The following is a 116,843-nucleotide window of genomic DNA, read 5'->3' on the forward strand; positions in this document are numbered from 1 at the left end:
AGACATTTACCATGTTCAGATACTTTCACATAATTCCATCGCCGTTTACAAGAGACTGGTTCATTTGCGAGAAGTAAAACTATTGCTGGTAGACCACATTCAGTTAGGACTCCTGAATTGGAGAAAAATGTTCTTCACGCTGTAGCAAACGGACCAAGTACGAGTACCAGAAGTGTTGCTAACGACTTTCATATGAGTCAAAAAACAGTTTGGACCATCCTAAAGGAAAATCTGCTATATCCAAACCATGTCCAACATGTTCAGACTCTTTTAGTTCATGATTACCCTCTTCGCTCGGATTGGTGTCAGTAGCTTCTTGGGAGAAATGTAAACATTCCAAATTTTTCAACCAAAATTTTATTCACGGCTGAAGCCAATTTTTCACGACAGAGTATTACAAACTTCCATAACAATCATATTTGGGTACAGGGAAATCCTCATGCCATATCAGAAGCAAAGCACCACGTAACATTTTCAGTCAATGTATGGGCTGGCATCACTGGGAAGCAGTTGATTGGGCCATATTTTCTTTCAAATCGACTGAATGGTGACTCGTATTACCAATTTCTTAGAGATGTGTTACCTGAACTTCTTGAAGATGTGTCACTAGAAACAAGGCTTTGCTTCTAGTTTATGCATGATGGAGCGCTTCCTCATTTTGCCCTCCAGGTTCGAGAGCATTTGAACAATACATTTCCAAATCGCTGGATTGGTCGAGGAGGTCCTCAGCCTTGGCCACCGCGATTACCGGACTTAAATCCTTTGAATTTTTATTTTTGGGGACACCTAAAGCAGATAGTATACACTATTCCAATTGCCACCGAAAATGAGCTGCGGAATCGAATATTACAAGCTTGTAATAATATTCGTGATAATCCCGCTATCCTTGAACGAGTGCAGGAATCTCTTAGGCGACGAGTTGAAGCATGTGTAATGGTCAATGGAGATCATTTCAACAATTTCTTTAGTATAATACACTTATTTTATTATATAATTTTTTTTCTCATAATGTTGTTGTTACATGCTTTCAATTTATTTACAATCCAGTGATCTCTGTTTCGGCAAAGTTTATTAGTAGGGGTTGATATTCCCACGATATCGTAAGATGTTCAAGACCATGAAATCACGTCCAGTTTCGTACCGTCATATAGTTTTTTTAAAGACACCGATTGCTGTCCTATTCACGCGATTGTTGCGAAGGTGAATTGAGGACAGATGTACGTCTAATTACAAGAGGTCCGCTTTCTTTGATTTACTACCAAAATTTCCAATGTCGAGTCCAATAAACCTCCCTTTCGATCTTTTCATCGACGGGGTTGAAGAGATGAGACAAGTCGCTCTCTTCTCCACGAACTTTCGGACGGTACACATCGCGATCAGTCACTCACATCTTATTTTACACTCACTAATGCTATAAGTACATTATATTATAGTGATTCAAACATATCATATTTTAAATCTACTGTTATAATAAGTACTAATTAATAAATAGTGTTAACCAACATTGTGAATTAATTGAACTACTAATATCATCTCGTTAGCAAAACATACGGGAAAAACAGTTGCATTTATTTTTCAAAACAAATATTAATCTTCAACGCCCTGTGTCTTGAAAACTAAGCGTTTGCGGACTTATGTTTATATGAACTTTTTTTCATGTTTTGAGCTAGGCAATCACCTCCTGAAATATTTTAGAATACTTAGGAATCACCCTGTATAAATCTACACCAACAGGAAGCAAGCTCTTTGAACATATTTATGTATATAGATGTGAGCTTTCATAAAGAAAGTGATACGGGGTTGGTTATTAATTCATTTAAGGCAAGAGCAATAAACCTGTTTTCTTACAAGGATGGAGCTACGTCTTATCTTTGGGCATATGTGGTATGTCACAGACACCTATGAGTGCCCATTGGAGATTGACTAAGCTTGTACTAGTTAAAGTAGATCGTTGCCTTAAAAGATAAAGAGGGTCTATTTATCATATGGGGGTGTGAAAAGAATGACTAAGGGATGTAAGCGTGGGAAGAATGTGGAAGGTTTAGCGATTATTTTTGAAGATAAACAGATGCGCAGGGATGACTCTGACACCTTGTATGGGGGGGGCATTCTACTCCCAATCTTGGTCGAATAAAGAAGTCTTGCTTAAATTTGTGTTTTTTTAATTTTTTTTTCCTAAGAAGGAAATATTTTTCTTACATAGATGTAGGTTTTTCTAAAGTTGTCTAGGGTTTATTGATATTAACGGATACACTTATGATTTTGCTTGCGGATAATAGTGTTGGTGAGCCACTCGAAAGAAAGAGGATCTTCTGGATTCGGGGCGCTCTTAAGTACTAAACTAAGGGTAATTAAAACAATATCGTACCCTGGCTAGAAGGCAATTACCGACTTATGACACCACCTGAGTCGTTACCGTGGTACTGATAACACTTTGTCGGTACATTTGCATAGATGCCGACAAAGCGCGGCCGCGCTTCTCATCCGCGCCGACAAAGGGCGGCTATCCTTTCCGACAAGTACCGACAAAGGGTAGTTAGACGTTAATTATAAAATAGCAGAATCGCATGAAGATAACGATTGCGAAACCCTCTTAATTGACGAAAATACTTCTAACCAGGTTGCGACATACATAGGGGTCCTGTAGGGGCAACATCAGCCCCCTCATAACTCTTTCATCTTAAATTAACAGACCTAACTTGTTTACAACTCAAAGACTTCCAATTGTGCCTCGACTTTATCGTAAAAATGGAGAAGTCTTTACATATGTACAAAAGGATTAGATCTATTCGACCTAAGAATTCCACATAGATATATACTCTATCTCACACCAGAAATATTTAACGATAATAGATAATTTCTCAAAGTTTGCAGCAGCCTATCCTACAAATGAAACTTCTATCGAAATTTGTCAAAATTTAATTAAATTCTTTGCCCTTCACGGCACACCCCCTAAAATAACATTGGACAATGCCAAAACATTCAAAAGTTTTCTGCTCCAGGATCTCCGCAAAACATATAAAATTGAATTGCATTATATCACACCTTATAACCCAAATTCAAACTCCTCTATAGAAAGGTTTAATTCGACCCTTAAGGAAAGTCTCATTGTCCTCAGAGACAATCATCAATGGAAAACTATCCCGGAATAAGTAGACCTTGCCGTTCTAAACTGTAATAATAGTATCCATTCATCTCACGACTATACCACTTTTTAAATAATGAAAGGAAATCTAAATTACAAACTCAATTTCGAAACAGTTCTCAACCAACTCCAAACAGATTACATTTACGATCTGTCTAACATCTTTAAAGAACTAAATAACACAATCAATCTGAAATTAAATGCAAAAAAAGCCAATGCTTTAGCTAAACTCGACAAGAATAGAGAAGATGACCCCGAAATACCAGAAGGTTCCAAACAATTAATAGGTACTCCTTAAAAATTACCACAAAAATTAAAATCCAAATACAAAATAGCTAAATTCCAAAATCAAAAACATCCAAAGGATATTAAATAACAACATTTTCAGACGAGGAAAGATGAAAATTATCCTAGTACTTCTGCCGGTGTTCATTAAGGCCCAATATCATATTGAGGAAATTGTTTTTTGTTGATTGGTAATAGAGGGAGGAATCCTCTATTACCAATTATCAAAGTACCAAGCTATATCATAAACGACCTACATCATGCCTATTATCATATAAATCTAACAAATATCCGTAAGTGCCTAAAATCAACCGAACAAACCTTTATTCAGCTAAATCAGACCCTGAACTTATCAAAAACAAATCATAACACACTCTTACTAACAAGATTTAATAACCTGTTGACTCGAATCAAATCCATTAAAACATTCGTCAAACACTATTCAATGCCAACGAATAGAACTAAAAGAAGACTTATAAATTTAGCAGGAAAAATACAAAATATCTATATGGAACCCTTGATTCAGATGACGGGGAACGCTATGATAATTATATAAAAACACTTCAAACAAATCAAAAGACCTTGCAAGAAGACATATCAGCCACACAAACCATAGTTAAGTATCTAAACAAGGACGTTGATACTCAATTAACTGACATCACAGAAAACCAACAAAAATTGCAGACACGCCTAAATAACCTTACTCAAATAATGCAATCCTCGTCAATCGCTATCTACTTTATTATAGCCCTTGACAATCTAGACAACAATGTCCATATTATTAATGACATTTGTGAAAACGTGCAAACAGCTATAGACTTTGCAACCATTAATGTCCTACATCACAGTATTTTAAAATATAAAGAATTAAGATCACTTTTAAATCATCTCAAGCCCAAAAACAAAATTCCTTTTGATAATCCTATTAGTTATTATGAAATAGCCCATGCTGACGTAATCATAAAAAAGTGACCTAATCATATTTCACATATCGATTCCTTTAATATCAGGCGAACCCTATATTCTCTATCAACTCTACGCTATACCTCTCGATAACCATATTACGACAATAGCAAACCCCTATCTCTTAAGATCCTCAAATAACTTCCTTAATCTAAAGAATAGTGTAATGGAACTCGCGAAACAAAACTCGAAAACACTTTGGTAGATTTTTTATTCCGCTCGTTATGATACACACAACCTTTAATCGTTTACAAAACTAAATATCTCGAAATTAAACTGACATTTCAATAGAGAGAGCCAAGAGTTATTGAGGGAAGTGACAAAATTCCGGGAGCGTCGAGTTAAATATATTATTATAATGGTCCTTTTATAAGCTTCGGGGTATCTTAAACCTGCACTAGTGGCGCAGGGTCTATGAGACCCGAGAGATTCTGTTTTTGTGTGTATTTTTTTGCGATTTGAGTATTTAATTCGAGTTTATCGGTAGCTTCCTAGATTTCCGCAAAGCGACGAATGGTGCAGTGTTGAGCGCGTTGCCCGTATCGTAAAATAATACAAATTCTTGTTAAAGTCTGACAGACCCGACGCCACCATTTGTGTAACTTTTTAAAACAAAGAAGTTTTTTTGTGTAATTAATTTCAACACGTGCAAAGGTATTTTTAATGAAATTCAAACGAAAATTTAAGACAATTTATGGCCGGATATTTAATTTCAGAATTAGAGTATTAATATGTCATATCGATCCTACGATAAGGAGCAGGAGAGGCTTCTGCGTATACTAGAAGGAATAGGATATCCCGAAGATGACACGGACCAAGAAGAAGGTAATAATAGTGAGTTGGACCACGAAGAAGATGTAATTGAGACAAGGGAGGAAAATACTAATACCGAACAAAGTCAAGATGAAGCAAAAGGTGAACCTATATCCAGACATACGAGAGAACCGTCCATTCCAAAAAAAAACAAAATCGTCCTCCTTTCCTCTAGCCTCCATCACGATGACTGCATAGACTCTACTTCAGGAGATAAAAATAAGCCGGAAATTGTTATGTTTTATAACTCAACAAAGGATGGAGTTGATACAGTAGACCTTTTATCATCTAACTATGATGTTGCACGTAAGACAAGACGTTGGCCTATGGTAATATTTTATGGACTCATGAATGTGGCTGGGATTAATGCCCAAGTAATACATACAGCCAATAATCAAGATTCAAAGCTACTCAGACGAAAGTTCTTGAGGGGCTTAGCGTTATCGTTAGTGGATGATCATAATAAGCGTCGATCCTTACTAAAAAATATTCCCACCGAAGTTCAAGAAAGACGTCAAGAAGCAGCAGGGACTTCTGCCGTTTATACAGAACAACGAAAGATTCCTGCTGAGACCAGAAAAAGATGTATAGAATGTCAAAAAGACAACAAGACAAAATACTATTGTAGGTACAAAATTCTTGTGTCTAACTCATGCCAAAATTATCTGCCAAAACTGTTTGGAAACATTGCAGAACCGACTTAAATAATATATTTTGTTATTAAGCTTCATGTTTTTAGCTTTGGTGCTTGATTTTGTTTGCCTGCCAATAAAAACTTTTGAGTTCAATTGTTATTTGTAATAAAATGCAGCGGATAAGGTAAAATCATAATAGACCTGCAGGTATGAAAGATAATTGAACAAAAATATTTTTTATAAACTATATACATCTTAGTAAAGTTGTAGTTAACGCCTAGAGTCATTAAAAAAATCAGAAGTCCATATATCCATTTATTTCATTTAAGGGCCAGTGAGACCCAGCGCCACTGTTATTGTTAAAATATAGGGCGCCACTAGTGCAAGGTTAAGTACCAAATCTGGGGGTCAGTACCCATAGGCGTACTCCGATTTTAGGCAATTAACAAGACAATCCACAGATGGTAACTTTCTAATCCTTAACCCGTAACGTCAAGATAATGGTAAGAAATGATGATTTACAGGGGTGTCGCAGCTATAGTGAGATTTTGGCAAAATGTGGATATTTTAAGCATTGGTCTTGACAAGGAAAAGGAGTGAAAGTTTTTTATGAAGGATAACCCTTATTGGAAGATAATGGGTTCCCAACATATGACCATGCCGGGCATATCACTAAAGTAGTAAAATGCATAGGCGTAGCCTGAATGTACATTACACTATATTTTATTATAATTATGTTTATATTTTATTATCTTATGTACCTATATGACAAAATTCATTTCATTTTTAATAATTAATACGTTTTACCTTCGTAATATAATTATAATTAAATAAGTTTGATACACATATTGTGTATTGTTTCTGAGATAAACATAACCAATGTGGTCATGTTATTTCGTCATAAATGACGTGCGAGACTTTGTTTGGCGTTTACTATTGACGATATGCAACACGGTAAACAGATCATTTTGTTAAGTTCTTTGTAACTTTAATTTTTTAAAATGATTAAAATCCGTTCATTAGTTACAAAAATACTTTATCAGGTTGGGACAAGAAATACTTAATGACTAACTATTATGTTAAGCATGATGACTATCTATATAAAAATACTGCTGTCTTTGCAACACGTGTTATGGTATTTACCATGAGGACAATTAGTTTTTTCATTATTCAGTGAAGTGGTTATATAACTAGATCTTAGAAACAGATATTTTAAATTTTAACTTGTTCGCTACATTGACTTCCAACTATCAATTCAATCAGTCGTCGAAAGTCGTCCCGCTTTCTGTTATCGACCATATGAATGTTTTGTTGGGCCACAATCAACATGGAGAACAGTATGCATATCTCAATTGTAAAAAAATGAAAAAACTGTTTTTCCTTAAATTTCGGATAAAATGAATACACTAAGAGTAGATTAAAATTCAATCGTTTCATTTTAGTACTTTAAACATGAACGTGCGGGTTACTGTGGGCCGTCAACAATTTTACGGAGAAATACTTATTGCAAAAAAAATTATTATAATAGCGCCAAATAATCAAGATCATAGATCAACCACTTTACGAGAAGCCGACCTCAATGGTATGATTGAGGTCGGCTTAAGAAGTCTTAAGTTAAATGTGCGAACAGGACATGATATAATATTACATTTTTCAAACCAGAGAAAACGAAATGTTATGAGAAAAAAAATTAGAGCTGCCATAGGGTGAGTAACATTCTAATCTAATTTTAATCTTTAATATACACTACAATTCGCTTAATACGCGTACTGAAGGGACAGGCAAATTTGCTCACTATATTGAGTCTATTGTATTTCCAATGTATAGCGTGGGCGGAATGGGTCTGTTTTAACAGAGAAAATTGATTTTCCGGTTAGATAGAGCTGAGTTGACGTATATGTTATAGGTTCAATTTCTAAGAAATGTTTAATGGTGAAAACCGCTTGATGATGTTTTCACTGTCAACCGAGATATAGGGCGTTTTTCAATTTTTGGCCATTTTGAAAATTGCCCATAAGTTTTTCATTTCAAAGAATATTTCAATTCTGCAAAGACATTCTTATGGTGTTTTTTAAGTGTAATCCAGTGGCTTACTTAGATTTTTTCTATAGTTGCCCATTTTATCAGAAATACATAAATATATATTTTTTTAAATGGAAATCATAGTTGGCTATGAACTTAAAGAAATGCCCATGTTATAACCCTTTCCAATTACAGTGGAACCTCCATAACTCGAACCTCTATAATTCGAAATTTTCTGTAACTCGAAATTTACTATTGTCCCCTGTACGTTTTGTCTAATTTCCATGTATTTTAATTTCTTTAACTCGAATTTCCCTAACTAGAAACTCTCTGTAACTCGAAGCCTAGCAATCGACCAATAAACGTGATGTGGTCGTTAACGTTCAATGATAGTTCAACGAATTTCGCTTTAGCAGAAGGTAATACTGGCTTTTGGATATCTACCGATTTATTTGTGATTTTAGTTAATACGTATGTTATGCCAACGTCCACACATCTCGGTAGATATAGAAAAAGCTGAATAGAATATTCGCCATTGATTATATACCCGGGTATTATACATATATTTTTTCTTGATAACGAATCGGCTCTATAAAAAAAGGCAGAACTGATTCGGTTTCCTTTGTGAACGGACATCTCATTTTGTCGTTAGTTTTTAATTTATTAAATTTAAAAGCCTATGTTCAACATACAGTTAACTCGTATACAGTATCGGACAAAATTAGAGCAACTCTGTAAAATTGGTCTTAATTAAAAATATGTTTTCTGAAAATCAGATTTTTAATTATAAATGTAATATGAAAGGTATTTTAGAACTGATACATATAAATCAAAAGTTAATAACAATCCTTAAGGAAAAAATCAAAATAAACATACATTCTTTAAATTAAACCACGACAAAATTAAAGCAACTGAATAATTATTTACAATAATACGCTTTTAAATTATCACAAAACGGCTTTAAATTAATATTTAGTCCAGTACCCTTTATTCTGAATGACTTCTTCACATCTTCTGGGCATAGAAGAAATAAGATTGGTTATTATATGTGGATCAATAGACTTCCAAGCTTTTTCAATTTCTTGAAATAATAAATCTTAATTCGATATATTTTTTTCTCGAATTTTGTTGTCTACAATCTCCCACAGGTTCTCAATAGGATTAAGGTCTGGTGACTGGGCTGGCCACTTCATTGTTTCTATTTTATTTTGCGCAAACCAAGCCTTAATGATTTTAGCCGTGTGTTTCGGATCGCTGTCGTGTTGGAAAATAAATTTTAATGGTAGTTCCCATTCGGCATAAGGCAACATAATATTTTTCAAAATGTTTTGGTAGACGAATCTATCCATTTTGCCCGTAATTTTATAAATTGGACCAGTCCCAATAGCGGAGAAGCAACCCCAAACCATAACGTTCCCCCCTCCATGTTTAATTGTAGTGTTTACGTATTTTGGGTTGAGCCTCTGTCCATCTGGACGACGTACCCATTGAGCTCCATCACTTCCATATAAGCAAAACTTCGATTCATCTGAAAACAGAACTCTTTTCCATTGTTGCGGTGTCCAATCTTTATGATATGTTGCAAATAACATCCTATCATCTCTATTTTTTTTTGAAAGTTTGGGTTTTTTGGCTGGTCTTCTTCCTTTTAAACCCCTTTCCACTAACCGACGTTGTACTTTCCGAAATGACAGGTTTTCCTCCCCTACTTCTGATATTAGCTGGCGAGGGGACATTTTAGGATTATTTTTACTTAGTCTTATAAGGCGGCGATCTAATTTTTTTGAAGTTTTTCTTTTCCGACCACCACGTTTCAAGTTTGTTATCGTTCCTCGCTGGTTATATTGTTTGATGGTTTTTGAAACCACATCTTTTCTGATGCCAAACACTTCAGATATTACTTTTTGTGATTTACCACTTTGATAGGCTGTAATAATTTTTTGTTTAAGGTCAACGGAATAATGAACACCTCGAGGCATATTTGCAACTATTACTCCGAAGATAAATCGAACAATAATGAAAAATGAACAAAATCTAAAACGAGTTGCTCTTATTTTGTCGCAAACAAATTTAGTGCATTCCATTTATTGTTATTTTTTTGTATTAAAAATTCATTTAAACATTTGTATTCCATGTAAAAAAGGGTAAACCACTTTAGATTTAACAATAATAATAAAAGAATTTATTTTGGCGAAAATAATCTAAAAATAGATTAGAATTTTAAAAGTTGCTCTAATTTTGTCCGATACTGTATGTGCCATTTAGTGTCGGAAAAATGTCGCCGCCGCGGAAACTTAAAAGTCTGACGATTGAAAAAAAAAATAGAAATTAAAAAAAAAGTGGAAAGTGGAATTAAAAAAATATATATCGCTAAAGAGTATGAAATACCGCAAAGTACGTCGTCTACTATTATAAAAAATAAATCGTCCATTTTACAATTTGGCGCCGAAATTAATGACCAAGCTAGTTTCAAGCGAAATAGGCCTAGAAAAACTGTTAATAGTGCTTTAGTAAAATGGTTTGAAGCCAGTAGAAAACAGAATTTACCCATATCAGGCCCAGTTTTACAACAAAAAGCTTTAAATTTTGCACAACAATTAGGAGATAAAAGTTTTAAAGCAAGTTCAGGATGGCTTTAAAAATTTAGAAAAAGGTAAGTTATACCTGCATAGGTTCATTTTTGTTTAATGTTTATGTACTTTTTTTAAATTTTAGATATGGTATAGTGCAGAAAAAGATTTGCGATGAAAGTGCAGATGTTGATGAAGCGCATTGTAATACCTGGATCCAAGAAACTTTGCCAGCTCTTTTAGCTCCATATGATGAGAAAGACGTCTTTAACGCAGACGAAACTGGATTATTTTTTAAATGCTTACCAGATAAAACGTTGTCCTTCAAAAACGAAAAGTGTTATGAGGGCAAACTAAGTAAGGAAAGGGTTACCTGTTTGCTAGCCGCAAATATGACTGGTATTGAGAAATTAAAAATTGTATTAATAGGGAAAAGTGCCAAACCACGATGTTTTCGAGGTGTAACAAGCTTACCACTTACCTATAAAAGTAATAAAAAAGCATGGATGCCTGCCGATCTGTTCGAATCGTGGCTTTTGGAATTGGACAAATATTTTTTACGTCAAAACCGAAAAGTTTTACTTATTATTGATAACTGTCCGGCGCATCCTCAGCTAAATCACAAATTAAGAGTCATCAAGTTAACTTTCTTTCCACCGAACATGACTTCCAAATTACAGCCTCTCGATCAAGGCATCATAAATTGTTTCAAGCTCCATTATAGACAGAGGATTTTGAAAACAATTTTGGACAGTTTCGAAAGTCATTGTTCCATTCTTAAGATTGATTTTCTCGATTGCATTAATATTGTGGCCAACGTGTGGAATGTGGATGTCACCCAGACAACAATTCACAATTGTTTTAGAAAAGCTGGTTTTGGCATTCACAACTTTTATGACCAAGAGGATGAAATTCCATTAGCACAAGTAAGGAAAAAAATAATCCAGGAACAACAAATGACTTCGAATATTGAAGATATGTTTAATAGATGTGTAGAATTATGCAACGTAGATCACCCGACATCCATGGATGAGTTTGTAAATGTTGATGATAATCTTATTACCAGCAAGATTGCTACAGATGAAAAAATTGTTGCTAGTATTAGCAACCAGGATGAGCATCAAGAAATATTCGATGAAAGCGACACTGATGATATTCCCAGGAAAAAACCTTCCCTTCACGAAATGTCAAATGCATTTGAAACACTCCAACTTTTTTTTAACATGAACGAAAACACAACAGATGATATATTTGTTTTACTTGATAAACTAAAGAAATTTTATGAGTTAGACTGTGAGAAGAACGCAGTACACCAAAAGTTAATAACAGATTACTTTAAAAAGTGATCACATAACGTGTAATTACATACATATGTATAGATTTACATGTTTTATTTAGTCCAATATATATTTTTTTTTAAATTAAATATTTGTATGTGTAATGTAATAAATATTATTTATTTTATTATCCACTCTTTTCTCTTTAATTCGAAATCTCTTTAAGTCGAAGTTATTTTGCGGTTCCTTAAAATTCGAGTTATGGAGGTTCGACTGTATATAAAATTGTAGGTACCTATTTTCAAAAATGGCAGAAATATTATATGTTTTTCCTTTACATCGAAGCGGGCCTTGGATTTGTAGTAATTTTTTTACTCAATTGTTTATTGTTATAATTTAATGTTATATATTAAGTCCAACAAAGTAAGTAATAGTCTAAACTATTATTTAAAGCTACAATTAACAATAAAATAAACAAAAAAACAATTAAAGGTATTAAACGAATTGGAAGTCTAATTAAAAAAATAATCAGGGAAGATGTTCAAACTGAACTCCTTTCTGTTGAATACACAGTAGACATCTTTTATGCATAGATTTACAGCTATTTATCAATTTTACTGGTCTAATAACGGCAAAAGCTTGCCTAGTAGCCTCCTGAAATTCCTCTCTTGTGTTAATTATTCTTCCCTTAAATATAGAGCATATCTACTCATCTTGGTCCCCAGAAATTACGCCACTGGGTTATTTCTTGTTCCCAACTTTAAAAAGTAACGTTTTTAGATAACTAGTACACACAATCAAAGACCTTAAGGAATGGATTAGAGCAGAGTGTGCAAATGTAATGTACCCTCCGTATTGTCATAATTCTCAAGAAGTAATTTTAAAGCAACTAAACATATTACAGAACAATTAGGTGGTTTGCTACATTAGATTGTTATTTCTTTGTTCAGTATAAATAATTAACTGGGTTAAAAGTCTGGATCCCGTTGCAAACTACCCTTAATGACTTGATAAATAGTAGTATTTAAGCAACTTACAACCCCTTAGTCGGCAGTTCCTGTTCAGCAGTCCTTCCTCATCAACCAGTTTAAGAAGAAGCCTCAACCAGTACTTAGTGTTTTCTTGTTCTTGTGTAATAGAGAAGTTGAATAAAAGTGTTGTATTTAAAAATCGCGTATAGTGTAATGGAACTCGCGAAACAAAACTCGGGAACACTTTGGTAGATTTTTTATAACACACACAACCCTTAATCGTTTACAAAACTAAAGATCTCGGGATTAAACTGACATTTCAATATAGAGAGCCAAGAGTTAATCAGGGAGGTGACAATATTCCGAGAGGGTCGAGTTATATTGTTATAATGGTACTTTTACAAGCTTCGGGGTATTTTAAGTACCAAATCTGGGGGTCAGTACCCATAGGCGTACTCCCGTTTTAGGCAATTAACAAGACAATCTACAGATGGTAACTTTCTAAATCCTTAACCCGTAACGTCAAGATAATGGTAAGAAAAGATGATTTAAGGGGGTGTTGCAGTTGTAGTGAGATTTTAGCAAAATGTGGATATTTTAGACTTTTGTCTTGAGGAGGAAAAGGAGTGAATGTTTTTATGAAGGGTAACCCTTATTAGAAGATAATGGGTTCCCAATATATGGCGATCCCGGACATACCACTAAAGTAGTGAAAATTCATAGGCGTAGCCTAAAGGTACATTACAATACATAGTTCCACACGGCCACATTACACAAATATCACCCCAGAAGTTCTCGACGATGTCTTCAAGAATATGAAGCGTCAGATAAATTTGTGCATTGAAGAGAATGGACAACATTTTCAGCAATTATTGTACATTTTTCAAATAATTAGACTTGTATTATTAAAAAATAGCCTTAATGTTTAATTGAAATCTTGAAAATTAAAAGTAAATAAAGCAACATAACCTTACTCGGCTCCTTTATCAAAAATTAATTTTAACGTCATTTGGCGGCATATGATCAAGTTACGACCTACTTTTTACCTTCTATTTCTCTTGTGTAAAATTCCTCAAATGGCTAGATATGAAATTTAAATGATTACTCGGTATACAGGGTGTTTCAAAGTTTAACAGAAATAATTAAGGATAATGTAGAAGTGATTAAAATATGACGATTTACTTGTTAAAACTATATTCACAAACTTCTCGTTACTGAGATACAAGGCGTTAAAGTCTTCGTAAAAAAATTGAATTTTATTAATAGCTTTCAAACCCCTACAGGTATTACAATGAAACTTTGCTCGCACTTTGTGTGCTCAATAGTTCATATTTTGCTGTAAAAACATTAACATTAGATTCACCAGTGACGTGCAGTCGGGCTCCACTTTGAATATTTTTCAATAAAAAATTGGGACGCCAATGATTTTTCTCAAATTAAAAATTATTTTTAGAATGCTCGTTTAATATAGAAGAGAAAAGTTCGCTTGACTTATTTTCCTCCGATATGTTATTTTTCAGTAAAAAAATAAAAACCGTTTACGTGCACGCCATTTAATAGTTTTTTTCAACATTTCTTTTTTTAATTTTAACTTGTTCGCTACATTGATTTCCAACTGTAGATTCAGTCGTCGGAAGTCGTCCGCTTTCTGCTATCAACCATGTGAATTTTTTGTTGGGTTACAATCAACATGGGGAACGGTACGCACATCTCAATTGTAAAGACGTAAAAAAAACTGTTTTTTCTTAAGTTTTGGATAAAATGAATACACTAAGAGTAGATTAAAATTCAACAGTTTCGTTTTAGTATCACAATAATGCAAGTGAGAGTGAAAACCCGCCGCCGACAATTTTATGGCGATGTTATAATTAGTAAAATCTTAATAAATATCATTCCAAACGACAATAATTTAAGAGTCATAAGTTTTCGCGAAAGTGACCTCAATGGATTGATTGAGGTCGGTGGTAGAGGTTTAAAATTAACTCTTAAATCACGAGGATGCATAATTTTATATTTTATAAATACCAAAAAACGAAACTGCGCTAAAAAAAATAAGAGCTTTCATAGGGTGAGTAACATTCTAATCTGATTTTAATCTTTAATATACAGTACAACTTGCTTAATACGAGTACCCAAGGGACAGGCAAATCTGCTCACTATATCGAGTCCATTGTATTTCCAATGTATAGTGTGGTCGGAATGAGTCTGTTTTAACAGAGAAAATTGATTTTCCGATTAGATAGAGCAGAGTTGACGTATATGTTATAGGTTCAATTTCTAAGAAATGTTTAATGGTGAAAACCGCTTGATGATATTTTCACTGTCAACCGAGATATAGGGCGTTTTTCAATTTTTGGCCATTTTGAAAATTGCCCTTAACTTTTTCATTTCAAAGAATATTTCAATTCTGTAAAGACATTCTGATGGTGTTTTTTAAGTGCAATCCAGTAGCTTACTTAGATTTTTTCTATAGTTGTTCATTTTATCAGAAATACATAAATATATATATATTTTAATGGAAATCATAGTTGGCTATGAACTTAAAGATATGCCCGTGTTATAGCCCTTTCCAATATAAAATCCTATATAAAATTATAGGTACCTATTTTCAAAAATGGCAAAAATATTAGATGTTTTTCCTTTACATCGAAGCGGGCCTTGGATTTGTAGTGATTTTTTTACTCAATTGTTTATTGTTATAATTTAATGTTATATATTAAGTCCAACAAAGTAAGTAATAGACTAAACTATTATTTAAAGCTACAATTAACAATAAAATAAACAAAAAAACAATTAAAGGTATTAAACGAATTAGAAGTCTAATTAAAAAAAAAATTAGCGAAGATGATCAAACTGAACTCTTTCCTGTTGAATACACAGTAGACATCTTTTATGCACAGATTTACAACTATTTATTAATTCTACTGGTCTAATAACGGCAAAAGCTTGCCTAGTAGCCTCCTGAAATTCCTCTCTTGTGTTAATTGTTCTTCCCTTAAATAAGATCCTGCAATCTTCCCCGGAAAAAGAAATATAAGGGAGTTAAATTACAGGATCTAGCAGGCCAAGATATGGAGCCCCTCGTACCAATCCAATATTTTCCAAATTCTTCATTTAAAAGATGGGTTGTAATCCTGGCGTTATACGGAGGGCAACCATCTTGCTGGCAGTAAATATCTTCAGAGACAGTTAAAGGCCAAGTTTTCCAAAAATGGATTAATGTAAGTACGCAAAATGTTTATATAATCATTTACATTTAAACTTCCTTGGTAAAAATGGAGCCCCCAAATATCTTTCTCGGAATATTCCTATCCATATATTAAATCCACACCTTACCTATTTTGTGGAACAACTATATATGGATTTTCATTGCACCAACGTTACGAATGATATCTATTAACTATTCCAGAAGTACTTACTCTGGCTTCATCAGTCCAAATAATATCTAATAATCTACATTTCCTGTACATTTTTCAACAAGCCAATGACAAAATCTTAGTCTTTTAGTGGCATCCCCTTCGCGGAGTTGATGAATTCTTTTTATTCTGTAGGATTTGAGTTTGTTTTCTTAGCGTTTCTAAAATGGTGGTTTTTAGAACATTTGTTATATCGGCCAATTTTCGAGAGGAAGTGCAAGGATGATCTAATACCTCTCCAATTACATTTAACTTCTAGATTTCCTTTTCTTGATTTAGATTATAATGTCTTGTTCTAAACTTTTTAAAACTTCCATGACTTACTAAATTATTTTTTAACGTTTGGAAAATACTGTTGTCTAGATGACGCTATTCGGGAAATGTATTAAAATATAATTCACTAGCTGCTTGAGAAACTTCGTTTGCTAATATACAGGGTGTTCGGAAAAAACGTGTACAAAATTTTACCACATATTCTTTGGTCAAACATAGAACGATTCGCATTAACTTAGTTATGACCGAAATTACTTCCTTTAACCGCTAGAGGTCCAAAATTTTTTTAAAATAATTTTTTTTTTTCGAAAACTCATTAATCAGTTTAGTTGATTTTTGGCATACGTTAATGTGTCCCACAGTGTTACTGTTTAGAGGTGGAACGAATGTTTTAGATACTTGGAAAGTGTGATAAACATGACGTCATAAGTTGAAGATTCTTCATATTTTTTGAATTAACAATTTTATAACATTGAAATATTTTTTATTTAGTAGACCAATTATATAGGAAGTTTTTTCTTGTCTTGTAAAATTAACGGTAGATTAATGGTTAAGCTAATATTTTTATTTTTGTGTGTCTCTGTCAAAAATAGTTATTTAATGCAAATTGACTTAAATTCCTTATAATTTTCACAACAAGTGCATCCGAACATTATTACTTATTAAGTAAATATTCAAACGTCCACCATTTTGTTTAATGAATTTATTAACATTTTTTAAGAAATGGATTTGAATATACACACACCGGCAAAATTAGAGGAACCGTAGATGATTTGCCCAAATACATCGTGTTTTCCATTTTTGATGCTTGTTCTCTATAGATGTAGTCGGCTATGACTGTGTCAAATCATTTTTCCATGTTTTTGAAGATTTTCATCATGTCAGTTCCTGTCAAAGACGAAACAATTGAGTAAATGTCTGTCAGCCGTTCGATTAGATTTAAAACTCGTATATCCGCTATATTGAATTTTGTTGTTTTTTCATAAGTAATTTTTTAATTTTGATTTGTTTTTGTTTCACATCATATTCTTAATTGAGAAACGAATGTAATAGGTGATTTAAATCCAACAGATGTGGCTAGGGCTGTGACAATGGTTGAAAATGGTAGATCGTACTTTGATGTTGCGTACAGGTTTGGTAAATCGAAATCAACCATTCATCGCTGTGTTACACGTTGGAGACAAACTGGGGAATATGTGAGAAGACCAGGACAAGGTAGAAAACGCGTGACCACGGCAAGAGATGATCGATTTATAACGTTGGTAACTCTCCGAAATAGACGTTGAACGGCAGTTCAAACCAGAAATGAACTGGAAGAAGTTGTAGAACCAGTATAAGCGAGCGAACAGTTGAGTAAAACTCAAAGAAGTCCGTTTAAAGGCCTATAGGTCAAGAAAAGTTCTGCAACTTCAGAGACGTCATCGAATATTCCGACTAGGGTTTGCCCGAGAACATCAAAACTGGACCGATCATGAATGGAGTCTTGTTTTGTTTACCGATGAGAGCCGTTTCTGTATTAATGCAATTGATGGCAGGGAGAAATTGTATCGACGTCAAGGAGAGCAAAATGAAACATTTAATTTTACTTTTACTGTCTCTTTTGGAGAAGGCTTTATTATGGTTGGGGATGGCATTTGTATAGGAGCACGCACAGAGTTGGTGGTAATCGAAGGCGACGCTTTAATAGCAGATGCGTACATAAGAAACGTTTTGCAAGACCATGTGGTGCCTTTTGCCCCCTATATTGGAAAAAATGTCCTCGCAATGCATGATAACGCTCGTCCACACGTAGCGCGTTGTATACGGGACTATTTAAATGAGGCGAAAATACTCACAATAAGATGGCTTGCATGTTCTCCAGACATGAGTCCAATTGAACATGTCTGGGACATGCTAGAGAGACGTCTTAAGTCAAGAATTCCTGCTGTGCAAAGCACAAATGAATTAAAAGCTGCTCTACTTGAAATATAGGAAGATTTGCCTCAGGAAATGATCGACAACATCATCAAAAGTATGGGAAAACGGATTGCTGCAGTCATAAGGGCTCGCGGTGGAAAAACTCGTTATTAAAAAATATTGTCTTTGCATTTGGATTTGCATTAATTGTTGAATATAAGCGTAATCTTCAATAAACTCTTTTCTTGCAAAAATGCTATTTTTCGTGTTGGCTTTAAAAAAGATCCAAAATAGTGTTGGAGTCTTAAGGGAAAAGCCTTCTGACACCAGGTATTCTTTTGTACGTGGGTACCGCCACGTCAAATCAGGACGATGGTCGAGACAAAACACTACCGTAACGTCAACAAATCTATATTTAAGAATCTGTGATAACTATTACTGAACTAAGTGCGTTAGAATCTCAAGTATCAATTTGGAGGAAGGTCGGATCTTTGTTTATTCGTAGAGTTCCACTCTCAATCTGCCCAAAAAAAGGACGCAGGGAAAACGAGCAGAATTTGGTTTCGGCCCATTTTGTTCTAGTTGACCAATCAGAACACAAATTTGGTAGGTTCCCACGAACTTAGGATTTTTAGATTGAATGAGAAAAAACAGACCTTAAAAGGTTTTTGCAATTAACGTCTTAACACATGTGATTCTGCGAAGGGCCAAATCACTGATAAGGACTGGTGAGTGGCGACAGAGTCACGGTGTGTTAAGTGTACTCGAGAATATTTTTACCTAATGGTTCTCACGGTCAAACCAGAACATCCCTCAAGTTGAGCGATTTATGTATTGGTTATCGCTTCGTTTGAGATGAGGCATAACAGATGATTTGGACGGGTATCCAACAATAGTATAACAGTTTGCAGAACAAATTGAAATTAATATTTAGAATATTAGTTAGTTTCTACAAAGTTTCAGTTCAATATAATAGAAACAAAAAATGTGTAGAGTAAAAAACCTTCAAATTATCTCCGTTCCTTTAATTTTGCCGGTGTGTGTAATTTAACATATTGTACTGTGTAGTTTTCGAAGCGTCCTCGTACGCGAGAACTCAAAACTGCTGACACTCAATTTATACGCGGCGATTTCCAAAGGAGAGCGAGAGACTATTCGCATTGATACCTTTTTACATATATGTGAGCTTTCATATAGAAGGTGATACAGGGTTGGTTATTAATTCATTTAAGGCAAGAGCAATAAACCTGTTATCTTACAAGGATGGAGCTACGTCTTATCCTTGGGCATATGTGGTATGTCACAGACACCTATGAGTGCCCATTGGAGATTGACTAAACTTGTACTAGTTAAAGTAGATCGTTGCCTTAAAAGATAAAGAGGGTTTGTTTATCATATGGGGGTGTGAAGAGAATGACCAAGGGATGTAAGTGTGGGAAGAATGTAGAAGGTTTAGCGATTATCTTTTGAAGATAAACAGATGCGCGGGGATGATTCCGACACCTTGTATGAGGGGGGCATTCTACTCCCAATCTTGGTCGAATAAAGAAGTCTTGCTTAAATTTGTGTTTTTTTAAATTTTTTTTTCCTAAGAAGGAAATATTTTTCTTACATATAGGTAAAGTCTTAGCAAACTGCAAAATTGTAGCTTCCAACTCTCTCCCATTAAAAAAAAATCGCACTTAAAGTTTTGGAAATACTTTATATACTTTATACTTTTATATACTACTTCTCCGCTACTTAACAATTTTGCTCTAAGAGTAACAATAGGATTTATTTTCAGATACGCATGGTTTGCCCCCAAATTAACAGACGAAAGAGAATTTTTCCTAAACGTAAATCAATTTTCATTTCCCAAAGACATAAAATAGCAAAAATGCAGTTGTGAAAAGAAGTTCATGGCTTTTATACAGTATTCCTGGTCTCGCAAATATTTGTTTTATTTGTTTTTTTGATAATTTTCATCCAAGTATCAGTATTAGAGAGCAATAAATTAATAAGTAATTAAATTTTTTTTATATGTAATGTATAATAAAGAAAATACCGAAAATTATTGTTACAGTCGTTAGTTTTTCAATTGTAGATATTAAAGTGCATGTAAAAAGAAAAAAAAGCTCTTTGACTGCGAATTGAGGCTATGACCTCAACGTTACTAGTTTCATGCTTTAATCACTCGGCTATTAACAAGCTTAATTCAACATTAATATTTCAGGTATATAAAATATTTCCAAAACTTTAAGCGCAGTTTTTTTAAAAATCGAGGAGCGTTGGAAGCTGCAATTTTGCAGTTTACTAAAACTTTACTTATAATACAACCACATGAAAGGGCGCCTCAAAACCAGATGACCGGTTGGGGATCTCTCCTTATTAGTTACGTTTATTATTAAGAGCAACGAAAAAAATCCTAAAGATGTGATAATTATCGTGAAACGGCGACAGTTTTTGTTAACGGATCATGAAAATTTCATTTATCCAATTGTTAACACATTGACTGCTTTAAAGGTTATTACAAAGGCCGTGTAAGGTTAAGGGGTTGTTGGAAAAATACCCAACACCGTCTATAAGTGATATAAATCTGCTTGTTGAAAGAAAACAGACCCAATACCATTTGCACTATAGACAACCCATGAGATTAATTTATGGCCTAGACAACATAAATTAGTCATTACTCTTCCTTTATGAGACACAGTGGGAAGAAAACGGGACAGGCGACCTAAGCCTCTTTAAAAACATAAATCAGATCACCACTGGCACCTTCTTCGTTGACAACCCTAGTAAGGTCATTATTATTATTCGCTCTTTACCACTAACAGACGACGCTTCTCCAGAACTTTACGAAAGACACAATTTTTGGAAGAATTTGAGTTATCGATGGTCACTTGTTTTTCTTCACAATTATCAGCACTATTTTAGAATTTTAGTTAACCGTGTAGTGTATGTTTTTTATATGTTGTTAAATAAAAATTAAAGTGTAATCAAGCTCCAAGTGTCTTCTTATGTCCGTTTAGCGCAATAACAGCTGTGGTCCTTAAGCAAGCATTTAAGGAACAAAGACAGATAAATTAAACGTTTGTTATTGTTTTTCAACTGTGCCCCATTTGTGTTTGGGGTGAGACATCGAGTGCTCGAGATCTCATTCCCGATCGGGGGTTAATTCGGACCTCACAGGCGATCGGTCTGAAATTTTTACCAATTGTCCCTATCACTTAAAGGACTTACCATAAAATTTCAACTTCCTAAGTCTCACCATTCAAGGGTAGGACGGGTTGAAGGTGAAAACTTTAAAACGCCACATGTCAGGAACTGTTCATCGTACAGCGTGGGGCAAAATGGTGCGTCCTTCAGTAACCACCTTCTTATTTTCATATTTTTGCAGATTTATCGGTTGATGCCAAAGGGCCGAAATCTAAAAAAAAAAAACTCAGGTGATTTTAAAGGAGTTCGCGCTTTGGTACACTAACCATTTTTGCACACTGTGTAGAGGGCCTCTCGACGTATCTACTCACATTGAATCAGTTTTGTACCAAATTTAGTATTTGGGATATAACGATTCAAAGTATACGCAGACCACGATGCAAAAAAAAACAGTATTTATCGCAATAAATTTTTTCTCACTTATCGCCTTAGTATACCTGTACACATAGCAATGAACTATTGTGCTCAGTGGTGTGTACCTGGTGTGTATATTTAATTTGAAATTTTCAATTAATTTTTCGCAGTTTTTTAAAATTTATTATTATTTATTTTAAATTATGGAATCTGTTAAGGACTTTAGGTTATTGTTTTTTGGTGTAGTTTGCTTAGTTAGTTTATTTGCACTTTTATTCCTTAAGTTACGCCCATGTGTATCGATACTTATATTGAGGATTCCATCTGGGCGCCAGACAACCGTACCTATCAGGCCAAATTATCAACCCTACCGAGATTTTGACCAACATGTTTAAGACCACTGGTTTCGTAGGTGTTCAAGAAGACAGTGGTACGGATGAAAACGCTGACGTTACCACTCTCCCTGAATAATAACCAGTGTTCCCAAAAACATTAAATTTCTTCCCTTCTTTCTGAGTACATAATTATGCTTACTTCCTCATCACTTTAGAAAGCAGCTCTAGGGGCTCTATGCCGTATATATTGTATAGCGACGTTATTTGGTGTTGGTGCTGCTTTCTGCTGCGTTAGTTATATGAATTATATGGATTTAGACTTATAAGTTATTGATATTTATATGCCTATACTTTGAATCGTTATATCCCAAATATTGAATTTGGTACAAATCTGATTCAACGTGAGTAGATACTTCGAGAGGCCTTCTACACAATGTGCAAAAATGGTTAGTGTACCAAAGCGCGAACTCCTTTAAAATCACCTGAGTTTTTTTTTTAGATTTCGGCCCTTTGGCATCAACCGATAAATCTGCAAGTATATGAAAATAAGAAGGTGGTTACTGAAAGACGCACCATTTTGCTCCACGCTGTACGATGAACAGTTCCCGACATGTGGCGTTTTAAAGTTTTCACCCTCAACCCGTCCTACCCTTGAATGGTGAGACTTAGGAAGTTGAAATTTTATGTGGTAAGTCCTTTAAGTGATAGGGACAATTGGTAAAAATTTCAGACCGATCGTCTGTGGGGGCCGAATTAACCCCTTAACCTTACACGGCCTTTATTCAGAAGTATACATATTGTATACACTTTCTACAACTTCTAATCCTTTTCAGATATTCTTAATATTGTATTATGTTTGTTTCAGGATCAATATTAACAAAATTAATTTGTGGTTCAAGGAAATATTCCAGCATTATACATATATACAGGGAGATTATGACGTCGACATAAATATTTTGGCTCTAAAATATAAAGGGCGAGGACCAATAAATTTCAGTAAGTGGTGAAATCAATCCTAAGAAAAAACAACTTTCATATTTCACACATCAACGTTTAGAAAATAGCCTGTACCTCTTTGGAAATATGTTGGTCTTGTTAATGAAAATCTTGTCCAATGTTAGATATTTTGCTTTATTTAAATTGTTAACAATGTAATTTATATTAGCTAATAAAATAACATGTTTTAGCTAACTACAAGTTTGACTGCACAATAAATGGGAAGTTCATCGACAAAAATGGATAACAGTATTTGAAGTTCCGTAAATTTGGCTTAAGCCTGCATATAGGCCCCAGTAGACTCTCGGTGGGAAATTTATTCTTGGGGCAAAATCCTATTTTGTCAACAGCCATAAACAGTTTCGTCACAGATAATTCTGATTATTTTATAAATGCAATTAAGTCGACTTTGGAAAATTCTCTAGCCAATAAATTTACAGTGATTGCAAATTCAATTACTAATGAGTTTTATGCTGAATTGTTTCCAAATTAAGTAAATCGTTTAAGTCCATTTTCAAAGTCATTATTTTTCCCGTATGTTTTGCAAACGAGATGATATTAGTAGTTTAATTAATTCACAATGTTGGTGAACACTATTTATTAATTATAACTTATTATAACAGTAGATCTAAAATACGATATGTTCGAATCACTATAATGTAATGTACTTATAGCATTAGTGAGTGTAAAATAAAATGTTGTGAGTGACCCATCGCGATGGGTACCGTCCGAATGTTCGTGGAGAAGAGAGCGACTTGTCTCATTTTTTCAACCCTGTCGATGAGAAGATCGGAAGGGAGATTTATTGGACTCGACATTGGAAATTTTGGTCGTAAATCAAAGAAGGCGGACCTCTTGTAATTAGACGCACATCTGTCCTGAGTTCACTTTTGCCAAAATCGCGTGAATAGGACAACAATCGGTGCCTTCAAAAAATTATATGATGGCACGAAGCTAGACGTAATATTCATGGTCTTGAATATCTTACGATATCGTGGGAATATCATTCCCTATTAGTAAACTTTGCCGAAACAGAGGTCACTGGATTGTAAATAATTTGAAAGCATGTAACAGTCATCTTTGTAGTGTGGTTGATGACGTTTTCTGGCAACCAAAAGAAAAAGACTATTTAGAATTAAAATTTTAAGGTGGGAACTGCTATAACAACCAGAAATCTATCACACCCATTAATCGACTTTAAAAATGGACATTATTAGATAGTAGAAAAATATAAATTCACTTTACAAATAATTAAAAATGGGTTTTATGGGTTTTAAATTGATCAAAGTCAAAGTGTAATAGATATATGTTATATATAGAATATATGTTAAATCCATAGAATAGTTTCAAGGGAATTTAACCCGTATTCCAGGAGTTTTTTTACCAATTTTCAGTTGTTACAAATTTAAGTTTTCATAGTTGCATCTTCAAAATTACTTTGGAATTTGTCAACACAAAGAACTATTATAATAGCATTGCAAAAGTTGTTGTATCCGCAATTATTTGTAATAAAAAATTATTGGTCAATAGGTTTAAAACCTAACTTGTAAGTATAATCAGTAGATACAGTACCATAACATTGCAAAAGTAAACGGTAGACAACATATGTATTTATATATAGTGGGGATGGTGACATAGAATATACTTAACGAAATATACGTCTTAGCCAGCAGCATTTAGTAAATAACTTGATTGTATACAAAATGAAGAAATTTATCGTCATTTGTGCACTCATAGGGCTAGGATCATCTAAAGTCCGTAAGTACCTGTATATCTACATAGAGTGGATTTTTTAAATCTTTAAACATACCATGTTATTACCCTATGTTCAATTTAAAAAAAAACACACCTCAACGCATTGGAACGCAAATAACCAATATTACACAACGAAAATTTGAAACGTCAAAGTCAGTTTCCTGTTAATAATTTCTGAACTTTTCAAAAACTATGTATTATAAAGAAGAAAAAATAGAAATGCTCAATTTACAACAAAGCGACAATAGTTTCAGAAATATACGCGATTTATTCGCAGCAAAATATCTAAGAAAACTTATACCGGCCATAGAAACCATTCACTACATCGTCAGATCGTTTAACTCGGAAGGTTGAGTAATCCATTAACATAAAAAAAAAATTTAATTTTCACATGTCCTTATTGAAGAAATGACGTTAAATACTTTGTTTTGTGGAAGAAAATCATATAGCATCTTTGAAGTAGATATCTGAATATTTTACAATTTAAAAATTTTCTGTATCTAAAACCTTAAAAGGGTTCAAATACAAAGATTACAAATATTCTAATCATCAATTATTGTGCGAAGAAGATAACATTAGAAGAACAGATTTTTGCGAACGTGTACAAAATTTACTGTATGGAAATGGGGATATTTTAGCACAAATTTGTTTTACTAATAAAGCGTTCTTCTCCCTAAATGGTTGTGTAAATTCTCAAAATTACAGGAAAGAACTTATTATGATTCTGTTGTATCTTATTATATCCATTTCTTTCATTATTCCTCAGGTATTGGTTAAAAAAATGCCAAGTACAACATTTAACCCGCACATAATATAATGCGAGAATCAACGTTTGGATCAGCATAATTGGAGATGTGCTTATTGGATCGTTTTTTATTAAAGAATATCTCAATTCAGCTAAATTTTTGAATCTTCTTCAAAATAAAGTTTTGCCAGAAATTGCCAATTTAAATATTGAAAATCCATGGTTTCAAATGGATAGTGCTCCTCTCTGTTCTACAATTCCTATTAGAGATTTACTAAATTAGGAGTTTCCAGATAGGTGGATAGGCAGATTAGGACCAGTTTTATGGGCGCCCAGGTCTTTAGACCCCTTCTCCGATGATTTCTTTCTTTGAAACTACTTTAAATCTAAAATTGATAATAACATTTAAATTCAAAATGTGGAAGAATTAAAACAGCGAATTTGTAACACTTGTAACGAAATAAATCCAGCTTTTTTTAAGAAATTCCGTGTTAGAAATTGAAAACGGCCTTGCCTATTGTTTGGAACAAGGAGGGCATTTCTAACATTTATTGTAAATTTTTAATTTATTTCATTTTTAAACATTGTTGTTTCAATTAAAATTTGAGTTTTTACCATATAAACATTATTTTGTACCTATTAGTAATTTAATGTTGTTAAACGAAAGAGAAAGAGTTTTCCTTTTTCCTTTTTTAAAAATTTGAAGTTTTAAATGTTTGCTGTGTAATGTTGGTTGCTTACGTTCCAATACGTTAAGGTGTGTTTTTTAAAATTGAACATAAGGTAATAACATGATATGTTCAGAGATTAAAAAAATCTCACTGTACGTATAGTTATAATATTTCTAATTGAGAGTTGGATAGTAGTTCAAGAAAGTCTCATATTTGATGGTTAGTAGTAGTAAAAGTGTAGAAGGCGCCGTTGAATCTGTGTTGGCCCTTTTTAAAGTAGCGCAACTTTTTTGTTGCGTGATATGAAAGTTAGTACTAATAATTTTTTTTTCCCTTAATATGCTCTGTACAAAAAAAGATAAAAGTCTCCATGAACCTTCCTTTCCTTGAAATATTTGTAGCTTTTTTTGTATTTATTAAGAGGAGCATATGTATTTATTATCAATGTTATTAGATTAAAATCAATGTCTTGATTTACTGCCACGGCAAATATATCCAGTGTTCTAGTTAACCAATAACGATAGATTACTTAGTTGATTATCCTCAATAATGCGAAAACATTTTCCCCTTTAAACTTATAGTCCACATTTATACGAAATTGTGCATTACAAGTACGGTATCCGCCAAAATAAATAGTATCGAAACAGTGGGTGCTGTGAAGTTGCTTATATAATATGCACTGTTATTAGTTGAGAAGTTAATAGTATGCTGAAGTTAAATTTGATTTAAAAAAGCTTCTAACAACGGAAGGAAAAGTGTTTTTGATATAGCATTATTTCCGCTCATATGAAAATGGTCATAATAATGATTCAAGCTTACAACAGGTGTCAATAAAATATCGACAAACGTTTAATAAAGTAGCCCCCAGTAAAAGTGTGATATTAGCTATTGTTGAAAAATTTCGTCGCATTGGTAGTGTATAGTGTTAACGTAAAGGTTCTTTAGGTCGTCGAAAAACAGTATGTACTAACGACAATGAAGAACGTGTTATTGATCAAGTTGTGGAATCACTACAAAGAAACCTTGTGATAACTATATGTAAACTCAACATCTGTGAAACGTTTACACGTTGAATGCTTAAATTAATTAATGGTTTTCCATGTCGTATTTAAGTAAGACAAGGACTAAACGCTGCGGACAAACATGCAAGAGAAATTTACAATGATCACATGTTGAGCTTAATTTACAAGGATTCGGAATTCTTAAAAAACATATGGTTTTCAGACCAGGGTCACGTTCACCTTAGCGGTTATATTAATCGACAAACAACCAGATTTTTTAAATTTGAACGTCCTGATTTTATTGTAGAAAAACGATTCCACAGTTTTTGAGTTACCATTTGGTGCACGATATCTGGTCATGAAATGATTGGTTCCTCTTTTGTTGAACATGACAGTCAGAATCCACTTACTGTCAACAAAGAGCGTTACAGAGAGAAAATTATTTAACCTTTTGTGAGAGATATAAAGAATTTGCCGTGTACGAAATCTACAGGTGTGCATATAATGATTCAACAAGTTGGTTTAATGAATCATACAGCTGAGCGCACCTTCGACTTACTCCGACAGCATTTTGATAATACGATAATTTGCCGATGAACAGATTTTGAATATCTTTCTCATTTACCTGATTTGACGCTGCCTGATGCATACATTTGGGGCATAATGAAAGATAAAATATTTCACTCATAAAATCCACCGGTGAATATTATCCAAATATGAGAAAGAATTTTTAAAAAATTTCAGCAGTTACATAAACCACTTTTTATAAATTTGTTTAGTAACTTAAAAAAATTGATATGAAGCGTATTTACGTCAAAATGGTGAACATTTTGAACACCTAAATTACAGAGATTAAAAAATAAATCTAATTTTTACTTTCGGTATTCTTTATTTTGGCGGATGTTGTCTTTACGTAATACGACTTTCACCTACTAAATGGTAATTACAGTTAAGGTAGGTAAGTCAAATAATATTTAACCATTTCGTCACTGTGATAGACGTATGCTTATTAAAGTACATATTGTTAAACAGTTTAATTATATTACGTTTACTGTTTTAGTTAATTTCATAGAGCCTCTGCTCTGCAAATCATCTGATCCCGAATATGAAAAATGCGTTCAAAATGGCTTCAAAAATGCAACTTCTTATTTATTGAAAGGCATACCAGAACTAAGTGTTCCGCCCATGGATCCTTTCCTTATCCCAATGATGGTAGTAAATAGAACTCACAACAATGCAGTTCGCATAAACGCCATTTCCAGAAACATCAGAATCGAAGGGGCGAGAAATATAATCGTTGAAAGACTAAAGTAAGTATAAAATAGAAATAAGTCTGATTATTTCTGTCATATGTTAAAGTTAGAATTAAATGTTCACGGAATTTCGAGTTAAAATTTCACTGCCACATCTATTAGCCAATAAAATGATTCATCTTTCTTTTTCTTGACGTGAAATTAATGGGTTGATTTTTAAAATTTTTTTAAAAACAGCTTTTTTCTATATGGTTATTTAGTATGCATCATCAGCTCAAATTTTAATGATACGAACCTGACTTGTTAAGGTAAACAATAGTGGATACCACAATTATTCCGATTCGACGCTCATCATTGGGATCTCAGTAACTATAAGAGATACGAAGTCGGTTAAATTGGTGTAAAATTGTGCAATTCGGAGCTCAATAAAATACCTTTTTAAAATTTGAAAAATTCTAATTACTTCTGGAAATATCCGTAAAAAAAACGAAATTTTGAAAAAATTTTCTTTTCTTTATTGAGGTTATTTGAAGAGATAATTAAAAACGAATGACACGTCATAATTGCCACTTTCTCTCTTCTACAAAATAGTGATATCGTATTTGAAATCTGATGTTTAAATTTCTTGCAACCATCATCAACTTTGTTTTTTCTTATGGGCGCCATATTGGATTTTTACATTTTTAAATTCAGGTTTTTTTTCTGATTACGATGATGTATTACATGTTATGATTCAGTATTTCAGTTTGATTAAAGTATCAAAAAAATTGATTTTGCTAAGTGTGCTTTGGGAAACAAGATAAACAAGTATACTTTGGAAATATTTAAAAACACAAACATAATTGATATGTTAATTATCCGAGATTGTTAAACTGTTCTTACCCTTATTGTTTATTTAGTGTTTAAATAAAAATGAGTTCTACAAATGAAAAAAATCAGGACATGTTAAGACTTTATTTCATGAATCACAGAAATTCTATGCGAACCAGTGAAGCTTACTTTCAAGAATTTCCAGAAAGGCGGCAACCATATTTCTCCTATTTTTCTAGATTGGAACGAATTTTAGTTGAATGTGGTTCTTTTCAAAAGCCAAGAAGTAATTATGGTAATAGAATTAACGAAGAGGATACTAATCGAGTTCTAGAACAGGTTTATCTTTATAACACGTGCCTAAGTTTACGAATTAGCATTCAAAAAACTTTCAGGTTAATGCCCATCTGAGGAAATCTACAAATGAAATAGCATTTCAACTGCATGTACCTTAGATTAAAGGTTGGAAAATATTAAACAAAAATAACTACAAGCCCTACAAAATACATGTCTTTCAGAGATTATTACTTAGGGATTTTGAACGGCGATTAGTTTGTTGTAATTTGCTTAGACAACAAATTAATTTATATGTCAATTATCTGAATTTCATACTTTGGATAGACGAAAGCAAGTTCCCCAATTGTGGAATGTTTAATAGAAATAATAAACATATCTGGATCGTACAGAACTCACATTAAAACAAACCAATTAGAAATCAAGTTAGTTTTGGTTTGAATGTGTGGGCAGAAATTTTAAACGGTAACATAATAGGTCCCTTTATTTATGATAATAATTTAAATGGAGTTGCCTATTTGAATTTTCTACAAAATTACTTGGCGAATTATTTAGAAAATTTGTTACTCGAACAACTTCGACCTATCTAGTTCTAAGAAGATGAAGCACCTCCACACAACCTAAGGGGGATAAGGGATTTCTTTAACGAAGAATTTGCTAGTCAGCGGATTGAGAACCGAGGGGTAGTAGAATGGCCCACGAGATCACCTGACTTATCGCCTCTCAATTTTTACTTATGGGAAATTGTAAAAAATAAAACCGATACAAAATTTAGAAGACCTGTGAGCACAAATTATAAACATAATACATTTGCAACATTAAGAAGACGCGACATCAATCATGCTATTAATAATATTGATCGCCGCATTAATTTGTGCATTGAACAAGAGAAAGGCATTTTTGAACATTTGTTGTGAATTTTTATTTATTTATATTTTTAAATTCATTTTTATGTAAATAAATTTCAGAAAACATTTATGTGTGATACATCACTCCATTAAAATCAAGTTTTTCAAAGTACTCTTAGCAAAATCAATTTTTTTGATACTTTGATCAAACTAAAATACTAAACTATAACATATAATACATCATCGTAAACAGGAAAAAACTGAATTTAAATAATATAAAAATTTAATATGGCGCCCACAAGAAAAAGCAAAGTTGATGAAATTTTTTTAAAATTTGAAGTTTTAAATATTCGCTGTGTAATGTTAGTTGTTTGCATTTCAATGCGTTGAAGTGTATTTTTTGAAATTGAATACAGGGTAATAACATGGTATGTTCCCAGATAAAAAGACTTACTGTACATCTATACATACGAGGTTTATTTAAAAAAAGGTGACTTTTTATTTTAACGGAAAAATACTTATTTATTCATCAATATCTATTTTGTCTCCTTCAAAGTAACCCCTCTGAAATATAATAGACTTGTTTCAGCACTTTTTCCATACCTCGAAGCACTATTGATATGTACTTTTTGGTATGACTTTGAGGTGTTTCAACGTTGCGGTCTTTATCTCCTCAATCGTGGTAAACCTCCATCCTTTCATGGGTCTATTCAGTTTTAGGAAGAGGAGAAAGTTGCAGGGGTACAAGTTCGGTGAATACGGTGTCTGAGGCATGATTACGATATTGTTTTTGATCAAAAGTTCACGAACAAGCAACGATCTGTGAGCAGGTGCATTATCATGATGTAAAAGCCATGAATTGTTTTTCCACAAATCCGCACATTTTCTTCGTATTGCTTCACGTATACGGCGCAAAACTCCAAGTAATATTCCTTATTGACCATACGACCTTTTGGCAAAAACTCATGATGCACCATGTCATTGTAATTGAAGAAAATAGTAAGTAAAACCTTCACATTTGACCATCCAGGGCGCGCATCTTCATTAACATCTTCTCGGCCTTCTTTGAAGAGCTTGTACCATTTGTAAACACTCTTTTTGCTCAAAGTAAACTCGCCAAATGCTAGGGTCAACATTTTAAATGCGTTGGAGCACTTAATTTTATTTTTCATACAAAATTTAATATAGATTCTTTGATCCATATTTTTCGATAGCAAGAAATCGCCAAGCACACCAAAACACGTCTTATCTTTATAGTTGTTAAAAACAAATTAAAAACGATAAATGGCTGATAATGCCAAGATATCTTAGGGACAAGTGTACCAATCTAACAAAAACAAAAAATCGAAAATCGAATGTACGTAGCACGCGAAACTGAAAAAGTCACCTTTTTTTTTAACAAACCTCGTATATGTATATTATACATATACATATGTATAATCGCTACCCCTCGTATGGGTGAGGTGGAGGTGATTTTTTTTACAGATTCGGATAATACGGCTAAAAATAAGAAAAATTGTTTAAAATATTTTTTTCGATTCATCCTAGAAAACACTTTATAGGATGCCTAGTATTCCAGATATTTTGATATTCCAGGTTAAATGTTACACACTTTATATATATACAGGATGTTTGGAAAAGTTGGTACAAAACTTAAGGGAAAAGGTAAATGTAGAGCCAAAAATAGTAAAATAATTTCCTATAAACATTAATCTGACGGAGCACTATTAAAAACCAAAGTGTACAGTCAAAATTTTGAAAACGAAGAAGAATTACAAATATGTATAAGAGAGGCATTCAATACGATTACCCCAGAAATGTTAAACAGAGTTTTAGATTCGACGGTGAAAAGAGCATACCTATGCCTGGAAAATAATGGTGGTTTATTTGAACATTTGTTATAATTTGAGATTTCGATTCGATTCAAGTTTAGCTGCATTGTTATTATTAAATACATAATTTAAAACAATTATTTTTTAAATTTTATGCTGATCTCAGTAATACGTGTAAGTAAATATAATTATGTACACGTCAAACAAATATAAGGTTTTACGACTTTTAAATAATTTTGACGCTTCCATAGCATTAATTTATTTAATATGTACCATTACTATAAGTCAAAATCATGGCCGACTTATCGAAAATTGCTTTAATGGCTATAACTCATAGAGTTTCTGAGAAAAATACTAAATGTAATACATGGCTGAAAAGGGAATTTGACGATTTTAAAAATATGAAGAATCGACATCACACCCATATGTAAATCAAAAGTTTACTAATTTTTCTCCGAAAGTAAAGATTTAATAAGAAAACTGACAACACTGCTAAGCAGTTCTCAAAAAAGTGCTTAAATAATGTAAAATTTTCATTCCTCTAATTATAACCGTATAAGAGTTACTTGCAAAAAACATAAACCGCCAAATTCGTTTTTTTTCCGGATATCTTCATAACCATTTGGAATTTAGCCGGTATAAAAACAGATTATTAATTTGCTTTAAATTGACCAACTTTTTCCCAATTTAAACCATTTTGTATCTATTATCGTTTCCGAGATCCCCATATTGTTCATTCTTATCTAGGACAGACTGTATATCCTAGTTCTGTGTAAATAAAGTGGTCGCGTAGGAAAAGCACGTATTTAATCTACTGGATCAGTTTCTTTGTCGAGTTGAATACTGATCCTTCCTGCGTGTCTCCCAGGAACTATAACGCAAAACGAACCCCTTCACTCCAGATGCACGTTAATCTGTTACCAACATCTCAATCGGTAACGCACACGCACATAACCCTGACTGATACTTAGAACTAATATTACGTCATATTCTGGATCAATTTGAAGACGAACCGTTGATTATTCTACCACAGTCATGGTGGTACCATGACGATACTCTTCCACTCAATGGACAAAAAGTAACAAATTATTTGAATAGGATTTTACCAAGTCAATGGATTGGAAACCATGGACCTGTGAGGTGGTCTGCTAGAAGTCCTAACTTGAATCCCTTGGATTACTTTCTGTAAGAATACCTTTAAAACCGTTTATACCGTGAAATTCTAAACAATATTAATGAACTACGACTGAATTTAATGAGGGAAATAACATCACTTCCCCATCGATCTATTCAACGTGCGATATTGAAATTACATAAACTGAATACAAAATGTATTGAGGCGAATGGCTTTCAACTCGAAAACCTTTTATAATTTTCTTTCATTTTTAAATTATTAATAATTAAAATATGTTCTAAATTTTAATTAAATTAGTATTATTATTAATATATTAAATAAAGATAACCTTTTGTTATTTTTTAATTAACATTTTTCAAATTTGAAAACGAATAAAATATTAAAGTTCATATTAAAACCAAAGAATTGATGATGGTCGCCAATTGACAATACGTCGGAAATAAAGTCTTATTGTGCCATCTTCTCCATCAGAAATAGAAGCCTTAATAATCTTTCATTCGCTTACCGTTATTTATGGGAATAACGTCAAAAGGAAGCAAAATCGAAATATCAGAGCTTCGGTTTTTTTTCTATATCGTGGGAACCCGTCGGAATTTTTCGGATTTTTAAACGGCATTTTATTTAGCATAAAAATACGCGATTTTGCCATAATTAAAATTTTTTCGTATCTTTAATGGTTTTCAAGATATTCATAGTGGCCCTTTAATTTGAGACACCCTGTATAGGAGACTCTTATGTCAGACGCTGTCAAAGGCCTTATTAATATCTATGAATAAACTTGCAGTTTTTCCGCCATTTAGGTATGTTGTTTGTATGTTCTTTCTCAAAAGGAACAGAAAGTGAATGGTCGAGTGTTTCGATTTAAAGCCAAATTGGTGTGGTTATACAGGGTGTTTCTAAATAGATGGTAAACATTTTAATGGGTACATCCTAAGCCAAATTTAAGACGAGAAGTTCATATAAAGATATGTCCAAAAATGCTTCGTCTTCGATTTACAAGGTTTGAAAAACACTTTTTTTTTCGTTTTTTTTAAATTACTCGTTTATTTTTAATCGAAATGATTTTTTGCTGCATTTGTTTGCTGTTAGGCTTGACAGCTATTGACTACTATGAGCCTACTATTGCTCATTTGCAGGTTTTATTATTTGTACTTAAAAAACAATGGTTTTCCAAAATTTTGATAACAGTGAGTTAGCTGATATGCACTTTGTCTATGGACTTGCCAACGGAAATGCCTGTAGAGCAAGACGAATATATCAAGAGCGTTATTCAGATCGTACCCTATGTGACAAAAGAACATTTACTAGGATCCACCATCGACTCTGCAAAACTGGAAGTTTAAAAATCGATAATACTGCAAAAGGAGCCCACTGTACGGTAAGAGCACCCAAAGTAGATGAAGCTGTTTTGAATACTATTGAAGAATAGCCCCATTTAAGTACTTGTAAAATTGTAAGCATTTTAAACATATCTCGTGTAACTGTTTTGAAAATCCTTGTTGCCAATATGCTGCAACCGTACCACATTCCAAGGGTTTAAGTACTGTTCCCACGTGACTTTCCGTTGCGTATAGCATTTTGTGAATGATTTCAGCACATGCTTATGAATAACCCTTTATTTAATCACTAAGTTCTCTTTACGAATGAAGCAAACTTTTCCCAAGAGGCAATAAGAAACTTTCACAATAATCATTTGTTGTGTAAAAAAAATCCTCATGCTTGCTGCAATCAAATTTTGAAGAAAAAATTTCAATAAACATATGGTGTAGAATGGTTGGGGATTTTTTACTAGGATCTTTCTTTGTACCAGCAAAAGTAGACGAACTAACATATTGCCAATTTTTAGAAGTAAATCTACCAGTACTATTGGAAAAGGTACCCCTTTTGTTACGACAAAAAATGTAGTTCATGCATGATGGGGCACTTCCTCATGTCAGTGTGTTGGTTCGTGAATTTCGCTAGATTGATCGCGGAAGTTCCTAGATCTCAATAGCATGGATTATTTTTTATGGGGTCACTTAAAAACTTTGGTTTACTCCATATCAATAAAAGATGAAGAACGTCTTAGAAATAGGTTTGTTAAGTCTTGTGTAGTAATACGTAATTCACCAGAAATTTTTCATAAAGTACTCCAGTCTATGAGAAAAAAATAGAATCATGTAAATTAGTAGGTGGGGGTCATTTTCAGCAGCTGCTATAAAATTAAAACTATATCATATTAAATAAAGTTCTCGATTAAATTTGATTGATTAACATTGATGTTAATAATTGCATCTGCAGGAAGCAGTTGCTTATTATCGCGAATATTACCTAAACCATCCATTTAAGTGAAATTTTGCAAGAGACTGAAAAGTGAGAAAATTCAATGCAGATTTCAAAAATTTGTCTAAAGGAATCAAAATATTACCAAAAAAAAATGTAATAAATGAGAATTCAAGATCTATTAATACGCATTACCCCGTATATGAAATCAAAATCCGAAAATTTCTGTTTGTAGAAGATTCTCGGAATATTATTTGTACAAATTTTCAGCAAGTTTCAATGAAAAATAAACAAGTAATTTAAAAAACAAAAAAAAAAGTGTTTTTTAACATCTTGTAGATCGAAGACGAAGTATTTTAGAACGTCTTTATATGAACTTTTCGTTTTAAATTAGGCTCAGGATTCACCAATTAAAATTTTTACCATCTATTCAGAAACACTCTGTATATTTTCTTATCAACTGTTGTAGTCTTTTATTATGTTATAGTTTGATAGTAGTCACATAATTGTAGTTTTTTATTATGTGCTCGAATACTTTACTCAGAACAGGGAATAGTGTGATAGGGTTATAGTTTTATTTGCGTATTGTCTAACCCATTTTTTGGAACAGTGCTACAATACCTTTTTTCCATGTGCAAAGTATTATATTATTTGTGATATAATTTTTTAGTTGATTTAGTATAAGTTCGTGTGTTTCTGAGGTAAAATTTTTCAAAACTTTACTCTTTATATTATTATTTTCCGGCGCTGTATTCTTCACTTGAGTAAGTACTTCGTCGTATTCTGTGTCCTATTTTTTATAGTTTCTCAATAATTAACGGAATATTTATGTTAGAGTAAAATCAGTGTTTTACAGAGACGCCTTTTTTTATTACTAAGTTGACATACCGTTGTTAAGTAAAAACAACGACATCTTTTAGTTTCTGATATTTCATATCAGCGTTGAAAAAAAAGTTAAAAATATTGATATAACTTGTGTGCGAAGCTTCATTCGTAGTTTCGTCAGAAAACTTTCTACCTCATCTACCAAAATGACATGTTCGATTTTTTTCAGAGCCGATCCAAAGAAAAATATAGGAGAAATCAGATTAACACTTCCCTGGGCATACATTGAAATGGAATACGATGTTACGGGGCAGCTACTAACTATTCCCTTACAGAGCAAAGGATACTTTAAGGGAAATTTCAGTAAGTTAATAACTAAGATTCAGTCGAGTCTTTGGCTCTGCTATTGAGTTTTATGAACTAAAATTGTAATTAGTGAATCAAAAGACCCTGTAACTGACAAACACCCTGACAATGAAATTCAAAAACGCCCGTTACATGTCAACTTACCAATATTTCCATGTAATATATTTGTAACTTCACCGTTAAGTCAATATTAGTGTTCTATCACATCGATGAAAATTAGCTAAAAAAGACTAATACAGGACGTTGCAAAATATTGCCTAGAGAATAATTGTAGGGCTGATTCTATATCAAAGGATATGAAATATATTTCTATTAAACATAGGGCTACAAATGCTATATGACCAATATACAGGGTGTTAATGTTTAAAAATGAATACCTATCATACTAACACATTATAATTTTTTCCTGTTCTTAGGTGATATAAAATTTCGGGTTAAAACATCTTTTGAAACCTATGAAAAGGACGCCGATGAATACTTTAGAATTAGAAAGATCAGCTCAAAAATTGTTGTAAGTGATGGATGGATTAAACTTACGGCAAAAAATCCAGACCTCCAATTTGCAGGTAAATTATTTTATCATAAGGATCGAAAAATATTCAATCACTAACGCAGGGTGAGTCACGTTTATATTAGCTCTGGCATTCGCTGGGCATAATATAAAAATATTTGGGCAATTTACAGGATATATTCAAAAGATTCTCTAGTTACTCAGCATTATTTTGGGGACATTTCAGTACATTGAGTAATTATTATTATTAGGCAAGGACTCCATAGTTTAAAAAAATGTTCTAAAACTTGATTCACACTGCATAGCAAGATCTGCGTAATCTGCAGATTCCAATCAATTGCTACTACTCCACTCCTAATATTAACGAATATGTTCTTTGCAGCTGATATAATTTCAAACTTCTTTAACGAGAACCCTCAAAGGGTACTGGAAGCAGTTAATCCCATTTTCGTAGAAACTTTTAACGAGCTCTTCAAGGTAGTTGCCGATCAAATATTGGCAAATATGAAAGCGTCAGAGTGGCTGCCTGCTTAAACGTTGTTATTTTAAGTAATAAAATTAAGTATTTCTTTAACAGGCATCGCAAACTGTGTTAAGTAAGTGTGTAATATTTATCGTAGCACTTCTTTTTTTTCTTCACTTCTTCACTTCTTTTTTTTCTTCACTTCTTCACTTCTTTCTTCTTTTCACTTTCTTTTTGGTTTTCTATATTATCAAATTATAATACAATTTTTAGTGTTTGAATTGGAGTAAAGAAGTGCATAAACTCGCTGTTTTAAAATATGATACAAAAACTCTTTTAACGATAGTTTAAGATTATATTTCTTTGGGACGCTCCTTTCCAAAATTATAATGAAACTTTTGCAAAATTGACTTTTTAAAAAAAAAGGACAAATTTTAAAGTACAATGACACCTGATGAAAAGTATTTGTCAAAACAAACATGCTTAGGCAAGCACTATACCATTTAAATGATCTGCAATGGATGTGCAGACCCAAGAGATATTTAAGATTGTAAGAGTTCCTTAGGCCCACTCTACACAAATCTAATCTAGATCCAAATTCGACGCTGGACTATATGATCTAGGGCTCCCCTGAAGGAACCAGGAATGTGTATACTAAAGCAAACTATTTTTCAATGTTAATTATTAAGCATTAATAATTAGCCCCTAAGTTTTGATTAAAAAAGGAGGCACCCTATATAAAAAAAACAATCAAAATCTTTTTTTGCATAATATATTAATGAAAATATCCTTATCAACTGAACTGATCAAACTTCGAGACGTATAATGAAAATTTATAGCTTATATTTGGAGTTAAATATCTTAGAAAATAAAAAATGTATTTAGGTGTGACAAACATAATAAATAGGCTCATGCCTAAATTATCGTGCGAGAGTATTTGAAGTTCCAAACTATAAGCTTCTAGCAAGTAATGAACCTATCTCTTTTTATATATGAATGGTTTGCCTTGGATGGAACTTAAAATGTCCTTGTATCATCGTGCAAGGATGCACCTATTTGAACATGTTACCCCCATTTAAATATATCTCCTATTTTTAGAGATATTTAACTTGAAATATAAGTTAGAAATTTTATTTATGTGTTTCGACGTTCCCGTAGTTCATTTCTCTTTTCTTACTTACGATACCTACTTAGATAACTTTAGCACTCTTAGTCAACAATTAACAAATATCTTGTATCAATCAAAATGTGATAAATTATAAGACAACCCTTAATACAATAACATCACTTTACACATTTCATTTTTTTCCATTCATTTAGGGCAGTGATATTGACGTTTTTATAATATATTAATTTCAATAAAAGCAGACAGGACCTATGTCAACCCTGAATTTTTGGCCTATTTTTCCAACATCTCTAAGTCCAATATCCATGACTGGCAGCCTTGAAGGTTTATCAGTTGTAAATTCTAATACTGTTTTAGCCCATACATCTTTGTGATACTGTATCGGAAAATAAAAAATAATTATGTATAGAATTTTGGAAGACTTGTTATTTTGCATATTACGTGACCATTACAAGCACACTTATTTTTGAACAAAAAGTCTTTGAAATCGGATACTTATTTCCGAACGGAGGGAGAATTATTTATGCACAATGCAAAATTTTACAAAATACACTAACTAGTAATAACATACCTTGCACTCATCCAAAAGAGCTTCATATCGCATAGAACCTTTCGGTGTAATTTCAACGTCACTATAACTCATTAATTTTAGGCCCTTTCGGTAAGTGTGTTTAGTAACGTCATAGTAAGCAACAGAGTTTCGACAATGGTAGGTAATATTTTGTGTGGCCTTTGATGATAACAAATGTAAATAACCAATCTGAGTGGAATCGGCTTTGTAATTAATCTGTGAATTTAAGAGATATAATAAAACGAATACGAAAATATTTTAATTACCTTCAATCCGTCCTTTATCTCTGACAGCCAAATATCGGGTTCACTTCCAATGTGATTTAACTCCGGTGATATTGCAGGGCTTGGCAATATACAAGAAGCTTTTTTAGTCATGTCACAGTGAACCAAAATGGAATCTCTAGGATCACCATCATTAGGGTCTATCCAATATTGCCCTAAAATAGGTATTGAATATTCTGACAAATTTCCTTGAAGGATTTTTTTCTGATAAATTTATTGTAACTATTACTAAAAAATCAATAAAAATGAAATTTTACTAAATGCTTTAATCTTAAAGTTAGGACGAAGAAAGATTACAATACGCGGTACATTTAGTAAAATAAACTAATAGAAAGAACTTTTTTGATTTTTGACAACTAGTTTATATTTGTTTACATGGTATAAAAATGCATTTTTTCCATTTGAATGGCATACATAGATTTTTTGTTTTACTTTTTAAACATTTCGATATTTAAAAACGGAATGCATTTTATCATCCATTGTAATTTAAAATTACGTATACCATTAAAAAAAAACACAAAATTTTGTAATATCTAAAAAAAATGTATCTAAAGAAAGTAGTAATTATTTTTAGCCGCATATTATATTTCAAAAACATTTAAATGAGAACTCATCATTTTCCAGGCAATGTGACTGTCTAAAATTGTGCGCTTTTTTGTTATGAGGAGTTTTTCACGTTGAATATGGCAGTACGGGTGATGTGAAAATAACTGTGTGTGAACTGTTATTTTGCACACTGCTGTTTTCAAAGTATGAAGATGCCTTGAAATCTTAAGTTTAAGATCTTATTTTTATCAAAATATCGTCAAAAAATATTTAGTTTCCGGCTCATGTGCGAAACCTCTTTGGTAGTCTCAATTGATTCTTTTAATCGTGAGCCACTTTTTTTATTCGAATGTTCAAACGCAATGTCACCAGATTACTATTTTTTGCACTTGATTCAATAATAAATATTTTATAGGATATTTTCGCTGCTCTGTGTTTCTTGATGAAAATGTTTTAATTGACAATTGTCCTAGACAAATAAAAATATAACTGTATTACCACTGGGATAATCAGGATACGCCGCCAAAATGTCTCTGCATGTACGCCCAGGATTCTTCTGTTCTCCATTTGGTCTTTTGTATTTCTCAAACGAAGCTTTCAGGTGTTCATAAGCTTTGGTGATGAGATCTTTAGTTTCTTCAACTGACAATTCTTTGCCAAAGATTCTGGGTACGTACGGCTCATCAGACAGCGGATCTGGTCCTTTCTGGGTATTTGTATTTGCCAAAATTGCAGCTAAAGATGCAGCATCGTAACCTATTCCTTCTCCTGGTGGTCCTGGTAATCCAGGTGGTCCTAGCAATACAATTAAAAATTTAAAAAAATATATACTATTGACATTTGAAGAGGAAATAAATACGTTCATTCACCAATGACACTTTTTATTACCTGGTTGCCCTGGGGGTCCTGGCCTCCCTTCGCTACCAGGCTCTCCTCTTAAACCAATAGCACCGGATGGACCTGGTGGGCCAGGGTTGCCATCACGCCCAGGGAATCCTCTCGGTCCTACGTCACCATCTTTGCCTGAACTTCCAGGCGAACCTGAATTTCCCTTTTCTCCAGATACTCCTGGTGCACCCGGGAGACCCTAAAAATTATACAATGAATAGATAAATTCTTAAATACGATAAGTATATTTTTATTTGTTAACATAATAAACTGGTTTTGAGTCATTTCAAACCTTGAAAATAAACGTACCTGCAAACCCATTAACCCTGTATGACCTTTAGCACCTTTTGGACCGGGCTCACCGGTATCTCCTTTACGTCCTTGCACTCCAGGAGGTCCCTGCTTTCCTCTTTCTCCGGGTCGGCCCTCTACCCCTTGAGGGCCCGTTTCTCCAATCGGGCCCCTTTCACCAGTTAAACCTATTGGTCCTGTTGGACCTGGAGGCCCCTACATACAAATAGATAAGCATCATCTTCAGATAAATGTGCATTAATTTAATTAGCTGTAGGGTGTCTTTCAAAAATTTCGGAAAGGTGAACTTATCCACTTACGTAGTAATCGATACTTACAGGCAATCCTGTGAGACCTGTATTTCCTGGGGCTCCGGGTAAACCCTGTGGACCTTTATCCCCAGGTCGTCCACTTATTCCCGGTGGTCCGATCTTTCCGGGTGAACCTAAAATGTGTGTCAATTTTACAATCACAAGCAAACGATCAGAGATGTCAGTTTTAAAATCTAAGAGCAAAGGGCTTTTCATCAAAATTAATATTTTAAGGGTATTGCAGTAGAACACATTATGTTAAAGGTTTTTGGACGCTCTAAAGCTATTGAAATAAATAATAACAATAATAATCAACATAAATTTTTACTTTTGTACCAGATTCCACTTGATTAAAATTTCACATTGTGCATCTATTACCACCAATGTGCAATAAGACAAATTGCAATGAGGTAATTAATGCACTTAATACCACAATGGCAATTTCACTATCACTTTACCTTCTGGGCCTTGGTCTCCAATAGGTCCTGTTATTCCTGGCGGTCCAACCATCCCTTGGGGGCCTGGAGGACCTTCTTGTCCTGGCTTTCCTGGAACACCTGGTTCTCCTGTGGAACCAATATGTCCGATAGGCCCTTTGTCTCCTTGAACTCCGGGAAGACCAGGTAAACCTGAAAGCCATTTTAAGTACCTTTAAAACTAAAATATTCTTAACAGGAAGATAACATAGAAATTTTTAAGTTATGGGTAACGCTGTGCCATATACATGTAGGAATATATTTCTTGTATAGATACATGCGAGCCTTGTGTATGGAGAAAAATTATACAGAAAGTTTTGTTTTTGATTCAAAATTTACTTAAAGAATACTATAACAATATGATTAATATAATTAAAAGTTGACTTTCTGAATCGAATCCTCTCAATACAGGTGAGTTCCAAGTCTGAGCATTCTACAATGACGATTTAAATATCAAACATTCTCTCATAAACAAACTGATATTTTGGGTTTAAAAAATGTTTGCTCCCTTTTTGTATTGTTTTGAAAAAATCCTTAAAAACGTGAAACAAGAAATGTTTACTTAATTAATTCTATAAGCAAAAGGTATACAGAGGTATCATATAAATATTTCTCACATGCATACAGGTAATTGAAGGCATTCTCTCATCAGAATTGTTCCACTCGCTCCTCTCCGATGCAAATTTATCACCAATAATAGATAATTCAGTAAAAACTTCTCCTTTAACTCGAAATGTTCCTCCTTGCATATATAGGCAGTTACTACTTCAATTTTTACTACCTCTCTCTCCAGAAGGACCTTGCGGCCCAGGTGGACCAGCAACACCAGAATGGCCATCAGACCCTGATTCCCCTTTAGGACCTTCTAAACCTGGAAGTCCTGGAGGACCTTGGAGCCCGGGATTTCCTGGTCTGCCTTGATCACCTTGATTGCCTTTGATACCTGACACACCTGGTGAACCCGGTTGTCCTGGATTACCGGGATGTCCCTAGTAAAACGTTAATATGGATAATGATCGTAGAGTTAATATGTGACATCTATTGATTTATATGTAACAGCTAATTTACGCTACGATAGCGTCAATTTTATTTCTGATTTCTAGTTATACAGGGTGGACCAATGAAAACGAAACAAGGCCGATTTTTCATATTTACCACTCAAAAAAAAAATCGCTGAGACCTGTCGATTTTTATTTCGAGGGGGAAATCTTTGCGCCCATTTTCAACCTTGCCACTTTCAACTCCTTAGCGGGGGAAAGTGCAACCCTTAAACCTTAAATGAGATTAGAGGTCAAGTGATGCACCATTTTAAAGATCATCGAATTCTCTTTGTAACGCTATCATTTTTTTTAAATTTGATGCAGTAGTTTTCGAGAAATCACGTTATAAATGTTGAAAAAGCCAACATTGAACAAATAATAGTGTTTTTTAATTCGTAACTTACATTAAAAAAAATGTAGGAAAAACCATTCTTTCTGAGCATAGATTTAAATTTCTGATAGTAGTAACTTTACAAAAGGAGAATAATTCAAAACATTTATCTACAATTTTACTGACTTTCTAATTTAACAAATGTTCAAAATGTTGCTCTCCTGCTTCCATACAGAAATAGAGGTTTTATTCAAAACAATCTCGGACGTTTTGAAGCATTTCAGGTGTAATCTTCCGACATTCATCAATGATTTGCTGACGTAAACAATTTAGAGACTGTGGCTGAGTTTTATAAATCTTACTCTTTAAGTCACTCCATAGGAAAAATCTAACAGTCTTAAATCTGGTGATCTTGCGGGCTACTCTACTGGTCCTCTTCGGCCAATCCATCTACTAGGAAAAGTTTCATTTAAGTACTGACAAACAGCAAAAGAATAATGAGGAGGTGCTCCATCTTGTTGAAATGTCAACTCATTCTCATTGTAACGGTCATTATATTCAATAATTTGTGTCAAAGCGGGATCGATAGTATCTTCTAACAATTGCAAGTACATCTCTCCTGTTAGATTTCCTGGTAGAAAAAAAGGACCAACGACACAATCGCCATAAATTCCCACCCAGACGTTTATTTTCTGCGGATGTTGAATGTGAACTTCACGAAATAAATGTGGGTTTTCATCAGACCAATATCAACAGTTATGACGATTAACAATACCGTTCAGAAAAAACGAACACTCATCTGAGAAGCAAATGTTGAATAAGAAATTCGGGTTATTTGTTATTCGTTTACTAATTGTTTCGCAAAATTCTAAACGTCTATGAAAGTCATCTTCACTTAATTCTTGCGTAAGATGAATTTTATACGGATGAAATTTATAGGCTTTAAAAATTCTTCGGATGCTCGTACGGGAGGTGCCAGAAACTGCTTGTAATTACCTGGTACTTAACGTAGGGTCAATATTAACTTGGCCGAAAACAGCAACTTCCATTGCTTCGTTTCCCACTATTTTATTTGCAGCGACTCGTTTCTGATTTGTTACCGATCCTGTTTCCTTAAATGCTACTAGTACAATCACGAACTTCCGGTTAATGTGCTTATCTCGATATAGGTTATTAAATAACTGTACTGTAATATTAGCGCACCTACCGTTTTGTTAATAAAGTTCAATTATCGATACTCGTTTTGCAGTTAAATAAACTGTTTTTAACAAAAAAAATATTGCTTTTAAGTCGAAATAGTCAAAGACAAAATCGTATGAGGTACTAAATGTAAATAAACTGAAGATAAATAATTCATCATATCCACTTCCACAGAGGTAAAAAATGACTTCGTTTATTTTTGTTAGAAGTATGGAATTCCATAGCAGAAATAACTACTAAAATTTCACTGATAAAATTTTAAACAAGACACTTATAAATGATAATGATTTTAAGACTTTAACATGTAAAATAAATCTTTCTTAAAAAAATATCAAAATAGATTGTAGATGCATTTTATTAAGTAATAAAAAAATTAATATTAAATGCTTTTTTGCATCAAGTTAGTTCAAGAGTGATATAAAAAAAACTCATAAAGCACTTCTTACATAAAATCCGTACCAGCTACAAAAATGACGAAATTGTTACATTCGTTCATTGATCGATTTCTTATTAACGTGATTTCTCGAAAACTACTGCATCAAATTCAAAAAACTTGATAGCGTTGAAAAGAAAATTCAATGATCTTTAAAATGAGGCGTCACTTGACCCCTAATCCCATTTAAGGTTTAAGGGTTGCACCTTCCCTCACCAAGAGGTTGAAAGTGGCAAGGTTGCCAATAGGCGCAAAAAATTTCCTCCTCAAAATAAAAATCGATGGGTCTCAACGATTTTTTTTAGTGTAAATATGAGAAATCGACCTTGTTTCGTTTTCATTGGCCCACCCTGTATATTTATAACATGTCACTGTTAAGAACTGTGTCTTATAACATCCCAATCGATGTGACAATCGCGCCATCCGCCATAGAATATGTGTTGTTATATTTATTTACTGGATCTGGCAACAGGGTTTAACGGTTTTGAAAAGCTTGTCAAAGTGAGATTTTTTGGTACTGTTAGTTTGGCAAATAAATGTGTTATACCTATTTGGGTTAAACCAAAGGTAAACCAATGCGTTTTTGTCGTAAAGTGTTTTATTACTACGCGATCTGTGGTAGAGACACAAAAGTACTTCCGCAATGTATTTCATGTGCCATGCCGCAGACGCATTCCAATAAGAAACGCGATTTTAAGATGAATAAGATGTTTTGAAGAAATTGGCAGCGCCATATAAAAGATTCTTGGTGGCACTTGTATAATTCGTACTCCAGAAAATACTATGAGATCATTTAAATTTCATATCTAGCTAACTGTGGAATTTTACACAAGAGAAATAGAAGATAAAAAGTAGGTCGTAGCTTGATCATATGCCGCAAAATATGGTGAAAATGAATTTTTGGTAAAGGAGTCGAGTGAGGTTAGTTCAGGTTAGTATTTATTTTTAATTTCTAAGATTTCAATTAAACATTAAGGCTATTTTTTAATAACACAAGTCTAATTGTTTGAAAAATTTACAATAATTGCTGAAAATTTTGTCTATCCACAAATGTAGGCCCTTTTTGCGAATTCTGTGATAGGTACCATAAGATAAGTCTATCTGCTGTAACAATCTCCTCGAGGAAGTATTTGGATTTTCATGCATTATCTGTCTTACATTTTCTACAGTGTTCGGAGTTCGGTTTTTTGGTTTTCCACTGCTCGACTTTCTTTGAATGCTGCCGGTTTCATGGAATAAATTTACAACATACTTCAGTGTATTTGCGAAGTTCAGTTCATCTGTTACAACTTCAGGGATTTTTTCACGAAATTCTCGAAAACAGGGTTGAACTTCATAAATCCATTTTCCATTAATTTGATGTCCATTACGAAAATAGGCTTCAAACATTAATGTTTCCTGCTTATCCGTGAACACCATTTTGCAGTACGTACAGGAAACCGAATTTAAACAAACGACACTGTGGTCTCAAAAAAGACCAATTTTTTCATAAAACGGATAAAATTAATAAAATAACAACGAAAAGAATACAAAAAAAGCAAAGGCCGAATGGTAAATAATCAAAATAATAAATAATGATTGGCTAAATGTCTCCGAAAAAAGTGTTTCGATATGAAAAATTAGCAAATGATGTAGGTTACTTAGGTAACCAAATATACACAAACAATAATCGACATACGTTCTTTTCTTCAACAAATTCCACAGCTTAGTAGATATGCAAATTTAAATGATCTGTCTGTATAATATACAGGGAATGATGATCAAATTGTTTAATATGGTATTCTACCAGTCATTTTAGGAGGGGATCTTCGTATGAAATTTTTCAATTTGGGTTTTTCCTGTAGAGATATTCGAGTTTCAAAATGGCGAAAAATAATCATCTTTCTCTTTTTTCTTAAAAATGGTAACACTTAGAAATTTCAATTTTGATACACATTATCAGCTGTTCAACTTTATTTTTTAGTAGTGTTTTTCTGTGATTCACGTTTTTGGAGAGCTGGAATCAGCAATTCCTAATTTTATTTCTTTCAGAACTTTTTTCTGCAATAGCCGATTTCGATAAAACTTTTTTTTAAAACACTACACATAATTTTAAAACTTTTTTTACTCTTATCATTTTTGCATATGACCAACAGTTGGCGTAAAAAAAATCGTTTTTCTTACCCTATTAGGTATCTTTTCGTCACCGGTTACTGATAAACGCAGTAGGCGATTGTAATGAAAAGAGTGTTGGTGTTGTCAACAAAATTGTCCAAATTGCGCCTTTCTTATTTTTCTTAAGTTTACGTCTGAGAGATGAAACCGATATTTAACTAACCAGGAATTAACAGCAAAAATTGAGAAATAAATAATTTAATTAATTATTAGCAATATAAATAAATTGAAATAACTGTATCTAATCCCCCAGATAATAATAAAATTTAGGTTAAATGTTCAAAATGGTCGCCGGCACATTCTTGCCATAAGTAGAGAAGATGCCTAATAGGATAAGAAAAACGATTTTTTTTACGCTAATTGTTGGTCATATGCAAAAATGATAAGAGTAAAAAAGTTTTAAAATTATGTGTAGTATTAAAAAAAAAGTTTTATCGAAATCGGCTATTGCAGAAAAAAGTTCTGAAAGAAATAAAATTAGGAGTTGCTGATTCCAGCCCTCTAGAAACGTGAATCACAGAACAAACATTACTAAAAAATAGAGTTGAACTAGCTGATAATGTGTACCGAAATTGAAATTTCTAAGTGTTACCATTAAAAAAAAAAATGAAAGATGATTATTTTTTGCCATTTTGAAACTCGAATATCTCGACAGGAAGGACCCAAATTGAAAAATTTCATACGAAGATCGCCCTTTAAAATGGCTGGTAGAATACCATGTTAAAGATTTGACTATCATTCCGTAACAATCTGTATAACATTTTAATATATCATGCTTTTCAAAATGTTCATACATTCTAAGTTAATGCTAAATACCAAATACTAAGAACCAATATATCAAGAAACAACTCAAAATAAATTTGGTAAAACAGTAGTGATTGTCAAATCAAAGATTAAATAACTGCTTCATTGCCTTGACAGCAATTTTCATTGCCAACTTACGTCCAAAAAATTAATACCTTGTATTTTCGTAATTTTCGATAATAAATAATAAAGTTATATGTATCGTTGAAAAGGTTTGAAATTGTCTATTTTTTTAAGCCATGGCCACGTATGATTAATACAATATTTGAAAAAAATTAAATTGTAGCAATTTGTAAGAAAATGATAAATAGCAGAAAAATTTTGAGCACTCCATTCGATTCTTTTAAAAAAAGTGCTATAATAATATTTTTATGCAATTCCAATATTTTAATAAATAAGAAAGTTATTGGTGATTTTCAAAATGACCAAAAATCGAAAAACCTTCTATACCTTATTGGGCTGTGACGATATCGGGAAATGATTTTTGACATTAGACATTTCTCATAAATCGAGCTCGTGACATCTAAATCAGTTTTCTTGTATTTAGTCAGGAAATAAGTTTTTCCTGTCAAAACACTCCAAATTGAAACACCCTGTACACGAATCTTAGGACTGTAGTACCAGGTCTTATAAAGTGGCGAGGCGCTGCCTTTATTTGGTTATTGCTCGTTTTTATCCATATAATTTAGTACCTAAATCGTTAGTGTTTTTCAATAAAGCTTAGTTAAAGTTAGAAAGGTTGTTGGTTGTTTATACACGAAACAGTATTTCTGAGACTACGAACTCCTGGTGGTTCAAATGTGATTATCTAACTCGTAATTGCCTTGACGATTATTTTTTACATTCCCCGATTCCATTACGATTTGCGCAATACATACATTTTGGCCGTACGAAAAAGATCATATAATCTTGTGGCCAAGTCAAACCGAAAGCCTACTATTGGAAGCCAGAGTAGGTTGAGTTATTTGCGATGCGTTGTGCCCATTATTGATTTGTTTACGTTCTTAAGGAGTTTTCGGAAAAATCTATTTAAATATTTGTTCGTTTCAGAAAAAGTATCAATATGTACGTACAAAAACCCTTTCCTTCCTTATTTTTATGAATAAGCGAGATATCTGGTAAAATCATCAAATTCTTGACACTCTACCCATATACATATAAATAATTTGAATAGGAAATAAGAAATTTCTAGTTTTTGATTCTTTCAAGATTAAATAATTTTGTATTACCAATGACCTCACTTCGTTCCCGAGTTGCGAAGAAAGTTAATCACTCTCAACTTCCAATACATAAAGCTATTTACGTGTAAGACAATAATCGTATCAGAATAATGTTACCGCCTGTCCTGGTTCTCCATTTCGGCCTTGAAGTCCTATGGGCCCCGTGTCACCACGTGCGCCCGTTTCACCTCTAGCTCCTTTTGCCCCTGTTAGCCCTATAGGCCCTTGTGAACCTGGTTCACCCGGTCGCCCAATAGGCCCTGGATTACCTTGAAAACCCTGTAAATAGCTAATAATTACTCTATCGCCGAACTTGCCCATTTAATACCTTGGTACCAAGAGGACCTCTTTCACCCTTGACTCCCGGTAACCCAATCAAACCCGGAGGTCCTGGGAATCCTTGAGGACCCGTTTGGCCAATCTAGCAGATACACTATACTATGTAAACCTGCCCGCTTAATTTAATTATCTTCTATTACCGGTCCTCGTTCTCCTGGGCTTCCAGAGGCACCTGGTTCTCCTTGAAGGCCTGGCGTACCTGGATCACCTGGACTAGCAGGTTCTCCGGGTGGGCCTGGTAATCCTGATGGGCCAATGAGTCCTCTTTCCCCTTGACGGCCTTCCAACATTCAAAAAATGTGTAAATTTATTTCATGATTTTACTATATTATTATATGTAGGTTTTCCTATAGTTGTCTAGGGTTTTTATTTTGAATAATAGGGTTTATTGAATAAGAAACGGATTCAAATGTAGGATAACAGTTCTGGTGAGCCACTCGAAAAGAAAGAGAACCCTCTAGATTCGGGGCGCTCTTAAATACTCCACTAAAGGTAATCAAAACAGTGTCGTACCCCCTGGTGTGTAGACACTAGATTTCGTCGTTAAGCGTCGTCGTCGTCACCCTCAGTTCTGGAGTCAACAGCTTGGTTCTTCTTCGTCGTAGTCGTCGTCGTAATTGCCCAATCGCACCCCTTGGTATATAGATACTCGATTTCGTCGTTTCGCTCTTTCACTAGTTCCTGGATCTCATCTGGTGTCTCTTCTTGCTCACTATTATCACTTTTGCTTCTTATCCCGGACGAGCCCCCAAAATGTAAGAGAACCCTCTTTCTTTTCGAGTGGCTCACCAGAACTGTTATCCTACATTTGAATCCGTTTCTTATTCAATAAACCCTATTATTCAAAATAAAAACCCTAGACAACTATAGGAAAACCTACATATATACACGAGAATAATTATAATACTAATAGTAAGTATATAGAATACAAGACTCCAAGCATTATCACTATCGAATCACGTGCAATACGACAAAACTAAATTTAATTAGAGTCACAGAGATACAAGACATTAGAAGGAAAAAAATCTAATATTTACAAATAATGGTACAGATTTCGTAATAAAAAGCAGTGACCAAACAAACTTAATTTCGTAAATTTTGTGTAAATCGGATCATATTGCGAGGCCTCGCCTCGATATTCCAGCAAAATCTTAGTAGTTACACAAAATAGGCATATCCAAACTGGCTACATAAATAGTTATTATTAGGAAAAAATAAAAGCTATAAATATATTCCTTGATTTTTTTAATACTTAGCATAACTGAAAATAACGACTTTTTAGTTATGCCAATTTTACAGTAAAACTATTGAGCGAAATGATTAATAATTGTTATTTGGAAAAGTATTCCTACCTGGAGGACCTTCTGGACCCATGGGTCCAAAAACTCCCCTTTCGCCTTTCTCGCCTTGTTGACCTGGTTGACCTCTAAGACCGGGTAGACCAATTAACCCTGGTGGACCTTGATGTCCTTTGATTCCTCTTGGCCCAGGCACGCCCTAAATGTGTTTAGAGCCACGATAATTTTTTAAGCATTTAATCACATATGTATTAAACTTATTTACAATGTAATCACTCGGGTCTTTCCTTTCTTATATTCCTCATTTTGCAAAAACAATATGAATTTGATCAAACTAATACTAGAGTGAATACATATCCTTTACATTCGTTTAAATTGTTCAAGTAGAATTTTCTATTTTTACCTGTTTTCCTAGATTGGGGAAAATTGTATACATGGAATGTATTTATTTAATATTTATTTGATACTTTTTATTGACGAAACCTGAAAATATAGGTAATAGCGAAAGAAAATAACTTTTTTGCCATGACATGACGTTATTATCCGTTAATAAGAAATTTATGATCTTACCGGAGGACCATCCAACCCTTGAGCTCCTGCTATTCCTTTGGACCCAGGTGGTCCAGGCTGCCCAACTGGACCCCTCTCACCTGGAAATCCTCTTTCACCTCTAATACCTGCCGCGCCCTGAAGACCAGGAGGACCTTGTAGACCTATCTCTCCATCCTTTCCTGGCGGTCCAGGATTTCCTGGATTTCCCGGAAGTCCCTAAGGAAATTAGCAATTAGAGTCAAATGATTGAGTTGATGGAATAGCGAAAGGTAAACGTATAATACAGGGTATTTCAGAACTATGGGATCAAACTTGGCAACTTGAAATTGTTCAGGGTAACAATAAAATACATCTGAGTATAAAAATCCGTGTCCGCAAATGTCTACCTAACTATAACTAAGCTACGGCGTTATGATGTTTTAAGACAGTTATGTGCAAAAATGTATTTTATCGAGTTTTAGTACGTTTTATTTTAATTTGCTTGCACAAAATAACACTACAAAAATGATTCAAAATGTGGCCCCTGAACTTGGTTGCACCTGTTTAAACGACGTACATACATACATGTTTTCTACAGTCTTGTCTAAAAATTTTAATAATCATTTTGAACGACTTTAGATGCCGCAATGATTGCTGCAATCAAGTCTTGCTCTGGTTCCACTGATGTTTTATCAACCAGACTTTACATGTTCCACAAAAAGAAATCTAAAGTATTAAATCGAATGACCCAGGAGACCACGGAACCGGACTATCTTTGCCGATCCAATGTTGTCCGAACTGACGATCGAAATGTAATGCATTCAAGTTAAAGGATGACATTTTGAGCAATTACTACAGTATTATTTTGTATAAACAAATTAAAATAAAAAGTACTAAAACTCGATAAAATACATTTTTACACATAACTATCTTAAAGAATCTTAAGATCGTAGCGCCTTAGGGAAACATTTGTGAGCAAGGGTTCTTATACTCAGATGTCTTCTATTGTTGCACTGAACAGTCCCTAGAAGTTTGATCTCGTAGTTCTAAAATACCCTATATACTGATACTTCTAGTTGAAATGCATCCCTATAATCAACCATTTTCACTTAATCAACTTAAAAAATATTTTATTTCAAGATACTCGGAAAATTGATGTTCATTCTTTTAAGTTGCTACAAACCCCAGTTAAATTGACTAACTGAATCATGGGCATCAACTCCTAGACATTTATGTATTTATGTACTGGAAATTCCTAGGATTAATGTTTCGAGTTCTTACTATAAACAATCCAGCAGCTTTTCTCATTTTTTCGTTTTTTCGATGGAGGTTAATTTTTAACTTAACTAAACATTTTTAAAAATCTATTGTTTTCATTTTTGAAAACGATAGGTTTTCGGGTGTTATTTGAAAATTTTAGATTTCAACTTATTTTTCGGACCAAATTTTAATCCTCCATAAGTCTCTTATCATAGTCAGTTACAATTAATTAATTAATTTTCTATGCTGAAATCAAATTAGTGTTATCTGAATTCATACTTGAAATCCTCTTGGCCCTGCAACACCTGAGGGTCCTCTTTCACCATCATGCCCCTGTAAACCAGGTGGTCCCTGCGGTCCAGGTGCACCTTCTTTTCCTGCATCTCCTCTAGGCCCTGGAGAACCTTGAGGACCAGGTTCTCCATCTTTCCCAGATTCTCCCTGATAAATAGATATACTATAGTACAATAATTTTAAAAGACGCAGAAAAAATTTAAACGAAAGTAAGTACCAACATTAGTAGTTTACTAATTAAGCTTCCTTTATTGGTCGTAGGACATATGACGTCGGAACATATTCAAATAATTTTTACTATTATATGATGTCTTATCGGTTATAGATAACTTGTTCACTTAGACCATCTTCTTGTGTAATGACGGATGCATGGGAATGCAAGATCGAGCAAGTCACTGAACATGTACAGCATAGTGTATAGAAAGTGAACTTTAGATGATTTTGTACATACGAGGTGTATTCAAAAAATAACGGCAATTTTGTAATTTTGTGGGCTGTATTAATTCTATTTATGCGATTTTTCATTAGTTGTGTTGGTAAACATATCTCTGAACAATATGTACCATATATTGATAGACATATTGGAAGTTTAGTCTATTGACAACTGTCAAAAAGGTTAAATTGTTTAAAACACGAGCGGCGATCTTTGAAAAATGGATCAACGAATTTGCATTAAATTTTGTTCCATAAATAGAATAAAGTGTAGTTAGGTTTTAGAAATGTTAAACTTAGCATTTACTGAGTCCATTTTGAGTAAAATAATGGTTTACAAGGGGTATACGCGTTTTCAAGAAGGCCGTGAAAACGTCGAAGACGATAAACGCACTGGGCGACCAAACACATAAAAAACCTATGAAAACGTAGAAAAAGCAGAAGACATGGTTATATCCATTCCGATATATTGTTGAATTATACTCAGAGATGTTGCTGAAGATGATATATCAGTTGGCTCATGCCATGAAATTATTTCGCATGTTTTGGATATGAAACATATGATTGTAAAGTTTGTTCCAAAATTGTTGAATTTCCAACAAAAACAGCAGTGAATCAAAATTGCTCAAAAATCGCAATATGTAATCGACAACAATACAGAATTACTGAAACGTATCATAACAGGTATTGAAACGTAGAGACTAAGACTCTTTGTTTTACTTATTTATGTCGGGAACGTAGTTCCAAAGCACTACCAAAGTAACACTTTTTGTAGACTCATCCATTATTAAAACCTTATCAGTCATTTCCGCAAATGATAAAAAGTCTTGTCTGTTTGTCATTTTCGTTTGTCCGATTAGTATAAATGTAAATAAGTGTGTATGATAGAGTAAGATCTATCTTAAATGTCATGTTATGAGTAAGACAATTTAGTAGTCATGTTGACAAGATCCTAACAAAACATCTTCGCATCAGTGCAACAACACCAAGTATTAAAACAACAATCAAGTGTGCTTTGGAACCACGTTCCCGACATGAATAAAAAATGGAAGCCACATATTGCAGGGCAATAAGCTAAAATATCTTCTAAAGTAAACTGTAAATGAAAGTTTTACAATAATGAAGAAATCCAAATAAAGAAAGAAGTAATTTGAATAACTAAACAAATGCACCATTAACGTGGGCAAAAAAAATTTGGGAGGAAAACGTTTACACGACCCTCCATTTTCCCCATTGTTTTTCTAAATTTTTTTACCCAGATCATAAGAAATGTGTGCCTAATCAAACTATACATCACTGCAAAATTTGATTAAAATACGTTAAGAAACATCCTAGTTATTAACAAAAGTATTTTTTTTGTGCTGACTTCAACACCCTGTACAGTGTATATGAAGCGCTAAAGAAAAAAATGCCATAAGGAAAATAATTATTTTCGCATAAGAAATCTCCGGTTATTGGATTGGCCTACTAATACGAGACATCTTGCATATCGTTGAAAAAGGTTTAAAATTGTATATTTTTTTATGCCATGGCCACATATGATTTATAGTTGAAAAAATGAAATTGTAGTAATTTGTAAGAAACCAGTGAAGAGCAGAAAAAAATTGAGCCCTCTATCCTCTCAAAAAAGTGCTATATTTTTAACGCAATTCTAATATTTTAATAAATAAGAAAATTATTGGTGATTTTCAAAATGGCTAAAAATCGAAAAACTTTATTTATCTTAATAAGCTACAACAATATCGGGAAACAGTTTTTAACATCAAACATTTTTCATAAATCGAACTCGTGGCACCTAAATCAGTTTTCTTCTATCTAGTCAGGAAATAGGTTTTTCCTGTCAAAACACTCCAAATTGAAACACCCTGTAGGCCATGAGGTTTTGCCTCAAGGTCAAACGGCCCACAAAGAATATTACCTCTAAGTTCAACGTCATTTTGCGTGAAGCAATTCGAAAAAAACGCCCGGATTTATGGTGAAAAAATTCGTAACTGCACCACGACAATAGGTCCGTTTCATTGCTTGTTTATGAATTTTTGGCCAAAAACAATACTGTAATGATACCGCAAGCTTTATATTCACTAGATAAAGCTCCCTGCGACTTCATTTTGTGACCGAAGGTAAAGAGAACTTTAAAAGATCGGCATTTTGCAATTATAAATGCAATTAAATGCTCGTCACTGCAAAAGCTAAACAGTATTCCAAAGTTTGAGTTTCAAAAGTGTTTCGGGGATTGGAAGAAGCGCTAGCATAAGTGTATTTTAACTAATGGGGCCTATTTTGAAGAGGATAAAATTGACGTAGTCGAATAAATAAAAAATTTTTCAAATATTTAAAATGTCTGTTTTTGTTTGAACATACTTCGTATGTATGTATGTTAGGTGACCAGACTCATCTATGATTTTGTCGTCAACGTCGCAGAACATGAATAACGTTCAGCTGCTATAGTATAAACGCCGGCATCGGCGGCGCTACGTTTAGCTTTAAAACCAGACGTACGATAATTACTCCTATTCAAAATTTCTCTACTCATTATTAATATTAATATTAATAATTGTTGGCACATGTTCAGTTTTTTGAAACGTCATGTCATATATACCGGCAGTCCTTTGTCGCCCGTTGGACCTATGGGGCCTGGAATTCCTTGAATGCCTTGGATACCTGGCTCCCCAGGTTTGCCATCCTGTCCAGGTAAGCCTCTGTCTCCAGGTGATCCCGCCTTGCCTGGTAAGCCGGAGCGTCCAGGCAATCCCCTGAGGCCTTGAATTCCGAGTTCGCCGGGTCTTCCCATTTCACCTTGAGAGCCTTTAGGTCCAGGGGCTCCCTGAGATCCTGTAGCTCCTGCTTGTCCTAAGTAAATTTGGGCAAGTATTGCGTTTAAACAACCTTTGAGAATAATTTTAGGAAAAAGTTTTGAACATTTTCAGCCGTGACACAGGGTATTTGTTAGACGGTTTGACGAAAGTTTTTGGGTGACAGGATAAATCCTTTGGAACCAATTTAACTTAATGTACCTCTATACAAAACCTCATAATTTTTGAGATATGATTTTTTTCCAATTTTCCATGAATTTCACAAAATTTGAAATTTAATCTTTAATTAATAACTTTATTTTTAATAGTGCTATCGACTTGGACTAAACTTATTCTCTAGCGTAAATTTATGCCTCTTCTAAATAAGCCATAAATATTAAAATTAAAAATAAGTAGTAAGTTAGAAGGCAATGAAAACATGATAGAGATTAAATTATTCAAATAAAATTTTTAATCCAATTAAGATTTGTCCAGATCTTCAAATGCGACAAAAACTTATTTATTTTGTGTCGCATTTAAAAATATGTTACATGTCACATAAAGTTTACGAAACCTAATAAATTTGACGTCATTTAAAGAAAAGGATAATGCAAATCAATATACTTTTTTAACATTTATTAAAGATTGTGTTCAAATTGAATTCCATCATAGCCTATACAAGTTTTACATCTTTTTCGCATTTCGGCGGTCACATCTCTTCTTTCACATTTTGAAATGCAACATTAATTTTTCTTCGTAATTTTTCTCAAGCTTGAATTAGTTGATTGTAAACTAACACTTTGGACGTCCTCAGATGTACGAATGTAATGGAGTTAATTGTGGAGACCTTGCTGGTGATGATACAGTGCCGTTTCTACCGATCCACACATCAGGAACGATTTTATCTTAGTACTCTCTTACAATTTTTCGATGGTGTGTTAGACAACCACAATTTTGAAATACTATGAATCTATCTTCTTCTAAAAATTGCACGGTATTTGATAATTCTTGAAGATCATTTATAACAAAATCAAGGTAATTTTTTCCATTGGGGTTGTCTGGAAAGTAATGTGGCTCGAGCATACTGCCAATGCTGTCAGCCCAAACATCCACGTTGAATTTTATTTTGGAGAAATGAAATGAACAAAAATTTAAAAAAAGAAATGTGTCTTCGAATATTTACCGTCGAAAATCGAAGAAGATGTAGGCAATGGTGGAGCTCAATTTCAAAAAATTATTTGTTAATTTTATTAGATTTTGAAATTGAATTTATTAGGTTTTGTAAACTTTATGTGACATGTAAGAGATCATTAGATACGGCACAAAATAAATAAGTTTTTATCGCCTTTGAAGATCTGAACGAATCTTGGTCAGAATAAAACGTTATTTTTAATAATTTAAACTCTACCACTTTTTCATTTCCTTCTAACTTACTACTTATTTTTGTTTTTATTATTTTAATTTTAATTTTTATAGATTATTTAGGAAAGCCATATATTCACATTATAGAATAAATTTAGTTCAAGCCGATAGTCCTATTAATAATAAAGGTATTAATTAAAGACTAAATTTAAAATTTTGTGAAATTCGTGAAAAATCACAAAAATAGTCATGTCTTGAAAATCATAAAATTTTATAGAGGTAAATTTGGTTAAATCGGTTCCAAACTACTTCCCCTGTCATCTAAAAAATTTTGTCAAATCGTTTGCCAAATACCCGGTATAATAAATACACCTACGGATTGAATTAACCATTATTCTATCAATCCTACCTACTCTGTCATCGCATATAGGGTAAGGTTTTAAGGTAAGTGATGTTATTAACAAAAAAATAGAAGAATTCATAAATTTATCTTTTAAAACTTCAATTCCTTCCAAATTTAAGCGACTTTCTAACTTGTTGATAATTTTCGAGATCCTTTCGCTGGAGGAAGAAAATTAACCGTGAATGTCACTAAAATTCATAATAAATTTTTATTGACCCACTAATTTGATTTCCATACATTTGGATCATTTATTCTTCTGACATCATTTTAATTACAAAAATATCTGTTATGCACCTTTAATTGTTGGCTATTCGTTTACCTTTTGGACCGGGGGCTCCATCCGGCCCTGGTAATCCTGTTACTCCAGTAAGCCCTCGTTCACCTTGAGGACCAGATAAGCCAGGTGGACCTCTATTTCCTCTCCTGCCTCTTTTTCCTTCAGGACCTGTTATTCCGGGTAGTCCTCTAAGACCTTGGGAACCAACTTGACCTTTTTGACCAGATTCTCCTTTGTAACCTCGCTCGCCAGGGACACCCTAATAAAATTAGCATGCTGTAGTTTTTTAAGTAACAAGGAAGTATAATATTTTATTTCCGAAGGTACCAATAAAATTTCGTACGGTTTTTTACAATTACTGTACAGATTAGTTTTTGGAAAGTTGATCTTATCCAAATAGTTATAAAAATCCTAAACAATTCGAAAAGGTAGTGCACGTTAGTAATTATCTAAAATACAGCAAAAATAAAAACTTAAGGAGTCTGAAAACGCATTTTATTAGTGTTAGTTATAGATTTTTGAAATTTTACTAATTTTTAATTCAAACATTGATTAATAACACTGGTAAACAAAAATTTACTTTTTTTGTGTGACATGGATAAAACAAGGTTTTTATTATGAAAAACTCTCCAATAAAGCCGAAACTGGCTTGAGATTTTTTGTATCACCTACAGTTTTTTTGCTATAAGACGTTGTTTTCTACCTAAATTTAACGACAGATGTATTTTACTATTAATTTTAAATATAAATCAAGATGTAATTTTCAACATTTTACGGCGCCATTTTGTTTCTAAAGTATACCTTAACAATGACTAACAATAATCAGCAAGCAAAGTGACATTCGATTTGCCTTGATATCGTTTTTCTATGGTTTCTATTACAGAAATGTCTTGGTGGAACCGTTCCCCATGCTCGTCACTTACTGCTCCCAAATTTTAGGGGAAGATATCGAGGTTGTTTTTCCCGTATGGTTGTAAACGAGATGATATTAATTGTTCAATTAATTCACAATGTTTGTTAACACTATTTATTAATTAATAACAATAAATCTAAAATACGATATGTTCGAATAACTATAATGTAATATATCTAGAGTATTAGTGAGTGTAAATTAAGATGTTGTGAGTGACCGATCGCGATGTGTACCGTCCGAATGTTTGTGGAGAAGAGACCGAGACTTGTCTCATCTTTTTTAACCCCGTCGATGAGAAGTTCGGAAGGGAGGTTTATTGGACTCGACATTGGAAATTTCGGTTGTAAATCAAATAAGGCGAACATCTTGTAATTAGACGCACATCTGTCCTCAGTCCATCTTCGCAACAATCGCGTGAATAAGACAACAATAGGTGCCTTCAAAAACTGTATGACGGCATGAAACTGGACGTGCTATTCATGGTCTTGAACATTCTACGATATCGTGGGAATCTCAATCGCTATCAATAAAACCTTGCCGAAACAGGGCTCACTGAATCGTAAACTAATTTAAAGCATATAACAGAGGTAATAGTCCAAAAAGTAAATTTTGAGAGACATGATATATCCCATTTCTTCATAAGCAATAAGTAGTTTACTCATAATATCTGTGTAGTTGTCAGCTTTCACATTTCCAAGAAAATTTGTAACAATGGATTTAAAAACGCTTCAAGCTCATAATTAAGTTCCATTTAGCATATCGTCATATATCTCATCTTTTATTATTTCCTTTATTTGTAGACCCACAAATATGCCCTTTTTAATTTTTGCCTCACTAACTGTAGGTCTTAGAAATTTTTATTTTATGTAGATACAAGAACTTTTTTCTATACCGATCCATTGCTTTAACAAAATTCTTCATGAGTTCCATTTTAATTTGCAAAGGTGGAAGTAATACCTTTTTGGAACCATTAGTGATTCATTTGTAACGTTTTATAGTTCCGGTGTTAGTATCTGATGTTATGGCGATTCCTTCTGTACATAATGATGATCTCTTTCACGGCTGTCCCATTCGCAAAGGAAACAGCACTATTTGGAATACCCCAATTGCATTTCAGTGTTCAACACATCGAAAATACAATAAAATATAGTAACCGATTCGGAAACCGGTCTACTAATAAACATAATATGATAGGGGACGTATATTGTTTAAATGCAATAAACAGAAACAAACTTGTCTGAACAGGACATACAGTGTAGTCATTTGAAAATTCCCCACCCCACGTATCTTTTACTCTGCGAAAAATTTCAAAAATCGCCATGACCCGTCGATTTTTGTTCTAAGGGGGACTTTTTTTGGCCTAAACTGGATTGAGGTAAAATCATCCCTCTAACCCCCAGCAACCCCAACTTTGAGATTTTAAATATGACCACCCCCCTTGTAATACATCATTTTAAAGAGCGTTGAATTTGAGATCCAGTTATACTTTTATTTTTAAAATCGATTGAATTTTAGGGCTGTTATGGACAAAATAATAATATTGTGTTTATTTTTTTATTATTTCTTTTCCACGGCTAACTACGCGAATAATAAAAATCCCAGAATGAATATCTACTATTAGTTTCACATAAACTTAATTATTTCGAAAAAGGTTTGGAATACGTATAGGTAACCCTAATACAGTTCGATAGAGAATAATATTTTCTACTTGATACTGCTTAAAGTTATAGGGTGTCCCATTTAAAACAACCGACTTTTGCAACTTCAAAAATGTAAATGTTAGGAGCTGAATTTTGGACACCCTGTATAATACTAAGCCATAAAACTAGTGAAAGTGTGAACCTAAGACTATGTATTAACATTCTGCAAAATATGGAGATTATGTCTATAATAACTGCGGAGATACGCAATTTTAAAATTGGCTATTACAGAGGCACATTTTTAATTCATGGTCAAATATCTCAAAAACGGTAAGAACTAAGTATAGGACATTATACAGAAAACGTACTTAAAATATTATGAAGAATCTAAAAATAAAATAATATACTGGGGGTTCCATTTGAAATAAACAAGTTACAGATATTTCCGGTTAAACCGGAAGCGACAGCAAGTTGAAACTATTTTTAAAAAATAGTATATGTCGAACTTAACATAACTCCAAATTTTCAAATTCGTATCACTTTTAGATCCTAGTAAACTTCTAATGAACGGATTGGGCGAATAACCCTGTATATTCGTATTTTCAGCAATTTCGTCCAATATTTCGTTTGTAAAAAAACATTTCCATATTTCTGATGCGCGTATCAAATGTAGGCAAGTTTTTTTTACCCCTGGAAAAAATTTGCAAATATTGTCAGCTCGTGTTCTTACCCGCTTAGTGGATCCATGTTTTTGCTATTTTACTCCATTTTTAGCCACAAAAACGGGCATCCGAAACAGTTGTTCTGTTACCACAGTAGGTGTTGGTAGTTCTACCAAAGTTTCATCCGTTTCTTGTTCACTGTCTGTATTTAGATCTTGCAGTTCAATCTCATCTTTTTCCAAACTTCCATTAGAAACTATATCATCCCATTCTTCTAAAATTTCATCCATCATACGTTGCAACTGCTCCTGCTCGATTTCATAACTCATCTTGACGATTTATATATACAGGGAGACTGTTTTTGATGCAAATCACTTTCACTACTTCTGGCTTGAGCTTTGAGATTGCAATTGCGTGATGCAACAATAGCGACAATTGATACAATCAAGGAATTGCACAAAACTTTCGTGACGAGTTCGCCTATGAGTTCAGTGTGAACGCGACAAGTATTACGCAAGTCTTCGTGTAACTAAGTATAAAAACTGACTGCTCTCTAAAGAAAAGTGTTGTATATGAATTAAAACAAACAAAGACATGATTTTAAAATTTCATTAGCCTAGGTATTCAATATAAAGGGTATCGAATTATTGTCTAGACTAAATCTAAACATAAATAGAAATTAAGTCCAAAGATGCTGATGTTAAATGCGTGTATTTAAAGCATTCTTTGATAACCAGTTTAAACCTAGGCGGAAGGGAACACAAATCAATCAAACTAGAAAAATAAAGAGCCATGGATGGATTTATCGAATCCAAAAGTCGTAAAAACAATTATTACGATCCCCTTAACCTAGGTCTCAGAGATCAAAAGTGTAATTATCTCGGAAACTATCCAATATTAATAAACGCCAGTTGCACACTGTACGTGTAATTACAATCGATGAAGCTACTAAAGAGGTGGAGTTTAAAATCGGAAGCGCTTCAAAAATGATTTAAAATAATTTACCCCGTCGGTCTCAGAGACCGCGCGTTAAGGAGGAAAGGTTAAAATACTTTTAAAACGCCTAAAAATAATTATGTGACAAAACTTATGTTTATCTATGTAATTTATGACTCGTCACAAATATACGAAAACTCAACTTACTTGCAAACCTTTGGCTCCTGGGGGTCCTGGGTTCCCATCTAATCCTGGAGAACCTCTGGGACCTGGAAACCCGATAGGTCCAATGATACCTGGGGACCCACTTGCACCTTTTTCTCCGGGCATTCCATCTTTTCCAGGTGGACCTTCCGACCCAGTTTCCCCTAAAAAAAAAACGTTTTATTAGAAACAAAACTGCCTCTTGTGTTATTGAAAATAGAACCTGGTTCTCCCGGTCGACCAGCTTCGCCCCGTGGTCCTTGTAGTCCCTGACTACCAGGAGGGCCAGGAGTTCCTTGATCTCCCTTTGCGCCAATTATTCCAGGAAAGCCTGGTGGTCCCGGTTTTCCTACGTTTCCCTAGGTAACGAATGTTGCCATAATAGAATATTGGGTACTTCGGAGGGGAAGGAAATCGAGATTATAATGTTATGACAAACACATTGTATATACAAAGTGTTATAGTTGGAAAAATAGAGAGAGAGGAGGGAACAATTTTTTATGCCGTGTTTCCAATGCAAGTAGCGGAGATTGGTAGTGAAGAAAGCCTGAAAGATCAAGCGGTTGTTCTTATGTAATCATACGTTAGCCAATTTTCAATTGGGATATTAAAGCTTAACTCCTCTAAAACTCTCCTAAGTGCTTCGCACGGGCTTGCTGAAGTGCTTGAATTGCCTATAGTGACCTTTGACCCTAAATTAAAATTTGACTGGGTATGGTGCCTGGTTTATTGACGGTTTTTTTGTAAAGTCCATGTTTTCATTTCGTCAGCCCTTTACCATTCCTGAGTCTCTTATAGGAATAGTACGCTCCGGCCATTCACAACTTTTCGAACTGATATATTAAGCATAATGTGGCGCGTTTGATGTATAATTCTAGATTTGCGGTTATTTCATCATGAGTTAATGGTCAAAATGATATTCCTGGTCTCATGATGCTAATTAAAGTGGTAATTGCAGAGTCCAGAATTCGATGTATTTCCTTATCGCTCCCTCGATAGTGGGGGTGAAATATCATCACATATATAGCATGACGTAGCATGGGCTTCCAGTTGGAATTGCGAACAGAATTTTTTTCCTTAATTAAACATGTGATTTTTAGATATTTCAATAACCTCTCTCGAGAGACTTAGATGAGAGCGTTGGGATTGATGTAGGTCACTCATTTGCATACTGCTTACTTAAATTATTCTCATCACTTTTATATGTTGATTGAAAAAGTAATTTTATATAAATTACACAAAACAAAATCGATATAAACTGATTGGTCTATATTAGGTGAATACTATAAACGTCAAGAAAATAATCCCAGTAATTTTTGACTGAATTTATAATTGAAAATGAAGACTTTACCTGAGAGCCTGGAGGTCCAGCAGGCCCATCTATTCCTCTAAGACCAGGAGGACCGGGTGGCCCTTCTCTTCCTCGTTCTCCTCTAGGACCCGCTGCACCTGGGGAGCCGGTCAGTCCAACGAAACCGGGTGCACCTTGCACACCCTTTTCACCAGGAGGACCTTGTTGACCACTTGGCCCATCCAGGCCAGGAAATCCTCGATGACCTTTGGATCCTATTAATTACATCAGATACTATTAATTTTACTCTCTGTACAAAGTGTCGAATCATGGACTATACAGGAAGATACTTTATATAGCGTCGCTCAAAGAAAGCTTTGCATCTCGATTTTAGGTATTTAAAATGACAATTAATAAAAACGCTTAAACCTGTCGATTTTTTAGTCGAGGAGGACAATTTTTTATTGTATTTTCAACCCATCGACTTCAACCCCTGAACAGGGGTAACAGTTACTTACAAAATTTCTAATAGGAAGAGGTTTCAAGTGATACCTAATTTTAATAGTAGTTGTATCCTGATTATAACCTCCAAGTTTGAAGTCACTATCATTATAAATATACAGGGTTATTCACGTCATGCTACACGGAATATTGCGGCTAAAGTATAATATTTAATATTTCAAATTTTTCTTTTTTGCAATGTTTCTCATCAAAGTACATTCTAAAATTATTTTACTTTTATACAGGGGGTTGTAAATAAGTGAAAAATATCAAAGTTATGTTTTTTTAAATGGAACACTCAATATATTAGTACCGTTTTAGATTCCTTGAGAAAAATAAATGTAAGTTTGACTAAGGTTTACCTATCCTAAACCTTAAAGATTTTGTAAAAACGTAATGCAAATTTAAAAACTTTGCTTTAAAGGAAGTTTAAACTGGAATAAGCCGAAATTCACATCAAGCCTCAGACATGAGGCATATTTCATGCCATAGTCATGAAAATTTAAATATCTTATACAGTGTATCCAAAAAATAAATTGAAAAATATACTTACTTTGAAGGGTATTAACTTGCTTAATTTAAAAGGAACACCCTATATTTTATTACTACAACTATCAAATTGAAACATTACCGATCGAAAACTATTATACTTTCCTATATTTAAATGTACCAGTTTTCCTTGAAAATTAAGATTTTTAAAGAAAGTAGAAAATCCTATTATTTTGTGTATCAGTTGCCACGATGACATCTAAAATGCCAATATAAAGAGTCATATTTATGCATTCTTTTTTCGATATATATATATATATATATATATATATATATATATATATATATAACTATCACCCCTATTCAGTGATTGAGCCTAAATTATTGAAAATACAATAAAAAAATTGTCTCCCTTCAATAAAAAATTCAGGAGCACAAGCATTTTTACATATTTTCATTTTAAATAACGAAAATCGAGGTACAAAGTTTTTGCTGGGCCACCCTATATATTTAATATTTTTATAGTGTCGGTTAATTGAGAGTGTAATGAGATGATTAGTAAAATTGGAAAAAACTTTTGATAAAACGTACGTTACTTTTTTGCGTCGGAAACATTAAAAGGAAAATATTTGACATACAATTTTGATCCATTTAGTGCAGTATTACTTAACGATTTTTTTTGCGGATGAGGCCGCCCGATTGTGATACTGTGAGTATGAAAACTTGTAACGAGCACAGTAAACATCTGACATGGGCGATGTCTTAACTATAACATTTCTTTAAAATTAATTTACGTATAAATATTACTCACCAGGCAAGCCAGGTATTCCTGGAAGGCCTCTGTTACCCGGTGCGCCTGTAGCTCCTGGAACACCTATTTCTCCATCATCTCCTTTATCGCCCTAACACGTCAGAAAATTAATGCGATTCTAGCAAATTCGGTTTACATGATATATACATCTTTTCCTGGAGGTCCGGGTGGACCCCTTAATCCTATTGGTCCTATTGGACCTGGAAGTCCAGGTTCTCCAATTTCTCCCCTGGCTCCTTGGAATCCCTGTGAACCGGGTGGACCTTGCTCACCAGGGGGTCCCCTTGGACCTGGTGATCCCACTTGAGCTTGCACATATTGAAAGGGTTCAAGCACCTGCGGTCCTAAAAAGTACAATTAAGTTAAATAATATGTGAATAACATAAATCCTCATATAATATAATACCTACATAATAAGCTAAAAAATGAACTCTTAACATATAAATGTGAAATTGTGTTTGAGCGTTCAACGAGCCGCACGTTGAGTGAATGAGTTGACCAGCATAGTGTGTTAACAAGCTTTCTAGTAAGTTTACATTATTAAGATTTCGAAGACGATAAATTAAAGAGAGCAAATTAAATGGAAACAAGTTTGCTGCTCCCTGAATTCTTTTCAATAAGGATACAAGACCAAGTTTGAGCACATAATAAATTGGAAAAGTAGTAGATTTTAAAATAATACCTTTATCGTTAGCTCGATTGGCATCTGCTAATTGAGCGTAATAAGTAGTTAAATCGGGAAGTGGTCCAGGTGGTCCAGGTGGACCAGGTACCCCTGGAATACCAGGTGATCCGGCTAAACCACTCTCTCCAGGGTGCCCTGGTTGACCAGGGGAGCCAGTTTCTCCTCTAGGACCTGTAAATAAATAAATATGTCAATGAATCATTCGAGTTACATACTATATTAATATCATAGACCTGGATAAGGTTCATCGACATGTGGTATTCTGGTGGGTTGCAGGCTTTGTAAGCAGATATCATCGGTAATACATTCCACTTTTCCATCAAGGCAAGTACAGTTTGTACATCCTCCTACATTCCATTTGTCCGCATTCTTGTAGAACCTTTTACGTAATTCTCGTTAAACTTAAACGATATCATTTTCAAAAATAACTTACTTCCCATCAAAATTGCAGTCAAATGCCGCGACGTGATTTTCAGGCGATGGTTCGTTAATAACAACCTCTACTTGACCACTGGGATATTCGTCTACAAATTGAGGTTGTTCATCAGGAGGTTGTGGCGTGGTAATAAATATAAAACCTGAAATTTTCTGTCTGTTATCATTATTAAATGTAACATATTTATACCAAATAAACCTCTGTGATTTCCTTCGTTGTAATCCCTTTCCTCATCATAATCGTAATCAGTGAGATAATCCTCACTTGATTGTTGATTCTGAATCCCTTCGACTTTTCTTTTAACAGTTTTGCGTTTTCTATTTTTTCTAAAATTTTTATTTTGTGAATCTGGTGAATGGTATTCACTTTCTGAGTCTTTGGGATATAAGTTTATTTTTAGAGACTGATCCACTTTTTGAGAAGAGGTATCTATATGTTCATCTACAGTTGCCTCAGTTACACCGAAATTTGAGTCTTCTGTTGTTGGGGTCTCAGTTGAACGAATCGCTTTTTTAATTTTTTTCCTTCGAACTCTAGCATCAGCTAAATTGAAGACAGTGGCGGTTACTATGATAGCCAAGATGTACGTCCTGTACTTCATTCTAGGAAAACATTAAAGTCTTGAATAAATCTAATTTTTTATTGACATCAGTGATATAAAGAAATTCGATACGAATTCTGCCGTGTAGTCCGTTTAGACTGTCAAATCGGAATATCTCGAAAATACACATCGGATTGAAAAAAGTTTCCAATGAGATTTATTTGCCTCGAAGGGGCCCATTCCGTGACATCAAACGTGACTCCCTAACCCTGCCACCTGGGGGTGAGGTGGAGGTAACTTTGAAATTTTAAATAGTAACCCTCATTTTTATTGTAGATTTGGATTCACGACAAAAATTACGTGAGGTTTGTCTGATAGTTTTTTTTCGATTCGCGACAGATGGAGCTGTAATCAGAAAAACATGTTTTATCCTGATTCCGGAAAAAAACATCGTATCTTTTATTTTTTTATTTTCACCATGAGTAAATTATCTCATGATGTAAGAACTGATATGATTTTTACATACGAAGCGTCTTTGGATTGTTAGGCTGTTGTCGAAACTTATAGAAACCGCTTTCCTCATAGAGAAATACTTATCCCTTTCCATATTTTAACGCGTTGTAAAGGTTTTTAAAAAAACTAGTTCTACTAAACCTCAAAAAAAAAACAGCGTGCAAAAACAGTTACTCACGGAAACAACGAAATTGCTATTCTAGTAACTGTGAATGTAAATCAACGGGTAAGTACGAGAAGATTATTGTTAAATTAAAGAATATTACGGGTAAGTGTATTTATAATTCTCCACAATTTTCAATATCATCCTTACCACATTTCGTTACACCAAGAATTGAACCAAAATAATTATGGCCCTCACATGCAATTTTGTGCATGAGCATAACAAAATGTGAAGAAAATCAACATTTTATAAAATTTATTCTCTTTACGGATGAAGCCAATTTCACAAATCATGGACAAGTAAATTTAAGAAATATGTATTGGTCCACGGAAAATCCTCACTGGACACGACAAATAGCCAATCAACGATTGTGGTCTGTAAATGTTTGGTGTGGGATAATTGACAATAAAACAATTGGTCCATATTTAATTAATGACTCATTGAATGAAATGAAGTATCAAAACTTCTTGAATAAAGATTGGCCCTTATTATTGGAAGGCATTAATTTGGAAACTCATTGTTCGATGTGGTTTCAGCATAATGGTTGACTAGCTCATTAGACCTTAGTTTCCTGAAAATTTACAGTGTGAATATCTCAATTGATGGATTGGACATGATGGACCTATTCATTGACAGGCACGATCACCTGATCTTACCCTACTAGACTTTTTCTTATGGGCTCATCTCAAAGGAAAAGTGTATTCAACAATACCCCTAGCGACCGGAAACATTACAGAAAGAATTAAGATGCTTATGTCTACTGTTCCCGAAGTTTTTGTGTTCACTCAGCGAGCATTACAGATGCGCTTAAGAAAATGTATTGATGAAAGTGGTGGACATTTTGAACATTTGCTTCACCATTAATTTAAAGTTTTATTTGTTGGAATAAAATTTGATTGAAAGGTTTATTTATAAATTTAATAATAAGTGTAATTAAATTTATTTTTTACAGATGGTTTTTTTTTCTTCAAACTCTATGGAATGCACCAAAAAAAGAATAGGTTTCCATTTAAAAAACAAAAGATACGATACTTTGTTCCGGAATCAGGATAAAATATGTTTTTCTGATTACAGTAATTGCAATTTGTAAGTAACTGCTATTTGTCGTGATCTGAAAAAGAAGTTTGAGATAAACCTCACGTTATTTTCGTCGTAGTATCTAAATCTGCAATAAAAAATGGGGGTTACTACTTAAGATTCCAAAGTCATCCCCGCCCACCTCTAGATGGTAGATTTAGGGAGTCGTCTTTTGTATCACTGAATAGGCTCCTTCGAGACAAACAAACCTTATTTGAAACATTTTTCAATCCGATGCGTAATTTTCAAGTTATTCCAATTTGTCAGGTTACATGGACCACGCAATATACACGACTACAGGGTATCATAAATTTGTGCAGAAGCATGGCGATTTTGAAAGCAGTGAAAGAACCGAATCAGTTTGTAAAATTGAATGCTACAACATTAAACATCGCTGAAACATTCCTATTTTTATTTTTTTGAAAATTACTAAAATACTGTGCATCTCGTCTAACCACTGCCATAACGAGTATGCAAATTTAAATGTATTGTAATATTCCCGTTTGATTGACTTCGGTTCAATAGATTTTTAATTTGGGGAGATGTAAATCTAAATTTAAAGCATAAGGCGTGAAACAAATATAACACTCATATGGCAGTTTTCACATCCACATCGATTTCAAAATATTGCATGGGCATAGGTTTTGCTTTATAAAACGGTTCAACTTTCAATTTTACTACCAAGCTGAATTAAAATATCTTTCGTTTAGTTCCTCTAATTGCACTAAGTGCATCAAATGTACTATATCAATTTAGACCATAACAGAACTTATTATCGATTATTACGCTCCTTTAAGTAATATTAAAACTATAAATCTTAGGCATAATCAAATGGTGCGCCATAAGATCATCTGCCAAATAGAACATTACAAACGCCTGCAATGAAATGACCTCAATAATAGGCGAGTGTTACATAAATTAGTTCGGATAAAAATATGCAAATATATGCGAAGAATTTAATTGATATTACAGCGATGGAATTGTATTGCGTGGTAAAAGCATATTTAATGTGTGGTCTTTACAGTTACGTTAATCACAAATAATACAATCTGGATCGGCCGAATATAATAAATTTCGAATTCACTTATGACTGGTACGTTCATGGAAAAATTCCGAACCTAAACAATTTTGGTACCGATTCTTTAATGTCTGGCTAAACCGTACAAAAGTAATTTGCAATCAAAGCTAACCATCAGTCAAAATGTCTCTGTTAAATACACATGTGTCTCGCATAGCAATACTTACTTCAACTGTTAGTTAAGCATTAAATTCAGTTTAGACAAACATTTCATCTGTCAGTTAGTAATTAACTGATAACTAGCGCTCAAACAGGACACATAGAAGAACCGATCTTTAGGCACCATAAGATCAAAATAATGTTTAAAAAAAGAAAATATCCTTCTTAAGAAGTATTCCTGTTAACATGAACATTTTCGTATGATCTGTTTCAACTGTTATGTTTGAAGGTTTATAATACCCATTGAGAATGCAGTAAGATGTATTTTCCACTTACTAAAGCTAACAGAATAATTAATGTCGCGCATTTCAAACTGTGTAACAAAATATGCTACAAAGCAAAGGTATTTACCTTATTAAGATACGAGTTTTATAAGGCAGCACATTGTCGCACGAATTCAAGTGTGTAAACCGGGGAGCGAACCAACCAATTGGCAATAAGTGAGTGCGTTAATGGCTTTATAAAACGTATATCTAATACAATTTTTTTCTATTGAGGTTATTGGCAGAAAGGTTATTCTTTCTATTGGGAAATATTTGCAATTTGCTTGCGATAATGCCACTTTACTGTGCTCATAGGAAAAACCTGTATCAAGAAAGATACTTGTCCCTAAATCAGACTTTTTTCATTTTTTCCGTTTTTTTCAATTTAAGTAAAACCATGAGAATCCTCAAAAATACCATTAGATTCACTACACCATTAAAAACATGATGTAATGATGATTTTGCTATTTCACAATTTCAGTGATAAAAAAAAGAATTATTCCTTTTACATAATTTCATACCGGTTGCAATTGACGCCAACAAGTCAATAGCGAAATCAGTCAATTTTTAATTTGGCAGTGTCCATATCTGATACAACAATGGTAAATTTTGAATTTGTGTTAAGTGTTATTTTTAGTCGTCAGTAGGCACTTGTAGAGTTAAATATTAGTATTACCTCTCTAATATCGACAGCACAGTGTCACTACTCCATGACTTTTTTTTGAAACACTAAGAAAATATCTCGTACATATTCCCGGTATTGTCAACACTCTTAAATAGGAACTCTGCCTAGAGAGGACAGGATCATTCTTATTTATCTATCATACTTCTTCATACATAGTGGGGAGCTTGCGATGGATCCAGACCAACAATCGGTTAAAGTAATTACACAGTAAACTTATTTTGAATTAAATACTGATTGGTATGACAATAAGCGACCTAAAGATGCCTAACTAGGTTATAGTCTATTTCACTCAGATTAACACTAATTACATATAAAATTTTACAGATGTTATAGATGGATCGCTAACGAAAACCTTTACTAATTGGGCAGCAAATAAGGTAGAGCGAAGAGGTTTTAGCATACTTCTTTTGAAATTTCAAGATCTATTTGTTGTATCTTATTTTTTAGAAGGTGCCATGTTTGACATTTTTTCACATCTGTAGAATTACGAATTCATATTGGTAAAAAAACTCATTTGTATTGACGTTCATTCAATAAAGCTTAGGTGTTAATAAAACAATAGGTATAGAAGCAGAAATTTATTTAAATATTATACTCTATTTCGGAAATAGCTCCTCTATTGAAAATCTGGTAAACACTCGTCCGATAAATTCAGTAACCGTTTTTCCAACAGTCTGCTCTAAAGTTGGTCTCAGATCACTAAGAAGTTCGGGCATATTAGAATTCAAGATTCTGTTAGTTTGGTCGGTGAGCTCGGGATTATTTTTGAAAAGGTCATAAAATCTGAACTCGGGCTTTCCGAAATCGATATCATCAATCTTTGTACTGATGAACCTGAGATACTGCTTATCTTGCTGGTAATAACGCTGTCCATTCATTGTTGCAATTACTCTGCAATCGGCTATAAGGGTAGAAATGGTGACGTAGGCAATTATTACCATTACTACACCAATTACTAATGAATCGAAAAATCTATTATGACCAATTTCAATTTGTTATTTGAACTTAAAATTGTATAAAATATTTGATGCTAACGTTCGATCAAGCAATTTTTTTTATTTCGTTGATAAGTCTTTCAAATTAATAAAAATAATAATTATCTCATAATGTATTATTGTTGGTAAATTACCACAGTTAGATTAATTCAATATTGTTCGTGTTAATGGATATCAAGATTTTTTGCCAAAATTGTTTTGAAAAAGGATATTTAATAGATTATCCTTCATAAATACTAGTACCTACTAGGTATTATGGGGCAAATGTTTTGAAAAAAACCCCTTGGTAATGAAAACTTACTGATGTTTCCGTCGGCTGGTCCTGATCCATCTAAGTTGAAAAACAAAACTCTTCCAAATATAGAATATTGTGCCTTTATTCTAATGTGTGGAAAGCTGAGGTCGAATTTTATTTTGTTCTCATCCAAATTGACATCAAACTTTTTGATTACAAATTTGTCTGCGTCATAAATCTCCACGTTCTAAAAAACCAAGGAATTTCACTATATGATTCTTGAGAACAAATACAGGTTGATTCATTAACAATGGGACAACCTAAAACTGAAGATGTTGCACGTCAAATGGTGACGATTGGAGAAAATATGCTTTATCGGAATACACTTGATTTCTTTCACTTTTAATTTCTCGTATTACAAAATTTAAACATAATGTTCGGTAAACACATTTTTTTCGAAAACGGATCAAGATATCAAAAAGAAACAAGAATACACAATTAATGGAAAAATGAGTGCCCTTTCAGACTTCGAATCAAATTTCATGTTACATATACAGGGTAAAAAGTTATTAATTGTAATTCTTCAAAATTGACCGTAAGTGATGCCTAATATTAGTAACATGGAAATTGCAAAACGTGTCTTATTCGTCACTTAAAAAAACATAGCTTTACAATTTATTTTAAAGAATCTAACTGAGAATAACAGCAATAAAATTAATTAAAATTTTAACTTTCAATACTCTGTATATCCTAAACTATCAACTTTCGGATAAAACATATTTTCTCCAATCGTTACCATTTGACGTGTAGTATCTCCAGCTTTCGGTTGCCTCATTGTTAATGAACTATGTGCCTTATATACATATATTATTTCAAATCATTAAATCTTTTTAACTCTTGTATTAATGCCAGAGTTGGCCGTATACTTCAGATAGCATTAAACTGAACCTATTGTGTGGAAAACACAACTTTTTCCAGAAATCCTCAGCAACAACAGAGAGTAATATCAAAATAGAAATATTTGATAAATTTACCTCAAATTTGGCAATAAATCCTGCACCAGCATCAATTCCAACTTCTGGTAAAAACAAGGGATTCATTTTTGGCAGCCTTAATTCTGGAATCCCATTTTCGAGATGTGGCTTTATGGTTTGAACAGCTTTTAAAAGACATTTCTCAAAATCTGTATCGTTCTGATGACATTTCTGTATATAAGATGCTAGAATGGAGAAAATGTATTAGGATAGTCTCATAGAATAAAACTATAACTACTGTGATACAATTTTTTGTTTTGACAAGTAATAATGCAAAATAACTGGAGATGTCTTTAAAATCAGACAATATAAGTGAAATTAAATTCTGATTCTGAATTAAAAGAAAAAAGCACTTTTATTTAACAATAAAAAAAAAATTATTCTATAGAAGATCGCAAATGAATCATACAACCTTAATAACATTTATTTATGTTTTGTACCACCCAAAATGCGACAAAACAAATTTTCCAGCCTTTATACTTTTACAAGACCAATTTGGAAAGTCAATGTTATTTTCTTGCAAATGTAATTACCAATACGCTACTACTTTAAATCACAACATAAGGTAAAAATCGATTGAGTAATTTATTTATGGTGTCAGTACTGTTCTATTGACTTTTATAGTGGCTCAATATTGACGATGTGCATTGAATTTATATCGATTGTATATTTATTTATATTCATTACAATATGTCTATGCAGTCGGTGGATCTAATAGCCTTTAAAATTTGGTGTTTTAGGTTACATTTGAATACTAATTTTGGTCTTTAGATGTTTGAACATGGATTAAATGGAAAATATTTTAGAAAATTGTAATACGGACAATAATTTCCATCCATATCCACTTGGTCAAATTTTATTTTCATTATTGTGAGATTGTTAGGAAAAGTATGAAAAAAGAGAATATTTTTGCTAGAGCACCGCCCTACATCATATTAACTATTTTTATTTTATTTCTAAAAATACCAATAATCGATTAATTTTTTTTTAAAGCAAATAAAAAATATTCTAAGTCTAAAATGTCCCGTAAATAGAATCCATATAAACAGTAAGAAATGCTAATAAAAATCTGACGTTTTCATTTACATTCATCTGTGATATATGTATGCAGGGTAACAATTTGAAAACTTATAATAGCCATACCTGAAAAACAAAAAAAGATAGTAAAAATTCCTGAACCTGAACTAATCTCTACAATATCGAGGTGAAACTAAAAAGATATATTAACCAATCCGTTCTCCCCAGCCACCCTAATTAAATAATAAATATTTAAATGGCAATCTCCTATTTGTGATACTTTATTTAAAAGCTCTCAAAAATGCTTTTCGATGATATCCTACAAAGTCACATTTGATCAAGTAATTTTCGGTTGATTAAAGAAAATCTACTAATTACTATTTAATTTATTCCTTATTAATTTAATTAATGCTGAAAATCATTCGTATTAGTGTTCTGACAGCAATTTGAAAATTCCTCGACATTTTAAAGCCTTTTTTACATCTGTGGTCTTTATTCATAATGCAACAAATAAAAAGTTTACAAATACGTTGTTAATGTTTTCTCCGCAAGTTTTGATTCGTAAAGCAAAATTGTAAAATTTTGACCTGTAAAAACTGAATTAAAAACATAAACAACGAGTTTTTAAACTTTTTGTTTATTCGGTTAATAATAAAAGGCCACAGAAAAAAATTATGTAGAAGTAAAAAAAATTTTAAAATATCTAAGAGTTTTAAGATTGTTGCCAGGACACTAACCTGAATGATTTTCAGCACTTATTATGAATAATAATAAAATTTATTATGCATAATAATGAATAAATTCCTTAATCAACCGAAATCTACTTGATCAAATGTAGCTTTATAGGATATTATCGAAAATCATTTTTTGAGGTCTTTAAAATGAAATATCGAAAATGTGGGGTTGCTATTTAACATTATTTAATTGGAGTGGCTGGGGATGAGGCAAGTGAGAACGAATTGGTTAATACATCATTTTGGCTTCCCCTCAATATTATAAAAATTAATTCAAAGAATTTTTTATATCTTTTTTGTTTCCCAGATATAGCCATTGCAGGTTTTCAAATTATCACCCTGTATATAAATAGTAAATGAAGTACGTTAAATCAAAACCTTACGTTTACGGTTAACAATCTAATGCGAGGTATTTTCGTAACGATCACCCCTCATTTATATTAAAAATATTTCCAATTTCTGGTACACGATTCATTAATAAATTTATGTCAGATTAATTGAATCTCTAGACAATATTTACAGATTCGCTTTTTTGCACAAAATAAAAAAAGATTAAAGGTGATCTATATCAATATACTGAGAATCTTTACCTTAACAATCAACAGCGATTAGAAACTTTTCAACATTTTGATATGCGACAAAACTCGACAAAGTTCGGTTTTTTAAAAACTTATAGAAAGTTATGAACTGAAAAAAACTTGAAGGTGACTAACAATCGCCAATTTTGCAAACCCGGTAATTGATAAGCGATTTTTTAATTATGATTGTTCCTGCATTACAACTAAATATAAAATTCGGAAAATCTCGAATATAACTATTCAATTACTTGGCAGATTAGGTAAGTAATTAAATTTTAGCACGTTTTATAATATTATCGTACGTTATATCAAATAATCGAAAACCCTTGGTTTTTGATAATCCTGGATGAAATTGCAGTGGACCATACTTGTCGTTGCATTAATTATAATTAAAAGGGTGCAAATTATTGTTTTATCAATAATTACTTACGAAATTTTTTTACTCTTGCAGCTTCGCAGCAAACTAGAACACCAACAATAAATACACTTATTTTTCTGTTTAATGCCATTTCGGTTTCAGAGATGCAGTAGGTATATAGTTGCAGGTTTGTTGAGGTGTATTCACCTACAACGATTGATAATAATTGACAGCCCCTAAAGAATATAATACGTGTGTGCTTATTCTTCTCCGTAAATTAAAACAAGGTAACGTGCCAAGTACAAGAGTTTTAGCACTGTATCACTTAAAGTTTATAACTCAATTCAATTTTTACCTTGATTAATTTAGATGTCTCTAATACGTCGGTATTAAGTTATGTATGTATGTATGGCGGTGGATAATAGAATACAGAAACTCTTTAACTTTGAATTCAGTGATTCCATAAGAATTTCAAACTCCTCTTTTACGGTAAATACTACGTATATATTGTAAAAAAACTTTCGTATCACGTAAATATCAAAATATACGAAAAAAAAAACCAATAAAAGTGAAACAGTTTTAAATTCTTAACACTAGAATTAATTGTAAACAGATATAAATTGACTCATAATTCCAAAGAAGTTTAATTTCATCACACCTTTTTAGAAATGACTTTTTAGCAAAGTAGCAAGTAACACAAAAGACTTCAAAATAAACTGTTCAGCTATATCGTTATTCCATTTACTATAAAGTATCTAATTTTCCTAAAACATTTTTTTAAATTCTGATGAGTGATTAATTTACCGGATCCAATTTTGAGATATTTTATCGTTTTATAGAGTATAGACAGACAGAGAAATCTTGGTGGGGAGACATTCGTTCTTGACATATTATTTTAGAGGTCCTATAACATCATCTGAATTCAAAATGGTGTTTTTAAGTAAACTTCCTATAATACTTAAAAAAATAAACCGATATTATTTAGTATTATTTCGGATTTTCCATCATTCAAGTTACTGACAAAATACTCCACAAAAATCTGTTTGCATAGATTAGTCCCAAATTAGCATGGCCAAATAGTTCTTATTAGATTTCTTCAAATAACTTAAAAAACGAGTAAATTCAATGTCATATTGACAATAGTATTACGTGTTTACCATATGAATTTTGTTATTGCATTTTCAAGAAACGATTTAGAAATGACATGGGAGTTTTTGCACATATTTTGACTATAGCGTGTAATAATAGTATACGGGTGATAATGGAATATTAAGAATTTAGGAATTTAAACATTTTCCAAACTTGTATCATTAGTATCTAAACTATCTTTGATCTAATTTTTCTTACCTGAAACCCTTCAAAGCAGTGGTTTGACAATTTCCTTGTTGCCTCAGAATTTTATTTTCACAAATATAAAATTTCTTCTTTGTCTATTCTTATTTAGCTCCTGTATTTGTGATAACAATATACTCCTGCGACGACAGACAATTTCAAGGTCAAAATTAAAGTTTGCATACTATTTAAAATATTTCCTTTATTGATAGAATTATTAAATTTACCTGACCTAACACTAAATATCCGATAGGATATTTACGTTATTAACTACTAAATGGTTATTGCTTAACTAATTTTATTGCGGAAAGAGGTCATCATATGAAAACCTGGTAGTTATGCTGTTTGCTATATTCGTAAACTTATCAGACAAGGAATCTTCAAGTGCAGGTTTTATCTCTTCTATAAATACGTCAGTGTTTTCTCGTATAAGAGCATTTGTTGCTTCTGATAGAACTGCACCGTTATCTCTAAACAAATTGCCTAGATGAAGGTTGCTTTTTCCAGTGAAAATTTTAAGAGCAAATTTTCTAAATTGAATGTAAGTCTCATTGTTTCGTTGAATTTTATCGCCCTTAAATAAGCAGTTAAACACGTAGTTGGCTAAAAACAGACATTTAGATTAGAAATAAATAAATAAATACTTACTAAAATTTCCTTGGATAGGTCCTTTCCCTTTGTATTTCAAAAATAGTATATTCATATCGATATCATAGTCTCCTTCAAAATATAGCATTGGAATGGTGAATTGGGCCACAAATCTGGTCTTCGAAATATCCGACCTATGTGGAAGACGTTTTAAATAATAAATTATGCCACTTTATCAATCAATTAAAATGAATTTCCATTTTGAAAAACATCGTATAAGATAGAGAAAAGAATTATTCTCGATTATTTATAATTTTAAGAAACGTAAGACGCCGGAAGGGTTATAAAATAGTATACAGGTTATGAAAATAAACTTACTTTAAATCAATAATTTTAAAGTCTGAAGGTCCATGAACTAATAAGTTTGTGATATTGGCATTAATCTGAGCTTGATTAGGTCCACTTCTAAGCTTAATTTCATTTAATGGCAGTGGTTCAATAGATGGTACATTGAGCTCTGGTATTCCTTCTTTTAACTTCGGCCTCAAAAACTGGATGGAATTAATAATACACTGAGCGAGATTTGGATCGTTTCTCCTGCACACTTTTATGTAAGAAGCTGAAATATCAAATAAATGCTTATTAATTAAATCATAAAATTTTTTATAAAGGCCAAATTAAAAAGGAATAAAATTGGTTTCAAGTACAGCTACCCAAAATCCTATCTGTTTGGCCATTAAATATTTTGTATCTAATTATAAACAACTTAACGTGTGTCTTTGAATTTGTGGATTAGAAATTGTAAATTTATTTCATGTAGCAAATATAAAGTGCTCCAGGAAATTGTCGACGAAATGTTACCACAAATGCTTCAGGGATACATAAAGCGATTGAACTTATTATACAGAGTGGTCGTTTAAAAGCGAAACAGGTGCAGTTCTGAATAGCTAAGAGAATTCATGAAAAAACACTTGGACACGTAAAACTTATTTTTGGGGAGGAAATATTTTAAGCTCATTTGGACTCCCCTATCTGCAACCTCTTAAGTACAAGGATGTTCATCTCCAAAATCTTAAATGCAAGGGGGGTCAAGTGACACCTCATTTTGAAGGTAATTTAATGTATTCTAAAACCCCCAAGTTCTAAGTCTATACTGTCAACACATCAAAATGGCGGCTACCCAAAAGTGCACAAATTCACTTATTTATGTTCACTTATTTTACCTGTTTCACTTTACTATGGTAAATTGAATAGTATTTTATTTGTCTTGTTTTTATTATGCTAAAAAAAGGATTTTTTCTAAATACTAGCAAAACATGAGGAATGATTTCTTTATTACTGATCTGAAAATGCAACTTTGGAACATTTTAGTATTAAAAATATCAGCGAAAGAGGAATACTATTTTGTTATGTTCTACATTTTAAGTGATACTTAAGGAAATCAAAAGTAATGTAATAAGTATAGTATACTCAATTACCGAAAGGGTACTGACATAATTTCACTTTTCTTTGGAAATAATAAAAATGCTATAGAACGGCCCAAATATTCGATGAATTACATCAAGACCATTATCGTCACATCAATCAAAAATACGTTTTAAAGTTAGTACAAAAATTTCAAGAAACTGAGTCAGTAGGTCATAAAAAGCGTCAAACTGAAAATGCGGTAGTAAATGAGGTGGCGGTTTTGGGACATGTTTTTCAAGACCCTACATTAAGTACTCGTATAAGAGAGTTAGAGATGGTATCTAGTGTTAAGTGTACGAGCATTCAAGTGATCTTAAAAAATACAAACTTCATCCGTACAAAATACATGCAGTGTAAGAACTTAATGAGAATGATTTTGATAGGTGTTTGAAATGTTACGAAAGCATATTAAAACGGATTCAAAGCGATAAGCACTTCCTTCTTCTTTAATGTATATTTCTCAAAAGAATGTCCTTTCTTCTTGAACGGTACTATAAATAGATACAACTACCATTAGTAGTCTGATGAGAATCCTGCCATTATTCACAAGGTCCATACATGACATCCGCAAAAATTGAATGTTAACACGGGAATATTTGGTGATCCTCTGGTAGGTTCAGGTTTTTTACCAGGCAATTTATCTAGGCAAATGTATCTTGAGTTATTGGAAAACTCCATTTATCCGGCATTAATAGAGATAATTGCAAACGATGACCAATACATAGAAAACCATTTATATTCTAACAAAGCGGTGCGGCACCTTATTATACACTGACTGTTTGTCAATATTTAAATCAAATGTTTCCTAGGGAATGGAACGGAAGGAGAATACCCATGGAGTGGCCTCCGCGTTTTCCAGACTTAAGTCCATTGGATTTATTTCCATGGAGCCACTTAAAAAATAGAATCTATGTCACCGAACTAATATTTTTGAACGATTTACGCCAGTGGATCATTAACGAATGTAATCGAATCACTTCACAGATGCTTCAAAATGTTCGACGACGGTTTGAACAAAATCCTTTCTATTGTACAGAGGTCGGAGGTGGGCATTTCCAACATTTACTCAACTGACTTGTAGTAACATTACTTTTATTTACAGAATGTAAAATGCAACCTCTATTTTTGCATTAAAATCCAATTAGTTAAGTAAATTTGTCATAAATTCTTAGGTACATTTTTCTTGCACATGCGTAAAGACCCGTTTTCTACTGTATTATTTAACTTTGACCCGAATATTTTTTGTTGTCACAGTAAAGTGAAACAGGTATAATAACTGAATGTAAATAATAAAACTTGCGCATCTTTGGAAAGTCGCCATCTGGGTTTTGTTTGCAGCAGATACTTGAAACTCGGGGGTTATAAAGTATATTAAATTACCTTCAAAGTGAGGTGTCACTCGAGCCCTCCTTCCATTTAAGAATTAGGAGACGAGCACTCTTCTACTGAAGGGATTGCAGATAGGGGAAGCTGAATGAGTCTATAATATTTTCCCCTCAAAAATATATAAAAATACATAAAATATATATTATATCAAAATAAATTTTATGTGTCCTAGCGTTTTTTCATAAATTCTTTTAGCTATTCAAAACTATACGTGTTTCTTTTTCAAATGGCCACCCTGTGTGCATGTGTGTATGTATGTATGTATGTATATACATATAATAAGTTCACACATAACCATATATTTATATTATTTTATGACAATGATATAATCATGAATTAATTACATATTTTAATTATTTGCCCAATAATATTTGTTGAAATATGTAATTGGTACTTACGTATTTCTGCGCTCGTAACATCAATCAGTAACACAATTTGCAGAAGAAATATCACATTTATAGGAATCATAGCTATCACCACAACTCAGCAAGAGATGGAGACTATTAAAAATGCTGTGCAATAGCAAAACGAAACCTTCTGAAAATTCTAATTATATTTAAGCAATAAGTTTGACCCCTACACTTTACACTACTATCTAAAAACAAAACTAACAATCAGTTTAAAATTTTCTGTTCTTGGTTGTATAAAGCGAAAATAATTCACGCATAGTGCACAAATGACAAATCCTTGAAAATGATATTGACAATAATATACAAAGATTTCAAATTGTTTATGAACAATGGGTAGAAGCGCAATAACGTTCTTAATGAGAAATATATGTACGACGTTAAACTAACCATTTCAATATTCTAGTCAAGCAAATATACTCCTTGTACCTTGATGAATAAATAAATTGCATTTATGAAACTTGATTTTTAATAAGTGTAGCTACTCTACTAACAATAGGGCAGTTTTAGTAATTTTTGTTAGCGAGCTAAAACCCCTTTTGGAGATCTAAAGTTTTTCCAATTTCGAGGATTATTTCTGAATATCCACGACAAGCAGCTTTTTGCTATATCATTTCTTGAATATCGATCACGGTTGCTAAGCTTCCCGTTCAAAATATCGAACTTTAATTACTATATAAACATAACCCATTAAATAGTCATTTTGCAACGTTCATGATATTGTTTTAATTAAGTCAATTACTATTAAGTATTAAATGTGTAACCAGTCTCCTGCCCTTCGATTTAATTAACCCTACAATGGATTGCTAACCTTATATTATGTTAATTAATTGTGAATCAATAAAATTGTAAAGCTTGGTACAAAAGCACCTGTTCAATATTCAGGATGACTCTATAAAAGGTCTGTACAAAATTCTACCACAGATTTCTGAGACGAAAACAGAATGATTTAACCCAATTTATCTTAGTGCAAAAGTGGACGGTTTCCAAAATGCAGAATGTTAAAATGAAGATTAAAAAAAGCAAAAAAAAAGTGATTTCTTTTGTAATGCTACTATCTAAACAAAATGTCGCATCGGTGGTTTTTAGGAGCGAAAAATTAGAATCCGCTTACATTCTTGATGCACATTGTAGAGGGTGCTGTTAACGCTAGGAGAATTCTCTTTAGAGAGGCATACGTTTTTTTTATCACTTGGTATAAAATTTATTTATGACTAAATTTGTGTTTCTTACATATTTATGAAAAAGTTATCGTAGTACAAGCCCTTACGGGTATTCGTTCTTTAGGTATTTGAAGTTTAAAGTTCGCAATATATCTTACAAAAATAATTTTAAAGTATATGTCAGAATATTATTTGAGATATTTTCCATGTTCAATCGAAAGTGTTTATTAACAATAAAAGAATAGAAAAACAAACTAACGAATGCACTACCCCACGACCGCTCCTTTGTCCATCTATCTATTAATTGCCTGTTCTTTATTTCTCTCGTCTTCAGTTTTTCAGTTCTGGTAAGTCCTTATGAATTGTGGAAGAAGTACCTGCTAGTTCCAGTTTAATGTTTCCTAAATAATTTGCACACATCGTCACTTAGGTGCGTCGTGGTAATAGTAAACTCGCTTGATAGTGTCTTATCTTAAGATGGCTCTGTTAACTTGCCCGTCATCTTATTATCAATTCTAATATTATATATTTACAAAACTTAACGACTAATAAATCTCCGATATGTACATATAATACAACGGTCCGGTATATACAGGGTGTTTCATAAATATACCGACAAACTTTCAGGGGTTGTAGAGCTCATAAAAACAAATATTTAGAACAAATAAAGTTACATCCGAAATCGCTTCGTTTCCAAGATACAGGGTGTTTAATTCCTTTTTTTTTTTGGATATTTTTTTAATATTTGAAAAACGGTTTGAGATGCGGACATGAAATTCAGGACATGCTATCGCGGGATAAATGTGCATGTTCTGGAGTATGCAGACCATTTCCACCTACACCAGTGGCGTCCGTGCGGCCATTCAATGGGATGTTTTTAACTAAAAAAATGGCACGCCACCGACTTTTTTTAATATAAATATTTTTTTCTTAATATTCCATCAATTCTTAACAAAAAAGGCCTCTTAGTGTTTTGTTGCCAGAGTGGCCGTTTGCGAGAAAAAAATGATTTCTCATTCATGTGCCTAGCAAAAAACCGGTGTAAGTTTCCAAGTGTGATTTTTTTAAAATTAAAATTAGAGAAATTAATTTAATTTTCTTTTAATAAATATGAAGACATATATTTTTTGTGTAATAAATTGTTCGCAAATTAACGATTGTGACTAGAAGAAATAAGAATGTAATGTTGTCATACAGGTCTTATTTCTTCTAGTCACAATCGTCAATTTGCGTCAATTGTGTTAATTTGCGAACAATTTATTACACAAAAAATATATGTTTTCATATTTATTAAAAGAAAATTAAATTAATTTCTCTTTAAAAAAATCACACTTGGAAACTTACACCGGTTTTTTGCTAGGCACATTAATGAGAAATCATTTTTTTCTCGCAAACGGCCACTCTGGCAACAAAACACTAAGAAGCCTTTTTTGTTAAGAATTGATGGAATATTAAGAAAAAAATATTTATATCAAAAAAAGGCGGTGGCGTGCCATTTTTTTAGTTAAAAACATCCCATTGAATGGCCGCACGGATGCCACTGGTGTAGGTGGAAATGGTCTGCATACTCCAGAACATGCACATTTATCCCGCGATAGCATGTCCTGAATTTCATGTCCGCATCTCAAACCGTTTTTCAAATATTAAAAAAATATTCAAAAAAAAAAAGGAATTAAACACCCTGTATCTTGGAAACGAAGCGATTTCGGATGTAACTTTATTTGTTCTAAATATTTGTTTTTATGAGCTCTACAACCCCTGAAAGTTCGTCGGTATATTTATGAAACACCCTGTATATGTAGTACAGCAAAATTAATAACAAAAAATTGGTATACCCAAAGAAAAACATGAAGATTTAAAAGGTGTGATAACAATTATAGATTAATTGAATGTTTAGATTTTTGTTCTTAATTTTTAAGACATTCAGTAAACTTTAATAATTAAATTTTATATCGGGTGATCAAAAAATTATAACCCTATAAAGGGAGTTCACCTAGCGCTAACAGCTCTCTCTACAATGTACATCGAAAATGTAAACGAATTCTGATTTTTCGATTCTAAAAATTCCTCGATGCAACATTTTGTTCAGAAAGTAGCATTGCAAACAAAGTCATTAATTTTTTTCCTTTTTTTAATCTTCACTTTAACGTCCCGTATTTTGAAAACCACTCATTTTCAGACTAAGGTAAATTGGATTAAGTCGTCATGTTTCGCCTCAGAAATATGTGATAGAATTTTGTACAGGCCTGTTAGAGATATCCTGTAGAATTAATATTGAAAACATTTTGCAACTCTGTAGTTTATTATCGTCATTTTAATTTACATCATTTGCAGCAAATTAAACATGTTGGTTTCATTAAAATTAGTATACAACAAAGAATATATGTATATGATCAACAATTAAGCAGGAAATAGTTCGTCATAGTCGAAATTTTGCAAAATTTTGTTGCTAGTCTTCATCAGCAGCTCAGAGCATCGCTTTTCTATGTAAGGTGCAGCCATTGAAACGAGTTGCTGTTTGTCAGCGTTATTGAGAAGTTGTATCACAGCTTGTTCTGCGAAAAGGTGTTCATTTACGTAACATTAAAAACGAAATCAATATTAGGGCACTAAACACTTATTTGATTTTTGAAGGAGTATTTGGACAACTTACTCAAAACAAGATCCTCATTGAGAACGTTATCCATGTTAGCATTGAAATCGCCAACTTTAAACCTGCAAACAATGGAATCAAACTGTAGTCGATTCTTCTCGTCTACACTTCCCTGCATAACAGCTTGTCCTTCAATATCAGCTGCAAAAAAAGCCAATAATTAGTACACTTAATAGTTTTCCTAATTACATACGGAAAACTGCACTATACTACACTGATTTGAGTATGAGAGGGTTTCTAGCACAGAGATAGGAAAAATGACTTTGTCGCATTTAGGGTGGAAACATAATTTTTCAGTATTGAGTGCAACAAATTTATTTTGTCATTTAGTAAAGTAATTTTGGTTTTAACAAAAGCTTTTAATGTTTTTTTATGTGACATTTTCAAAGTTTTCACAAAATTGCCTTGACTTTCAACGCTATTTTAAAGACATATAGATATCAACACAAGTCAAATTTTTGATATTTGTGAAAACATATTGCAAGACATGAAAGTGTAAAAATTGTATCGCACGCTTATACATTCTCGAGCCTAAAATTAGGTCATTTGAAAAATTCCTCAGAGCTTGTACAAACAAATTCAGATGGCACTTTTCAGCGTAGGATTGCTTCTCTATGAAATCTAAAACGATCTTAAATGATAATCACATATTTCGATGAGCATTCGACAAAAAAAGAGGCCTCGTACCAAAATTCCTGAAATATGTTATGAGCATTTTTTGTTCTGTGTCTTTATCTATATATTGCAAATTCTACGACTGGTTTCATTCTAGTTGTCATTTTGTTCTTTCGTAAAAAATGTCCATAAATCCTATCGTTGCAGCACGAACTTGTAGTAGCTATAAAAGATGGTCGCGAACAGTGCGAAACTGCTGGGGATTGTAGAGTAAGTCTATCTAGTGTACAATGAGCACCTCAGCGATATGAAAAGAGTGAGCTGCTAACTCAAAGACCCGGATCAGGACGAGGAAAGCTATAACAGCTAAAGGTGAGCGCTTTCGCGTTTTTATTACTTTGAAGAACCAAACAGTTAGGGCAATTTCCCTTCGAACTAATCTGCAAGAAGTGTGAAATGTAAATGAAAGTGAGTGGACCGTTAGGAGACAAATTCATGCAGTTGAATTATCTACTTGAACTAGAACTACAAGGTCTTCGCTTTCTCGTGAACATTGGATTGCGAGGTTGAATTTGGCAGAGAACACATGGCTTGGACAGTAAAGGATTGGAGTCGCGTATTGTTTTCCGATAAATCTCGATTTTGTTTTACTGGCTCAAACAGCCATGTCAAAGTGTAGCGACGACAACACAAGAGATATGCCCAAGCGTGTATTGTTGAATGGCTTCCATTTGGTGAAGGTTCAATTATGGCTTGAGGAGGAATTCCTTTTAAAGCTCGTACAAAATTAGTCTTCATCCAAAATGGGACTCTGAATACATACAGGTATCTGATAGAGGTTCTAGAAGACCATGTTGTACCATTTATGGTTATTCTTGGATAGAACACAACTTTTATGCAAGATAATGCAGGGTCCTACACTTCTCGCATGGTTACCGCTTTTCTTGACGAGGTTCAACTCACACGATTTGTCTAGTCTGCTCGAAATCTGGATTTGAATCCGATGGAGCATGTTTGAGATGAGATAAATAAACGCTTATAGAGACATTTGCCACCTCCTAGAAATAACAGAGAGCTTCGCGAAATGCTATTGCAGAAATGAGAGTGTAGTCCAAAACCTGATTCGAAGCATGCCTCGTCCTCTACAAGCTGTTATCACTACTAGAATAGGAAATAGTCGATACTGAAGTCCGCAACAAATTTTATGTTTGAGATAAATGCAAGTTCTTTAATTTCATTATATAGGATGCTTCAGAACTATGGAATAAAATTTTTAGGAATTATTCATTGCAATAATAGAAGACATCGAGTATAAGAACCCATGTCCGCAAATATTCCCCTAAGGCGCCGTGGCCTTATGATTCTTTAAGTCAGTTATGTGCAATTTTTTTTCAAGTTTTAGTAAGTTTTATTTTAATTTATTTGTATAAAATATTAATATGCAATTATTGTTTAAAATGCTGTCCTCGAACTTCATTGCTCCTTTTTAAACGACGTACATAGTTTCTGCGGACTTAACTAAAATTGGCTAAAACTTTGATAATCGTTTTGAACTGCTTCAAATCTCGTAGTGATTCGTGTAATTAGGTCTTGCTGTTTCCACTGGCGTTTCATAAACTAGAGATTTTACATATTCCCATAGAAATAAACCTAAAGGTGTTAGATCGGGTGACTTAGGAGGCCATGGAACTTGACCACCTTTGCCGATCTAATGTTATTCGAAGTGACGAAATTCAAGAAAGACATTTAGAAAAATTACTGTAGTGTCATTTTGTACAAACAAATTAAAATAAAACGTATTAAAACTCGATAAAACATATTTTTACACATAACTACCTTAAGGCATTATCAAGCCATGACGCCTTAGGGAAACATTTGCGGACACGAGTTTTTATACTCAGATGTCTTCTGTTGTTGCACTTAATAATCCCTAGAAGTTTGATCTCATAGTTCTGAAACACCTTGTATTTAATATATTCTGCAGCAAGAAAAAAATCCTCTTCATTCGAGCAATCACAACAAAATTACCGCATAAAGGTAGTAAATTATGTTACAGGTGAAAAAATTTGAATAAACTGTAAGCTATTAAATTAAATGCAAATTACAAAGTGACCCTAATTTTATGCTCGGGAGTGTATTTAATGGAATTTCCGGAACATCACCAAGTTAACAAAAACGCTTATAGGAAAAGTATCATAGTTTTTGTTTTGGGTTTCAGATAATATTCACTTTCCGTTTCCAATCCTGTCTAAATTCACAGTTGTGGCATAAATTTATAAAGTGGAAATAGAAAATCGAAATTAATACTTACTGACATTAGCGTGTATGTTTCCAACAGATTTGACTTGAGATCCTAAAAGTTTAGAGTCAAAGTCATAGTCACCTTTCATATCTAGGAAGGGAATTTTAATAGCTACACGAAAAATTTTCTTATCAACATCCAATCTGCAAGAAAAAATCGTACACTACATTAAAAGAAAAGTTCGGTAAGTCCTGGTAAAATTCTATTGTGAATGATGGATTGCTTAGAATCTGTAAAAGCTAACATATGTGTAAGATAAATTAAAAGTGAATAACGACTCATTTCACTTCTTTATGAGAGTATAATCTAATATATTTTTATATTTCATATCAAAAAGTATTTTTTTACGTTGAGAAAAGTTCTATCTTACTTCACTTTTGAAATTTCAAAGTTTCCAAGCCCAGTAACTTCCAAATTCTCCATAGATGCTTTCAAATTGGGAATTTGTACTCCATCAAAAATAACTACTTTCTGCATTCTGAAGGGATCTATTGGGGGTATATCTAATTCCGGGATTCCTTTTTGAAGAACTGGCCTCAACGCTTCCACAGATTCTTTTATACAGGCTGGTAGTTTAGGATCGTTTCTGTGACATACCTTTATGTAGTCAGCTATTGTGAAAAAGGAGCGATAAGTAAATATGTTCATGGCTATATAGCGACATTGTCATAAACATTCAAAAACAGATCGCTGAAAGAATCGAATCACAAGTTATCTTAATTCTGAAAATTATGCAAATCTGAGAAGTCAAGAGGAGTTTGATTTTAGAGGAAATTCTATACACCTAATTAAAAACAACAATATGTTACTTACGTATAGCTGCACTAACGAGGTACCCAAAATCATCAAAGAGAAAAACAAGGAATAGACCTGTAAATAGCACTTTGGACTTGACCATGGCAAATGTTTGCATGAAGCAACGAACTATTAAAATAACTTTTTTCCTACATCAAAATGCGCTTTTATAGAAACATGGTGATGAGTGAGGGCTTCGCGATCGATTGATGATTTTTAAAGATGAAGCAGGAATTATGGTGTTTGCAATTAGCGAATTTTACACCGAATTAATGTTGGATACATCGGCACCTGCTGAAGCACAATGTAAAAAGTGGGAAAACACTGTTGAATAATGATATACAATTGAAAATTAATTACGTGTCTTCGTATATATTTTTTGTTCTAGGTTGTAGTCATCCTGTCATAATGTGGAAATTCTACATAGTTTCGTTAAGGTTGAATAATGGGTGCTATTAAGTATAAATACTTGATGTAGTGATTGACCATTTGCGATTGACGATTGCAGAATAATTTTGCAAAAGAGTATTAAATAAGGAACTAATAACGTTTTTGAAAATTGGCATACCTCTCGTTACATTCTATAATCTTTTATTGTAGATATTCACTTCTAGTGCGAATACGTTTACATTGGTGTGTTATGGAGGTGTTGCCAGCCTAAGAACTTTTTTACAGATTTCAATTGTCTTTATAAGTTCAGGTGTATCAAATATCGTATAAATCAAAACGACTCGAAGCACCTAATTTCTTCATTTATTGGTAACTCGTTTTCCCATAGTTTCCAAAATAATGATACCTATATTCAACGCCAATTAGGGACGCTCTGTATGTAAATCAATTAACGTTGGTTTTTCTAAAAATAATTGTAGTCACGGTATTTACACATAGGTAGAAATACACTTCACAGAATTTGCAAATATCGACACGAAATATTTGCATGCCATATCTCTGCGTCATTTATGTGTACGTACATGTATACATGTATGTACACATGTTATATACACATGTATACATGTTACATAGAAATACAAAGGGCGGAAAACTGATTACTCACACAAAATTTCAATTTCATGTACACTGAAACCTCCCGTAGTCGAATAACAGTGGTCGTCTTCTATTTGTCCGCTTATTGGAGGTGTCCACTTATTAGAAAATGAAAAAATATAGATGAGTTTTTTAAAGCCTATTTATTAAATTAATATTTTATTTAATTAAAAGAGTAAAATAAGAATAAATTTAATTAATCAGCCACAAAAAATAAATATTTTCAAATAGCAAATTAACAAATATATGTACATGTATGTATGTACATTCATACACGTATATAGTACATATGCATGTATATATTTAGGCAATTAATGTTTAGAAATAAAATACCCAGTAATTGAAGTTTGACGTGTATTTTTCTTTATAAAATCCTTTTCAAAATGTATCCCTATCGTACTTAACGCTCTCGAATCCTTTCAAATCATTGTTTTTAAAAGAAAACTCTTTTAATTTATTTACACTTTTAAACGTGTCACTGTAAGAAAGTATTTTACTTCGTTCAATTTTTCAATTCAGCCCTGATTCTTATTATTGTATATTATCCTATCTAGTTCATCTTCAGAGTCTATTTCTTTTGTATTTTCATTAGAAATTTAACTTTTCATTTATTGATCTTCAACTTGAACAGCGTTATCAATATCAATAAAAGCACTTGTATCAGTTAGTTCATGTTCAGCATTTCTCATCATTTTACAAATCTCCGTATGTTTTGATAACGGAACTTTGTCATTTGAGGCCCAACCCTCACTTGACATTAATTTAACTTAATAATTAAATCCAGTTTTAGCAAAGCAATTCTTTATGGTCGTAGAAGACATTTGTTGCCAAGCTGAATTCATGAAAAACACCGCTTCCAGTACTTTTATAAAAAACTGAAATATATTAACAAACAGGTCGTTTTTGGGGTCCCAAAAATATTCGGACACTAAAGTTTCTAACACGTTAACAAACAATAAACAAGTGAGGAAGAAATATTAATATTTTGTATGACCTCCTTGATTGTCTATAACGGCTTGAAACTATTTAGGAATGGACAAAACAATTTTTTAAATTAAATTAAGGTCAATTTTGCACCACTTCTCCATTAAAACTTTTTTTAGCTCATTTTCATTTGTTATTGAATGTTATTTTATTTGTAAATTCAACTGTTGCCATACATTCTCAATTCGATTCAGGTCTGGAATTTAACTGGGGTTTTTAGAACTTTGGACAGTTGTAGAGCATCCATTCTTTAAAAATCATCCCGTTGTGTTTGGGATCATTATCTTGATAATACTTAAACTCCCGTAAATTCCCATATCAATGGCACCTTTTAACAAATTATTTTTTAGGATGTTTAAATAAACTGTTTTGTCCATTTTTCCATCAATGAACACTAATTCCCCAACTACTTTGGCCAAAATGTAGCCCCAGACCATTACTGATCCACCACCGTGCTTCATAGTAAAACGTAAATTGCTTGTTTTTAGATCTTCGTTGAGCCTCCTCTATATTATTTATCGACCATCGGGCCCAAATATGTTGAATTTTTATTCATCGGCAAAAATTATTTCCTTCCAATAGCTTTCCGATTTTAAAATCATTTCCGATTCAAATTCTGTTCTAAAGTTCTTATTTTTGGTATTAAGCCATAGCTTTTTTCTGGGTACCGGACCATTAAAACCATTTGCTCTTATGCATCTTCATATAATTTTTGGAGATACTTTTTTACCAGTTTGATTTTCCAGAACTACTTTCGGTTTAAGGGCAGTAATTCTGACTGGCTGATTTCCTTAATAGTCTTTATGATGTATCTATTATTATCTTCCTAAGTATTTATTAGTTTTAGACGGCCAGTTTATTTCATGGAAAGAATTCTGTCTTCAATTTTGTACCGATGAATAATGTCTGCAACCGTGCTCTTGTTCAAATGAAGTTTTTCGCCAATTTTTCTGTAGGATAACTTCTTCTCAAAGTTGAAAATGACCAATTGCCATAAATCGAAACTGATATTTACCTTATTTTTAACTCTACCCATTTTTGCCCCTCAAAAATGCATACGGGTATTAGGGGTAACTTTAATAAGGAACCATGGAATACTGTTAGAATATCAGATCCAACACAAAACACGCTCTTATGAGCAAAACTATGATCTACTAAAAATGTCCTAATATTTTTGAGACCCTAAAAACGACCTGTTTGTTAAGATATTTCTATTTTTCTATATTTTGATACTAAATTATAAATATACATATTTTTGCATTGTTAGTAAGCAAAAATTAATACCAAACGTGTACCAAAGTCCTGTTTCTTAATTATTTATTTTTCATAATTCCTATACACAACAGGAGATTGTAAGTGTAAATGTCCGACTATTTTAGAGAGTCACTGCATGTACATAATATGCACTTCAGGAGTCCTGTAATTCTCCCACAAACGACGCACGACCAGACAAAATATTGCCATTAAAAGACACGATAACGTTCATTCGAATTTTTTTCTTAGTTGCAAGCTAAATAAATGTTTGTTTATAAGAGAAGAAATGCAATAAAAGAGTCACATTTAACATCCGTGCCCGTTTAATAGAGTTCGCTTAATAAAGAAATATTTATTAGAATCTCTTATGGGAAAGAGTTGGTATCCAAAAAACTGTCCGATTACGAGAAAGATTCACTTATTGGAGGTGTCCGCTAAGGAAGATTTTACTGTACAGTGTATTTTATTGTATTTCTTATGAGCAAATGTTTGGAAGAAGTAGAAATTTTACAAATTTTAAAACAAGCAGTTCAGTATGCCCCTAATTACGCAGATATGTATCAATTCAACCGAATGTGTTAAAAATTAATCAGAAATTGAAATCGGTGAAATTTTGCTTTGGATGTTAATTTTAAGGTTCACTTTATGTTGCACATTAATTACATATTTTTGTTTGCATATTAATGTGTGGTTGAGAACCGGAAAGCCAAGTAAAAATATATTTAAACCAGGCATTAGAGTGAAATAACATGAATTAGCACGTATGCCCATTATTGTAGCGTTTCATGTCCATTATAAGCTCAATGTCAACAAACCTTTGTAATTTAACCAATGAAACACAACTTAAATAAAAAATAATTTACTAAAACTGAAATTAGTAGCCAATCTACCCTTATTCTTCTGTTAGAAAAGCATCATAAGGAACATTATTAAATACATTCGTAATAAAGTCGCTCATTAGTAATAAGAATTTTTTCTTCAGGTGCGGTTTCATTTCCTTCAAAAGTTCTTGGGCATTTGAGTTAATAAAAAGATTTAGAGCTGCCTCTGTGAAACGAAAAAAATATATACATATCGTTACTGTCGGTTTGCAAAACAACAGAACTTACGAAGCACGCTGTTGCCATTATGAATTCCATCTACTCCCATCTTAATATCTTTAACATTAAAATCCATTTTAATTTGTTGCAGCCGTAGATAAGTTAAGCCATCCTCGCCGATTTCTTTATCTGCCTTAATATATGATTTAACTTTGACACCCTCTAAAATGCAAAACATATACATATGGAATATACAGAGTGATTCAAAATTCAGTACAAAAAACTTAGGGGCATATTTTTGAAGTCGAAATAAACCTTTTTTTTCCTATAAAATGCTTAGTTTTTGATATATAGAATGTTAAATTATCGTTATTATTAAAATTCATAGTAGACTATGACGACATATTATAGTTTTACAATCCTACGCATTTTCTGTCGAATTTGTTAAAATTGAAAACTCTTAGGAACGATACAGGCAGAAAACGAACTATTACTAAAAAACAAAATTAAAAAAGCCAAATGACACAATATTTTAACACCTTGTATATCCAAAACTAAGCATTTTTAGGCCCACGTCTATATGAAAGAAGTCTTATTTTGGCTTTAAAAATGCGCCTCTAAATTCTTTATACTGAATTTTAAATCATCCTGTATATTCAATATATTCCTGTATATTCCTGTATACCTAAAAAAATTGGAATCATCACAATATCCGCTTGAGTATGAGATGCAGAAGTGAATCAGTTGCTATTTCGGAAATCGGTAGCGCCCCGAATATTTTATATTGAGCACCGTGTAAGCACATTATCGCAGTTTTCGAAATATACACGTTCTAAGTAACACTCTGCAATATACTTCAAAGTGCCACAGGTTAGCTCAATAATTGGGTTATCCCTCAAACTATGATAGCAGATATTTTTACTATTAGTTTTAATGAGTTTAGAATTTGTCGATAGTCTTCAATGCACTTGCTATAATACACGTGATTAGCAAACGCGTAAAAAATTTATTCATTTTCAAGCGCATGCATCATCCAATGTATTTAAGATATCTTACATACCATATTCGCCCCAATAGTTTCCTCCTCCCGAAGCCCTTACGAGAATGAGAATTCCACTAGATTCGTATTTAGCTCGTGCCGTGATTTTTGGTATATAGATGGTGAATTGAAATTGGTTTGTTTCTATGTCAGACCTAAAAATTAATTTTGCAATTTTCGATACAAAAATCACAACGCTTACGAATATTTTAGTAAACATAAATTAATATTATAATATTTTTTTGTTAATGGGAAAAATTTTTAATGGACCTGAAATATTTAGTCTAAATTCAGTAGTGTATCATATGGGAGAATCTCTATTATCTCTAACCCTTCATTATTTTATAATAATTTTGGATCATAAGTAGTTGCAGAAGTTTAATTGAATCTCACCTCACAGCTGTTACTGTACAGTTACTAACGCCATATGCTTCAATATCTCTGAAAATAGCTCTATATCCATCGGGTCCACTTCCTATAGCTAACTGGATTTGATCTATTACAACAGGTTCGGGATCTTCTAATCCAAGTTCTGGTATTCCGTTCCTCATGTTTACAATGAGATAATTTGTAGAGTCTCTGATACACCGGTTGACGTTTTCATCATAGATGTGGCATTGTTTTATGTAGTAAAATGCTAGAAAAGTATTACAACAAATAAAGGGCGGCTTGTTCGCACATGTTGCTTGCAAATGTACTCTCCCGCTCTTAGGAAAAATTTATTTGTGCATTACAGGACGATTCCAAAAATAAAATAGAAAACGAAGTAATTGTCTACAAACGCAAATAATTTTTAAAAAGTTCTCCTAATGTCCAAACGTGCAGTCTATGTTTCCCTTTTTATACACTTTAAGCTTCTCAGAGGAATTAGAGAAACGTTAGTTGTAATCTGAAGTAATGTAATATTTAAAAGCGAGCGATTATTGTAAGTATAGAAATAAGCTTAGGTACTTACGGTTTTCGGGTTTAACGCAACCGCAGAAAGCTGCGAAAATTACAAGGTAACTATATGATTTAAACATATTTAACCACTTAGTCTGCTTCTTTCTAAAGGATAAAATTTGACACACTGCACTATTGCTCTATGTATAACAGTATGGAGATATTCAACAAATTGATGGAGAAATTGAAGAGAACACGTAAAGTTCCGTCTTCTTTCGCTGTCGTGTGACCTCGTAATAAAGCGGCCATGACCGGACCAAGAACTTGATCGCAATAACAATAAGAGTGATGAGTGAGTGAACGTTTGGTCGTTGAGTAGCGGTTAATTTTTTTAATTTCACTGTTTTTAGTTGCAGTTTTGGCTCGTTCAAATGAATTGAGGTGGCCTGTTATTGGTTTCCAGCTAATATAAATTCAAGGTTTCTTTAGCTGAGTACCCATTAGAAGTATTTAGAGATCTACGAAAGCTAGAAAATCACAATTTGGTATACAGTTATTTGAGCCCAAAATCTATTGATAGGAAATATTTTTAAAATGGCAGCACTTTTGAAAGTGTCGGAAATTAATAACAACTTTATTATTTTAAATGGACTAATGAATAAATGTTTTTATTTATTTTTTTATGATTTCATATTGAATTTGAGGTCAATTTTATCTAAAAGAGACTGCTGACCTAAAATGTCAATTTTTAGAGATAAAAATTGTTTTATGTGAAAATTAGCAAAAATCTTAACGTAGAAAAAAAATTGTTACTCTCCGTTCAGAATTAAGTGTCTGTTTTTTTTCCTCAGAAATAAAATTTGTTATAGTAGGCTTTCAAATTTTTTTACTAGCTGTTATTTACTTTATAAATGTAACAGTATTACCTAACTATGTGTAGAAAATTTAAGAGCATAATCCTCGATGCATTTCAAGTGAAAAATGCCCGTAAATACTTCGTTTTTAAAATACAGAATGTTAAAATATATTTTAAAAAAAGTTTTCTGAATATTTCCAATATGATTCAAATTGGATTTTTTAATTTTAACTTGCGAATCTGTAGTAAACAGTCCTATATTTACAGCACGTGCTCGGATTTTTCATGTGACAGTGGCGTACGCTTGAAATATTTGTATTATACTATTTACACGCGAAATGTTAAATGCTGTGTTTGCCGTTATTTAAGACTGATTTTTATGTTCTTTGTTCCAAGCAAAATCGAAAAAAATTGCAGGAATACTTTATTAACAATCGCTCAGTGCAAGGCTTATTTATTTCAAAATCAAGAAAAAAAACTTAATTGAATATTATAAGAACTGTTGAAAATAACCACCATTACTTATAATAAATCTGTCTTAAGTAAACATTGCACTGATTATAAACTAGCTGCCATTTTAAATGTCAGTAAAAAATGGCATTTATATTATTTTTATATCAATAAAAAGTCCAATTTGAACCACATTGGAAATATTCAAGGAAAACGTCTTTTTTGGTAAATTTTAACACCATGTATTTTAAAAACAAAGCATTTGCAGACATTTGTTTATTAGACATTTTCCATTTGAAATGTATCCAGAATTGCGCCCTTATAATTTCTACACGTAGTTCAGGTTAGTTCAGGTTAAGGAAAACACCCTGTATAATGTAAGCAAAGTTATGTTATAATTCTCCTCACTTTAATAAACATCCAATTGTGTGCACTTTTAAGTCTGAAGTTTGAAATTTTTCTATAAGAAAAATAAACGAAAATTTTGTGATCCCAGTAAATTAAAAAATAAAACTGTCTAATAACATAACAGATTAACCAATAGTGGTAGTAATTATAAAATACCCCATTAGGTAAAGGACCGTTTGATTCAACGAGACCGGCTGCCACTTAGCCTGCCATGTAATATTAATCTTGTTCAAGAAACTAACAATAAAATCATTGAAGAATGAAATGTGAGTGATAGAAATATTAGCGATGAAACATTTTAATAAATTAAGTGTTTCATGATTGTTTTAACGCTAATAATTTTTTTTTGCAAAACTGGACACTTATTTCTGAGCAAAAAAATCTTTTAAATCGAACACTTATTTTCGAACGTAAAGAGTATAATAGAACTAACAACGGTAGAGCAACAAAATTTTGCCAGCAAAATGCTAAAACACTACGCTTTATTCTTCTCAATTTCAATTTTGATACTCATCTGTAGGGTGGTATGCAAAATAAATTGAACTAGGCTAATAGAAAAACACCAAGAAGTCCTTTTCTTTAAAAGGAATACCCCATATTTTATTATAATGGTTAAAAAGCCATTTCATTTTGTATCTAATCATATAACATTTTTTTATTCTTTCATGTGAATTGTTTTGAGATATTTGAGTTTTTAAGTATATCAGGTATACTTATGGACAGAATAATGTTTAGAAATAAGTGGATATTTTGAACAATTATTAAAACAATTTGCTGACATATAGTTAAAGATGTTACAACATCAAGCAATATGTTCTGAATACACTAAGTGTCCTGAAAGTGCATGTGAAAAATGGTATCATGAGATTATTTGGGTCAATACATTAAGATTTAGTTTAAAAATGATCTGAAAAAAGTATTTAGTTTAGACGCTATTGACTGTTAAAGTTCTTTAAAAAAAACAGATTTTTTGCTAAATTTGGAGAATGCTTTAATGTATTTAAATAAAACCTGTTGTGCATTTATTCATTGGTACAAATATTAATTTTATATAATATTTATATCTATTCGTATAGTGCAAGTAGTAAGTTCTCAGCCATCTTCATAAAAAAATTACCAAAACTTTTCACTGGGTAGCTGCATCATATTGATTTTTTTCTGATGATACATTAGTCCTTTCTCCAACTTTTCTACATCTCGAAAATTTTTCGTACGGTACAAAATTCGCGCCGGAAAAATTATTTTATTTTCTTATAAAGAACACCAATTTGCCATTACTTCGATAATCATCGATATTTGTCGATGTAAACGCTAATGTAACTTATGGAAAATATAACAACAAAATAGATGTAACACACGCCGGCTGATTTTCTTCACAAAAACTCATAATTTTAACCATATCGGTTATTTTTTCATTAGAGGACACCATTATTGATCTCAAAAGAAAGAATTTAAAATAAACTTTAAAAAATGTTGATAAATTTTTATGACACTTTCCATAAATAACATCATTGTTCACAAATATCAATAATGATCGAAGTGATGACAAATTGGTGTTCTGTATAAGAAAAAAAAAAATTTTTTGGCGTGAAATAATATCCGTGCCAGAAATTTCCAAGAAGTAGAAAAGTTAGAGAAAGGACTAATGAATTATTAGAAAAAAATTAATACAATGCAGCTACCTAGTGAAAAGTTTCAGTCATTTTTGTATGAAGATAGCTAAAAACTTTCTACTTGCACATTACGAATAGGCACAAATGTTAAATATGAGATGTGCCATTTGAAGAAAATGACTTTTCGGCATTTTTGTATTGACCTAGTTCAATTTAGTTTGCAGACAATCCAGTAGATCATTATCAAAATTGAAATTGAGAAGAATGAAGTGCAGTGTTTTGACTTTTTACTGACAAAATTTATTGTTCTACTTTTATTAGTTCCACTGTAACAAATTTTTTTACACAGAAGATTTTTGCCAATTTTACCATACAAGAATTTTAATTTCGGAAACTTGATTTTTTACGTTAGTAAAATATTATATAAAGTTGTCCTGAAATTAAACATCGAATCATAAGAGATATAAAAACATAGATATTGCATTTAAAATAACGAAGTTGTCATGAATTTCCGATACTTCCGAAAGTGCCGTCATTTTTAGAATATTTTTATTCAATAGATTTTGCACTTAAATTACTGCATAGCAAATTCTGATTTTTTAACTTTCTCGATTCTCTAAATTCTTTTAATGGATACTCGACTAAAGACACCCTATATACAGGATTAGTCAGAAAGAATGGACCAACACTAAACTGAAGATACTAGTCACCAAAATATTGTGATTGAGATCAATATGGCTTATACCAATATCACTGGTTTAGGTTTAAGAGATAGAGTGTGTTCAGAGTTTAAATTTTATTCAAATATCTTAATAATTAAGAAAGTTTTCACAGTAAAAATCTGAAAACTGATACTTTTATGTTTTTTGATGTGAAAATTACGAATTTTAAACTTATTTTGACGTTGCTCCTAAAGGGCGCTTGTTTCACCGTATTATTTAAGTAATTTGATACATCTTTTTTATCTAATGAGCCATGCTTAAAACAAGTCGAGAATTTAAAAGAACGCTCAATTCCACAGAGAAAATGTACTCTTATTTAGGTTGTCTAAATTTATCGGTTTTTAAGTTATTTGCATTTAAATGGATCGATATATTTTCCTATGATTTCTTTATTCTCAAAAGAAGGAAAAGTCCGAAGAAGTAATCAAAGCAACGATAAATAATAATAACTATTATTGGTAATAGTGATAATGACAATCCAAAAAAAGCAAATGTTACAAGTGTCCATCACCTACCTTAATACATTTTAAAATACACTTTCTTAAATGTCTCTGAATGTTGAACAAAATTTTCCTATTATATTTAAAAATATTCGTGGTTTATTGTATTCTCTGCCGCAGCATCTGAAGAGTATGAAAATGAATTAAAAACATTTTTTAAATCATAACAAAATACGTTGAAACTTTTAAATGCAAATAACTTTAAAACCGATATATTTAGACAACCTAAACCAAAGTACATTTTCTCTGTAGAATTGAGCGTTTTTTCTAAATTCTCGACTTGTTTTAAGCATGGCTCAACAAGTGAAAAAATATATCTCAAATTACTTAAATAATACGATGGATCTAGAGCTCTTTAGGAGCAACATCAAAATAACATTAAAATTCGCATTTCTCATATCAAAAAACATAAAACTACCAATTTTCAGATTTATACTAGAAATTTTTTTTGATTATTGAGAGATTTCAAAATAAAATTTAAACTTTGAACATACTGTATATCTTAAACCAGCGACATTGATATAAACCATATTGAGCTTAATCACAATATTTTGGTAACTAATATCTCCAGTTTAGTGTTGGCCTATTTTTTCCGACTCACCTTATATAAATCGCTTTTATATTTTGAACTCCATCATTGAACAAATTATTAATATTTTTAGTAACGGTACGAATACATACTTGTTTGAAGATTTGATAATTTCATCAAGCGTTCATACCAATTGTTAAGTTACATCGAGTTTCGAAGGTAGCACAACGATAATATTCGGAAAGGAGGATTCGAGCAAATTTAATAAAACATTTACTTTACAACATGGAAAAATACGTTTTTTTTGTATACCGTAGAGGAAACATTACCTCACATAAATCAAGGTTTAAGCAATATACCAGTTTCGCAGTGAAAACAGAATTGGCTTTAACTGTGACCCCTTCAGTATTGACTATTGAGATTCATTCAATAGAAAACCAATAAATAGGCGTTTCGTCTTATCTTGTATTTAAAAATTATATACAAAATTAAAATAATTATATGGGAACACGTATTATTATACACAACGATTACATAATAACTTATATAAGTAATGGCTATCATAATATTGAATATTGATAGTATGGAGAGATAGGTAAAGATTGTAATTACCATTCAAAAAATTTAATCGTGTGCAAATAATTCTTTAAGAGGATAATAGGCGAAGAGTTTGTTGACGATCCCAAATATAAAATCCGTTACCACTCTTTGAATAACTGGTTGTAAATCATTTATTATGACGTTAATGTTTTCATTAATAACTTTGTTAGTCTTGTCACTAAGATCAGTGTGGTTTCCGAACAGCTTTTCTAGTACAATATGGGAGTCCTCTACTTCCGTGGATATAGCTTCTTTTTCCCATTTTAAGTGTTCTTCTCCATTTTCCAAATAAGTTGTACCTTTTAAGCCTAAGTGAATTTTGAAGTTTGCTGTAATAACATAAGTAATATCAATATTTGATCATTAGTTATGCATGATAAACACATGATTAAATATAATAGAGAACACTGAAAATATTACTTACTATCACCTTTGAGCTAGTCAAAGGCAAAAACGAAAAAATTCTCAAATGAAAGTCATAATCCTAATCAGAAATTTGATAATTGGTATATTTTAATGTTTTTTTTTGTATGAATTATACTTAGAATTTCTCGTATGTTTACAAAGTGAATTAATGTCGCAACCCATCATCCCATTAAAGAAAATGAAAGCTCTTGTTATAATGACTAGTTTTTGAATAAACTCACAATAATTTCCATCAGCTGGGCCTTTCTCATCAAAAGTTACAACCAAGAATTTTCCATTTACATTATAGGTAGATTTTATTCTTAAGTGAGGAAAGGTAATGCTTATGTTCACTTCTTTTCTATCCAAGTCAATATCGAATTGATCCATAAGAAAATCATCTACGTGGAATATATGTATATCCTAAAATTTGAAACTGATTACTCACATAAGGAAGCCGCGTTAGTCGATTACAGAACAACAATAATTAGGGAAAATTTGAAAATTTGCTATTTTTGTTGATCACTGAATAACAGTTCGGAAGTTCCGACTTTCGAAACGGTAAATTCTGATATTTAAAATATATAAAACAGATGATCATCTATTCCGATGAATGAAATGTAAAATATCCTTAAATTTTTTTAGGAGAATGTGCAAATGCAGTAGTATCAAAGGAGTACGAGATGGTATCACCGGAAAAATCTTTAAAATATTGTCCACAATAAATCATAATCCATCGACGCATTATGCACCCTCTTAAGGGCATATAGAGTTATTCAGGTTCACTGTTCACCATTAGAATTTCGAAAATCTGTTGTCTGTATTTAAAGAAGTGAAGCTGATGACACCATCCTTTATAGAAGAAAATGTGCCTACAAAGAAATAAAATTTATTTAAATTAATAGGCTCAAATATAAAATAAAATTGATTTGTGTGAATATCAAGTTTTCTCAAACCATGGTGAGCAGCAAATCTGAATAATCCTGTACATTGTATCCCACCGGGAAGCACCATTAGACGTTTGGGGAAAACTATGAATAATAAAGTTACTTGAATTTAGTGGTCTAGTAAGAGCCTTGATTCAACCTCATCCTCAATATTTTTCACTGACGCCATACTTCCGGCTGTAACGGAAGTCGATACTTGCTTATTTTAAACGGAACATCCTATATATTATTGTATTTTTGGATCCTACGTTCAATTTTAATACAATTTTATTAATACATTGACTATCTTAGAATTAATAGTTTTCAAGATATATCCATTTGAGTGTTGAAAGTAACTAATGCAGATACCTGCAGAATTGCAAATTGTTAACAAACAGAAAGGTATTTTGTAATTATTTTTTACTGCAATATTACAGAATATCCATGTTTTAATATATTGCCAATCTTTGCCTAATATATTCTATAAGGTCTTCACAAAAACAGGGCCAAATTGAACACGAAAAATGGTTAAAACTTAAAAACTTTAAATAGAATTTGACTATTATTTTAATGCATTATGAAATTACGTCGAAAAAAAAACTTATGCTCACATTTAATTACATATAGTAGAGTTGCATAATTTTTAAGTAATTTCGTTTTATAAGTTGATGAAGAAGTAACATATTCCTAACTCTAAGATATAATGCAGACATGATAGACATATCTATAAAAAAGGGAAATATCAGCAAAAGACTATTGTTATATGGCATCGGGTCATACAAATTTAAATAAAAAAGTTAGTTATGTAAAACTAATTTAATTATTGCATTATAACTTAGAATTAGAGATGTATTATCCCGGCATCAACTAATAAAATGAAATTACTCAAAAATTATGCAACTTTACTGTAGGGAATTAAATGAAAACATAGGTACTTTTTCGACGCAGTTACATAATACATCAAAATGGTAGTAGGATTCTATTTCAAATTTTTAGTATTTTACCATTTTTTGATATTCAAGTTGGCTTTATTTTTGCAGACACTCTGTAAAAAATATTAGACAAAGCTTGGAAACAATAAAATATACATCTTCTACAGTATTGTGGCAAAAAGAGTTACAAAATACCTTTCCATTTACTAACAATTTTCAATTCTGCAGAAATCTTTATCTGTCACTTTCGATATTCAATTGCATATATGTACATATCTTGAAAACTACTATTCGTAAGAGTGCCAAGGTATTAATAACTTTATATTAAAATTGAACGTAAAATCCAAAAACGCAATAATATATAGGGTGTTCTATTTCAAATAAGCAATCAAGTATCGGCTTCCGGTACAACTGGAAGTGTGACGTTATTGAAAGTATTTTAGATGAGGTCACTCCATGACTCTCACTAAACCACTAAACTTTCTTAACTTTGCTATTAATAGTTTTCCCAAAACGTCTAATAGCGGTTCCCTGTGGGACACCCTGTATATTACACAATTTCAGAACAGGTTGAATTAGAACAAGAGCAATCTTTTAAAAGTTAAATTTTACAATATATCACAATTTCTTACCGTAAAAGTAACTTTGACTTGATCTTCTTCATTCACACATGTTGGTGGAATTAGCAAAGGATCCAGAGACGGAATAAATAGATCCGGAATGCCCTTCTTCAAGTTGGGCCTCAGTACTTCAATGTTTTCTTCAACGCATTTATGAACATTGGGATCGGTCCTGTTACATGGCGTTATGTAAGTGGCTGAAAATAATAACGCAAATTAAGTAACAATATATTATGTAACGAGCAGGAAATGACACGCATTTCCTATACATATCAGTTCTGACGACCAAGTTGTATACCATTCTTCTACGATTAACATAAAACAGATTCACACAAACCCAATGGACTCGCATCGTACTCAGTTATTAACAGAATCTTTAATTTTTCTGTGAAATGAAAATACAAGATGTTTTCAACTTACGCAATTTTTCTCCATTACTCCAATTAAAACAAACTAAACATAACACAGTAACAACCACGTTTACTTTCATGATTTCACCGAATGTCTTCGATTCCCAACAGGTTTTAGCAACAACTGGGTAACTATCTCTTCTGGCGTCGAGGCAAATACGAATAAACAAGACTAACTTGTATGTTAAATAATGTTTCCTCAGTGTATTGTGTAAAGGGTCATAAATCGATGTTTCCAATACATTTTTATAATATGCAAAATTCGAACACCTTGAAGGATAATCACTGAATAGGCGTGCACATAGATGGGAAATTATTGGTAATCGGTTTTGCAATTATTAGGTTTTTGTACATCTGCCATCAAGGTAAACTCTTATAGTACCATGACTATATTAAAAACAGTATTACATACTTTGCTATGAAATTCCAGCTCCTTTGCGTTTTAAAGACTATAAAGGGTGGTACATTTATTATTTTTACATAAAAGGGTAGTACATATTGTGTGGATTAGATGTTGTGACCTGAACCTACATTATTCGGAATTTATACGGTTAAGTCTGTCTTTAAAAATTGACAACGATGTTTCGTAGATCTACCAGTTTCTGCAAAATATGGCCAGTAAAAATAATTGCATTAGCTTTTTTGCTCATTTTTATTAAAAATAGTCCATAAAAGTGGCAATGCTGTCCCACAAACAGCCGTTTATTTACATACAAGGTGTACCATTGAAAACTTTGCATCCGGCTTATTTTGAAGTCGATCAAAAAATTGCCATGACACATCAATTTTGTTTTCAAGAGGGACACATTTTAGCATTAAATGCAGATTCATCAAAATAATCCCCTTCGCGGGGGTGTATTCTACTATAGAATTTTAAATGGCACTGAAGGTCGAATGGCGTTTTATTTGAAAGGGTTTGCAACTCTAATTGTCAACGAATTTAATTATTTAAAATTTTTCATTCGAATTAAATTACTGCTAAATAACCCAAAAAAAATGAGTGACCATAGATGCAAATTTGATAAATTGAAAATGGGAAAATTTTACACTCAACCACCTCAAACCTTATTATAATTTACCCAGCCTGTGTCTACTTTAAAATTTGTGGATTACGTTAGTTTATTATTTAACAGGAGATCTAAAATAAGAAAAAAGTACAAGTGCTGATAATCAGAATTAAAAACCCTTTCAAATAAGGTATCATTCGATCCATAGTTCTATTTGGAATTCTAGTTGAATGTACCCCTACGAAGGGAGTTGTTTTAGTGAATCTGCATTTAAGACTAAAATGTGTCCCCCTCGAAAACAAAATCAACGTGTCGCGGTAATTTCTAATATTTTAATCGCAATTCAAAATAAGTAGAGTGTAAAACTTTTCAATGGTACACTCTGTATAGTTATTTATGCAAAATGTCTGGATTGTAGAATGCAATTAAAAATATAAATAATATGAAGGATAAAATGCGAAGTCGACTAAGTTGCATGGACGTGCTACAGACACATAAAATATAGTATATTACGGTACAAGTTTTAAAAGTAGCACATTGGCGCACGCATTTTTTTATTGCTCTATTCAAAATAATTGTGAAAATTGCAAAACCTATCCGACGATACCATTTTTGCATAAAATTCCGACAGACCTATCCAGTGGGCACGCCCTTTAAATTTATGGGCGGACTCTGATACGTCTAAAAAACATATAGCAATATCGTTCCTAAACAACAAACATTTTAATTTTGTATGTGTAAATATGTGAATCTTTTTGTAAATTTAATGAAAGACGGGGTTATTTATTTTGCGCTATATTTTCGTAACAACAATGCCAGGCAGGCACGTCTATTGTAAAGATCATACGATTATCTTTGTCTTTTACTCCTTGTAGTTTATTAATGATAGTTTCCCTTAAATAAAAATAAAAATTAATTGTTATCTAAAATACATAGCCCTCATGATACCCAAACATACGTACCGGGCGTCCCGTCAACAGAAGATGTCGGCTGTATCTCTAAAACTATTAAAAATTAAACCTGGAAATAAAAAATGGTACGATAAAAGTGACCAAGAAAAAATTCTGTAAATATTTTTTTAATTCCTAACTCCACCGCTAGGCGGGGTATCTCATATAGTGAATAAAAATATGTCAAATAACTAAAGAAAATGCAATGAAAAAGTATACTGAAGATATCACAGTTTTGTTCGTGGAAAGTTTCTGCATATTTTTTGTATATGATTTTTTTTATATATTTATAAGTTTTTTGTGGAACACGCTGGGAATGTTGTCAAATAAAAATTTAAATATCTCAGGAACGTCCACAGGCTTTAAAGAAGTAGTGGCTCGTTAGAAAGAACTTTTTTTGCACTATGCAAAGACGTATTAGACAATCCATCTTAATTAATTAGACGGCGCTTTAATGTGAAGTCTGGAGTTTTTGTAAATTTCTTGAGAATATCAAAAATAATGGTATATATTTGGTATTTTATTTAGTAAGAGCATAAAATTTTATTTATACATCCTGCAAATTTTAACTTGATATATCTGTTTAGAAAGTATGCGGGTTTTTATCCGCAATCTATGGTATCGACGCGGGAGGTCGTATTTTTCATACATTCGAAATATATGTATTCGCAACATATCGAGAAAGTCTTCGTTTAAACTACGCATTTTGAAAATTAACGATATAAAGAACAAAAAAAAAACAAATAAGAAACTATAAATGCCATTGTTTTGATTCAAATGAATGTAGCGCCATTTTTAAGGAAAAAGAGAAAAACGTTTATTTTCCGCCATTTTGAAACTACAATATCTCGACAGGAAGGACCCAAATTGAAAAATTTCATACGAAGATCCCCCCCCTAAAATGGTTGGTAAAATACCATGTTAAAAGATTTGACCATCATTCTGGAACACCCTGTATTAAAAAAATCACATACAAAAGTTGTGCAGAAACTTTCTACGAATAAAACTGTGACATTTTCAATACATCTTTTCATTGCATTTTTTTTCAGATATTTGATATATTTTCGTTCATTCTGCGAGATACGCCACCTAGCTATGATGTAAGGAATTTAAAAAATATTTCCAACATTTTCTCTTGATTATTTTTATTACATTTTTTTTTAAAGCTTCATCTTCAATAGTCTTAGAGGTACAGTTGGCTTCCTCTGTTAGCAGAACTCCCCGGTACACTTACGTCTAAAAGGAATATACAGAATATTATTGAATAATCCAACGTGTTACAAATAGTTTTAAGATAGAAAGTTCGTATAAACATGTGTTCTAGCTCGTTTAGTTTTCAAGATACGGGGTATTAAAGTTAAAGAATATGTGATTTATTTTTTCGATATCTTTCGATCCCTTCCAGCTAATTTTACGAAATTTTGTATTCGAGGTTTTTTTAGGATGAGAAATTCAAATTTATCAAAGATTTAGTTGTATCTTCTAGATGGTGCCACAAGTGACTATTAGGACACTTTTAAATATCTGCAACTTTTTTGTGCCGTACTGTATGTCACTTTCGAGGAGGAAAAACTTTTCCTCTACCTTGTCTGTTTATAAAAAAGTATATATCATTGCCATCGCTAAAAACAATGATTTCCAATAAAAACGTAATTAACACTGATCATGCATGCTAATTATCCCAAAGTACTAAAATAATTTACTATCTTACTTTTTATCCACAGAAACAAAGAAATAACGCTTCAAAAATTAAATACTTTTAGTTTTTGTTTAAAATAGTATGAAATTTTTTGCAATGATCGTAATAATTTATTTTTTTTAGAATATTACTAAATAAGGCTAGATAAATAATAAAAATTACAATAAGTGTCAGATACGTCGTCCTTCTTACGCTATACATGTGTTCAATTTTCTTCTCATTGAATTGCGAACTCTCTGGAAAATCCCAGAAGTATTTCGAATCATTTGACATGATTCTATTATCCTATCTCTAACATCTTGTTCATTTTGAATGGGAATCGATACATTAAATTCTTTAGATGTCCTCAGAAAAAATCAAATTGTTAAGGTCTAGTGATCTAAACGGAAACACTTGGGGTCCTCCCTGACCGATCATCGATTGTTTAAATTTTGATTTAAAAATTCTCGTGCTTCTACGCTAAAATGTACCGGTGTATCATCATGTAAGAATCATATTTCCATTTTAAGCAAAATCTGCAGATCTTCTTTTAGAAACCGATAATAATTTTCATCAATTTCAGTCTTGTGGGAACGAAGAATAGACCTAACAAATAATCCACAAGAATTTCAACCCAGACGTTTACGGAAAATTGTTCTTCAAAATGACATTCTTCGAGTGCATTTGGATTTTCTTCTGACGATAAATGAGTGTTGTGGAAGTTACGTACAGCATTGAGTGAAAATCTTGCTTCATCGATAAACAGGATTTTAGTGCCAAATAAAGGATCTTGAATAAATTTTTAACAAAATCACACATAAAAGTTAAAGGAAGTCACGAAGAAGAAGAATTCGCACTTTTTGAATATGGTATGGATATAATATATTGTCAGTAAGAATTTTCCATGCCAGAAAGTGGGAAATATTAAGCGTTGACATTTTCTGTTGCTTGTTCCTTCAACTTGATTAAGAGCTGCTTTCTCAATCACGGGTGTTTGTACCGTTTGATGCGTTCCCGAAATGGTTGAATTTCTTAAAGGCCCTTGTTTCACTTAAGTGAATGTGAATCCTTAAACATGTTTTTGAGATGGAGATTGTTCAATTCTAATGTCGTTTTTCATACAATCGTTTCACGTCATATGCATTCTCATCAACAAGCCCATAAGTAAAGTGTATGTCGGCTAGTTCTGAATGAGTAAAATTTGCCGTTTCTTGAAGACAAATTATTACAATAATTTTCTTAAAGAGCAGCGTCTTCGTCACAATTTAAGTTTAAAGTTATAAAAAAATAACAAACAATTACATTAATGTTCTTTAAATTTAAAGGTTAAATTTAAAAGTATAAATTATTTCAACTTTTCTCTTTTTTTCATAGCCTATTTTTTTAATTTATTTTCTTTCTGGGAATGCATCGAACAAAAATTAAAAGTGTCCTAATAGTCATTTGTCGTGCCCTCTAGAAGATCGTTGATAAATTCAGATTTCTCATCCCAAAAAAATCCCAAATACGAAATTTCGTAAAATTAGCTGAAAGAGATAAAAAAATGTCAAAGAATATGTGATTTATTTTTTCAACTTTAATACCTCGTATCTTAAAAACTAAACGAGCTATGTTATACGAACTTTTCATTTTAAAACTACTTGAAAAATCACTCTGTGAAATATCGGACACTTATTCAATAACACCCTGTATACCAATAACATTAAATTCATATTTATAAATTGGTGAGGTGATAACAAAAGAACATTGCAAGAATAGTAGTTTCATATTTCGTCACAAACAGGTATTTAAACTCGGAAACATTAATTTTCTAATTTGGAAATAGATCAAAAATATCATATCTACTAAACAATCTATTTATAAGGTTAAAAATGAAATCACCAACAATCTGCTGGAAAACAGGTTTCAATTCATCTATAATGCTACCAATGTTCTCATTTATAATTTTATTAGTTTGACTATTTAATTCAGCATTGTCTCCAAATATCCTCTCAAACAGGAGATGGACAGATTCTATCTGGATATCAATTTTCTCTCTAGTCCACTTTACGAAGGTCTTGTTATTTTTTTGAAATGGTGTCCCTTTGAGGCTTAACTCGGTTCGAACGTTTGCTGAAAAAATGAGAATATCCAATTAATTTTCAGGTCAAATATAATTTTGTGCCTACCCAGGGTAATATTTATTGATGGCGTTCCTTGTATGATGCACAAAATTAATTTAAATATACTGATGTAGGAAATGTATTGCAAGTTATACAAACTGACAAAATTACACACATTAAATAAATGCAAAATTACGCACGTATGCTGCTTGAATCTATTGAAACATGAAGCAAGGAAGCAATTCTTAGTATTATATCACCCTGTCTTACTCATAAGTAGTAGTTTAGTAAACCCAATATTTACTTACTATAATTTCCATCGGCTGGCCCATTGCCATTTAGATTCAAAACTAAAATTCTTCCATTTATAGTGTAGTTAGAAATGATCCTAAGGCTCGGAAAATGCATTTTGATGTCTATGGTGTAATTATCGATGTCAATATTAAATGTATCCACCACAAATGAATCAATATGGTATAACTGAAAAACACATACAATAATTAACGTTAAAGTATATTTTGCAATAAACAAATAAATAAAAGAATACATTCTAGTCAAAACGGCTGGAATAAATTGATTAACAATTCAGGCATAGTAGGGAGCAAATAAATGTCTTGGGTACTATTTCATTACAGTGTAGTACAATCGATACTCCTGTATGCCGCCCCAATTTAGGGATGGATGAAGACAATCAAGAATTATGCACAAATGTTGGTATGTGTACAAAGAAAGGCCCTATATGCGCGTACCCTATATACAGTACCACTCAAGGCAGTGTAGATACTAACAGGAACTCCCCCTATTGACTTCTTGGTGGAAGAAAGAATCGTGTTAAGTTCGGCTTTCGCGGGGACAAACGAAAAACAAGAAAAACGACCACATGGAAATGGCAAGAACGGTGGACGGGTCTCGGGGAATAAAGGACAGTGGACTAAAACATTAGTTTCTGACTTAAAAGTATGAACGTCGTGCCAACGTAAACGACTAAACTACTACGTAACAAAGGTACTCAGTGGTCACGGAAGTTTTAGAAACTTCACGCACTAGATAAGAAAAACAGGCCCGGACTGCAGATGCTCTGACACCGCGGAACACTGCATTTTCTAGTGCTCGATCGTTTACGAACAAAGAGACTAGCTGATCATTTGCTTAGAGACTTTGACTACGGAATTCCTAATAGACGGATGCTGGAGGGCAAGATAGGACTGCTGCAGTGAAACCATTTTCGTAATGATCAAGGAAAAAGAACGGATGGATTGTGCCACACAAGAAGATGAAAAATCTATTTTTCCATAACGGAACGGCACAAAACGTAAGGAGAGAAATGAAAAATCTACAACAAAGATCCAGAAAAAAAAATTCATAGGAGCAAAATAAAAAGGAAACAAACAACTCGGCACAAAAAGGCAACCACCTAATCCAAACCACACATACTTCTTCGACTTCGTCGTTTACATCCCTCAGGGATAGTCCCGGGGCAGCAGGTGTTTCAGTGAATTCCACACTACCCGGTTACCAGAACATTCCATTGAGTATCTTGTTGAAGATTTTCTTCGTGAAAAAAAATGTTTTTGGTGGGTACCCACTGACGAAAGTTTTCGCAGAAAATAGCCTCGTAGCGATAATCAGGACGAGATTTGGCAGTTTAAGTTACTAATTTTATTGACTTCAGATTAGTTCGAATTACATTACACCCTAACCTAAAGTACTTATTATACTTACGCGTATATTTCGAAAAGTTGCTTTGAAATCATTTCCCGTTGATAGTGTGGCTTCCGGAATGATAAGAGGATCGAGGCTCGGAATTAAGAGCTGTGGAACGCCAGCTTTCATTCTGGGTCTTAATATATTTATATTTTCGATTACGCATGCTTTCAAATTTGGAATCCTTCTGTGACATAACTTTAAATATGACGCTGAAAAATGTGCATTTTTGTGTTACAATATCTAAGAATATCTAATCTACTAATTCTTCTACAACTATTTTTCTCTATATGAGATTTGTTTTTTGGCTACATTCTTTTGAGGTCCATCAGCGCCCTTATAAATTTGAATTTTGGTTTAAAAAACTACAGTAATAGAGGCTCATGACAATAAGACTACTTTATATATCGTAATTAAATTAAGGGAAATAAACAATTTTTTTCACATCGCACAAGTTCTTATACGGAAAAAAAATTATAACAAGAGGATACAAAATAATTTTTACTTACGCAAACCTTTTGCTGCAGCCACATCATTGGAATATAGTACCAATAGGACAAATCCTATTAAAACAACTTTCCACATATCTAAAATCTAATTAAGCTGCTTTTTGTCGAAACTACTACACCTAACAGATTCATTTGAATACGAAACCAAAAGCGAGCACATCGTCTCATATTTAAAAAGTCCTTCGAAACTGGTTATCTATAGCAGAAGGTCATTAGTAGAAGGTTGAGTTCTTATATAGGTAAAACTTGTTAAATGAGCAAGTGCCTGTATTTGTTTGACGAATGGCATTGACCAGCATACTATAATGACTCTTTTAATGGTATCGTTACCACAAATACAGTTATTAATTTAAAACTTTATGTTTGTTTCTGTTACAGGAGGTCATAGGTAATTAGTTACAAAATTGCTGCCCTAAGTGATATTTTCCAAGTGAGGATGTCGAAAAGGAAAGGACCCATAGAGGAAAGTATTGTAGGTGTTTGAAATTAAGTTTCTTTACTATGCAAAAATGGTTTTAAGAACTGTTTTATGTACTAAAGAACTAATGTATGTCAGATTAAGTTTCTTTTTTTTACAAAAATAAAATCAACTGAAGTCTCTGGAATACTGCTTTACTTTCAAGAATCTAGAAAGGAATTCCTTCCGACACAAGCGTCGTGGCCGTCTCTAAGCTCATATGTTTACATTAAAAATAATTAATAAACAACATTCCATCATTTTTTCCACAGTTACCAACCCTCCATTATTTTTCTCACGCTTACTCTATAACGAATTAATAGACAAATCTTTTATCATTTTCTTCATGAAAGCTCATACGGTCAATCCTGACACAAAATTCGTTCTCGAAATTTACCTTTACTATAACCTACCGCATTAAAATAGTATTATGTTGTATTGTAAAGAACACGTCATTTCAACGTTCACATACCTTTGACCTAATGTAAAAAGCCAGACTTTCAATAATTTACAAAACATTAATTGCCATTGCAAAGACCACGTCCTTTCAACGTTCAGGTACCCATGACCCAACACAAGGAGCAAGTCTTTCAACAATGTTTGTCTATTTTTTTCATTGTCTCTCTTTTTGTATTTTTATGGAGCCACCCCGTTTATCTATGTTTCTATCAAGTAATAAAGCTTACACGGAGATCTGTTAATCAAAACGCCTAATAATAATAACATAGCAAATACATTACTGTAGAGTTGTGTATTCTTGTATATAGGCTGTAGGTATTACTTTTAAATTTGATAGATGGTAGATGGTAGGTATTACTTTTAAGATTGATATACTTCTGAGGTACGACCCTAGTAGGCATTAGTTGGTATAGAAGCCGTGTCCGCGCTCGTAAATTCATTGTCCTCCGCTTTGTTTCACTTTGCATTAATAAACGCACATTTCTAATCCTTTTTCCTGACTTGTGATTTCTTTCATAAGATATAAACGCCATCCTATATCTACACCAATATCATACCCGATACTACATTACTGGATGTTAAAAGAAAAATAAAAATAACATATCAATAAAATATAACAATATCAAGAACTATTATCAAAAGATAAATTAAACTTCGTCTTCTTCAAACCCACCTGGCCATACTTGCATCATATTTTTAGTCACAATTTTTCCGGTTAGTAGCTAAATTTTTAATTTCTAATTCCTAGAGGTGTGAAAAACTATATCACCTATGTTTTTCAAAATTTTAGTCATGCGTCGCTTTTTGTCAAATTTTTCTTTCGACTCTGAATCGTAACGCAATGAGCACTCATGGGCTGTTTTGCGATCATTATCTAAATTTCGGATGGTATTTATTATAGGCCTCATGGATTCTGCCAAACTTTGAATATCTAAAGTATCTAGAGTTTTTCCTGTAATTAGATAAAGTAGGGCAAAACCTGTTGTTTTTTAAATGATTGTATTAAGGGTTAACTGTGGCTTTGAAAAAACGCTCCTCCATTCTGACTTATTGCCATTTAAATCCGCTCTGAACAAATCCAAAACCATCGAGATGTACCTCTTAATTTGACTGTTACCACATGAGGCACTTTTGACAATAACATGTTGTGAATTTTGTAGTTCTGACAGTAGCTGTTTCACTTGTTGATCAGTGAAATTAATTCCTGTATTGCATATTAACTGTTTGGTATTTCCAAATATAGTTAAACAAGTTTTGAATTCCTCACGTATCTCAGGGTCGGAGAGAATTTTTAAGGAAATTAAAAATAAGTATCTTGTGAAAACATCTATTACAAGAACATGTTTATAACTTTCTGATAATGTAGGGAACGGGCCTAGTCGCAATGCATGATATGAAAAGAGATTAGAATTTTATCGATAGGATGTAACAGTCCCGGTGTGGGTCCAGAATGTTTCTTCTTCATAATGCGTTCTAAGATCGAAAATTGCTAAAAAGAGGTGCTGACTTAAAAATGCGCAACCGTAATTTTTAGCACAATATCGATTAAATAGTTTACAGTCAAATTTTATCTTTTGAACTTATCGCAATAAAAAAAATAAAAAGCTATCTAAGTTTGCCCAGAAATAATTTATTTTTAAAAACATGTATCGGGTTTGATATTACTGTAGATATAGGATGGTGTTTATATCTTTTAAATGAAATCACAGGTCAGAAAAAGGATTATAAACGTGCGTTTATTAATACAAAGTGAACAAAGAGGAGGTCAATGTAACTTATGAATTTACGAGCGCGGACGCGACTCCTGAGTTGCCAACAACTAACCGAACTCAAAAGAAAAGAGAGCTTGTTTTTTTTGGGGGGGTTAACGCGACCCCGGGGATAAAAAATCTTGTCGGTAAGACGGTACTGAAGTCCGTACTACCAGCCTGTATGGGGTTTCACCCACTAAAAAAACCCGTGTTTGTAGAGGGTTTCGAGCCCGTGCCCGAAGTCCTTTATCGCGCTTTTGGTGTTTGGCATAAGATAAAAGAGTCAAACGGGACTATCGCTTTTTATTCTGCCATCGCTCTAGGCCTTTTCCGTACCTTTCTCGGTAAATGAGTCTAGGTCACCTCCCGGATCTTTGGCTTGAGTCACTCCACCGACAGGGAGTTCTTCTGTCTTCTTCTGTCCTTCTCGACGCTTCTTTCTTCCTCGGCTGTCTCCCTCGTTGGTTGCTGGTTCGCAATAATGAGTCTGAAATGCCAGAAAGGCCTTTTTCCTTCCATCATTGCGGGCCTTTTGGCTCTTTTGCTGTTTTTGTTTCAAGTCTTTCCACTTGTTTGGTCCAGTGTGAGTAGGTTCCCTTCATCATCCATTTTTTAGCAACTGATGTCTCGGTCTCTTGTGCGGTATGGCATTTTCCAGACTGTAGTCGATTGTTCTCCTAATCAGCTCATTCGGATATGTTTCCGTTGTTTGGAATGTCTTGATTGCATGGTCTTTGATGACGTCCCTTATTGTCCTGTAATTGAGATCTCTATTTATCGTTTCATTGCTAACGAACCAAGACGCACCCAAAGCCGTCCTCAGAGTAATGTTTTCTACTTGATCGGGAATGAGATCTCGAGCACTCGATGTCTCACCCCAAACACAAAGGGAGGCACAGTTAAAAAACAATATCAAACGTCTAATTTATACGTCTTTACTCCTTAAACGCTTGTCTAATGACCACAGCTGATACTGCGCTGACCGAACACAAGAAGACACTTGGAGCTTGATTACACTCTAAATTTATTTAACAAAATATGAAAACATACACTACGCAGTTAAACTAAATTACTAAAATAGTGCTATGATAATTGTGAAAAAAAAACAAGTGACCACCGGTAACTAAAATTCTTCAAAAATTGTGCCTTTCGTTAAAGTTTGGGAGAAGCATCGACTGTTAGAGGTAAAGAGTGAGTAATAAGGATCTTACTAGGTTTGTCAACGAAAAAGGAGCAAATGGTGATCTGTTTTGGGTTTTTAAAGAGGCTCATTTTCTTCCCACTGTGTCATCATAAAGGGAGAGTAATTACTAATTTATTTTGTCTAGGTCATAAATTAGTCTCATGGGTTGTCTATAGTGTGAATGGTATTGGGTTTGTTTCTTTCAACAAGTAGATTTATATCACTTATAGACAGTGTTGGGTATTTTTCCAACACCACTGCCTAAAGACTTTTCAGATGCGTCCTGGCTGCATAACCCCATGCTGTTGATATGCACGTTAGCTGTGGTTGAATGACTGTTTTGATGAGCATGATCTTGTTTTTAAGAGGCAGCTTGGACTTCCTCCTTAGCGTCGGGTACAGTTTTGCTTTTATTATTTTTGCCTTGTTCCTTGTTTTCGCTATATATTTTTAGCGTGTTCGCTGCTGCCACGTAAACCTTTCTTCCACGTCCACGCCAGAGTACGTGACCTTATTGCTCTACGGTATCTGTTCGTTTTTGAT

At 32.7% G+C, this 116,843-nt stretch overlaps 8 protein-coding genes across 8 annotated transcripts; 2 read left to right on the forward strand and 6 right to left on the reverse strand.

Annotated features, from left to right (window-relative positions):
* The first annotated feature begins 7,140 nt into the window (after positions 1-7,140).
* On the forward strand, positions 7,141-11,779 carry LOC136410104 (tigger transposable element-derived protein 6-like). Its single transcript, XM_066392071.1, has 3 exons — positions 7,141-7,178; positions 7,284-7,547; positions 10,579-11,779. The coding sequence occupies exons 1-3, from the start codon at positions 7,141-7,143 to the stop codon at positions 11,777-11,779; spliced, it is 1,503 nt and encodes a 500-aa protein (XP_066248168.1).
* Positions 11,780-24,800: 13,021 nt separating this feature from the next.
* On the forward strand, positions 24,801-39,308 carry LOC136409896 (uncharacterized). The gene is made up of 5 exons (XM_066391744.1): positions 24,801-24,904; positions 28,379-28,628; positions 36,807-36,940; positions 37,360-37,509; positions 37,837-39,308. The coding sequence occupies exons 1-5, from the start codon at positions 24,850-24,852 to the stop codon at positions 37,986-37,988; spliced, it is 741 nt and encodes a 246-aa protein (XP_066247841.1). The 5' UTR covers positions 24,801-24,849; the 3' UTR covers positions 37,989-39,308.
* LOC136409885 (collagen alpha-1(II) chain-like) lies at positions 39,273-67,750 on the reverse strand. Its single transcript, XM_066391721.1, has 26 exons — positions 67,347-67,750; positions 67,146-67,290; positions 66,946-67,091; positions 66,710-66,883; positions 66,175-66,371; positions 66,028-66,118; positions 64,287-64,501; positions 63,159-63,294; positions 62,939-63,099; positions 58,623-58,839; positions 56,346-56,596; positions 53,300-53,461; positions 51,800-51,997; positions 51,284-51,428; positions 50,072-50,211; positions 49,921-50,013; positions 49,710-49,871; positions 43,192-43,399; positions 42,393-42,563; positions 41,962-42,068; positions 41,642-41,839; positions 41,333-41,531; positions 40,943-41,239; positions 39,881-40,053; positions 39,615-39,830; positions 39,273-39,419 (listed from the first exon to the last, which is right to left on the reverse strand). The coding sequence occupies exons 1-26, from the start codon at positions 67,747-67,749 to the stop codon at positions 39,273-39,275; spliced, it is 4,752 nt and encodes a 1,583-aa protein (XP_066247818.1). The 5' UTR covers position 67,750.
* Positions 67,751-72,207: 4,457 nt separating this feature from the next.
* On the reverse strand, positions 72,208-76,811 carry LOC136409895 (circadian clock-controlled protein daywake-like). Its single transcript, XM_066391743.1, has 4 exons — positions 76,651-76,811; positions 73,892-74,076; positions 72,924-73,104; positions 72,208-72,528 (listed from the first exon to the last, which is right to left on the reverse strand). Exons 1-4 carry the CDS (start codon positions 76,727-76,729, stop codon positions 72,224-72,226), a joined length of 750 nt encoding a protein of 249 aa, XP_066247840.1. The 5' UTR covers positions 76,730-76,811; the 3' UTR covers positions 72,208-72,223.
* Positions 76,812-78,154: 1,343 nt separating this feature from the next.
* Positions 78,155-89,501, reverse strand: LOC136410105 (uncharacterized). The gene is made up of 20 exons (XM_066392072.1): positions 89,305-89,501; positions 88,862-89,102; positions 88,501-88,634; positions 85,575-85,715; positions 85,325-85,476; positions 84,434-84,525; positions 83,080-83,265; positions 82,873-82,949; positions 82,713-82,816; positions 82,629-82,661; positions 82,293-82,421; positions 82,015-82,160; positions 81,000-81,084; positions 80,798-80,858; positions 80,401-80,456; positions 79,722-79,841; positions 79,212-79,275; positions 78,877-79,117; positions 78,559-78,692; positions 78,155-78,513 (listed from the first exon to the last, which is right to left on the reverse strand). The coding sequence occupies exons 1-20, from the start codon at positions 89,402-89,404 to the stop codon at positions 78,209-78,211; spliced, it is 2,601 nt and encodes an 866-aa protein (XP_066248169.1). The 5' UTR covers positions 89,405-89,501; the 3' UTR covers positions 78,155-78,208.
* Positions 89,502-93,411: 3,910 nt separating this feature from the next.
* Jhbp2 (Juvenile hormone binding protein 2) lies at positions 93,412-95,943 on the reverse strand. Its single transcript, XM_066391649.1, has 5 exons — positions 95,603-95,943; positions 95,041-95,284; positions 94,669-94,802; positions 93,678-93,830; positions 93,412-93,615 (listed from the first exon to the last, which is right to left on the reverse strand). The coding sequence occupies exons 1-5, from the start codon at positions 95,667-95,669 to the stop codon at positions 93,461-93,463; spliced, it is 753 nt and encodes a 250-aa protein (XP_066247746.1). The 5' UTR covers positions 95,670-95,943; the 3' UTR covers positions 93,412-93,460.
* Positions 95,944-101,088: 5,145 nt separating this feature from the next.
* LOC136409897 (protein takeout-like) lies at positions 101,089-104,760 on the reverse strand. Its single transcript, XM_066391745.1, has 4 exons — positions 104,511-104,760; positions 104,103-104,287; positions 101,855-102,035; positions 101,089-101,536 (listed from the first exon to the last, which is right to left on the reverse strand). Exons 1-4 carry the CDS (start codon positions 104,578-104,580, stop codon positions 101,232-101,234), a joined length of 741 nt encoding a protein of 246 aa, XP_066247842.1. The 5' UTR covers positions 104,581-104,760; the 3' UTR covers positions 101,089-101,231.
* Positions 104,761-109,885: 5,125 nt separating this feature from the next.
* LOC136409879 (protein takeout-like) lies at positions 109,886-112,588 on the reverse strand. Its single transcript, XM_066391709.1, has 4 exons — positions 112,451-112,588; positions 111,960-112,153; positions 110,546-110,717; positions 109,886-110,247 (listed from the first exon to the last, which is right to left on the reverse strand). The coding sequence occupies exons 1-4, from the start codon at positions 112,524-112,526 to the stop codon at positions 109,946-109,948; spliced, it is 744 nt and encodes a 247-aa protein (XP_066247806.1). The 5' UTR covers positions 112,527-112,588; the 3' UTR covers positions 109,886-109,945.
* Between the last annotated feature and the right edge of the window lie 4,255 nt (positions 112,589-116,843).

The sequence above is a fragment of the Euwallacea similis genome, chromosome 7 (assembly GCF_039881205.1).
Source record: "Euwallacea similis isolate ESF13 chromosome 7, ESF131.1, whole genome shotgun sequence".
Classification (NCBI taxonomy): domain Eukaryota; kingdom Metazoa; phylum Arthropoda; class Insecta; order Coleoptera; family Curculionidae; genus Euwallacea; species Euwallacea similis.

What these genes read in the sequence shown, in the direction of transcription:
- LOC136409885 (XM_066391721.1), bottom strand. Translation starts at nt 67,749, where the DNA reads ATGAAGTACAGGACGTACATCTTGGCTATCATAGTAACCGCCACTGTC. An exon ending in CAACGAAGGAAATCACAGAG is followed by an intron (nt 67,291 to 67,346) that starts GTTTATTTGGTA and finishes AGAAAATTTCAG; the next exon opens with GTTTTATATTTATTACCACG. An exon ending in CAGGGTTAATGGGTTTGCAG is followed by an intron (nt 41,532 to 41,641) that starts GTACGTTTATTT and finishes TATAATTTTTAG; the next exon opens with GGTCTCCCGGGTGCACCAGG.
- LOC136409897 (XM_066391745.1), bottom strand. Translation starts at nt 104,580, where the DNA reads ATGAAAGTAAACGTGGTTGTTACTGTGTTATGTTTAGTTTGTTTTAAT. An exon ending in GAGTAATGGAGAAAAATTGC is followed by an intron (nt 104,288 to 104,510) that starts GTAAGTTGAAAA and finishes TATTATTTTCAG; the next exon opens with CCACTTACATAACGCCATGT. An exon ending in CCCAGCTGATGGAAATTATT is followed by an intron (nt 101,537 to 101,854) that starts GTGAGTTTATTC and finishes ATGTTATTACAG; the next exon opens with CAAACTTCAAAATTCACTTA.
- Jhbp2 (XM_066391649.1), bottom strand. Translation starts at nt 95,669, where the DNA reads ATGTTTAAATCATATAGTTACCTTGTAATTTTCGCAGCTTTCTGCGGT. An exon ending in AAACTATTGGGGCGAATATG is followed by an intron (nt 93,831 to 94,668) that starts GTATGTAAGATA and finishes TTTGCATTTTAG; the next exon opens with AGGGTGTCAAAGTTAAATCA. An exon ending in TAATGGCAACAGCGTGCTTC is followed by an intron (nt 93,616 to 93,677) that starts GTAAGTTCTGTT and finishes TTCGTTTCACAG; the next exon opens with AGGCAGCTCTAAATCTTTTT.
- LOC136410104 (XM_066392071.1), top strand. Translation starts at nt 7,141, where the DNA reads ATGAATGTTTTGTTGGGCCACAATCAACATGGAGAACA. An exon ending in CACAATCAACATGGAGAACA is followed by an intron (nt 7,179 to 7,283) that starts GTATGCATATCT and finishes GTTTCATTTTAG; the next exon opens with TACTTTAAACATGAACGTGC. An exon ending in AAAATTAGAGCTGCCATAGG is followed by an intron (nt 7,548 to 10,578) that starts GTGAGTAACATT and finishes TTTAAATTTTAG; the next exon opens with ATATGGTATAGTGCAGAAAA.
- LOC136410105 (XM_066392072.1), bottom strand. Translation starts at nt 89,404, where the DNA reads ATGCAAACATTTGCCATGGTCAAGTCCAAAGTGCTATTTACAGGTCTA. An exon ending in AATGCCCACCTCCGACCTCT is followed by an intron (nt 80,859 to 80,999) that starts GTACAATAGAAA and finishes CTATTTTTTAAG; the next exon opens with TGGCTCCATGGAAATAAATC. An exon ending in ACCTATCCAAGGAAATTTTA is followed by an intron (nt 78,514 to 78,558) that starts GTAAGTATTTAT and finishes GTCTGTTTTTAG; the next exon opens with CCAACTACGTGTTTAACTGC.
- LOC136409896 (XM_066391744.1), top strand. Translation starts at nt 24,850, where the DNA reads ATGAAGAAATTTATCGTCATTTGTGCACTCATAGGGCTAGGATCATCT. An exon ending in GCTAGGATCATCTAAAGTCC is followed by an intron (nt 24,905 to 28,378) that starts GTAAGTACCTGT and finishes TTACTGTTTTAG; the next exon opens with TTAATTTCATAGAGCCTCTG. An exon ending in TCCAGACCTCCAATTTGCAG is followed by an intron (nt 37,510 to 37,836) that starts GTAAATTATTTT and finishes TGTTCTTTGCAG; the next exon opens with CTGATATAATTTCAAACTTC.
- LOC136409879 (XM_066391709.1), bottom strand. Translation starts at nt 112,526, where the DNA reads ATGTGGAAAGTTGTTTTAATAGGATTTGTCCTATTGGTACTATATTCC. An exon ending in CAACTTTTCGAAATATACGC is followed by an intron (nt 110,718 to 111,959) that starts GTAAGTATAATA and finishes TGTGTTTTTCAG; the next exon opens with TTATACCATATTGATTCATT. An exon ending in GCCAGCCGATGGAAATTATA is followed by an intron (nt 110,248 to 110,545) that starts GTAAGTAAATAT and finishes TCATTTTTTCAG; the next exon opens with CAAACGTTCGAACCGAGTTA.
- LOC136409895 (XM_066391743.1), bottom strand. Translation starts at nt 76,729, where the DNA reads ATGGCATTAAACAGAAAAATAAGTGTATTTATTGTTGGTGTTCTAGTT. An exon ending in TGCAAGAGTAAAAAAATTTC is followed by an intron (nt 74,077 to 76,650) that starts GTAAGTAATTAT and finishes TCTCCATTCTAG; the next exon opens with CATCTTATATACAGAAATGT. An exon ending in GATTTATTGCCAAATTTGAG is followed by an intron (nt 73,105 to 73,891) that starts GTAAATTTATCA and finishes TTGGTTTTTTAG; the next exon opens with AACGTGGAGATTTATGACGC.